Genomic DNA, 144,179 nt, shown 5'->3' with positions numbered 1-144,179 from the left:
CAACTTCTTTTAAAAAAACTTAATTCTATTAATTTCATATATATACAAAATGCATTTTTTATGGCGTGTATTCACAATACAGCAATATTTAGCAAGTAGTTATCTTTTGTATGTGTTAAATTCAGTGTGTATCTGTTCATGTTGACATGCCACTATGCCGCCATCCAATTGAATGCCTACATGCACTTGTCACAAAAAATTATGCATTCAAGCATGTTACTGAATGCATTTCTGACACTCAGTTAACTGATATATTCTTTCTGTGGTGAAGCATACCGCATTGTATACATGGTGTATGGTTGTGACACTTTGCAAGTGCCTCCACTTATTTGACTGAACCAAACATTTCTACATTGCTGTACATTCTCTGGTTCAATTAAGGTGGCAAACTTGACATCTGTTTGCTATTCCGACATTGATGCTGCAAATGTCAAATGAAATGTACCTGTGAACAGTAACACTGCTTTAAACACTAACTAAACTGATGAATGAACTGTTGGGTTTACATGTAAGTAACACCCTCCTCAGATGCTGTTTGACAACTGTGGTAAACCACATCAGTCTGTAGTGGTGGCTGCCAATCACGATAGCTCACATCAGTCTGGAATGGAGGGAGCCATTATTTTAAATTTCCTGCCAACTTTTGAATTTAAATACATGTAAAAGTAGGTCTTTGCCTAAAAATAGAATGCACCTGGAAAAAGTAGGAACAAGGTGAATAACATCTGATCCATTTGAATTTCCTGCCCATTTCACAATCTTGTGATGTCACAAGGAAATGTAAGTAATGCAGCACAAAAAAAATAGGTCATGGGCTAAAACTTGAATCGAAAACAGGTCAGAGGGTGGTGCACCAGTACCGACACATGCCTATTTCTCCTTATCGCTCCACTTGCTTTTTTTCTTGTTTCTCAAAATACTAAATAATTCTCGACTGAAAATTTGTGTGTCCCTCTAGCTCAGATCCTGGCTAAACTCTTGCCAACCTTGGTCATTTAGGGATAATGTACAATTCACAAAACTTCATACAAATGTGACATAATTTTGATATCACACACTGTACTGAAGACAAAAGGAGCTGTCTGTCGACTTTCCTGACTGCTTGGTTCACAATACACAAGGTGAACATGATGATGAAAATGATAACATTCACCTCAAGTAGAAAGAACTGAAAGTTAAGCTTTTTGTGTAATGCAGAGTACTTTAACCTTGAAGTTACATCATTTATAAATGTGTGTAGTTCTGCTTATATATGGACTGGTCTGGGAATAATGGATATTTTAATGTGTTGGCAAGAAGTAACTGAAGTTTACTGAAAAAGTTATAATAACCATTTTTCCTAATACACCTTCATCAACCCCAAAAGTGAGGTGACATACTGAGTTAAACGCAAAAAACAGCTGAATACATCTAGCACTGGACCCCCTAATGTATATATTCAACAGTGTTCATTAAGGTACCTCAACAAAATCAGTTTTTAGAAACTCTGAAAATTAGTTCCTGGAGTTAGTCTGTAATTAGAAAGCGTTGTTAGCCATTCTAGCAGATGACTTAAAGCAGCAGCTCATTTATTTGCATTAACACTCTTCTCACAACACTTCCTACAAACATGACATCATTTTGATGTCATGTGCAATATCAACGACTGCAGGAACTGCTATTGACTCTGTGACAAGGAAGAATATGAATGTTAGATTAACTTGCAGCAATTTAAGATATTCTCTTGTGTTTCTGCCTAACTATAAATTCAGAAATTGCCACATATTCAGAAATGAAGAACTAAATACTTGTGAAAACAAAGAATATGAATTTTATTGCTTGTCGTTTCAGTCGCAGCTATTTAAGCTGTCCTCTTAGGTCCCTGCCTAACCACACACTCCAAAATCGTCAAACATTCAGAAATAAACAGCAAAATATTTGTGACAAGTAAGAATAGGAATATTATTGCTCCTTGTTTCACTCCCAGCAATTTAAGCTGTCCTCTGATGTTCCTAGTTAATCATACACTCAGAAATTGCTAAATATTTATTTCATCCTTCATTCTCTAATTAGATGGAAATGTAAATAACATTGACTATTGCAGAACACACTTGTATTATTTTTGTAAGAAAGTCGCAGACTGTTTTAACAATGCTTACATGAAAAAAAATATTTACATGTAACAATATGCGAACCTACATTTTTCAACTCCAAAACCCACAACATTTTTCGTTACATTAGCACTGAACCATTTGAAATCACTATGTTGTCTTTGTTATTATAATATCTCTTGAAGGTTGATGCAGTTCATGCTTTATTAACAGACATTCATTTATAATGGTAACACGTTTGTGACTAATTTTCAGTGTTTTGTTCCATAGAAGGCTAATTCACACTGTCCATCACATCATGTCACATTCCGTCAAAACATTCTGAAATACATTTTTAAAGGTAGCATCCACACTGGCCGTCTGTCACATCACATTATGTCACCAGCCAGGTTTCTAGGAAAGAAAGTTTTGATGGCTGATGTCACCCATTCATTGTTGATCACGTGATCCCAAAGCTCATTTCCACCAGATACGCAGCCACGTGCACATCTTCATATTTAATTTCATTGTGATTTTTGTTGCTGATATAAGTTGTTTGTTGTTAGTTATTCATTATAAGTTGTTTTGTTGTTTCTTTTATTAAAAGTTATAATTTTATAATAAATTATGAAAGATTAATTGAAGCAATGAGGCAGCAGTCTGAATTGTATGACATGAGTGTACTAAATTACTTGCCCTTTACTACATGTATAATGTTTATTTTGTCCGCCCCCGGTAGCTGAGTGGTCAGCGCGACAGAATGTCAATCCTAAGGGCCTGGGTTCGATTCCTGGCTGGGTCGGAGATTTTCTCCGCTCAGGGACTGAGTGTTGTGTTGTCCTAATCATCATCATTTCATCCCCATCGGCGCGCAAGTTGCCGAAGTGGCGTCAGATCGAAAGACTTCCACCAGGCGAATGGTCTACCCAACGGGAGGCCGTAGTCACACGACATTATTATGTTTATTTTTATACATATTGGTCTCATATTTAAAATTTTACAATGAGGTGGATTGCAATATGGCTGCAACTTGAAGTGAAAATCAGATTGATTAGTAAATGGAATTTATTTGTATGTCATGTATTTGTGATGTTTCATAAAGAAATGGACTGAAACCTTCAGTTACTGCAGTCAACAATTTGCTGCTCTGAGTAAACACATATTGCTCCTAGCTACTCTGGTAATAAACGCGAATAGGAGAGAGAATATGGACATTTATTTCCTTCAGCAGAAGTGGAAGAACTACTTACTAGTCAATAACAACAGAATGATTAATTGCTAAATCACCAAATTCATAGAGCGTCTGCACCACAGCAAGGAATAAGTGCGAGGCAGTGCTCCAAGCGGCAGGTGCATAAACTCTTTGACATTCAGCTAATTGTGCATGCCGAGCATGTGATCTCACTTAGTTGCCACACCAGGTTCCCTTCCCCCCCTCCCCCTTCAAGCCACCCTCTGCAGAGAAGCAGAGCATCATTAGCATCCACCAGGCTGTGTCAGCTAGAAAATTTGAAGGAAAAGGAAAATGTACATTATGATCAGAGTGTGTTTGATGTAGTGGCTGTGTCACTGGGAGACAGGAGGTGGACGATTGTTTTTAGACAACAGTTGACACAGGTGACATGGCTGGGGAGAACTGAGTGAATCTTCTAAAACAAATGAAAGCTTTACATGGTTGATGGGAACAGTGTGCCATTTGCCAGGGATCAAAATGTCCAATATCTTGTCATGATGGGCCAAGACATGCTGGGGGTCGGTATAAGGAGACATAAGTGCTGGTCTGATGCCATCTCTATGGAGCAAGACGTGAGTGCTGTTAGACAACTGTTTGTGCACGAACGTTGGTTGTGAGCTGTGACATGATGCTACCCAGGACTGGATTTGCAAGATGTGCTCCCTCAGCTGTGCTATGAAATCTGACAAATGTGAATCGTCCCCTGTCAAGGTGCGCATATCAACAGATTCCCATGGCAGTCACAGTGTTTCGCCATATACCATTTCTGCTTGTGCCGCATCAAGATTTGGCTTATGCACTGCATTTAGGCCAAGAAGGACAAGTGGTAAGGCTGCAGTCCACTTAAAAGATCTTTACCATCGCTCCACCATACCATTGCTAGTCAGGTGCTAGCTTGTGGTAGAATGGTGGGTTGCAGCTCAAAACTTGCTGAGATGCGCGAATAGCTCCAACTCGAACTGACACCCTTGCTCGGTAGTAATGTGTAGTGGACAACCATAACATGCAACCCTTTGATACATAAATGCCGCTGCCAGTGTCTCTGTGGTGGTGTTGTCCACTGGGAATGCTACTGGCCAATGCATAAATCTGTCTATGACTGCTGGCAAACAGCGTTGCCCGTCTGACAGTGACACAGGACCCACGATGTCAGTGTTAACATGAACAAATCTCCAGCTGTCTCCGGAAAGTTCCTAATGGACACATGGATGTGGCACAAAACATTACTACATTGGCAGCCTAAGCATGCACAAGCCCATTGCCAGCAGTCCTTCTGTAGTCCAGGCCATACATAATGGGTGCTGACAAATTTAGCAGTTGCCCTGATTCCTGGGTGACAGAGGTCATGAATCCCAAGAAAAATGTGCTTGCAGAACTCTGCTGGGATGTATGAGCAAATCTTTTCAGTGGCAGTGTCACAGTATAATTGCAGGTCCGTTCCTGGCAAATGTACGAGTTTGAGTTGAAGGCCTGCCTTAATATCTTTGAGTAGGTCAAAGAGCTCCCAATCAGATCATTGCACTTTGGACAGGTGTAGAAGGTCAATAGTTCCTGTGACGGCTTCCGCCCATGACAAGCAGTCAGCTACATCATTATTTGGCCCTGAGACATGTTGGATATCTGTCAAAAATTGTGCTACAAATTCAATTTTGTTGAATTATCTCGGCAAGCACTTGTCATTGCTTTGGGGGAAGGTGTACATGAGGGGTTTATGGTCAGTATTTATTTTAAATACCCTCATTTCCAGTTGTGCACAAAAATATCCCATTGCTGTGTAAATGGCCAACAATTCTCTGTCATATGCACTCCATCATTGTTGTCCTGGCATTAGATTTTGTGTGAAAAAGGCAAGGGGTTGCCACATCATGGCTGTCTAGCTAGCATCCACTACTAGTACCATGGGTGCATCTGCTGCCGGATGAGCGAGGAGTGCAGTGTCGGCAATGCTCTTTCTGGGAGCCTCAAATTCGCCAATCATCACCAGTTTTCAATGCATGAGTGCTTTACCTTTTGGTTTTGAACCAACCAGTGCGGCTGTGAGCTTCTCCTGCAATTTGGCTGCCCGTGGCTGGTGGCAGCGGTAAAAGTTGAGCACACCAAGAAATTTTTGTAGTTGCTTTACTGTTACTGGATTAGGAATATTTAACATGGCCTGAACTTCCTCTGGTGAGGGGCATGATCCCTCCGATGAAATTTGATGGCCCAAGAAAGTTATTTCAGGTTGACGGAACACACACTAAGAAACATTCAAAATGATACCGTGTTCAGCCAGGCACTCAAAGACCTGATTGAGATGATGCTCGTGTTTCTCTGGTGTTTCCGAAAAGATGAGGGTTTCATCCAAGTACGCAAATAATTTGGTAAACCTCGTAGCACCGAGTCTGTAAATCGCTGCCACATTTGTACCACATTCCTCAGGCTGAAGGTCATAAATAAACTTTCAGATAGGCCAAAGCGTTATAATGGCTGTTTTTGGAATGTGGGTGTAAGCGTTGGCACAATAAAGAACACTGAAACTTGTTTTCCACCTAAGGTGTGGTGGTATTTTTTCAAATGCGGCACAGTGTAACAGTCAGAGATGGTCCTTGCATGTAAAGCACAGCGATGACTGCATGGTCACCGTGCACCATTTTTCTTGGGTAAATGATGCATTCCACCAGCATGGTAATAAATTCCAGTTTTCTAATGTATTTGTCTGGGGCCAGCCATCTGGGCTTACATGACACTGGGGGACCTGCCCTGGTATTGATAAATGGGCAGCATCATGGCATACTAGTTGCAGGGCCCCTGGAGGCCTTGTGAGCGACGAAAACTGGTCAAGTAGTTTGAGGTACTCTCCCTCTGCAACCTGGATAACCTCGGCATTGTAGCAAGCTGCGTAGTGCCAGAATACAGCCATAGACAGCATGGTGATGTTGTCCAGCAAGTGGGCATTGGCGACGTCCAGGAGCAGGCGATAGTGTGCTAGGAGATCCACCCAATTATCAGCTCTGCCATGTCAGTGATGACGAAATTCGTTGCTAAGCCATGTCACAACCCCAGATATAGCTCCGCAGGCTGCCAGCTTTATGTCTGGTTGGCAGAGTTTTAGCCACCAACAATCAGAAGCTTGTGGCTGGGCGACACTTATGTAGTTTGCCTCGCGGCAAAAAATTCGAGTGCACTCCTGTGTCGACCAAAAATCTGCAGCTCATATTGCGGTTGGTCATAAACAGGCAGGCAGAGGAACAGATGTGTCAACTTCTGCCTCGTGCTTAAAGTTGACATATTCACATGACAGATTACACTTATGCGCTTGGTCACTGACCTGCTGATGGTACCAGCGTATGTTAGCTGCTTGTGAGCCGTCACAGCGAGGAGTGTTGAATACAGAACAATTTCACAATTTCCATCAATATCTACCTTTAATGTGGTGCTTGGTGAAAAGTTCACTCAATTGTTTGCTTAGGGTGTCAGCTTTGTTCAACAGGCCATCATTCAGTTGCTGTTCCAGCACCACAACTTTTTTTGACAATTCGTCGCAATCAGATTTGACACCCAGTGAAGTACTGCTGCACATTTCCATCAGTTCAGGACAAGAGGTAGGTATGATGGTGGAGGACAGGAGGTAGGTATGATGGTGGAGGACAGGAGGTAGGTACGATGGTGTCCTGTATCCAGTCAGCTAGATTGGTACATCGTTCAGAGGCGTTTCAGTTTGCGATGTGATTTTGGCATTGATTTGTGCTGGCAGTCAGCTACTCCATAGCGTGCGTAGTAGTATGTCCAGGATGGTGTCACATTGACCTTGCTTTGTAGGTGGCAGAGGTATGGTGAAAGCTATTTGTCTCCTATATCCTCCTGGGTGCGCACTTGCATTCTCTCTTAGTGCACGGCGGGCATTTGATGTACGAGTTCAGCTTTAAGTTTCAGGTATGCATCTGTCTCCAGGGGTGTTGGTTATAATATCCTGTACCTCTCCTGCATACCTGTGATCAAGCTGACTAACCACTAGTACAAATTTGGTAGAATCTGTCATTATCCTGAAACACAAAACTTGCCCCCAACTGTGCAAACCAGAGTGCAGGGTTGTTCAGCCAAAACAGAGGAAGTCATACTGCCAGTTCTGAAGTAATAGGTGTGTCATTATCCATTATGTTTCTGTTATATGAGACAATATCTACTCTTGCAATCCATATACCTGGCCATAATCATATTGGGGTCACCAGTGTTGCTGACCTCGTAGTGATACAAGGCCACAGCTTATTTTGACATGCTCAGCTGGTGGATTAGGGACAGCAGTTATTGCTTTCAACAGTTTGCCGCTCTGCGTTAACGTATGTTGCTTCCAGCTAGTCTGTGTAATAAACTCGAATAGGAGAGAGAATACTGGCATTTATTTCCTTCAGCAGTAGTGGAAGAACTAGTTACTAGTCAATACCAACAAAATAATTAATGGGTAAATCACAGAATTCAGTGTGTTCACGCCACAGAAGGGAATAAGCATGAGGCAGTGCTCTAAGTGGCAGGCACATGAACTCCTTGACATTTGATGGTGATAAGCTGACCATATATGCCAAGTGCATGATCTCACCGTTGCCACAACTAAGTTACCTTTTAATTCCGTTGCAAATGTGTTTGTGTTCCCTATGCTTTTTATTCTGAATGGTAGTTTACTTTACCAGATGATCAACGTGTAAACATATACTCGCAAATGATATGCAAATGTGGCACAGAAAACTAACAGAGTGAAAATGAAGTTTTTGTTTCTAAGGCACTTAATACGCAAGTATGTAACACATTAAAACGGGAGTACGGTATAGCAGCGGAGGTGCGGATGCAGTAGTGTTGACTGCGTCTGCTTGTTCCTGTTCCTCTTCTGTAATGATTTCGCTAGGCAGTGGCCTCTCGATTAGCGACTGCACGCAGTTCTATGTTACGGTCAATCTGAGAGACATCAAAACATAGAACAAAAACATGCATCATCACTAGTTTTTGGTTAAAATATGCAATAACCATCAAAAACAAGCCAAATGTGCAAATGCACATGCAACTTGCTAATGCACATAATCTGGTCCCTATTCACCAAGTTCTACAAATCTTCCAAATTGTGATTTTGTGTGGCAAGTGACCCTGGTTTCCTGGAACTAACACGAAGATTTAGTCCATTGTCCCACATCACATTTTAAGTTTGACCAAATATGAGAGTTATTCGGAAAGTAACGAATGATCGGTCATGAAATGGAAACCACAGGGAAAATCTGAGGAAGTTTTGCAGGGTGTGTTGCGCAGTGTCTCTAGTATGCCCATCGATAGCGTTACATCGTTCTTTTTAGTTCTAAGAACACAGGGAGCACATAAAGATACCTAGAAAAATAGTGTCTCCAGCCAAGTACAAGGTCTGGGTGAGAAATTTCACCTGAAGCTATGCAGCTAACATTACATAACTGTCATGCGTTTTCTTCTTCAAGACACTTCTCAGCCGTATTCTGCAGGGGCAATGAAGATGCTCCTGCTTCGTTTTCAATTGTAAATGTTTGATTACCCACTATACAGCCTGTAATTGTCTCCCTCTGACTTTCATCTCTGTTCACATGAACCACTGGCTATGAAGACAACATTTGGACACAGACAACGAGCTGTGGGCCAGGGTAGAGAATTGACAGAAAGCACTGGTGGCTGCCTTCTATAGCTAGGGTATTGGACAGTTGGTACAACACTGCGACAAATGTCTAAGTCGGATTGGTGACTATGGAGATAAGTAGCTGGAAGTTGTAGCTAACTGTTGCAAATAAGAGAGTTTTGATTTTCACTGTGGTTTCCATTTCGTGACCTATCGTTCCTTACTTTCCGAACAGCCCTCGTAACTCAATTAATTAGCAGTTTAACTGTAGTCTTTATGCCAAGATTAACTAAACCTTTTTTTTTTTTTTTTTTTTTTTTTTTTTTTTTTTTTTTTTTTTTTTTTTTTTTGTGGTTTTAGGGCGCACAACTTCAATGGTCATTAGCGCCCTGACTACTCTAAGAATGCACCGCGAGGCACAAGTTGACCACAACAACTAAAAGGGAAAACACGATAAAAGACAGACTGACAGGCATAGGATTAAAAAACAGCATCATCAAATGTCCTTAGCGAGGTGTGTCAAATTGATAAAACGAAGAACACGAGCAGCTGCTCGTGGGTCATCCGCTAAAATGGCATCGAAAGTATTTGGCAGGTTAAGATCGAGGCGCAGTGTGTTAAGATCTGGACAGGACATTAAAATGTGTCTAACCGTCAGCAAGTGCCCACATGGGCAGAACGGCGCCGGCGCAGCCGTCAGCAGATGGCGATGGCTGAACCGGCAGTGTCCAATTCTTAACCGGGCTAAAACGACCTCCTCCCGCCGAGAAGGGCGTGAGGAGGACGTCCAAGCCACGGGAAGAGGTTTTAAGGCCCGAAGCTTGTTGTCGGTAAGTGCAGCCCAATCGGCATGCCACAGAGATAAGATGCGCCGACAAATCACCCTGCTAAAATCGGACGAAGGGACGCAACAAGAAGCTGTCCGAGGCTGGAGGACCGCAGCCTCTGCAGCTTCGTTCCCAGGGATACCGACATGGCCCGGAACCCACATAAAGCTAACTGGAGAACCGACGTCCACCAGCTGCTGAAGAGAGCGTTGGATCCGGTGTACGAAAGGGTGAACCGGGTACGGATCACTGAGGCTCTGGATGGCTCTCAGGGAATCTGAGCAGATGACATAAGCAGAATGTCGGTGGCGGCAGATGTAAAGAACAGCCTGGTAGAGGGCAAAGAGCTCAGCTGTGAAGACCGAACAATGGCCATGGAGACGGTATTTGAAACTTTGTGCCCCGACAATAAAGGAACACCCGACCCCGTCATTGGTCTTAGAGCCATCTGTATAAATGAAAGTCATGTCGATGAACTTCGAACGAAGTTCCAAAAAACGGGAGTGGTAGACCGAACCGGGGGTGACCTCTTTTGGGAGCGAGCTGAGGTCAAGGTGAACGCGGACCTGAGCCTGGAGCCAAGGTGGCGTGCGGCTCTCGCCCACTCGAAAGGTTGCAGGGAGGGAAAAAGTAAGGTGTTGAAGGAGGCGACGAAAGCGAACGCCAGGGGGTAGCAGGGCAGAGACATACAACCCGTATTGACGGTCAAGAGAGTCGTCAAAAAAGGAACGATAAGACGGATGGTCGGGCATTGACAGTAGCCGACAGGCATACCGACAAAGCAGTATATCGCGCCGGTAGGTGAGTGGCAATTCGCCAGCGTCAGCATGAAGACTCTCTACGGGACTGGTATAAAATGCTCCGATCGCAAGTCGTAAACCCCGATGTTGTATGGAGTTGAGGCGGCGTAAGATGGATGGCCGTGCAGAGGAGTATACGAAGCTCCCATAATCCAGCTTGGAGCGGACGATTGACCGATATAGACGAAGTAGGACGGTTCGATCCGCTCCCCACGACAGACCACTGAGAACACGGAGGACATTTAAAGAACGGGTACAACGGGCGGCCAAATATGACACATGTGGAGACCAGCTAAGTTTCCTGTCAAATGTAAGGCCTAAAAATTTGGTTGTCTCCACGATTGGGAGAGCAACGGGACCGAGTCTTAAGGACGGTGGGAGAAACTCTTTGTATCGCCAGAAGTTAATACAGACCGTCTTCTCGGCAGAAAAACGGAAGCCATTGGCGACACTCCAGGAGTAAAGACGGTCAAGAGAACGCTGAAGACAGCGCTCCAGGACACGTGTACATTGCGCGCTGGAATAGATGGTAAAATCGTCCACGAAAAGGGAGCCTGATACATCAGCTGGGAGGCAATCCATTATTGGATTGATCGCGATGGCGAAGAGAGCGACGCTCAAAACTGAGCCCTGTGGCACCCCATTCTCCTGGCGAAAGGTGTCGGACAGGACAGAACCCACACGTACCCTGAACTGTCGATCCATTAAAAAGGAACGAATAAAAAGAGGGAGGCGACCGCGAAGGCCCCATGTATGCATGGTGCGGAGGATGCCCGCCTTCCAACAGGTGTCGTAAGCCTTCTCCAAATCAAAGAAGACAGCCGCGGTCGGGCGCTTCCGCAAGAAGTTATTCATAATGAAGGTCGACAAGGTAACCAGATGCTCAACAGCAGAGCGGCGCCTACGAAATCCACATTGTACATTGGTAAGTAGGCGTCGAGACTCGAGCAGCCAAACCAATCGCGAGTTAACCATTCGCTCCATCACTTTACAGACACAGCTGGTAAGCGAGATAGGTCGATAACTGGAAGGCAAGTGCTTGTCCTTCCCCGGCTTAGGAATCGGGACAACAATAGACTCGCGCCAGCATGCGGGAACATGTCCCTCAATCCAGATGCGATTGTATGTACGAAGAAGAAAACCTTTACCCGCAGGAGAAAGGTTCTTCAGCATCTGAATATGAATAGAATCTGGCCCTGGAGCAGAGGACCGTGATCGGCCAAGTGCGTTTTCGAGTTCCCGCATGGTGAATGGGGCATTATAACTTTCACAATTCGAGGAGCGGAAGTTAGGTGGCCTAGCCTCCTCTGCCTGTTTGCGGGGGAGGAAGGCAGGGTGGTAATGAGCGGAGCTCGAAACCTCTGCGAAAAAGCGGCCGAAGGCATTGGAGACAGCCTCAGGGGCCACAAGGACGTCATTCGCGACCTTCAAGCCAGAAACTGGTGAGTGGACCTTAGTGCCAGATAGCCGGCGCAGGCTACCCCAGACAACAGAAGAAGGAGTAAAACTGTTGAAGGTGCTTGTGAAAGCAGCCCAGCTGGCTTTCTTGCTTTCTTTGATAATACGACGACACTGAGCACGTAATCGTTTATAATTGATACAATTCGCCACTGTAGGGTGGCGTTTAAAAGTGCGTAAAGCACGTCGACGAGCACGTAAAGTGTCTCTACATGCTGCGGTCCACCAGGGGACCGGTACGCGACGTGGAGAAGAAGGAGGGTGAGGGATGGAATATTCAGCAGCAGCGAGAATGACTTCCGTGAGGTGTGCGACCTGACGATCGCAGCTTGTAAAGGTTTGATCCTGAAAGGTCGCCCTGGAAGAGAAGAGCCCCCAGTCTGCCTTGGAGATGGTCCAATTAGAGAAGCACGGAGAGGGGGTATGCTGCAGGAGATGGATAACACACGGGAAGTGGTCGCTCGAATATGTATCAGAAAGTGCATACCACTCAAACCGGCGTGCAAGTTGGGGAGTACATATAGAGAGGTCTAAATGGGAATAGGTGTGAGATGTGTCCGAAAGAAAAGTAGGGGCGCCAGTATTGAGGCAGACAAGATCGAGCTGGTTGAAAAGGTCTGCTAACAAGGAGCCCCTCGGGCAGGATGCTGGAGAGCCCCAAACGGGATGGTGGGCATTGAAGTCTCCAGTTAACAAAAATGGTGCAGGTAGCTGAGCAATAAGTTGCATCACGTCTGCCCTGGTAACGGCAGATGACGATGCAGTGTAAACGGTACAAAAGGAAAACGTAAAAGTGGGGAGAGTAATGCGGATGGCAACTGCCTGCAGGCCGGTGTGCAACGTGATGGGATCGTAGTAAATATCATCCCGGACCAGCAACATAACCCCTCCATGAGCTGGGATACCTACCACAGGGGGTAGGTCAAAACGCACAGAGGTGTAGTGTGCCAAGGCAATTTGATCGCATGGGCGTAGCTTCGTTTCCTGGAGGGCTACGACAAGTGGACGGTGCAAGCGGAGCAGCAACTTCAAGTCCTCTCGGTTGGAGCGAATGCTGCGAATATTCCAGTGAATAAGTGCCATCGTAAGAAAAGAAAGATGAGAGAAGTGGTCACCTCGAAGGCCGCTTAGGGCCTGGCTTCGAGTGAGCACTGCCGCCGCTATCAGTAGGCGGACAGTCATCGTCCATTGGGTCTATAGGGTCATCGGCCATCTCGGGAGGATGGCCGGGAGGGGGAGCTTCCTCCGCCAGTGAACGGCCAGATGTACGGCGACCAGCGGTGCGGCCAGGCGAAACGGATGACGGCCTGGGGTGGCAGCCGCTGGGTGGCGCAAGAGAAGAAATGCGCCGTGGCGGGGAAGGAGAACTGTGCTTCCTATGCGCCTTTTTGGAAGGACGTGTAGTGGAAGTACCGGTCAAAGGCTGGGAGGTCGAGCTACGGAGGAAGTCTGCACGGGATGGTTCCTTCTTGAAGGCCCGTGCATCTGACTTCGGTGTCTTCGTCTTAGCAGAAGCTGAAGAAGGTGCTCGTGTCTGTGGGGTGATGGGAGGAAGAGGAGACGTCGACCGCGCGATCTTAGCACTGGCCGAACGGACGACCGTGGTGCTGAAGGTCAGATCGCATGTCTGGGTTGCTACCTCCCGGGTAGTCCGAGGAGAGGCGAGGACAGTACTGTATTTCCCCGCTGGGAGCAGCGTGGGCTTCCTACTAACCAATAGCTTGCGAGCAGCCGAGGTGGACACTTTCTCTTTGACCCGAATTTCCTGGATACAGCGTTCTTCCTTATAGACAGGACAGTCGCGGGAGGATGCGGCATGGTCACCCTGACAGTTCACACAACGAGGAGACGGAGGTGGACAGTCACCCTCATGGGCATCCCTGCCACAGGTGACACATTTAGCCGCATTGGAACAAGACTGTCGAGTGTGATTGAAACGCTGACACTGGTAGCAGCGCGTAGGTGTCGGGATATAGGGGCGAACAGAAATAACCTCGTAGCCCGCCTTGATGCGCGATGGCAGCTTAACACTATCGAAGGTCAAGAAAATTGTCCGGGTCGGTACAAGGTCATTGTTGACCTTTTTCATGACCCTATGGACAGCCGTCACGCCCTGCTCAGCGAGGAATGATTGAAGCTCCTCGTCAGTCAATCCGTCGAGGGAGCCAGTATAGACCACACCACGAGACGAATTCAAAGTTCGGTGGGCCTCCACCCGGACAGGGAACGTGTACAGGAGGGTGGCCCGAAGCAGTTTTTGTGCCTGAAAGGCATTCTCAGTTTCTAGTAATAAGGTGCCGTTACGCAACCTGGTACAGGATTTGACAGATCCGGCTATGGCATCTACGCCCTTCTGAATAACGAAAGGGTTGACAGAGGAAAAATCCTTTCCGTCCTCAGTTCGAGAAACTACGAGGAACTGTGGGGCAGGCGGTAGTACTTTTGTCACTGTTGGCTGGTCACGTTTCCGTTTTTGGGTCGAAGTCGAAAGAGATGGAGTAGAATCCATTGCGGAGGAATCCCCCATGATTGCCAGCGTCTCCGATGGCGCGCTCCTTCCTTGTGGGGACCCTCTCAGAGGGCACTCCCGCCTTAGGTGAATGTTTACACCTCAGGTCACACCTCCCGAGAAACAGACGGAGGGACCAATCGGCATGGTCAGAAGGTATCAGCTCAGGCAATCACCCCTCCCCGGGCCTGGCCTTTACCAGGGGGTACGCGCGTGCCTTACATGTCTACCCAGGGCGGGGACTTACGCGTTACCCCGTCACCGGCTACGCGTGCGAACGCGTGGGTCGGCCTTCAGACACGCACAGGGAGGAAGGAAGAAGAGGAAAAAGAAGAGAGGGAGAAAGAGGACAGACTGTCTCAAACGCCGAGGCGGAGACCAGAGAAAGCAAGGAGAAGAAGGCAATGAGAAAGCAAGGAGAAGGAGGCAATGAGAAGGCAAGGAGAAAAAGGCAATGAGAAGGCAAGGAGAAAAAGGCAATGAGAAGGCAAGGAGAAAAAGGCAATGAGAAGGCAAGGAGAAGTCAAGGGAAAGAGTAAGGAAGACAGTGAAGTAGAGAAGAGCAAAGAAAGGAACCAACAAAAGGAAGGAAGAAACGAGAAGTGAAAAACCAAAAAGACCACGATTATAGGTCGTGAAACCGTCCGTCTCCGGACGCAGGCGCTAACTACCCCCGTGAGGGGGATGGACTCCTTTTAGTCGCCTCTTACGACAGGCAGGAATACCTCGGGCCTATTCTTACCCCGGACCCGCAGGGGTGAACTAAACCATGAAAATGGAGAAATATTAAATAACAAAAGGCTTGAGAAATGTAAGCTCCCATATTTGCAGTTGAAATATCACCCCACAGTGTTTCTCCTGATGGAAGCTGATATGACCAATTTAAGGGGCTCCGGAAAGGCTCAAAATCATTAAAAGTTCTATTTTTACTTTTTTGCGTTTTCTGAATCTGCAGACTATTACCTTTTAATAGATATATAATTTATTCAATTCCAAAGACTACAACTATTTTTAAATTATTTTTGAAATGTGTTCTACATGAGCATGACCCACTGTGGCGCTGTTAAACTGCTGTCAAATGGTGTTATTATTAACGCCTGTGTTCATCAGGTACATTTTAGTGATGTGAGATAAAGTATGTGTTGTGGCTAACCTGTGATGGTTCAATATATATCGCTGGTGTGACTGTCAATTGTTTCATGTTTATTTACTCTGTCGTTATCTCGAAAATACTCGTAATTAATTCTGTTTCTTGAGTCTCTGTTTTGTTGAAGTATAATAATGAGTAAAAGTAAAGTTATTAGAAATCCTCTGAAGGCTTTTAAGAAAAGGAGAAATGTTGGAAAGCCAAAGGTATGTGTTATTACTGTAAACAATAAAGACGATAACCAAGTGAGTGAACCTAACCTCTCAAGTACACCTGCCCATAGCAGTCAAAGTGGGAAAGAAAATACTTCACAGAAGAAGCTTGGTTCAATGAGTGAAAACTATGAATGTTTTATGGGCAAATCGGATGTGAATGAAGTATTTGATATGTCGGTTCTCAAAGGAATTTTTTCAAACTGTGTAAGATGTATTCATTGTAGTGAAGTTGGTCTGGAACTCTCCATAATAAAGCACGAAGGACTTGCTAGTGAAATACAACTGAAATGTGATAAGTGTTCATACATGACCACCTTTTGGAACAGTGTTGCAGTAACTGCAACTGAAGAAAATGGTAGCAAAATCTACGAACACAACATTAGATTTGTTTATTCCTTGCGTTCAGTTGGTAAGGGTGCTACTGCAGATGCAATTTTCTGTGGGATCATGAATCTTCCAAATCCCCCAACCAAGTTTACGGCCTATAATAAATTAATAGGGTCTAAAGTAGAAGATGTCTGTATAGAATCTACAGAGAACGCTGTGGAAGAGGCAGTAATGGAAAATAATGGTAACAGAGATTTGACTGCAGCGTTCAATGGTACCTGGCATAAACAGGGACACACATCTCTTCATGGTGTAGTATCTGCCACCAGTATGTATACAAGGAAAGTTTTAGATGTAGCAGTAATATCAAAGTATTGTAGATGTCCACAAAAATATAAAGGTACACATGAAAATAATTGCAAAGCTAACTATAGTGGCAGTAGTGGAGGGATGGAAGTGGCTGGTGTTGCCAGTATATTCCAGCATTCTGAGGCGTGTGATAAAAGTGCGATATGTTAATTACCTTGGTGATGGTGATTCTAAAAGTTTCAAACATGTTCAAGGACTGAAGCCCTATGGTGATGATGATGATGTGCAGAAATTTGAGTGTATTGGACACGTACAGAAGCGAATGGGAACAAGACTTCGGCGACTGAAAGCTTCGTACAAAAAACAAAAACTCAGTGATGGTAAAGGGTTGGATGGGAAGGGAAGGTTAACTGACAGTGTAATTGACAAAATACAGAACTATTATGGAATGGCTATTAGGCAAAATACACAAAGTGTCGACGAAATGAAGAAGGCTGTTTGGGCTCTTTTTTTTCATACTTCTTCAACCGATGAAAATCCCCAACATAGCTTGTGTCCCAAAGAAGAAGACAGTTGGTGTAAATATAACAAAGGATTGCTAACTGGTGAAGTGTACACTCATAAGCATAGTCTGCCTCATGCAATAATGGAGGTGATAAAACCTATTTTCAGAGACTTAGCAGCACCTGAACTGTTGAAAAAGTGTATTCACGGAAAAACTCAAAACCCCAATGAAAGTGTAAATAGTGTTATGTGGTCGAGAATCCCCAAGACTGTATTTGTTGGAATAGAAACACTTCACTTTGGTGTGCATGATGCTGTTGCGACTTTCGATAATGGCAACATTGTAAGGTGCAAGGTATTTAGAAATATGGGAATGAAGATAGGTTCTAACATGGTACGAGCGATGCTTGCTTTAGACAAGGAACGCCTTCGGGCTGCAGACAGGGCTGTAAAGAGTCTAGAAATACAAGCAAGAGTAAACAGGAGGAGAAACAAGAGGAAGCTGGAGGAGTAGTCTGCAGAGGATGAAGATAATCCATCCTATGGACCTGGAATGCACTAAAAAGTTAATCCAATCTTTGTCGCTCGATTCCCAAAACTTTTATTTTCTCATACTAATTACATGTTTTCTAAGGATCTTCCCAACATATTTGTTTCAAACTTTCAGTAAATGTTACACAGTACCTTTTGCATAATTTAACACAGCCTTTTTCCAAAAAACTGTATATTTTTGAATATATAAATAAAAAATTGCAAAAAAATGTTGTGAATTTTCATTACAATTGAAAAAAATCATCTTTAATAACTGAACTAAAATTTTGTAAAATCCCTGTGTTAAGTTGTAGCCCATATTCCAATAAATAATCTGTAAAAAGTTCAACTTCCTACCTCAAATACTTTGTGAGGACAGATGTAATTTATAAGCGTTATTTTAACATTGCAAGTATAGGGCGTTCCGGAGCCCCTTAAGGAGTTGCTGCAGTTCCTGATCCTGTAGCTGGCTCTTGCCAATCTCATCATAGTCCATTATTTTTACTTCACCATGACAATATTGTCATGATGAACATTAGTCAAAAATTGTGAAATGTACTGCAGCTGTCTCGTCTGTCGAGTATATGCCTTTTCATTGCTTTTCTCAGATGCAAATGTGAGTGGTTTATGGTCTGTGTAAATTATGCAGTCTCTTCCTTCCAGTAAGGTAAATTCCCAACAATTCTCGGTCGTAAGAACTGCAAACTTTCTGCAGTAGACTCAAGCTTCTGTCAAAAAATGAAACTGGTTCCTAACTTCCCTTTTCCATTTGTTGGAGAAAGAACTAAAAGCAACATCTGAAGCATCTGTGCATAGCACCATGGGTAACTCCAGGTTAGGAAAAAATCAATAACGTAGCATTTGTAATAACATGTTTACATTTCTCGAACATTTTCTTTGCTTCCTCAGTCCACTTAATATGTCATTCCTTTAATATAGTCATCCAATACAGCCCAAGTCTGCACCGCATCTTCAGGGTAACAATGATAGTAGTTGTCAATACTAAGGAAAGTGTGGAGCTCATGGAGTTTGTCACGTAACTCATACTCCAAAGCTGCTTGCATTTTCTCAGGTACTGGGCAGGATCTCTCTGGTGTCATCTAGAACCCCAGGAATTCTATTTCATTAATCCCAATACAGATTTGGAGATGTTGATTCAAAGCCCATAATGACACAATCGTTCTAAGAATAGTTTGACGTGTGCTTGGTGTTGTTCAATCGTGTATGAGACGACTCAACTGTTGTCGAAGTAAGGAAACAAAATCCAGTCCCGACAGAACCTTAATGAATTTCTGAAATGTTGAAGGTGCATTCTGCAGGCCAAAACTCAATTTAATTCATACAATCCAAATAGTGTGATTATAGCTGTCTTGTGCTTATCTTTTCAGCAATTAGTATTTGATAATAAGCCTTAAACAGATCAGTTAAAAAAATTTTTGTTTTTGCAGAATACAGTGGAAATCTATTTGAGGTACAGGATAAGTTGGGAACTGTTCTTTCATTTAACAGTCCATGGTCTACTACATGATGAGGATGAGCCCATGCAGATTTAAATGACCATTGTACAACACGAATTTAAATTCTCGTTTTGTCACTTCCATGCACTTTGGGTGTAACTGTCTTGTTCCAGAAAACATTGGTCAACTAAAAACTGAATTATTATTTTATTTATTTATTTATTTTTTATTTATTTTAATTTTTTGTTGGTTACAAATGCACAGGTTTTGTGGGAATTGCCTTGAAGAGCAGAACTTACTAATTCAGCTGCTGGGTCACATTTTTCTGTTTGGATCAGTTACATGCAGGTGCACACCTTTCAGGTCTGCAGTGCTGTCCATAGCAAGTGGTAGTAACAGTATTTGCCTTGAGGTTGTATTTATTTCTTTCAAGACTTACTGCAGCTATTTATTTATTGGCGGTCAAAGCTCCTACAGCGAGATCTGCCCAGATAAGTTGACATTGCAGTTATTTGTTTCTATAGCCCCAAAAATCTTGTCATGTTACTCATTGTTACCAGAACATCCTGTTGGTTACAAGAATCACTTGTCGTGACTAACAATTCATTATGGGGATTCACCTCTGTTATTCTATCAGCCATTATAGTCACATTTTCATGTCCGTTCACTGACATTAAAATCTTGCTTATAGAATCTGGAAGTTTTTCTAGCCCTTGTTTCTCAAGGGCCTTTTCCAACATGTCTACACCTGCCAAGGATTGCGTAACTGGCTAGGCCTTTGTTCTATCAAATCTATTTCTGTAACTAATCTATATATAAAAACAAAGATGAGGTGACTTACCGAACAAAAGCGCTGGCAGGTCGATAGACACACAAACAAACACAAACATACACACAAAATTCAAGCTTTCGGAACAAACTGTTGCCTCATCAGGAAAGAGGGAAGGAGAGGGGAAGACGAAAGGAAGTGGGTTTTAAGGGAGAGGGTAAGGAGTCATTCCAATCCCGGGAGCGGAAAGACTTACCTTAGGGGGAAAAAAGGACAGGTATACACTCGCACACACGCACATATCCATCCACACATACAGACACAAGCAGACATATTTAAAGACAAGGCTTTGTCTTTAAATATGTCTGCTTGTGTCTGTATGTGTGGATGGATATGTGCGTGTGTGCGAGTGTATACCTGTCCTTTTTTCCCCCTAAGGTAAGTCTTTCCGCTCCCGGGATTGGAATGACTCCTTACCCTCTCCCTTAAAACCCACTTCCTTTCGTCTTCCCCTCTCCTTCCCTCTTTCCTGATGAGGCAACAGTTTGTTCCGAAAGCTTGAATTTTGTGTGTATGTTTGTGTTTGTTTGTGTGTCTATCGACCTGCCAGCACTTTTGTTCGTTAAGTCACCTCATCTTTGTTTTTATATATAATTTTTCCCACGTGGAATGTTTCCTTCCATTATATTGATATCTGTAACTAATCTGTTTTAAAAACAATATATATTCAGTATATGTTCCGTAACCAATGGATATTCATTCACCTCTGTGCCATGAATAATGCCCTAAATATTCTCGATGTATTTTGGTTCCAATTGCAACTCTAGATGGTTAAATTTGGTCTCTACTGTAACAATTTTGCTAATGCTCAACTGTGCCTCTACTTGACAGAACCAAATTCCAGGTTTTTTTTCACTCCAAAAAGGCACAATTTAGATGCTAACCTTATTTGCTTCCGATTATCTTCAGGCACGTTTCTGTTTGTCGCCACACGTTATCATGTTGGGGTCACTAATTACAGATGCTGTAGTGTGATATACAGGGTGACTGTAATTAAAGTTAAACTTTCAAATTGCTGTAGAAATAACACCACTGGTCAGAATGACGTCAAATTGCAATGGAATATTATAGGAGAAGGGGGAAAATGTATGGCAGAAGAAAAATAGTTACAAAACGTAGCAATAGATGACACTGTAAGCATCATAATTTAATAGTGGTCAACTACAAATGACAAATGAATCCTACAACAATGCCCAAGGTGTGTGTTTGACATTAATCAAACTGTACTACTCAGTGTGCATGGGTGTACAGTTGTGATCCTGTTAGTTATGTAAGCCCCTCCACCATGGCAAGGTCATAACACATCAGATGGGAAAAATCAGTTTTTAATTGCCCTGAGGCCAAAACCCGCATAAAAACCATTAATCATCAATTTTTAATTCTCCTGAGTCCAAAAACTGCATAAAAAGCATCAATCAAAATCAAATCAGATTATTAATCTCCATGTGACTGGCGCAAAACATGTTCAATATGCTGTCCACCATTTTCTGCAACAAGCTGAAATGGAGAAAGCCCATTTGGTTTGAAGTATAGCCTTCTGCAGACTGCTAATTTCACTTCTGTGTCTGTTGCAAAGCATTGACCAGCAAGGAATTTCTTTATGCAAATTTGACAATTTTCTCATGACTAGGAGAGCAACATGGGTGCAACCATTGTCACAAAGAAGTTTGACACAAAAGACACGACACAACTGTACCAAAGTTATTAACAGTGGCCCTGTGTTCAACAAAGTCCACTAGTAGCAACACACCATGCATATCTCAGAACAGTGTCACAAGTGCTCTCCTAGTGGATCTGAGGACTCAGTATGTTTCCACTCCACAGAGACCTGTTTGGTTTCAGGTGTGTACTGGTATGCCCACGACTCCCCACCAGTGAAGATTCCTTTCAGAAAGTAATGCTTTTTTGTGATACAAGCCTGTCATCATCAGCTGGCCCTTGTGGTTGTCTGTCAGGCTCTTAGGCACCCAGCAAGCAATAACTTTATGAAATTTCAACATGTCATGAACAGTACAGTTCACTGCACCATAAGAAATGTTGAACTACTGCTACAAGGTCCATAGTTGCACACACACCAGTCTTTCAAAGGAGCTGTCTCAATGGCTCTTGCATTCTGTGGGGATGTAGCTGTTACTGGCTGCCCGGAGCTTGGCAAATCAATAACATTCACGCGGCCCTCTTGAAGAATGTACACCACCTGGAGATATTGCTACAGTCCATACACTCATCCCTTTACACATCACAAATACCCTGTGAATTTCACTCTCTTTATGTCCTTTGGCCAACAAACATTGAGCTACACATTGCTACTCTTCACAAGTTGATGACAGTAACACGTGTGCCATGTTTCATAGTTCAGGCTTCTCTCACTAGAACTATACATGAAAACAAAATAACCACTGTAGGGCAAACTTCAAACTATATCATGAAATTTCAACATTCCAGCTGCAATGCTAGTTGAGAAAAAAATTTTTGTGCATTACTTTCCAATCCTCTCTTGTACGATATTTCCAGTCTCAAAAGCTTTTTCTGCATTTTATGCTACATCGCTTGTTATTAACGGCACACACATTTTTTTCCTTTCCTGTTTCCAGAATACTTTAACTGCAAGAAATGGAAGAAAACTTCATCCAGCGCAACATAGTTGAGTCAACCTCACACACATAGCACTCACATTAAGAGAAATTAAACCTATAATCTCTGTTTGTACGAAATACCTGCTGCATTAAATGTGTGGCTTTTATGTGATTCATGTATTCAACACATAAATTGCTTATAAGAGGAGCAGTAACAACTATTGCCTCTGATGTGCTAAAATGTGTTTCATTACTATCACAAATAATACTGGAAAAACAGGACAATGATCAGCAGACAGTGTTCTTCAGTTTCTGCTTATTTAGGACCAGGGAGCCAAAACACAAAAAAGCCTATAGAAAGTATTCAAACTTATGCAGTTAACATCCAGTAGTCAGACGAAAGGTATTTATTTTAACGGAACCATGTTCTACTAGTCTGGAAAAAATAAGGTTTCCTTGGATTCCCTTGTTCACGAGTATAAATGACTAGTAATAAATGAAAAGCACCAGTTTGCTTTTGTTCTACAATATTACTTTTATTGCTAACCAGTTTTTGGCTTACAAGACCATTTTCAGGTCTGAAGATGGCCTTGTAAGCCAAAAACCGGTTAGCAATAAAAGTAATATTGTAGAACAAAAGCAAACTGGTGCTTTTCATTTATTATTATAATGTTGTTCTACCAAGAACCGACGGAAAATCCTGTTAATACGATAAACGACTACATTCAAATGTTTTTAAATTTTAAGCCTGTGCATGCAAATTACTGTGACAGAGGTTTACAGTTAGACATTTAATTTTTCTTTGTTGTTAATTGTTGAATAACTAAGGTCTAAGACAAAAATAGTCTGCTTAATCCTATCTATGACTCAGCATCTCCGCTATACGGTCAGTAGCTACTTTCCTTTTCATAATTTTGTAACTGTAAATATTGTTTTACAACACTGCTGCTGAATTTCCATCATTTTCTGCAACTGTAAGTCAAAGAAAAAAATAAGATACAAATACTCTACATCTCATCCAAAATATACTTGAGCTGCTAACAGGAAGCAATAAACACAGCTACTGAAACAAACACACACGAACATCAATATATTTGCATTATTAGAATACAAAAGAAAAATACTTTGCTCACTACAAAGACTGTGACAAATTATAGGAAAATAATGTAACAATACAAATATCACAACAAAAAGTACAGCACATAACCAAACTGTAATATGAGATTATTTACAGAAGGAACAATGAGGGTAACTAATTTGTCATTTGCAAGGAACAAAAGAGTCAGTACTCTTATGGATACAATGCTCAGTAACAGAAAATTTTTCTCTTTTTTTTTTAATATGGTGCACAAGAAACATAGTAGATCTACTGCCAAACACAAGAGAATAAACAAGCATTTAAGACGAGATGTAAAACTACTAAGGCTAACAGTACTCTCTTACATCTCACTGTTTTAAGCAAATATTAATTTTGTGAATTATAAACTGCTGTGGAGCTGCATAAAATAATGTAACAAGGCACTCATAGGATTTCAGAAGATTGAATAGATGAATATCTGTAAAACAGCAACACCTATATCATTCAATGCTTATTTACATCTGACTTAACAGTTGTTTTTACAAGACTATTATACAAGTCCCCACACAACAAATTGGGACTCAACAAATAATAAAACGAGAATTCATTTTAGACACTGATAAACAGATATGCTCTGAAATAAGCATGTACATTAACATATCCTTCAAAAATGAGTTTCTATATGACGACACACTTTAAAATGGTCAATGACCACAGCAATTTGCCACTGCAAAATCTACAAATCTTTGCTCAACTGGACAGACCAGCCAAGTATCAGTCGATCAAATCCACATGAAAAGAAATTGCATGGCACACTTGTGTTTTCATCAGCCCATGCTACAGAGCATACCATCCGTCTATGTCCCTGAAAGAAAAATAATTAATTAGAGTCAGTATTTACGCTGTTTCAGGTTATATGATGATACACTCCTGGAAATTGAAATAAGAACACCGTGAATTCATTGTCCCAGGAAGGGGAAACTTTATTGACACATTCCTGGGGTCAGATACATCACATGATCACACTGACAGAACCACAGGCACATAGACACAGGCAACAGAGCATGCACAATGTCGGCACTAGTACAGTGTATATCCACCTTTCGCAGCAATGCAGGCTGCTATTCTCCCATGGAGACGATCGTAGAGATGCTGGATGTAGTCCTGTGGAACGGCTTGCCATGCCATTTCCACCTGGCGCCTCAGTTGGACCAGCGTTCGTGCTGGACGTGCAGACCGCGTGAGACGACGCTTCATCCAGTCCCAAACATGCTCAATGGGGGACAGATCCGAAGATCTTGCTGGCCAGGGTAGTTGACTTACACCTTCTAGAGCACGTTGGGTGGCACGGGATACATGCGGACGTGCATTGTCCTGTTGGAACAGCAAGTTCCCTTGCCGGTCTAGGAATGGTAGAACGATGGGTTCGATGACGGTTTGGATGTACCGTGCACTATTCAGTGTCCCCTCGACGATCACCAGTGGTGTACGGCCAGTGTAGGAGATCGCTCCCCACACCATGATGCCGGGTGTTGGCCCTGTGTGCCTCGGTCGTATGCAGTCCTGATTGTGGCGCTCACCTGCACGGCGCCAAACACGCATACGACCATCATTGGCACCAAGGCAGAAGCGACTCTCATCGCTGAAGACGACACGTCTCCATTCGTCCCTCCATTCACGCCTGTCGGGACACCACTGGAGGCGGGCTGCACGATGTTGGGGCGTGAGCGGAAGACGGCCTAACGGTGTGCGGGACCGTAGCCCAGCTTCATGGAGACGGTTGTGAATGGTCCTCGCCGATACCCCAGGAGCAACAGTGTCCCTAATTTGCTGGGAAGTGGCGGTGCGGTCCCCTACGGCACTGCGTAGGATCCTACGGTCTTGGCGTACATCCATGCGTCGCTGCGGTCCGGTCCCAGGTCGACGGGCACGTGCACCTTCCGCCGACCACTGGCGACAACATCGATGTACTGTGGAGACCTCACGCCCCACGTGTTGAGCAATTCGGCGGTACGTCCACCCGGCCTCCCGCATGCCCACTATACGCCCTCGCTCAAAGTCCGTCAACTGCACATACGGTTCACGTCCACGCTGTCGCGGCATGCTACCAGTGTTAAAGACTGCGATGGAGCTCCGTATGCCACGGCAAACTGGCTGACACTGACGGCGGCGGTGCACAAATGCTGCGCAGCTAGCGCCATTCGACGGCCAACACCGCGGTTCCTGGTGTGTCCACTGTGCCGTGCGTGTGATCATTGCTTGTACAGCCCTCTCGCAGTGTCCGGAGCAAGTATGGTGGGTCTGACACACCGGTGTCAATGTGTTCTTTTTTCCATTTCCAGGAGTGTATAACATGACATATACTAACAACGGACTCTGCTCTCTATGCTGTACACATGATTTATTTTAAAGTTCTATCAGAAGTTAGTCTAATTTACATGCAATGAGAGGTGTTTGGTTATGGTGGCCATTAACATTTAGAAGTAATGAATATATCTGCAATATCACAGAACACAGAAAAAAAATTACTGGTATAGGAAAACTACGTATAAAACTAAAAGGCAAACAAGGAGAATTCAACTATTTGTAATGAACCACATAACAAAATTCACATTACAAAATGTACAACACCCTGAGCTACATGTTGTTACAAGACTGAAAAAATTTTGCTGATTTTTTATAAGATATACTTTCATTCAAAAGTGAATAAGGATACAGGCTATAAAGCAATAACATTACCAAAAAGCCTCAGAACCTCTGAGGACAAATACCCCTACACGTCAAAAAGAACATATTAATACCATTTCCAAAGGAGATACGAGTGCTGATGTGTGAATTTTATCCCATTATCCGTTTGGTAAGTTATGCCTGCAAAACACTGACATGAATGATTTACAAATGAATCGAAAAACAGGTAGAACTGGACCTCAAGGGAATGTCTATTTGGGTTCCAGAAAAATTTGGGAAACACTAATGTCAATACTGATCCTATGATTTATCTAAGCAGACGGACTAAAGAAAGGCAGACCTACATCTATTGTATTTGTAGATCTGCAGAAAGCTCTTGAAAATGTTGAATGAAATAGATTCTCTGAGATTGTGAAGGTGGTGTGGATAAGAAACAGGGAGTAAATTTTTATGTACAACTTGTACCTGTGAAGGAAGCAAGGCAGGACTAATGTAATTTCCATAAAAACAATTTTGAAAAAATTACAGTTATTAGACGAATGATAATATTAAATCATTATTCTAATTAATGCGGGCAAATGTTAAAGGCAAAGAAAGTAAGAAAAAAATGGTAAATTAAAAGAAGCAGAAGTGTTCAGTCACCCAAAAACTTTGCTAGCTTTTGGAAGAGAGCCTATCATATCGAAAATATGATACCAACATTCCTCATGCCCATGGCGTAGTCACTACTGAACACTAGTCACGCCAAAATCCTTCCACCTCCAAACCCATTGCCTCTCTCCTTGTACACCTTACTAACTATAATAATTGCTTCTCCTTGAGAGGAAGGTATATAAACTAATCTGTGGCATAGCCATGGGCACTCACATGGAACTGTTGTTTGCCAACTTATCTGTAAGCCATCTACGGGAAACCTTCCTAGCCTCCAAAAACCTTAGCCCCTTTGCTTGGTTCAGATTCTTTGTTGATATCTTCATGACCTGGACCCAGGGCCAGGACACTTTATCCTCATTCCTCCACAAACTCAAAACCAGCCTTTCTGTCTATTTCACCTGGTCCTCCTCAACCCAACATGGCACCTTACTGGATGCTGACCTCTACTTCTCTGATGGCTCCAGCCACACCCTTGTCCATGTGTATACCACAATCTGCATTTCAACAGCTGACACCCCTTCCACACAAAAAAGAATCAGTCCCATACAGCCTGGCCATCAGCGGTTGGTGAGCCTGCAGTGACAAGAATTGTTTTGCCCAGTATGCTGAGGGTTGCTCAAAGGCCTTTGCAGGAAGACACTACACCCCAAACGTACGCACCAAACAGGTTTCCCATGTCTTATCCTGTCACTCCCTGATCCTGCCGCCCCCCCCCCCCCCCCAATCCCCAGGAATTAGTTGCAAATGAACATCCCCCTTGTCACCAAACATCATCCCAGTCTGGAGCAGCTGAACCATATCATTCACCAGAACTTTGATGAGTATTATCAAGTCTGAAAATGAGAGACATCTTAGCCAAGATCTGTATCATACTCCCAAAATTGCATTCTGTCACCCACCAAATTTAGACAACACCCTAGTCCATCTCTATGCCACTTCCACTCTCAACCCTTTATCACAGGGACCACATTATTCCTGTGGAAGACCCAGGTGCAAGACCTTCCCAATTCACCCACTCAGCACATCCTACCCCAGTCCTGCCATAGGCTTATACTATATTATCAGAAGTAGGGCCACCTGTGAAAGAAGCCATGTTTGTACCAGCTCTGCCGTAATTACTACACAGCATTTTATGTGGGCATAATCACTAACTAGCTGTGTATCAGAATATAAGGCCACTGCCAACTACATAAGAATGCATCCTATTTCCAAAAGAATCACCTCAGAACTTTCTGTGGCAAATGAGAATAAATTACTAGCTTGAGCAACAATCAACACCTCAAATCTAACAAGCTTAGTATTAAGACAGCAACAACTTCTTTCCTGCTGCAAAACCTTTTATATCTTTTGCAACGAACTCTGTAAATTAATAAGACAACTGCAATATATGAACTTTAATTTACACCCAATTTACATCTCAGTTGTGAGCAGGAATGTTTCAACTACTTGAAGCCAACAAATAAATGATTGTGTTCTGTCTCATCCTAACCAACATCAGTGCAGCCACTGTTTGAGCTAGCGAAACACCTGACCATAATTTCTAGGCCCTTTTTTGGCAAGTGGCTCCACCACATACAAAATTCAGTGCATTTTGTCCAGCAGGTTCAGGCTTCTGCTAGGCCGGGAGCAGTGGCAGTACTCTCTGGACTCATTCTCACATCAAACTCCTTCTGGTTTAATGGATGTCACTATGAATAGACCAACAGACTAGTGATGAGCTGTACTATCAGCAATGGTAGCCAGCGTGTTCTTGGAGGCATCTGATAAAGGTCGAGTCAGCAGCCCACAAAGCTTCATGTTTTCTCTGATACTTATATGACACACTCATAACCTAGCTAGGTGGGCAAGAGCATCTACAAGGCTTTCTGCAACATCTGAATTTGCTGGACCAAAACATCATATTTACAATAAAGAAAATCAGCTTCCCTTCCCAGACATTCTGGTCAAACAGAGATCACGACACACTAGGACACGATGTTTAGTGCCAGCCAAAGCGTGATTCCATCTGTCATGCCTCTTCACAAGAAGACATCCTCAGCACACTACAGGACAGGGCTCGTGAAATCATCCAACAGAGCTTTGCAGCAGAGTTGCAGCACCTACAGACAGTTTTCCAGAAGGACAGTTACATCAGATCAAGCACACCATAAAACTAAAGGGGTCAAGGTCACAACTTGCAAGGGAACCTGTTGCGAAGGCATTTATCCTGTATGTCAGAACACATATTCAAAAATTGGAAGACTACTCCATAAAGAAAGTCAAGAATGTATTTTGTCCACCACCATAAATGCACCTTGTTGGGAATGATCCAGGATTCCAAAAACCAGGAGTCTACTGCATCCCGTATCCCAGAGGGAAAATGTATAGCGGTCACACCACCTGGATGGTGCAGGAAATATGTATGGTGCAGAAATATCTGGGAGATAAGGAACAACCAACCAAGTCAGTTGTGGCAGAGCACTCTCTCTTTAAAGGACATAGCATGAAACATGATGGTCCAAATTGCTGAAACAGGACAACACATTACAGAATTGCATTTTTAAGGAACTTTTAGAGATGCACAACATGATGAGCTGATAAATAAAGACAGTGGTTTCCCAGTAAGTAAAGCTTGATACCAAGTCTCGAGAGTGCACGAAGCACAATAATGGTCTGTGGTAATATCCACTATGGTCATGCTAAATGGAGAGCTGGGGATCACACCACATAAAAGCATTTCCTTTGCACTAGTGGCCTCCAGACCCCCCCCCCTCCCCCCCAGTGGCAGCAGAGAGAAAGAAGACCCCAACTCATGTCCTGGCAACTCCCTGGTACAGCGAGCCCAAGCTCAGCAGTGGGAGGGAGGGGGTAGTTAAGGTGGCACACAGCAGAAGACTAATCAGTAATCACGACTGCCTGAAGATGGTGACAAGTCAGCTTGCCATAATATCATATCAACTGGACAATGCTGACAGGCTGAATACCCAAGAACGTTTTAAGAAAAGTCAGAAGAAAGCTTCCAAGTACAAAGTGGCTGATCTTACACTGATAAAATGAACACAAATTGAATCGGAAGTAAAGATGAAGGTGAAGAATCTTTATCTCTACCAAGTTCAAAAGTTAAAACAAAGGCTAAACATGACGTGTGCTGAGAAGGTGGTAATCACGAGGGTCGCATGACTACAACAAGCACCAAAACATATGCAAGCCTGTCCAAGTAACTATTCATCATTCGAGTTGGATTATTGTTGGGATGGCCAAACATGGGATTTGGATAGGTAATTTGAAGACAAGTGGGGCATTAGAGGAGCTATGTGATGCACAGCAATTTTATATGTCCATGGGGAAACTATGTTCACAAAGAAGGAATGATTTCCATTGGACTGTTGTTTGGTTTTGTTGATCATTAGAGTTTGTATCTTTGTGAGTAATAAGTAGGTAATGTGCAAATCTGAACAGTTATACATTGTATCTACAAAACAAAAAGAGTGGAGAACATCTTGCCAGCATGTGACATTGTTCAAGGCACATATACTGGAATGACATCTTCAAATTTCTCGCCCCATACTCCCATTCCATACAATCTCATAAGAAGTATAACCTTTAGATTTGGATTCTTTCCACCAAACCAAGGAGAATACAGATTACTCCTGTCTCAAAATCACACTAATTCAGCTTTAGTGAAAAACCACAATGTTACTGCAATTAAACAGTTTTGGTAATAAAGGTGTGCAGTACTATTTTCCTGAGCTCCAAATGTTCAAATGGTTCAAATGGCTCTGAGCACTATGGGACTTAACATCTGAGATCATCAGTCCCCTAGAACTTAGAACTACTTAAACCTAACTAACATAAGGACATCACACACATCCATGCCCAAGGCAGGATTCGAACCTGCGACCGTAGCGGTCACGCGGTTCCAGACTGAAGCACCTAGAACCACACGGCCACACCGACCGGCGGGCTCCAAATGTGAAAACTCCTCATTCATCTGCATATAACACACATGAAACTTACTGGAATGACAGGAACAACTATGCATATGTAAGAGTAGTATATTATCCTCCTAATGTTGAACACCAGGAACTTTGATAAAGGCTCATATTGAGCCAGTTTAACTTAACATGAGCATGAAATAACAACACCAACCAGAACAATAACAAAACATGGCATTATATGATTCATTGTTCATATACTGCCAAAAATTATTAGTCACAAAATAAAATATGATGAGAGGTACTGATTTCCAATTATGTGGCAAAAATAACCTCACTAAACCAATTTTTAAAAAATTAGTATTTTCAACTTCACCTTTCCTGAAATGAAATTTTGTAATGTCCATTACAGAAAAACAAGCTGCAGCTGAAAGGAAACACTGAATAACATTAACTCTGTCACCACTAATACACTTTCCTAATTGAAATATTAAACGCAATATAAAATAGGTAATTCTCATTCATCTTACCTTGTGACTCGTGCGTGGTAACCTAGCAACTCGCTGACCATTCAAGTCGAATAAACGTACTTGTCGGTTGTCATGTGGTATTGCAACAACACCTCCAGCAGATACTGCCAAACGATTTACAGCAGAATCAGCACGTACAGTTGCAAGGGGTGATCGCATATTTCTTAAGTCCCATACTTTTACACTCCTGTCATCTGAACCAGAAACAACTTTGTCCTCACGTGTAAATACTGCAGAAGTAACAGTCCTGTAGAAAAAGAAAGATCAATATTATATAATCTAGTCGTAATAATTCTACATCAACAATATTCACTCAGTTAAGGGAAGGTACTGATGAAATTTAAACCCGGTAGTAAAACAATCACAGTGTGCTGAAAATTTATCTCATACCATATCTTGGCATGCTGAATTCAGTGGGTAAACCCAATTTGGTAAACAAAATTTGTTTCATCACTTTCTTTTTTTTTCCTTTTTTGCAGATCTGCAGATTTATGTTCAAGTGAACTCAGTTGTGAACTGGAAAGCAAATATCTATTAAGGTTTCTAATCCAGGATGGATGGCGGCAGGATGTGAGGCTCTTACGTCAAGCAGGACCAACAATTGAACACTATTCAGTTACTTTAGATAACTTTAATCACACACACACACACACACACACACACACACACACACACACACACACACACACACAATATCTCTCTCTCTCTCTCTCTCTCTCTCTCTCTCTCTCTCTCTCTCTCTCTCTAGCGTTAAGGTGATAAAAAAATTGTTCAGAAAATTGGTTATACACCCTGAATTCAGCATGCAAAGATATGTTATGAAATAAATTTTCAGCCGCCTGCGATTTTTTGGTGACTAGGATGAAATTTTAACCAACTTTGATTCCATCAGGAACCATGATGCACAGCAACTGTAGACTATAAGGAAGGGGAAGCACGAAGCAGTCAGTTGCAATCCCTTTAGTTTTTATTATTATTATTATTATCATTATTAATAATAATAGGGCATTTCAATTGACTGCTGTGTGCCTCTCCTTCCTCGGGATGAAATTTTATCGATACCTCCCCTTAATCATCTGCACAACTTTTATCCAGAGAAATTGTTTCCACCGGCTTTCTCTGGTGAAACAAATCATAAATATCTGAATGTACATCATCTTTCCCTGTTATTGAGTGATGCAGAGGTATTTGTAGTCGTGGATTATATGATACTTAAGAAACACACAAAAGCTGGCGAGTTCCAAAAAGACGGATCAGCTAAATTATTTAGTTTTAATCCATACCTTTTTCTGTGTTTATAAATTAGTCGCTCAACACACCTAGTATCAATGATGTAATGTATAGAAGAGGTAGTCAAGCAATTTTGGAATGGAAGTACGTTACACAGTATAGACAAAATCAAATAATGGAAAATCCAGGATGGAATAATGACAATATCACACAAATGATAGATTGCTACTCACCATATAGTGGAAATATTCAGCCACAGACAGGCATAGCAGAAAGACTGCTACACAAGTAAGCTTTTGGCCGAAAAACCACCTCCTGATTTAGACAACACACACACACACACACACACACACACACACACACACACACACACACACACAAGACCATGGTCTCTAGCTAGCCAGACTGCAAGAAACTGCACATGATGGGAGAAGCAATCTGAGTGGTGGGGTTGAGGAGGAGGCTGGGAGGGGAGGGATAGTAGCAGTGTAGGGGTGGGGGACAGTAAAGTGCTGCTTGCGAGAACACACACACGGATGATTCGGAGAGAGGGTAGGGCGGCTAGGTGCATTTGGGAGGTTAGACATAGGGTGGGGGCAGGAGGGGGGCGAGGGGGGGGGGGCAGAAAAGGGAAAAGGAGAGAAGTAAAAAGACTGTGTGTGCGTTGGTGGAATGCGAACAGCGAAAGGGGTAGGTGTTTCATTGTCATTATACTGCATAGAGGTTTATCATGAACAAACTAATATGGCAATCAACTTTATAAGCCTAACAGCAGCAATTATAACAAAGAGTTAGTTTAATTCATTGGCAAAATCCCACTTAAATGTCCTCTTTCGTAGTAAGACATAATCAGAGGTGGAACATCAGTAGCATATGAGGATGCGCAGGAAGAAAAGCTCACACATTAGTGACCAACTAGCATGATTTGATTACACCCTGCTTGCAGCACTATTCTATAAAATGTATTAAGTACTGTGCTGTACTGTACTGTACTACCCTATTCATTAATTCCAAAGGGTCCACTTCTGCAAAGGCAGGGACTCCTTCCATCATATCATAATTATTATGTCCATTAGTCAATTTTACCTATCCCAAATATGGCAGTACTCTGAAAAATACAGAGAGGTCCAAAACAATGTAACCACTGTTTAAAAATCCATAACTGGCAAACTAATTGATGGAGTTGTCTCATTTTTGGTGAAAGTGTAGGTTAAAGTCCAACTTAAAGGTATCACTGTAGGTGTTCGAAATGGTCACCATTAACATCCACACACAAACGATGCCGCCGAACTGCAGCACGAACAACTGACTGCAACGTGTTCAGCTGGATATTTGCGCATGAATGTATGGTGGATTCTCAAAGTTCATCCAATGTGCACGATTTTTGTTGATAAACAACGTCCTTTGGTGTCCCCCACAGGTAAAAGTCCAGAGGATTTAGGTCTGCGGAACGTGGTGGATACTCCACAGCACCTCTATGGCCTATCCATCTTCCACAGGCACGGTTACCGGTGACGTGTACCTTCAGAAGCTTCAGACATCCATTTTACCTGCTATCCGAGACTTGTAATGGAGACGGAAGAGTTTACTTTAAACAACATGGTGCCCCAGCCCACTACCAAAATCGTGTTAGGGCGTATCTCAACGAAAATCTACCAGGAAGATGGACAGGCCATAGAGGTGCTGTGGAGTATCCACCACGTTCCCCAGACCTTGCTCCTCTGGACTTCGAGAATCCATCACACATTCATGAGCAAATATCCAACTGAACACGTTGCAGTCAGTAGTTCGTGCTGCAGTTCGGCGGCATCGTTTGTGTGCGGATGTTAATGGTGACCATTTCGAACACCTAAAGTGATATCTTTAAGTTGGACTTAAGCTACACTTTCACCAAAAATGAGACAACCCCGTCAAATAGTTTGCAAGTTATGGACTTTTGAACAGTGGATACATTTTTTTGGACCCCTCTGTATTACTTACTTCCTAACTATCTATTTGGGGATAAGGTCAGTCCTGGGTATTCCAGACTTTGTTGCTACAGATCCATTAATGCCTGAACTGGTTTCACTGATCATTAGTGAAGCACTACTTTTGAAGTGCTTGTTTCTGTGGCTTCCACTTTTGGTTTGCATGACTGACATGGAGGCAGAAGAAGAATGAGAAGGAGTGATTGATTGCTAAATATGAGACCACTGAGTAGCAAATGCTGTAGGGTAAGGGGGAGCCTGTTATTAGACAAAAGGCTTACAGTAAGATAAAACAAGATAAGTTCAAATAATGTTCCTTTTTTAAATTTATTGGTGGCCATATACCATAATACAACATTTGGAGCAGGTAGTTATAAGAAATAAGTAAACCCAATCATTCTTTACCAGGCAAGGCCTTTTTGGTGGCGGCATGACCTTTACTTCCTTCAATTTGGAAACAGTCTTACACAATACCAATACAGGGAACTCTAAAAACAAAACCAGAACCTTGGCACAACTTAGCCTTCTTCTTACACGCCACACATTGTCAAAAAGCAAGTCATATGTAACACCAAAGGCAATATTAAGAAGGAAGTAAAGGATGATGATAAAAAAAAATGGGGGCACAAAGTTGGGACACAGAGAAAAAGATGATGGGAAACAATGCAAAATACAGGAATTAGTACATGATTTCCAAATCAACCATAAATAGACACTGAAGGGATCAGAAACCAAGAAGATAAACCAGACAGGTTGAAACAAAAAAGTATAATAAATGTAAAAGCAGTAAACAGCTTGCTAGCAGAATCAATGCACATACTCCATAGCTTCAAGTGTGATAGTGCTCTCCTCAGAATTTTATGTAGCATAGTCTGAAGTCTTGGAAACACTGACTTCATATTTCATATAACTCATTATGACACACGAGTCCTGCTTTGCAAATAGATGTGCCATTTACGATTTCATAAAAACACTAAAATTCGTTCCACATTTAACACACTTTTCTTTAGCAAAGAACTAAAATTTTATGAAAAGTTCAAAAATATTGCATTACCTATTGAAGGTATCTGTGATGAGTACTGTCACATTCCGTGCGTGTGTGTGTGTATGTCTAAAAACAAAAGATGTGACTTACCAAACGAAAGTGCTGGCATGTTGATAGACACACAAACAAACACAAACATACACACAAAATTCAAGCTTTCGCAACCAACGGTTGCTTCATCAGGAAAGAGGGAAGGAGAGGGAAAGACAAAAGGATGTGGGTTTTAAGGGAGAGGGTAAGGAGTCATTCCAATCCCGGGAGCGGAAAGACTTACCTTAGGGGGGAAAAAAGAACAGGTATACACTCGCACGCGCACTCTCTCTCTCTCTCTCTCTCTCTCTCTCTCTCTCTCTCTCTCTCTCTCTCTCTCTCTCTCACACACACACACACACACACACACACACACACACACACACACAAGCAGACATTTGTAAAGGCAAAGAGTTTGGGCAGATACGTCAGTTGAGGCGGAAGTACAGAGGCAAAGAAGTTGTTGAATGACAGGTGAGGTATGAGCGGCGGAAACTTGAAATTAGCGGAGGTTGAGGCCTGGTGGGTAACGAGAAGAGAGGATATACTGAAGGGCAAGTTCCCATCTCCGGAGTTCGGATAGGTTGGTGTTAGTGGGAAGTATCCAGATAACCCAGACGGTGTAACACTGTGCCAAGATAAGCTGGCCGTGCACCAAGGCATGTTTAGCCACAGGGTGATCCTCATTACCAACAAACACTGTCTGCCTGTGTCCATTCATGTGAATGGACAGTTTGTTGCTGGTCATTCCCACATAGGTAGCTTCACAGTGTAGGCAGGTCAGTTGGTAAATCACGTGGGTGCTTTCACACGTGGCTCTGCCTTTGATCGTGTACACCTTCCGGGTTACAGGACTGGAGTAGGTGGTGGTGGGAGGGTGCATGGGACAGGTTTTACACCGGGGGCAGTTACAAGGGTAGGAGCCAGAGGGTAGGGAAGGTGGTTTGGGGATTTCATAGGGATGAACCAAGAGGTTACGAAGGTTAGGTGGATGGCGGAAAGACTCTCTTGGTGGAGGACGTGCGGAATATTTGTGTATACAGGGCCTCGCTGCGATGGAGCACATCCTTTCACGTCAATCACCTGCCACCCTACCTAAAACCCCTTTCCTCATTACCATAGCCAGCTTCATCCTGACTCACAACTTCTTCACTTTCGAAGGCCAGACATACCAACAATTAAAGGGAACAGCCATGGGTACCAGGATGGCCCCCTCGTACGCCAACCTATTTATGGGTCGCTTAGAGGAAGCCTTCTTGGTTACCCAGGCCTGCCAACCCCAAGGTTGGTACAGATTTATTGATGACATCTTCATGAACTGGACTCACAGTGAAGAAGAACTCCAGACTTTCCTCTCCAACCTCAACTCCTTTGGTTCCATCAGATTCACCTGGTCCTACTCCAAATCCCATGCCACTTTCCTTGATGCTGACCTCCATCTGTCCAATGGCCAGCTTCAACGACCGTCCACATCAAACCCACCAACAAGCAACAGTACCTCCATTATGACAGCTGCCACCCATTCCACATCAAATGGTCCCTTCCCTACAGCCTAAGTCTTCGTGGCAAACGAATCTGCTCCAGTCCAGAATCCCTGAACCATTACACCAACAAACTGAAAACAGCTTTCGCATCCCACAACTACCCTCCCAACCTAGTACAGAGGCAAATTACCAGAGCCACTTCCTCATCCCCTCAAACCCAGAACCTCTCACAGAAGAACCCCAAAAGTGCCCCACTTGTGACAGAATACTTTCCAGGACTGGATCAGACTCTGAATGTGGCTCTCCAGCAGGGATACGACTTCCTCAAATCCTGCCCTGAAATGTGATCCATCCTTCATGAAATCCTTCCCACTCCACCAAGAGTGTCTTTCCGCCATCCACCTAACCTTCGTAACCTCTTGGTTCATCCCTATGAAATCCCCAAACCACCTTCCCTACCCTCTGGCTCCTACCCTTGTAACTGCCCCCGGTGTAAAACCTGTCCCATGCACCCTCCCACCACCACCTACTCCAGTCCTGTAACCCGGAAGGTGTACACGATCAAAGGCAGAGCCACGTGTGAAAGCACCCACGTGATTTACCAACTGACCTGCCTACACTGTGAAGCTACCTATGTGGGAATGACCAGCAACAAACTGTCCATTCACATGAATGGACACAGGCAGACAGTGTTTGTTGGTAATGAGAATCACCCTGTGGCTAAACATGCCTTGGTGCGCAGCCAGCACATCTTGGCACAGTGTTACACCGTCCGGGTTATCTGGATACTTCCCACTAACACCAACCTGTCAGAACTCCGGAGATGGGAACTTGCCCTTCAGTATATCCTCTCTTCTCGTTACCCACCAGGCCTCAACCTCCGCTAATTTCAAGTTTCCGCCGCTCATACCTCACCTGTCATTCAACAACTTCTTTGCCTCTGTACTTCCGCCTCAACTGACATATCTGCCCAAACTCTTTGCCTTTACAAATGTCTGCTTGTGTATGTGCGGATGGATGTGTGTGTGTGTGTGTGTGTGTGTGTGTGTGTGTGTGAGAGAGAGAGAGAGAGAGAGAGAGAGAGAGAGAGAGAGAGAGAGAGAGCGCGTGCGCGCGCGAGTGTATACCTGTTCTTTTTTCCCCCCTAAGGTAAGTCTTTCCGCTCCCGGGATTGGAATGACTCTTTACCCTCTCCCTTAAAACCCACATCCTTTCGTCTTTCCCTCTCCTTCCCTCTTTCCTGATGAAGCAACCGTGGGTTGCGAAAGCTTGAATTTTGTGTGTTTGTGTGTGTGTGTGTGTGTGTGTGTGTGTGTGTTAGTGTCTCTATCAACATACCAACTCTTTCGTTTTGTAAGTTACAGAATCTTTGTACAACAACCATGAAATACGAGAGGGCGCTTATGGTAACTCTAACCTATTTTGGGCATAGGGCACAAGTCTGCAACTTCTCTTGACAACATTAGGTCCCCGGAATACCCACTTCAGATGGCATGCACTACTTGAGTATTAAGGCAGTCACAATACCAATTTCCATCATGACTTATTTGCAGACAAAGAAGAAGAATTTTACAAGTATCGCTTACTCTGTGTGTCCTTGAAAAACAGAGACTGAATGAATTGGTTCTCTGAAATCCCACAGTCGAAATGTTGTGTCCCTTGATGATGTGACAACAAGACGATTGGAGTGATGTGATGAAGTATGTGTTAACTCTTGGTCATGACCTAAAATTGAGACAAGGTTACTTAGTACATAACAAACAAAAATTGCTGTAAGCATTTAGTACATAAAGAATTCAAGCTATGCATTTACAAAATTACAAGCAACAACAACAGTGAAGATTCTTCATGAATTTTCAATGGCTGTATATTATGCCACACAAAAAATCAGTTCTACAATCACATACATTATAATAAAAAGAGACAGTTTACTCTACGCAGCAACAGTAAGAAACAAGTAGAAAATCCAAACAGAACAATCTACAAAGGACACACAAAACTGAATTTTAAAATAAAAAAATCCAAGTAAAAACTTTAAGATGTGAATGCCAGACACCATTTTAAAGAAGACAATTCTAGGCTTGGTGGTAAAAAACAGGGTCCAGAAAGCAGGATCTGAAAAACGTGGAGTATAAAAAAAAGTTAGAAATGGAAATGTCAGAAATGAGACTAAAGGTGCAGGAAGTGGTGAGGAAGTGCTAACTCTTTGAGAAGATAAAAATGATTATGAACCCATAAAATTAAATTATGTATGTAAGGGGAAATAGGAGATGTAAGAGGCAAGTGATCAGAACACAATCCCTTGAAGAAAATAGGGAATAACTGACTAAGCACAAAAGCACAGCAGTTGGAGGGATGCAGGCGAGGGGGGGGGGGGGGGGGCTGTTATTAACTAGTGAATGAAAACCAAAAGTTCTAAAGCGTTGTGTTCTCTTAGTAAATGTGAGAGAGCTGTTTCAAACATATGGAATTCTGACACACGAGAAATAATATTAATACACACAATACTACCTTTTTTGTAGCCATTCTGCACCAGGATAACACAGTTTGTTACTACAGGTTATCTGTCTATACAAATCAGCTTTCTAGTCAACATACCACGTCAGGTTTCCCTATCGTATATTCCCACACAAATACAAGTTGTGTTAAAAATATCTACCACACTCTGAAGAGCAATAAAAATGAAACAAAGAGAGACACCTTTATGTACATCAAGCAACTTACATTCTTCCACCCAATTGTCTGAGCCACATACAATTGTGTGGCACATCACAATACTGATACAAGAACATGCTTGACGCAATATATTCTTCGTCATCAATGTTCTGGTCCTATATGCCAAATCTTGCTGCTGTAAGTCACAATTGTAAATGTAAACAGACTCAACTACACAGTTATTACTCACTCTCATCTCACGACGTCCAAAGATGTAGGTATGAGCTGCCTTTTTCCTCCTCCTCTCTTTTCGACAGTAACAAAACCATCGTATGTTTTGTACTAGGTACATATATGGGTAACCAGTCAACTAAAATTCAACTGTCGAAAATAGAATAAGGAAAATGTGCAACAGTTAAAATCACAACCAGCTGTATGTATTTGGTATCATATGTTCAGAGATAGATATTTTGTCACCTATGGCAGCATCAGGTACGAAGTATGGATTAGGTGATGCCTCGAGGAGAATATCAACAGCAAGACTCCCACCCTCCCACCTCCGCCCCCTAGGTTGACCCTCTAAGCTGTCATATAAGTGTTGTCTTTAAACTCTGTAAAATCACCTGTTCATATAAAGCATAGCCCTTGGCTTATAATTTTTTCATTATCCATTAGAATCTCTGACAGGTAGTGTCCTAGGTCCATCCTGGGTGTATATAAGGACAAAATAATAATAAAAAAATCCCCCAGACTTTCCCGGATTTTTGGTTAAAAATACATTTTCCCCAAGTGAAAATGCACTACACTCTGGGTGAAAATACGAGGGCTGTTCAAAAAGTAAGGTGACTTTTCAAACTGCGCAAGGTTACATACATTCGATTATTGATTTTTTTTATGTTGGTACACATGTCCTGAAGATATGTTCGCAGTTTCAAGTGTACAGCACACTTCTTTTGTTTTTGACAGATAGAAAGGTTAGACGTGTTTTAGTGTGCTCGACGATTTTTGATTATTAAAAAAACAGAGCAAAGAATTTGCATCAAATTTTATGTGAAAAATGGAATCAAGTGCTCTAAAACACTTAAAATGTTGGAAGTGGCATATGATGAGTCTACTCTAAGTAAAAAAAATTTTTACAAGTGGTATAAGCTCTTCCAAGATGGCCGAGAAGATGCCAAAGACGAACCTTGCTCTGAATGCCCCAGCACATCAACAACAGATGATAACATCAAAGCTGTGAAGAAAATTGCTTCGGAAAATCATCGAATTACTGTAAGAGAAGTTGCTGAGGATGGTCGGCTCGTGTCATGCAATTTTTTCAGATTTTCTGGGCATGAGACACGTGTCAGCGAAGTTTGTTCCAAAACTTCTCAATTGTGATCAGAAGAACCGTCACATGAGCATTGCTCAGGAGCTCTTTAACGATGTCAGTGATAATCCTGATTTGCTCAGAAAGGTCATAAATGGTAACGAAACATGGGTTTATGGTTAAGACATCGAAACTAAAGCCTAATCGTTCCAATGGAGGCACCCCAGAGAACCAAGACCGAAAAAAACATGCCAAGTTCGATCAAATGTCATAGTTTCGCTCACAGTTTTTTTTTTCTTTTTTTCTTCAATTACCATGGTCTAGTGGATCATGAATTTTTGCCTCAAGGTCATACGGACAATAAGGAGTATTACCTTGACGTTATGCGCTGTTTGCAAGAACCAATATGTAAAAAAGTCCAGAATTGTGGAAAAACAATCCATGGCTTTTGCATAATGACAATGCACCTGCTCATTCATTGTTAATTGTGAGGGATTTTTTGGCCAAACACAACATGAAAATCATGCCTCAGCCACTATATTCACTGGATTTGGCCCACTGCGACTTTTTCCTGTTCCCAAAACTGAAGAGATCTATTAAAGGACGAATATTTTCAATGACTGAAGAAATAAAAACTGCATCAGTGGAAGTACTCAAGGCTGCACCAAAAACTGCTTATGAGAAGTGCTTCGAGGATTGGAAGAAGCGTTGGCACAAGTGTATTTGTATCTGAGGGGGATTACTTTGAAGGGAACAACATGAATATTGATGAATAAATAAATTTTTTTTCATAAAAATATAAAGTCACCTTACTTTCTGAACACACCTCATTAATTTTTTCCTGTGTACAGAGATAATGTACTTTCTCATGGAGCTGAAAAACTTATCAACCCTTTGAATGGTAAAAGTTTTATACACTGGCATAGAACTTCCTGGCACTTTAGGAAATGAAACCTAGTATAAAGCAATGCGTTTTGAAGGACCTTTGATGTGTGGCAATGTGTACATTGGATATTTTCGTATTATGAAAGTGTAAATACAAAAACCAACAAATGCAGCATGGTAGCTTCCAAAGCACTTAAATCAAGATTGCACTGCACTTTTGTCAGCCAAGCATAGCTCATGTTATGTGATCTCGTCAGCCAATGACAGCAGATATTCTGAGCATAGAACACATGATGTAGTCAACTAATAGCAAGATCACTATTAAGTAGTGTGAACACACAAACAAGAAAAGTTAATGGTTTAAATTAATACACATACAGTATAGCTACAAGAAAAGCTAAGCTTTCCATATAATATCGACCTTAAAAATGTTACTGCGTGGGCGGTCTTTTTTTTTTTCTCATTCATCTTGCATAGAAGGAAATTTACTTTGAAAGTACCACTTTTCAAACCATCATTCACAATGATTTCCTGCAACCTGCTAGAACTACAAGGCATTTGTGATTAATACACTTATGACATGAGCAAGATGAATATGTGAGCCATAGCACCTCAGACGCGAAATGCAACACTTGGAAAGTTTTCTGGGGAGCAACGGGTACTCTATAAGCTATATTAGTAGTACAACAGGACCAAACACTCGACAAAGTGACAAATCAGAAAAAGAAATGTTGGGTATTGCCTTCCTGTCATACATTCTCAGAGTGGTGGACAGAACTGACCGTATATTGTACAAACAAGCGTAAAGATATTTACAAACCAACAAAGATGATCAACATGCGGAAAAGCTGGAATGACTGGACAATCAATCAACAACAGGATCACAGAACATAAGTGACATTGCAAGTTGGGGCAGATGGACAAATCGGTCGTGGCAGAGCACGCGCTGTGAAAGACCGCCCACGCAGTAACATTTGCTGACACTGAAGTTCTCGCTGTAGAGAAGAGCTATCAGACCCATCTGTTCAGAGAAGCTATATAAATACACAAACGCAAAAATAGCTGCAACACGAAAGAAGAAAGCCTCAAGGTAAATCGATAAATAGATCCTGGGTTCCCGTGCTACAGCGAATGACCGTCGCAGGTAGCAAGAGAATTGCAATGGAAATGACCACAGAGAAGCCCTTAGACGTTGGCACTCCAGGTATATATAGTCTGCGGCTGCAAGATTGGCTCCAGTCCACCACTGGCAAAGGAGGGTGAAATTTTACAATGCCAGCCACTCGTGCTGGCGAAACGTCACATAAAAACATCAGACGAACATTGGCTGAAGAACTCCAGACAGAAGCCAACAGGCAGTTTGACAAAGAGAGAGTTGTTTTTTCATGCAGGAAGTCTCGAGTTGTTGTGTATATGGTAACAATGTAAAATCAAACAATGGAAAACCCAGGATGGAATAATGACAATATTATGAAAAGGATAGATTGGTACTCGTCATACAATGGAGACACTGAGTCGCACATAAAGCTATTTGGGTGGTGGCATAAGAAGGACGCTGGGGTGTAGAGGGGAAGGTATAGCAGGGTAGGGGTGGAGAACAGCAAAGGTCTGTTTGTGGAAGCATGAAGAGACGAGGTGGAGAGAGGGTGTAGGGCAGCTAGGTGTAGTCTGGAGGTTATACAGAGAGCAGTTGGCAGGGGGGGGGGGAGTGAGGAGTGAGGGGGGGGGGAGTGAGGAGTGGGGGGGGGGGAGTGAGGAGTGGGGGGGGGGGGAGTGAGGAGAGGGGGGGGGGGAGTGAGGAGAGGGGGGGGGGGGAGTGAGGAGTGAGGGGGGGGGGGGAGTGAGGAGTGAGGGGGGGGGGAGGGAGGAGTGAGGCCGTGGACAAGGAGAGAAGTAAAAAGACTGTGTGCACATTCGTGGAAAGAGGGCTGTGTAGTGCTGGAGTGGGAGCAGCGAAGGGGGTAGGTGGGAGTAGGTCAATGACTAACAACGGGTGACACAGGGAGGGTTAAGGGAACGTAGAATATACTGAAGGAAGTTTCCATTGGCGCAATTCAGAAAAGCTGATGTTGGTACGAAGGATCCAGATGGCACAGGCTGCGAAGCAGTCATTGAAGTTAAGCACATTGTGTTGGGCAGCATGTTCAGCAACTGGGTGGTCCAGCTGTTTATGGCCACAGTTTGTCAGTGGCCAGTCATGCGGACAGACAGCTTATTGGTTGTGATGCCCACGTAGAATGCAGCACAGTAGCTGCAGCTTAGCTTGTAGATCACCTGACTGGTTTCACCGGTAGCCCTGCCTTTGACGAGATAGGCGATGTTTGTAACTGGACTGGAGTATGTGGTGGTGGGAGGAAGATGTATGGGACAGGTCTATTACAGGGATATGAGCCGTGAGACAACAGGTTGGTAGAAGAGGTTGTGTAGGGATGGACGAGGACATTGTGTAGGTTCGGTGGGCGGCAGAATACTGTAGTGATGAGCTCTTCCTCTTGAAATATACCAAGGATCTCAATTATGCCGTCACAGACCTTAATTACTCTCCCTGCCTTGTATAGAAAAAGAGCTGAGTCTTACCTCTCAAGCCCTCCAGCCTACCCCCCCCCCCCCCCCCCCCACTTCCCAAAGTTCCAACATCCAGCAAGAGGAGAATTTCACTCGTGACTCTGTACCATCCAGGACTGGGGCAACTGAACCACAGACTGTCAGGATTTCAACTACCTCTCATCGTGTTCTGAAATGAGAAATATTCTATCCATTATCATTCCCACCCCTCCCACAATGGTACTCTGTCACCCACCGAACCTACACGATATCCTCAGCCATCCCTAGACAACCCCTTCTCCTAATCCACTGCCTCATGGTTCACGTCCCTGTAATATTGTAGTAGAGGCAAGACCTGTCCCAAACATCATCCTCCCACCACCACCACCACCACCACCACCTACTCCAGTTCAGCCACAAGCACCACCTATCCCATCAGAGGCAGGGTTACCTGTGAAACCAGTCACGTGATCTACAAGCTAAGCTGTAACCACTGTACTGCATACTGTGTCCGTCTGCACGAATGGTCACTGACAAACTGTGGCCAAGAAACAGTTGAATCACCCACTTGCTGAGCATGTTGCCCAACACAATGTTCTTCAGTTTAATGACTGCTTCACAGCCTGTGCCACATGGATCCTTCCTGCCAACACCAGCTTTTCTGAACCGCGTAGGTGGGAAGTCTCCCTGGAGTACATCATATGTCCCCTTAACCCTCGTGGCCTCAATCTTCATCAGTCACTGTCCTACTTGCCCATCTCTTTCCCTGTTCCAACTCTAAAACTACACAGCCCTCTTTCCACCAACGCACCCACAGTCTTTGTAACTCCTCTCCTTTTCCACTGCCGCCATTCCCCCCGATCTTTCCCTCCATCTAACATCCCAACTGCACCTAGCTGCCCTACCCTCTCTCCACCTTGTTCCTGCATGCTCCCGTACGTAGCACTTTACCATCCCCCACTGTAATCCTGCTATCCCTCCCCTGCCCCACCCCAGCCTCCTTACCACCACAATTCAGACTGCTTCTTCCATTATGTGCTGTTGCTCGCAGTCTGGTCTTGGCAGCCAGTGACTATGGGTGCACACGCATGCATGCGTGTATTATTACAAAGAAATCCTAGAAAATCGTACTGGTCTCCTCTTTCCTGTAACTGCATTTTGAGGAACAGTTCTGTGTAAGGATGAGCAGACCACATTCTACAAAACTGTAGGACACGTGATTTAGATACAGATTTTTGTGTTTTCTGTATAGCAGTCTGCAGTTGACATTCTGCTGTACAGAATGATATGGAACTATAATATTAACAAAGATCACATACTCATAATGCTGGTGTGAATGCATGTCTCATCATATATACTATACTATTTATTACAATTGCAAAAAGTTTGGCACTTAAAACGGATCTTTGTGGGGCTCCATTTTCCTGTATGTGTTGGTTACTGCGGGTCAAACCAGCCCTGACTCCAAGAGATAAAGATGTGAGACCACCGCATTGTATTGTGCACCTTGCAGAAATAAAAAAAAGACTGTGACCATGTGTAGTGGTACACAAAGGATTCTCAAATCACAAACTCCAATCATATGAAATGATCTGTGGTAGTTCGAGATATTCAGAATATACACTGGAATCAAGAAAGGCGATTTCTAGATTTTAAACAATAAACAAAGTTTCTAACGATTTTTCCAAATTACCTGTTAGGTTGATCAGTCTTTTAGTTATTTGTTTGTCTTGTCCTGCTTTTGGTATATATGCTGTGATACCCTCTCACTCCATCGTACGGGAAATTCTCTGTCTTGTCATGTCTTATCAAAAATTTGAAGCCCTGAGAACCGTAAGGACCTAAAGCACAGACTCACAGTTTTGAGAGAGATAGATGTTTGTGAAAATCAAATCTGTAAACAAAACACCAGTCTCATAGGTCTGAATCACTTCTTAACCATGTCTCAACATCCTGTATTTCCTGTGGAAAAATAATGTATCCACTTTATGTTATAAAATATTAATATTTCAGATTATATTTATTACTAATGTTAATCCATAAAATTTGCATATACCGGTACAGGCTAGTGACAGTAGTGTCCTTTGACAAATGTAAAAGTTTTAATTAATGGGAACTAAAATTAGAAAACACAGAACATATGATAAATGCACCGCACCCACAATTATGACCTATTTCAATACTTCGCGGTCCTCATTATCATTTTCATTAAGAACATTCTGCGACTTAAGGTTCACATAAAACTGCTGATATACCTTCAACTAAAAATTGCTACTACTATGTACATGATGTAGATACTAAAAACCCACGGTAACAATTGAGTAGTGCAGAGCAATAAATTTATGCTTTGTGTTTTGGGTCCATATGGAAATGAAGAGCCAAGAAATTGGTGACACAGCTTTTCACGAATGTCCACATGTACAGTGTGAACCTAAAGACGTAGATCAAGCTGGTTCAGCACAAGATCATCAGATGTCCGGAGCATGCATATATGCTATATCTCAATATCTATGATGGTGTGTTTTAGGCCCTTATGGTTCTCAGTACCTCATCATTTGTAGAATAGAGTTTTTACTATTTTCAACAGGATGTTGAAGTATTTGATTATGGATTTTGTCTGGCCTTGGGGACTGATCTCTGTATTGTCTTAAAACATTATTTAGTTCACAGGTTGCAAAAAGGAGCACTGTAGATTGACAGGTCCATTTACGTAAAATATATGGTATTATGCTCTGTTAAAAATCTATGGTGAGTGGATTTAGGATGGTAATTCTTGGATGCCAACATTTCTACATAATGTATTGCTGAAAGTTCAGAAATGTCAGAGGAACTGGTGTTAATTTCTCCTTCATCAATGATTCCCTTGATTAGTGTCATGGCATCAACTAATCCACCATGATTTGGACCACACTTATGGAACTGGGGAATGTGCTGTCATAAATGAAACAGATTATTCCCAACATTCATTCTTCTTTTGTTTCATGAAGTAACGTGTTTATGCCCTTGATCTTTTAAACAAAATTAAATTTCCAGTATAGGGATGTCGTCTATGTCATCACAGAACCCTTCGATATTCTCCAACTGCATCACAATCTCTTTGCACCAACATGGAGAACAACATGTTAGTACTGGCAGAAATATAACCCAGCTGCTGTGGGAAGGCGAGGGAAGAAAAATACATACCAGGTTTTGTAGATACAGGCTGTGTTGCAGAGCAGGGCACATCAGAAGTACCGCTACTACAAATCTATTTATTCCTAAATTAGATTCAGTGTACAGTGCTTTAGATTAAAAGGATTGGTAGCAAATAAAACATTGCTGGTGCTGATTTGTAGCATACTATTTGCACAATAGCTAGATGCAATATGGTGATATATCAGATGTGCAACTCAGTCATGTCAGAGAATTTGGGGAGTGTTACACTGTCACATAGTCTATAACCTCTCAAGCAGCATCAAGACAGTTATCAATACTAATATCTACATTTTACTGATGGTTCACACGAAGTGTGAAATGTCCAAATCTGATGAGAGAATACAGAGAGATTTGAGACTGAAACATAGATACTGGTACACAGTCAAGTGATCAGAAACTACACATCACTACTTTCTGGTCAATATCCTGGTGGTGAAAATTTCATCAGAACACTGCTGAATACCATTGTACGACCATGTGTCAATAGCTTCAGGATCAGAGGCAGTTTGCTGAACACCTTATAAGGATTAAAATCTGTCTCATCAATACACAAAAACTGCAAGGGGAACTTTGCTTTGAACTTCCTTTGTTACATGTTCAGCTAACAATGTTTTCCACTGATACATCTCTAAGCTTCTAGAGTTAATTCTTCTTATATTTTAACTAGAAATTTCTGAAGCAATGGTAAATTTCTTTGTGAAAACTCACTACACTTTTTTCCCCACTAGATATCACACCCAGCTCAACAAGTCTTCCCCACTGCCAAATGTGTAATTTAATAAGCAGTCAGTGTCATGTTGAACAAAAAGTCATCCTTTTTGGGGAGAATGCAGCCACATAGCTCCAGGTTGGCAAAGAATTTAAAATGTCTCTCTTCTAGGTATACATGCATCTGTCTACCCTGAGCTTAAGTCATAGTTCCTCCAGATGTGTCCCGAACCCATTCATATTCCACTGAAGTATGGAAACTATCTTAACAGTGAGGTTTCATCTGTCTTTCCTCCATGGTGGGGAGACTGCAGCCGAAAGGGGGGGGGGGGGGGGGTATGTACTTGAGGGACACACTGGTTCCCCTGCTATCCTTTCTGACATTACTTTTGACAACCACCAGTATTTCAGTGGTAGGAAGGCTTGGCTATGGTATCACTGGTGCAGGCTTGCAACTGTATTTACAAGTGTATGTTTGTGTACTCTGTTCAGCTGTCAAAGTCTGGGTGCCACCACTAGTCTTTGTACATGCCACTTCAATACTGAGGCAAGCAATTTCACAAAAGTGGACAGCTGTGTGTATTCTTTGCATCAGAATAGGAGATTCAGTTGGTGACCTTAATCACCTGTATTTTCTTCTCTTCCACGAAGGCAGGACATTCCTTGCTCCGAACCAGGTCGGCTTTGAAGCAACTGACACATGAATACCTGGTTTGTGGGCAGTGGAGCTGCACTTTCCACACACTGCCAGACCGTTACAATCCATAGTTGTGTTATGGAAGCAATGACATTTACATCGCACTGTATTATACATGGGCCTAACTAAGTCGTGGAAAGCCTGCTGTAATACACACTAGTAACTTCAGTAGACTGCATGTCAGGATAAGAGATTGACTTGTGGAGCTCATCATCAACTTTTTCATGAAATTCTGAACTTCCCATTCCTTTTCCTGCTGGCAAACAATACAATGTGATGGTGTCACGTTTTTATCTCTTAAGACTGTTTTTGAGTCAGGGCTGGTTTAACCCTTAGTAACCGATACATGCAGGAAAATGGAGACACACAAGGATCACTTTCCCATACCTGCTCAAGTTCTTTTGTATCTATTCTTGTCATGGCACACCACAATATGTTCACAACAATTTAGCCCAGTGAGCAGCTCAATGTTGATAACATATTCTCCAAATAGTTTAGCACTTAACAAATTGTTCACTTGAGTAGCCTTCAGTGTCTCAATCGATAGTAGTATATTACTGCACAGCCTCTTGATAGATTTAAGTTGCCTTTCAAGTCTCTCTAGATCTTTATGTACACAGAAAGGAGACAGTTTTACAAGGTACCTTCTACATGTTTAAGAACAAAAAAATTCATTATCTACTATATGATGTGGTCTGTTACTATTACTGCTTTCTCTCACATTCACAGACACCTTGAGTGGACTAGCCACATGAAGTCTCTTTGGAGTTAGGATGTTAATACTGCCCAATGGACCAACTGAACTGTGGAGAGTAGAGAACAGTTATTTAGGCATCATGAAAGTAACACTAGCAGCTAGGGAAGTAAACATCCACCTGGAGGGCTCAGCACACCCTGATAAGCTTATACAACTAAGGTGCGACAGGTTGCCCACAGGTTGCCCGCTAATGACTGTTCTGCCCCAAAAGCCATGCACCTCACCAGGGTACAGTGTACCTCGAGATTCAAGGTTTCTTTTTAAAAGACACTTTGGCAGTTCTGTCAAAGATACTGATTCCCTGAGACACAAAACGTTCCACCACTGTGCTGCGCAGTGGTCACTGAAGCACACCCGGAGCTTACAGTTACAGACTACTTTGGCACTCACCAGTCCGCAGCTCAAGAAACCAGAGTTCACCAAATACCTACCACACAAGCAAATGTTGAGCTCCCTGAGCTCCTCGCCATTTCGAATGACCCAGGGGGCACATTTGGCTTTATTAAAAATACCACAGTCATGGTGATCATTGCCACCACCTCTGTCCCTACCTCCCACCTCTCTCCCTCCTCAAGGCTAAAAGATGAACCTCGACGAAAGATAAGCAAGGGTAATGGAATTTAGTCAAATTAAATCAGACAGTGCTGACATCATTAGATTATGAATGGAGACACTAGAAGTAGTACATATGTTTTGCTATTTGTGCAACAGATAACTGATGATGGCTGCTGCAGAAAGGACATAATATGCAAACTGTCAGTAGCAAGGAAAGCAGTTATAAAAGACAGGATTATGACTTATTTTTTGAAGTTGTTTGTCTGGAGTGTAGTTCAAACTGAAACATGGAAGATAAGCAATTCAGACAAGAGGAGAACAGAAGCTTGCAAAATGTCGTGCTGTAGAAGAATACTGAAGATGGCTAGATCAAAAAGCTAATGTGGAAGTACTGAATCGAATTGCACAACTTGAGTAGAAGAAGGGATTGGCTGATAGGACACATCATGAAGCATCAAGACATAGTCAGTCAGATAATGGAGGGAAGTTTGGAGGGTAAGAAATTTAGAGGGAGGGTTAGGCCTGAATCCAGTGAACATGTTCAAATGAATGTAGCTTGCATTAATTTTTTGGAGATGATGAGGCTTGCACAGAATAGACTAGCACTGACAACTGCATAAACCAAGCTTCAGAATGAAGACCGCAAAAATACGTCAGTTACTCCAATGTTCATTCGTCTCAGTATTTGAGATTCGTGTCGCTGAAATCTCACCTACATTTTAAATAAATATTTGTAATTATTTATAATTAATTTTAACATTTACATGAGTACAAATGTAATAACTCTTAGTGAGTACCTCCAAGAGACTGCAACAATTCACCCGTTTCAACATCATACAAGTTGGCGGTGCGGTCCCATGAAGCAGTTATCACCTGTTCACCACCAGGTAACCAATCAGCAGCAACAACCACTCCAGCATGTCCTGTCAATTCACAAACGGGTGTACGGAGGCAAGGTGCTCCACTGCTGGTGTCTTCACAACCAAAATCATCCTTCTCACATGAGTCTGGATCTTCATCAGATGACTGACCTTTCTGTAATTGAGTTGAGGCTGTTTAATACTTGGAAAAAAAGTTGGACATTAGAACTGTTCACTGCACTACAACAAGAGGAGGATAATTTTAGAAGTATTACATTACTAACCACTGGTTGATCCCAGGTGACTGCTGCCTGCCACACATGAGCTGTACAATCTCCACTCGCTGTCAGGACAACATCTTTATTCGGATGGAAACGTATAGAGTTCACAGAACCCTGGTGACCTTGATACTGCAGCAAGCAACGACCTGTTTCCACACTCCAAATGCATGCTGTATGATCTGAAGAGGAGTTTATAACATACTCATAAACATACATCACAATGAACCAACAAATGGCATTCCATTAATTCACTAATTCTTGAGTCATGGTAACCCCCTAAAAATATTACAAAAGTCAGATTTTTTCTTTTTTTTCCATTCCTCTCAAATTAACATTAACGTAGACAAGATGATTTCAAATTACCGGTAATATTTCACATGAAAGTTCACCAGCTAACTATAAAAACAAGTTAACAAATTGATTATGAAAAGGATAGATTGCTACCATATAGAGAATACCATGCAGGCACAATGAAAAGACTACTACACATTTAGGTCCTGACAGTCTAGTCACAGCAGCCAGAGACAGTGGTTGTGTGTGAGAGCTGTGCTTGTGTGAATGTGTGTGCTTTTTTCCCCATTTTAGAAGAAGGCTTTTTGGTTGATAACTTAAATTTATAGCAGTCCTTTTGTTGAGTGAGTGTCTCCTCTACATGGTGATGAGCGATCTATCCTTTTCATAACATTATTGTTATTCCATCCTGCACTTCTCATTGTTTAAACTACCAAGTTTCGTGTCACATGAATCCACCATGATGTTCACTAGATGCTCTCTACAACGCAATGCTTTAAATTTGATAGGCTGTTATGACCTATATAGTAAAGATACTATTTATGTACTGACACAAAAGTAGCACAAGACATCACATCATCGTCTGTAGGCTGTCAAATTAGTTGCTTGAAACAATTTTCAGTAAACTGTGTTTAAAAACATTTCGCAAGACTGACTGACCATACCCCATGCAATGAATCCATAGACATACTCGGTATGTTAAAGTTGTCTCCAACTAATATTGCATGATCTGAGTATTTCCATGCTGCTAACTAAAGACATTCTCTGAATGACTATAAAACTGTCACAACAGAATCGAGTGGCCAGTAAAAACATCCAACAATTAACTTGATTTCACCATGACCTGTTATACGTGTCCAGCAACCAAATTCAGCAATTCAAACGGCCTCCCAATCAGCTGTTTTGCTGATGTAAAAGATATGTTTCCAGGTCTCTTACAACATGTATTGAGCAATGAAATTAATGCTTCAACAGTCTTGCCACCACACTCTTCAAGGTCTTGCACTTAAGTGGCATTAATTCTGTGACTGACAAAATCTGCATCCACCTAAACTTGGCAAGTCACCATATGATTCATGGCAAAGGGTACCCTGAATCACTCCTAGACATTTAATTGTTTCTTGTTCCACTCGCAACTGGAATGGTGGAAAAATAACTGTCTGTATGCTTCTGAACAAGCCCTAATTTATTTTATCTTATCTTGTCTTCACAGTCCTTACGTGATATGTACATTGGTTGCAATAGAATCATTCTGCTATCAGTTGCAAATATTGGTTCTCTAAATTCTCTCTGTGTTTCAAGAAAAGAGTGTTGTCTTCCTTCCATGGATTCACATTTTAGTTCACAAAGCATCTCCATAATATCCTGAAGTTGATCAGAACTACTGGTAACAAATCTAGCAGCATGCTTCCGAATAGCTTCAATGTCTTCCTTTAAACTGAACAGCTGGAGATCCCAAAAACTAATACAGTACTCAAGAATTATTTGCACTAGTGTTCTACACAAGGTCTCCTTTTTCTAAAATTCTCCCAATAAACTGAAATTGATCATTCGCCTTCCTTACTACCATCCTTATGTGCTCATTCCATTTCATATATGCTTAGATATTCAATCAATATGATTGTGTCAAGCAGCACACTACTAATATTGTTTTTGAATATTATGGGATTTTTTAATTTATTTATTGCATTAACTTACATTTTTCTACATTTGGAGCTAGCTGTCATCAAATTTTGTGTAAGTCATCTTGTAGTTTCAGCTCTCAGAGACTGCAGATATATGTGTGTGTGTGTGTGTGTGTGTGTGTGTGTGTGTGTGTGTGTGTGTGTGGGCGCGCGCGTGCGTGTCATGTATGTCTACTGCTGACAAAGGCCTTAACGGGCGAAAGCTATGATTGTGTGAACTTTTTATTGTGCCTATCACGGCTCAGCATCTTTGCTGTATGGTGAGTAGCAACTTTCCTTCTCTCGTGTTGTTACATTTCATCTTGTACCTTCCTACAGTCAATCAACAATGTGACCTTCCCATACATCACAGCATCACCAGCAAACAGTCACAGATTGCTGCTCAACCTGTGTGTCAGATCTTTTATGTAAACAGTCAATAATAGCGGTCCTATTACATTTTCTTGATGTCTCTGATGAACACTCGCCATACCAATACAAATAAATTAATAGCAACTGTGCTGCAGACTGTTATAATTTACACTTACTCTTACAAAATGTGATATTCCACCCCATACACAGAAAAACACACATCAAATTTAGAATTAAACTACTAAGAACGTAGACGAGATGGGTTACAGAAAGCACAATGATGAAAGGTGCTAGAAATATTTCAACTTTTTCTCCTTAACAAGGTGAAAAACACACACACACACACACACACACACACACACACACACACACACACACACACAACAATGCATAAGCGCATGGTCACGACCTCTGAGCCTGAATACAACTGAGTCTGAAGTGAGCAGCAATCTAGCTGGGATACGTAGTGGAGAAGGAGGGGGATGGATATCAGATAGCAGGGTAGGGATGAGGGAAGGTGCTAGTGCTGCCTGTGGGAACATGCAGGAATGTGCACCATCAGGAGGCTGTGCTGGGACAAGGGGTAAGAGGGGAAGGGAGGTGAAAAAGTGAGATGAGGGAGGAGGAGGAGGGAGGAGGGGGAGGAGGAGGAGGAGGAGAAGAAGAAATGTGCATTGGCTGGATAGAAGGCACTTGTAGTACTTGAGTGGGAGCAGGGGAGGGGCTGGGCAATGCAAGTCGAAAAGGTTGGTGTTGGTGGGAAGAATCCAGGTGGCACAGGCTGTGTAGCAGTCATTAAAGTGAATTGCATCATGTTGGGTGACATGTTCAGCAACTGATAGGTCTAGCTGTCTCTTTGGCCACAATTTGGTGGTGGTCATTCATGCAGACAGACAGCTTGTGTGTTGTCATTCCCATGTAGAAAACAGCACATTGGTTGGAGTTAAGTTGGTAGATCACATGGCTGCTTTCACATGTGGGCCTGCCTTTAATGGGCAGTGCCAAGACTGGAGTAAGTGGTTGTGAGAGGACATATGGAACCAGTCTTGCATCTATTCTGTTACAGAGAAATGAGCCATGAGGAAAGGAGTTGGGTGCATAAGTGAGTGAAGCAGGTACAGACAAGGATGTTGTGTAGGCGGGGGAGGGGGGGGGGGGGGGGAAAGATTACCACTGTGAGAGGGGTGTGGAGTATAGTGGGGAGGATATTTCACGTTTCAGTGCACAATGAGAGATAGTTGGAACTCTGGTGGAGAATGTGATTCAGTTGCTCCAATTCTCGATGGTACTGAGTCATAAGAGGGGTGCTCCTTTGTGGCTTTGCAGTGTGTATGTGGGGGTATGATGGTGACTATTGAGCAAGGCACAATAGATATGCTTCTCAAGATGACTAAGGGTAATTCTGATCTGTGAAGGCCTCAGTGAGACCATTGGCACATTTGGAGAGGGACTGGTCACCACTACAAATACTACAACGATGGTTATGGTTGGCTGGACTATATGAAAGTGATTTCTTGGTGTAGAAAGAGTGACAGCAGCAAAAGTGGAGGTATTGTTGGTGGGTCTGATGTGATCAGAGGTACAGATGTAGCCATCCTTGAGGTGGAGGTCAACACTGAGGAAGGTCACATGTTGGGCTTAGGAGGACCAGGTGAACTGAATGGGGAGACGATGTTTAGGTTCTGAAGAAATGTGGATAGGTTGTCCATCCCCTTCAACCAGATCATGAAGACATCATCAATGCATCAGAATCAGGTGAGGGATTTGGGATTGCAGGTGGTTGGGGAGGATTTCTCCAAATGGCCCACAAATAGGTTATTGTACAATTGTGCCATTGGGGTGCCCATGGCTGTACTGCAGATTTGTTTGTAGATGATGCCTTCAAAGGAGAAGTAATTATAGGTGAGGATACAATTGGCCATGGTGACCAGGAAGGACGTTGTATGTTTGGAGCCAGTCGGACAATAGGAAAGGTAGTATTCATTAATGGCCATGGCATAATTGTTGGGGTATCACAATAGAGGGAGGTGGCATTAACAGTGACAAGCAGGGCTCCAAGTGGTAAAGGAACATGAACTGTGGAGAGTTTGTGGAGCAAATGGTAGGTGTCTTATGTAGGAGGGTAGGTAATGTGTACTAGGCTGAAAATGTCGGCCCAGAACGGCAAAGATTCTCTCTGTGAGACAGAGTTATCAGGAATAATGTGGTATCCTGGGTAGTTGGGTTTATGAACACTAGGTAGCATGTAAAAGGTAGCTGTGCAAGCAGTGATGGGATGAGGAAACCTATTGGCTCAGGGAAGAGGTTCTAGGATGGACCTAAGGATTTGAGGAGGGACTGAAGATACTGCTGGATTTCTGGAATGCAGTCACTGTGGCAGGGCTTGTAGGACCACAATCTATGCCCCAAAAAATGAACTCAACCTTATAATCCTATCTGCCTAGAATGGCTTCACTATTGTTTTTATGGACCACAGTGATTACCTGCTGGAGGGAATATGCCAACTGTCAAGATATTTCCACCTACGAGCTCTGTCACAGTGACCCCATCCAGAAAGCCATCAAGATCCCAGTGCCACCTCAAATCATTAGGTTCATCCCAGACCCTCTCCCCTGCGACTATTTCTCTCCTCACCCCCAAACAGTCCGCACAATTTTACCTTTTACATGCTTCTAAAGCTCATAAAACCAACCACCCAACGTGGTGGGCTACTGAGCCCTCACAAAAAGAATCTCTGTCTTTGTGGACAAACTCCTTCAATTTAATAATCATTATCTACCCTTCTATATGAAAGACACCTACCATATCTTCCACCAACTCTCCGGTTCATTTCTTGTCACTTTACCACCTGATGTCCTCCCTCTACACTACCATTCCCAATGCCCATGGCCTTGCCACTATTGGACACTACCTTTCCCAACATCTGACTGACTCCAAATGAACGACTTCCTTCCTGGTCACCACAACCGACTATATCCTTACCTACAATTACGAAGGCTTGCTGAAAAGTAATGCATCCGAATTTTTAATTCTGTTCTCAATGTCAACTGAGCTATTATGTGTCAAGCATATTATTCAGTCAACTTTCCTACTTTGCTGAAGCCAGTTGCAATCCTTGCCACTAGACGGCTATGAACCGTAGCCTGTAACATGGCAGTGTTTAACATATGTTGATGCACAAGAAACAGTGTGCTTTAATCAAGTTTCTAACTGCACAATAGCTTGTCCACACTGAAGCACCCTCTCCTTCAGCATGACAATGCTAGACCACACTGTGCTGCAACATCTGCAACAATCTAACACCTTGGTTTCATCATTATTGATCATCCTCCATACAGTCCTGACACAGCCCCAGTTGATTTTCACCTGTTTCCAAAACTTAAAGAAGACTTTCAAGAAGGCTCCATCAACAAAGTCAAACATTCTACTGCGACAGTATCAACCAGCTGGTCTCACATTGGCAGAAATGTGTTCGTCACCTTGGTGACTATATTGAGAAATAAATAAAGTACATAAAGAATAAAGATGTAGAATGTTAATAAAGCTTATTTTATTTACAAAGCTTTAAAAGTTTCCACGTAAAATGCTCCGAGGCATTACTTTTCAGCACACACTCATGCTTTCCCTTCGAGGAAATCACTTACAAACAAATCTATGACACAGCTATGGGCAGCCACATGGTACTATTCTAAGTTCCTAACCTATTCATAGGCCATCTAGAGAAATCCTTCCTAACCATGTAGAATCTCAAACCTTCATCACACTCACTGCTGACATCTGTATCTGGACCAAGGAGGGAGGAGGGGGGATATCTTATCCAGATTCCTCCTGAACCTCAACATCTCCTTCCCCTTCGCAATCGGCAACAATACCTCCACTTCAACAGATGTCACTCAATCCATACTAAGAAGTCACTTCCACACAGTCTAGTAACTCGTGGCCATTGCACATCTAGTGATGAATAGTTCCTGAACAGTCCCTCTCCAGATATGAAGGGTCTCTCCGAGCCCTTTACAAACTGAAATTACCCTCTCAGCCTTGTCCAGAAACAGTTCACCTGCTCCTTGTCTAATCAGGCACCTACCATCTCCCACAAAATCCGCTTTCCGGCCACTATGGAGCACTTCTCTCGTAACTCAGTATCACCCAAGACTGGAGCAACTGAATCACAATCTCTGTCAGGGTTTTCAACTTTCTCTCATTGTGCCCTGAAATGATGAATATCCATCCCATAACCTCCCACAGCCATGGGCATAAGGTAGGAACCCTCACCAGAAATAATAACCTCAGATACAGGTATCGTACGGTAAGCCAAAATTTCTCGAGTTTCAAAGGATTCCAAACCAGCTCTCCCTGCACTGTTACATGCAACGAAAGCAACTGTTATCCATCCATTACCTAAACCTGAAGAAGTAGAACTCTTCATTAAAGAAAAATTAAACCTCGCGCCACAAAACAAAGTAGGCCCATTTATAAGAACAAATTGAGCAGTTTTACCTACTCCCCTTACTTCGTTCTTTTTCCCCTTCGCGGAAGATGTCGAAGCACCAAGAGTGCCGTCCACATTTACAAGTGTTTTGTAAACAAGCAATCGTCGGCGACGGCGATAACAACGTTTACGAACCATTGTAAGAAGCAGTGCCTCAGTGGCTATTCACTCACACAAGAGTGAATGCGCTGGCAGGACAGTGTGCTCCTTATATAGCATCAGTCCTGGCGCACGCAGCGGATGTGGACGTACGGGCGCCCATTCATAAGCGCGCCTTATCACCTGCAGTTGCGCAATCGGCAACTTGATTTTAGCCCGCCGCGAGCCTAGTAATACTAGGCAAAACGTTCGTAAACGTTGTTATCGCCGTCGCCGACGATTGCTTGTTTACAAAACACTTGTAAATGTGGACGGCACTCTTGGTGCTTCGACATCTTCCGCGAAGGGGAAAAAGAACGAAGTAAGGGGAGTAGGTAAAACTGCTCAATTTGTTCTTATAAATGGGCCTACTTTGTTTTGTGGCGCGAGGTTTAATTTTTCTTTAATGAAGAGTTCTACTTCTTCAGGTTTAGGTAATGGATGGATAACAGTTGCTTTCGTTGCATGTAACAGTGCAGGGAGAGCTGGTTTGGAATCCTTTGAAACTCGAGAAATTTTGGCTTACCGTACGATACCTGTATCTGAGGTTATTATTTCTGGTGAGGGTTCCTACCTTATGCCACATGGGAGTTTATCTCTGACTTGTCGTAGACGTGTTAAGATAAATTCTGATTGTAATATTCACTTATGGGTGAAGGCCAGTGGTTCATCCTCTTTGGAAGATTGTCGCATTGTGGGTGACTGTACTCTGTATAACCATTGAAAGCAGTCCTCAAAAAAGGCCCTTTTAAGGGCCACAATACTACACATTGATCTTGCCAAAAGCCGAGAAGCGATTCTTCTTGGTGTTGTAGCTCTCTGGGGCACCCTGGGATGCTCTCTGGGCAACTCTCTGGGTGCTCAATAGATGGCAGCACAGTAGAACGCTTGACCTTGAGCGTGCGAGAGAGAGCGCTGTGGAGTGTGTGTGAGAGAGGTGCCGCGAGCCCTGGGTTAGTTGAGCAATATGAGAACGTACATTGTCTTGCTGGAGAATCACACCTCTCCTCTGAGATCCATGATGTCTCTCTTTCATGGTTGGCTTCACCTTATTTAAAAGCAAATCTGAGTGGTATTGGCTTTTCATTGTATGCTGCTCTTCGAGATAATCACAAAACTGGACATTCAGCATCCCAAAACACCACCAACATGACTTTTCCTAATGATGCTTGGGTTTTGAATTTTTTCTTGACAAGTGAGTTGATGTGCTTACACTCTATGCTTTGTCTTTTTGATTCTGGCTCATAAAAGTGAACCCAAGTTTCATTACAAGTTAAAATTTTGTTGAGAAGGTGCTCATCATCTCTTTCATAACATTCCTTTAGCTCTGTGCACACTCTCAATCTTGTTTCCTTGTGTAGTCGCGTCAGCTCTTTGGTACCTATCTTGCACGTTTTGCGGTACCTCAGCTTGTTATGAACTGTACCAGTACTAACTTGAGCCTTATTAATTATCATTTCCATAGTCACATGTTGGTTGGCACGAATAATGTCATCAATTTGAGTTTTAAGTGAGGAAGTTGAAATTGCAACTGGTCGGCCATAATGCTGTTTGTCAGTCACTAAGTTGCGACCATTTTTGAACTGCTCTACCCACTTGTAAAAATTTGCACAATTCATACAACCTTCACCATAAACTTTAGACATCCTACAGTACATATTCACTGGTTTATCGCCTTCAACAAGTAAAAAACAAATAACAGAATGTTGTTCAACTAATGTGGACGTTTCAAGCACACTCGCCATCTTGAAATGTATTTTTGACATTATAAACAAAACAATGTTGATATATCAGGATATAAGGGCTCACCCCAGTGATGCCACCTTAAAGCCATAAGTCTCTTTAATTATTGAACAACTCTCATACATTGTCTGATCTTTGCTCAAGATCCATTTGGCTGTCTGAAGTCTATCATCCTTCCCGTTTTTTTTTTATTATTATTATTATTATTATTGTTCCAAAAACTGGTATCTTATTTACCTGTTGGTGTCTGTAGGTAGTACTATAAGACATTTCACTACAAAATGTTCTAAATTAATAGCTGCAAATAGCATCTATGATTATATATAATCAGTAGAGCACTTCAAACAGTTACTGTGTAACGCAACTGATGTTGCTCTCAGAGCATCTACTGCAATGTGGACATTTTCATGACTTATTCACAACAGCTGGTTTTGCAGGAATACAACTGTATTTTATACTGTTTGTAGAGTGGTAATGTATAAAATGTTACGAGCTTCTGCCTGATATTTCATTCTCACAATATGTACATTCGTTTTCAGTACACACACACACACACACACACACACACACACACACACACACACACACAACTTATGAAGGTATAAATGACACTAGTACATTACCTGCAGAAGCTGTGCCAATGAGCGGCTGACCAGGGCGTGCTGTTGCCACATCCCAGATGCCATCCTTATGGCCCGAGAATTCACGGACTAAGGAACAACTGACAGTTGGACCTTTGAAACTAGATACAATCTTGCTTGTCTGTGCTTTCAGTTTGTGAGCTGTTTTCAGTTTCTGTGATGAACCAGTCACCGCTGAGAACACACAAAGAACATCACAATTGACCCTTCCTGCTAGTAATAGCTAGTATAAAGTGGCAGTTGTTTTTCTGTGTTCTACTGGAAAATTACAATTATAAAAACTGCTGATGAGATTCAATTTCACCTACAAAATGACTCCAGCTTTTATTCTTGAAGCTTCTTTTAGTTGCACAGCAGTTCGTAACTATTATCTCCACTGCTGTTATTAACAGGAATTGGACAGTAATCCAACTAATATGAAATATTTGGAGGACTGCTTGTATGGTTAAATTGAACACAAGGTACAAATAATAAGATTACAGAAGCAAAAACTATAGACTGAAACAATAAAGGTTAGAAATTTCCAAAAAAAAGTAGGTAACATGGCGCGCTCTCTCTCTCTCTCTCTCTCTCTCTCTCTCTCTCTCTCTCTCTCACACACACACACACACACACACACACACACACACACACACAGTAGTTTTAGTTCTGATCACTTTCTTTCATATACTTTCTACAGAATTAAATATCACTACAGTTCCTTTGATGATCATCATTTCAAAGAAACTGCTCTTTTTTGATAACTAAACACACATTTCATAACATAAAATTTGCACTATTATTATTGCCAATTACGTTCTTTGAGATAAATGCCTCCAGGTAACACTTTTGTTCTCTTTCTCTGCTCAACTCTGCCACTGCAAATTAATTTTTGAGTTTTTAATAGTTTCCTTTCTAGTATCTCAAATCTAGAGGATTTGAAGTTAGTCAAAAAAGTTACGCCATTGTGCTATCAAGCCCAATATGGGCAGTGTCAAGTGTCCAAAGATTTGATTTGGACAAGCTGTTCTTACATTTACTGATGTAACATAGCAGCAACACTGATAATAGGTGTGGAGACTGAAATAAGCTTGAAATTCACTGAAAGCTTTTATGAGAGCATAGTTCAAGGTTGTATGTCAACATATTTTTTTCGGCTAATTTTGGCTTTGGGATTTTGATTTCATTTGGGAGGGAATGGCTCAGCCAAACACTAAAGGTTATTTCTGAAAGTCAACAGCAAATTAGCAGTTACTTATGCACTCAAATAAACCTGTAGTATAAGCTGAAACTATACTCTGCATAAACACTGATCCTCAATTTTTGCAGTCAGTTCACTAAATAGTAGTGTATTTCAAAGTAGTGTTTTATAAGATGATTCTGAATTTTGCTCGGAGTTCACTTTTAACAAATGAAACAATGTAAACTTCAGACAATGCAAAATCCAGGACTGATTAATCATAGTATTATGAGAGGGAAGAGTGCTGCTCACCATGTACTGGAGATGTTGAGTTGCAGACAGGGGTGGGGGGTGGGGGAAAGCTACTAAACATGTAAGCTTTTATCAGAACACCTTCTTAAAACACACACACACACACACACACACACACACACACACACACACACACACACACACACACACAGCTGAGGGGGGGGGGGGGGGGTGCCTATTTCAGAAGAAGGCTTACATGTTCAGCAGTCTTTTTGTTGTGCCTGCAATTCAACATCTTGGCTATATGGTGACTAGCAATCTTTCCTTTTCATAAAATGTGAACTTCAGTACTCCAGTAATATTTGCTTCACTGTAATCAAAATTACATGTGTTACAGCTCAGTGTAAGTCATAGAAGTTATATGAAACAACCATTGACAAATATTGAATGGCAGCCTTGAATTATTGTTTTTGTTGATCACATTATATTGTGAAGTATGATAAAACTGGACATCATTGCAATGCTGAATTACCATGCAACCAAACTAAACTGTACTAAGCACAAGTGGCAATATAATTTTCCTAGTTGTATAGCTCAAAGATAAGACACAAGGAAAGTGGATATGACATACATGGTTAGTATAACTAATTACTAATCCAGCAGTCCTTGGTTCAATCCTAGTTAGTGACACTGCAGTATGTGTAGATGGAAAAGTATGAATGGCGGCACAGATAACTGGGCAATTTTGTGGACATATAAGTACATCATTAACAGGTACTACAGGAAATACTTATGAGACACATACATGAAAACATTGGGAAAAGGACAAACTGATTGGTGGTGTGACATGGGTTACAGGATTTTCTTTACATATTATGACAGGGGTGTACAGATCATGAGACTTACACTGCATATAAGCAGAGGTATTTTTCTTGCAATCTCTCTGTACTCAGAGAGCAGAAAAAAGTTATACTTTATACTGTGAAAAGAAGTTCCTCAGTAAATATTTGCTACACCTGCTGTAGCATATGCTATACAAATCGTAATTAAAGAAAAATATGTGACTGAAATATAAAAAACCAGTGGAACTGCTGAGAGGAAGCATCCAGTTAATAGCTGGACACGGGTTTTCTTACATGTTCCTAGATCCCTGACAGTACGATTCCAAAATTAACTGTAGATTAAATTAAATTAAACACTGAGCTATGATATTAATTTTACATCACATTCACAAATACAGCTTCCCTTTCATGTAGACCATACTAAGCTTATTCCCCCCCTCAAAGCAGAAAGAAGTTCCATTTATCACTTCACCATTGCCCTATAACTGCAGCAGTTCTGAAAACTGTAATGTATAATCAACGAGAAACAACATAATTAATTTAATACCAATTTTTCTTTTGTGCAGATCAGTGATTTGATCAGCTACGTATGGACAGTGAAACCTCGATGCAGTATATCCAATCCAAGCATTTTCCCATGGAGACTTGAGAGCTTCATCAAGTTTCACGTAACACATTTTTACCTCATTTTATCTTCTCCTCTTCTGCCATGCTGATTGTTAGAAAAACTTCTTCCAGCTATTACTCTCAGCATTCGTTCTCAAATTACATGACCCCTGGCAAAGTATGCAAGCATGGTTGTTGCTTTCTTAACAAAGGCAACATGGCATGAGTTATTGCTAGTGTGTGTCCTATCCACAAGTTACAAGCAGAAGTTAAGTTTTTATACTGTAACTTCAGTTTTGTAAATGAATGCATCTGTAGTCCTCATGCTTACAAGTTTTTATTCTTCACTAGTCTTTGAAATTGTAGATCGAGGTTTCACTACTCACACAAGACCAGGAAAAATATTTTAAAAAAATACAAAGTATTTTTAAAAGGGATTAAAAATCGAAAAAACATCTTACATTTCTGTTTCGAAAGACTTTTTGAATATGCATTGTCAAAATCAGGAAAATCACAGCTCTGCTTGTCACCAATACAGGATTCCCTCTCTAGTCGTTCATTTAGGCTGTCAATCTTTTCTTGCACTGCAAAAAATAGTGTAAATTCAGTTAATGTACAGAAATTATTTATTGAACAAGGAAGATTCCTTATCTGATGACTTCTACTCTCACATCCCACTATCTATGTAGAATGATTTAACACAGGACCATTATCATAGTAAACATGGTGCTGTCAGAGAAATACATTTTTGTCAAAAAAACAAACATGATTCAGGAATTTTTTTCAGTGTGACTGGAAAACAGAAGGAAACCATTACAATAAGAACACACTTTTCTGATTAAATATATTTTCTATCAGACAGTCCAAGGAGAAGCCATATCTGCGTCACTGCTAATTTCTAGTCATGCAAGAGTTAATTTAATATATGGGCAGTTAGTTTGTTAGTTACATGTTTCACACACCTTAACTGAGACCTCTCATTACGATATGGAATGTTTAGCTTTTACACATTTAGAAATTCTTCAATGTAACAGAAGGAGTTGTCAAGCAGATACGATATTAGTTTTTGTTTCAAGTTAGTTATAGAATGAGTTAAATTCTTAACATCACTGGATAAGTGGTAACAGATTTTTATGGCTGAATACTGCACCCCTTTCTATGCCATACTACGAGTTATGGATATTGTAAATAATTCCTGGTTCTATTGTTATATTAATGAATGTTACTGATGTTTTCAAAATGTGATTGATTGTTGAGAACTTTGTAACTGCATAATTCTGCACAACCAATATCTTTTTCATCAATTGTGAGTTACCCTGTGAAGCCATGAATGAAAATAGGAGAAGTAAGCTAACTTTTTGACATTTCGCAGCTCCAAAATTTGATATTATTGATAAAGCAGAAGTTGCAGAGCTTAGGAGTTTAAGAAGATCTGTAACATGTAACTTCCAGTTTCAGTTATTATCCATAAAAGCACTTCACAATTTTCAAAATTTTTGTTTCATTTCAAGGTTTATCATCGAGCATTATTTCTAATGATGTCTTCATCAGGCCTTGAGCAGTACTGACTTGAATGTGTTGCCTTTTATCTAAGTTCAGTGATTATTTGCAGAGCACCAGTTATTATTTTTCAAGAAAATATTTTTTATATTTTCAAGTATCATGGTTTCTTCAATATCCTTCATTATAACACTTGCACTACCAGCAAAGAGAACTAGTCGTGCTTCTTGGATTTAACACAAAAGCTCATTCACACATAACATAAAAAGAGCACACCAAATATTATTTCCTGTGGTATCTACAAAGATTTCTCCCCATTCTGTACACTGCCCTCGAGTCATATCTCTGATACCATAATACTGGCACTCCTCTAGGAGAATACTGTGACTTGTACAATCAAAGGCTATCGACAAGTAAAAAAAAAAAAAAAAAAAAAAAAAAAAAAAAAAAAAAAAAAAAAAAAAAAAAAAAAAAAAAAAAAGGAGTTGGCAACAATATGTCTTTAAATTTTGTGTAATATGAGTCACAAAATGAAAACAACATGTTCTTGACAGAGGCTGCTTTGAAATCCAAATTGAGACTGACTAAATACGTAATTTTGGGAGAGGTACGTTAAATACATAATCTTTTCCAGTACTTCAAGTAGGAGGTAAGTAGGGTGACAGTTTAGAAATGACAACCATATATTACGGATTATAATATGCATTTCTTTTCTTTGAAAAATTGCCACTAAATTGTGGTGAGCCTTATATTCAAAATAAATATAAAAATGTCCAGTGTTTGATTTAAAATTCCCCCCAATCTTAAAAATGGCCATATATTCAATGCTCCAGGAAACCACTTATCTGGCAACATTGGATCCAACTGGCAGCAGCAGTGCACAAACACGATGAACATGAGTTGTGAGGATTCACTAGCGTGCTAACATTGTCTCCCTTCCGCCCCGCCAACACAAACCCAGAACAGTGTCTACCCTATGATGTGTCACTGCAGTCTGTGGTGCCAGTGAATTGAAAGTGGTTCATGTTATCGGTAACAGTACAATATTTTTGTTAGTAGCTGACTAAATGTGCAAATACAGGATTGAATGCAAAATGGCCAAAACCAGAAGACGACGTAATGAAATGGAGTCAAGGACACCATCAAAATGGCATTGGAATTAATACAAAAATGATTCAAATACATACTCATAAGCTATCTCTACAGTGGAACTGAAGAGACTTTAAGGGTAGAGTTTGTTGGTGCTACAGTTTTATGAAGTATCACAGACTTAGAAAGCAAACCAAAACCAAAATATCTCAGAAAATACCACAAGAGTACGAATAGAAAATGTTATCTTTCCATCGCTTTATTATTCAACATCGAAAGAAGGCTGGTGTAGAACTAAGCCAAATAGCAAATAGGGACGAAACTCCTCCGACATCTTATGTGCCAAGTAACAATACTATTGCCATGAAATGTGCTGAAACTGCAACTATAACAAGTGGAAATGAAAAAAAGGCACTACACTGTTGTCCTTTCATGTTGTGCTGATGGAACTTAATCCAATGATCATTTCCAAGCACAAAACAATGCCAAAACCTTATGCAGTACTGGCAGGTGGTGGTGGTGGTGGTGGTGTTCACACACTGATATGAAATTATGGATTAACAGGGTGTGGGAGAGAAGTACAGGTGCATTATTGAAGACGAGTTCTCTTCTTGTGCTAGATCAGTTTAGCAGTCTGCCTGAAAAATTCTGTGGAAGATAAATTGAGACAGGGAAAAACAGAGCATGCTGTTATTACGGGAGGACTTACTTCACAATTGCAACCTCTTTATGTCTTGATAAATAAATCATTAAAAGTGTATACGAGAGAGGAATGGAACAAATGGATGATGCATGAAACACAACATGAATTCACACAGAAGGAAGCCTTAAAACGACCTACAATCACACCAGTGTGTCAGTGGATAAAACATTAGTCATGGCGTAGAGCAAGAGAAGACATTATTGTTAAACCTTTCAAGAAGTGCGGCATAAGTAACGCTCTTGACAGCAGAGAAGACCGTCGTATATATGAAGAGAGCAACGATGACGACGATAATGAAGAAGAAGAAGAAGAAGAAGAAGAAGAAGAAGAAAGTTCAGGTGACAATTTTCAGGTATTTTACAGGTCAGTTCGGTTTTATAAACTAAGAACTTTTTTTTTTAATTTGACTTTGTTGTCTAATAATCAAAATGCTAAAAATGTGATTTTTAAAAAAACTGCTTTAAAATTAAAGTGTGTTTTATAGTCCATAGCATCCTACAGATTGTAAAATACAGAAATATCTGTCATGTTAGCTTTACTATAATATTTCAATTTGTATGGAAATAACCCCTGTGAAAGGGATGCATTTTATATGAAAATGAATATACTGCAGACATGTCAAGAATAGGATTTAGTCTTTTAATTGAGATGTTATCAACTCAGAGAAATTTTGGCTTCAATGAAGTAATTGTGAATATTTCGTCCATAAGGAACAGCATTGTGTGTGCCGCGACTGTTGATCAATGCAAATAAAACAGTCTCTATGCCAGTCATTTGTTACGATGGAACACACCATCATCTTTAGATGTAGAATTGTTTATTTACATGGCTAGTGTAGGTGAAGAGTACAGACTTCTTTCCACAGTCACAGACCAAGGGCAGTGTAGGTTATTGGGCTCCTCTTGAATGCTGATATGTGCACACTTCAATTAGTACATTAATTTCTCATATATAAAAAAATTACAACAGATCATACGTATGTAGTGTAGGCTGAACTTATTGAGGGATGAATGGGAGTGATTACATTAATTGCTGTGCATTGACATTCTAAATTATGAGAATGTCAATACTTTTGAAAAAGTTCATTGAGCCTGTTTCACAATTGTCACTGAGTAGGTGTTCCCAAAGTGGGTTTTTTTCCCCCCCTCTCTCTATGTACATAGATTTCTAGTTCTTCATATACAGACATTCTGTGTCCTTTCAGTGTATGTAGTATTTCAAGGTTGCTTTCCACATAGTCAAATGGATGTCCTGTACCTTTTATGAGGGAGGCTATTGCAGATGTGTGTGGTGTACTGCATCAGATTGTGTTTATATGTTCTTTGAGTCTTGTGTGGAAGTTACGGCCTGTTTGACATATGTACTGAGCCGGGTATTTATTATGTCCCAGAGGATCAAAATTTATTTTGCATGGTTTTTAAGTTATGAGGAAGTCTTTGGCATATCTTATTGTTAGTTTGGAATGCAATTCTTATTTTGTGTCGCTTGACGATATTGGAGATTTTGAGAGATGGTACTGAGGAAGGGGATGTACGTTGTTAGTGTACTTTCTTGGTTCTTGATGGTTATTTTGTTCATTTTATTTTTTTAACTAAACTGTCTATTAGTGTTGGTTTATACCTGTTAGCTATAGCTACTTGTTTGCTGATTTTTATTTCATTCTGGAGGCTGTGATCACTCAGTGGGATTTTTAGAGCGCTATGGATCACTGGGCGATAAGCTGCTAGTTTGAGTTCATTGGGGTGGCAGGAAGAAGCATGTATATTTATGTCTGTGGTGGTTGGTTTTATGTAAATTTGGAAGACATATGTGTTATTGTGTTTGCAGACAGTTAAATCAGTGTGTTCATTGTGCCCTTTATTTCCAGTTAGCGTGCGACTGTAACATTCTTGTGCAATTTCTTGAATGTTTGGAGGATGCCTTGGACATTATCTTCATTTTCCCCATCAATGATCAGAAATGTATCGTCTACATACCTTCTGTAGAACTGAACTTTTTGAATGCATGTTGGCTTTTTTTTGTGAAAAGTTTGTGCTCTAGGTGGTTGAGGAATATTTCATCTGGCACCCACAGCTAGCCCATTTGTTTGTTTGCAGATTTTTCCACTGAAAGAGAAGTAATTATATTTCAATACCCATTCCCAAAGATTGATGAATTCTGAGATTTCTGCTGGGGAAAGCTGCTTCTATTTTATTAGGTTTTGTTTAGTAACAGCTAAAGCACCGTGAATGCGGATGTTAGTATACACATTTGCAAAAACTGCTGAATCTCCTTTGTCTGCCTTTGTGACAATTGCTTGATGGTTTTTCAGTTAAGTATTTAATGACTGGAGTGCTCTATTTTCTTTAATCGTGGTAGCATTTCTAACAGTTTCTCTTGTGGTTTCTTTCTCGAGCAGGTTTTTAACTTTTTCTGCTACACCAGTTTTAGTGTTGCTATCTAATTTCGTGGCATCTGTCGCATCCTTAGTAATTACTATTAACTCTGATATATCTAACTTAAAGTGATTGTTCTACGTTGTATTTCAGACCATCGTCAAATAGGTCAAGTTCTTTTAACACTGAATTCGATATCGGTGGTGTTTGAACTTTGCTGTGGAATTTATGTTGCTTTCCTGAATCTTGAATCAACTGCATATTTTTGAGTTTGGATAACTTTCTGTTGCTTCTGTTTATGGTAGTGACCCTCTTGTTAACACTGACACTGATTTTGTGCCACACACAGTTTGAGGTAAAATCTTTTGTCTTATTTGTCAGTACTAGATATTGTGTAGTTGTCTATTTAGTAAGTCTTTCTTTCCCTGGAGTACTCCAATTTCGGTATCTAGCCATATTTTCTCGAACATCTTTCGAACTATGTTACCAGATCATGAATTCTTTGGGCTTTTCACTTTGATGTACTTTGAGATGATTTCATGTCTACTGCATTCCTAGTTAAAATCAATACTAGCAATGGTTTTCATAATTTTGACCTTTTATAATTCCTAACCTTTCATTGCCTCACTTGGCACACAAATGAATATTTCGTCCATAAGGGACAGCATTATGAGGGCTGCAAATGTTGATCAATACAAATAAAACACTTTCTGCATCAGCCACTTGTTTATTTTGCCACTAAGCATTTCGATTAAGAAAATAAAAACAAAAATGAACAAAATAACCACCAAGAACCAAGAAATTACACTAACAACATACATCCCCTTACTCAGTAAAACCTCCCAAAAAATTGCCAATATCTTCAAATGACACAAAATGAGAATTGCATTCCAAACAAACATACCAAAGACTTGCTCACAACTTAAAAACAGGAAAGATAAATTTTCAGCCTCTTGTATAAATAAAATCATAAGTAGTAAATGCCCAGCTCAGTGCATACAACAAACAGGCCGTGACTTCCACATCAGATTCAAAAAACACATCAATGCCTTCTGATAAAACCCACCACACAAATCTGCAATATCCTCCAATATAAAAGATACAGGACATACATTTGACAATGTAGAAGGCAACCTTGAAATACTACATACACTGAACGAAGGATACACAATATCTCTATACAAAGAACTAGAAATCTAAACTAGAAATCTATATACACAGAAAAAAAAACCCTGGGAAACACCTACTCAATGATAGTAGTGAAGAGGCTCCTAATTTTTTTCGAAAGCTTTGACAAAGTACTTCAAGCATTCGGGGGATTTCGAATGCACAAACCATTAGCAGAATATTTCAAATGTTACGGGAGACATGTTCTCTATCTAGCGTTCATAACCAGAACGAGCACTCCATACGTGAAAACGAATATGACAAAGCAAGCTGGGATATTTTTAATACCCTCTCTTGTTTTGCCATCTGCCTATTTAAATTCGTTTTTTCCTTTTTGAACTAATTACTACCACCATACGTGAGTATAATCTGTATTTTCATAATAGAGGAAAAGGTTGGCCCTCAGTTTTAAAGAATATAACACGAGATCTAATTTTGTGCTTAGTTTTATGTATTTAACTGATTTTCTAATTTATTTTTACATTCCTAGTTAGTATCTTTCACTATAGTGTGAAATAGGTGATTGTTTCGTAACCTAAATTCTACTGCTGACGTATAGACAAATATAAATTCTGTACCAATTATGAACATTTGGAGGAACAACTAATAGCAATCTTTAAGTATTTATTTGGCTCCATTCCAAAAACATGTTAGGAAAGCCAGCCCTTAATTCCAAAGTAATTGACAGTTTTGACAAAAGTATTGTTTGCATAACGATATTTGTTAATTTCATGATTTAAGCAAATAATTTGGCCTAACTGTTGTAGTAGAAGAAACTCTTAAAAAGAATTTTTCGATGTATGCTGTTAATTTAATAATTTAAGTGTCAATTGTTATTTCTGTAAATTAAACATCGAACAATGTGAAGTTTCAGTACCTATTATTGTGATGATATATAAGGGTCTGATTTTTGGTCATGAGACAGTCAGTCCACCGCCGAGTTTCACACAAGGAACCTATACTGGTTGGAACTATGAAAATGCATCAAATTAACAGTGTAATAAGTGTTACACAATTAGGCCATGTGTAACTGTGGCAGTGTCTGCACCATACATACCTTTCTCTTCTTCAAGAACTGTGAACTTTGTGGTTATGGTTTTACTGCTCATTGATGTTCAACAGGAAACTATTGTAGCAGTATGCGGATGTTCGCCTGCTAATTATTAATGAGGCTTATCGAAAGGTGAACAATAGAGCACTGGCCATATAACTGTAATAATGGGGTGTTGTGAACAGTGAAATTAAAGTACAGTGAAATGCAGCTGTGCATCCATCAGCTATATTATTTAAAGTAGTCTGTTGTACTTCCACAACCCATTTTTCAGTCGGTGTGGCAACGCAGTACGTCGACACAGAGGGCAGCAAACGAAGAAGCTACATGTGGTGCCCCAGGTGAGGAGTAATGTATTTGGGCACAATACAGTAGAACTCATGAAATTAGACAGTGAAGTGTGAACTTTAGTGGTTTACAGTACAGTTTCAAATGAAAGGAGTGATACAGCCAATCAGCACTGGGGTTTCATAACGAAGAAGGTGCAGCAGCCAATCAGCAAGCAGGTTATATGGAAGCAGCCAGTGCGTACAGGAGCAGCCAATCAGAACGCAGGTGGACACAGCTGACCGGAGGTAAACAAGACTTCTTGCCAAGAGAATTACAACTTGCGCGGACGATGGAACAAGATGACAACCACAACAGCAGCAGCAGCTGCTGAGGAGTGATTAAAAAAACAAGGTAATTCATTGCAAAAGCTGTTTTGTATTAAGTGATACATAATGAGTGGCCTTAATGAACAAGAAAGTGTGACTGAGGACAATGCTGTAGAGGTTAAGTTGGTAAATGAACAGATGGACGTGTGTCTGGTGATGTAGACAATGACAATTATAAATCAAACATGAATGTAACTTTGAATGATGGGGACAAAAGTCCTATTGTAGATGAAATGATAAAAGTACCATCTACAGTGAATGGTGAGGTGAGCGGAATGGATGAAAACAGTACTGAAGTACAAGAGATCGTTAAGGTTACAGAGGAGGAACCTAGTAATGAAAGTCAGCAAGGGCAAAAGTTTATGGCAGACGAAAATTTGGGAGCAATGTTAAGACAAATTACGAGTTGTTTGAGTAGTACGAGTACGAAAGACGACATGACTAGGACGGAAAGTAGTATGAAAGAAGACATTAGTAGCATGAAAAAATACATTAGTAGGGTGGAACAAAACTGATGGTATTAGAACTGACATGGTTAGCTTAAATGATGAACTGAAAAAAGAAATTAAAAAGGAGATTAAGGTAGTTAGCACTAATCTTTCAGAAATAGTGATAATACTAATGAGAAATTAACATTGAGTAATAAATGTGTAGAAGAAAGAGAGAAACTTTGTGATGACAATAATAGGAAGGTGGAGGTTTTCAAGAAACAATGTGCTGAAAATAGAGTTAAACTTCAGAACCAAATCGATCACATTAGAAATGATTTAGAAACAGAGGTAGAAACCAAGTCTGTGATAGTTGTGGAAGAAAAACTGGAAAAATTAAATGGAAATGTGTATTCAAAATTGACAAACTGAGATAAACATGGAAGAGCCACAAAATCTAAAGCATAGAGAAAGTGACAGTCGGTCTGATAAACATAATGATAAGCAGGATAATAGTTTTTCCAAGGAAAGGGATAAGGAGGATTTGTTGTATGAAGATCACATGGTAAGGAAGTGTGTCAACCAGTAATAACAGTAAGTGTACAGGGTAGACACGTAAAGTGCTTTGAATGACATTTCACACACATTTTTTGAATCTATTCAGAACACAGAGGGTATAGTGGTGATGTATGCGTCTGGAACAAAAATTAGTGGTGCTACTGGTAAGCTGTCAAAGTGTGAAAAAAGAGATACTATTAAATGTAGAATTGGCACGACAGCTCAAGAAATACAGTTTTTTGGTGATTCAAAATCTCAGCATTGATGTAATATTTGGGACTAATTCCTTGTGCAATTAGCAAGTACGGTGTTCAACATTCTGTGTTGGATTCATTATGTAATGCTTACACCAGCTGTCTGTCTCATTTTCCATGTTTCTTGAGGCAGTCAAACTCTTCTCCTATCCTATATGTAGATCATAAGTAAATCAAAGCTATTCTATCTTCGACTTTCATGTAATTTTGCGCAGTAGGATACTTAATTATAGAAATACTGTAGAAAAAGTTTCTCCAGTTTATCTGTGTATATATTATATTATGTTGTATATCTAAAAACAAAGATGATGTAACTTACCAAACGAAAGCGTTGGTATGTTGATAGACACACAAACAAACACAAACACACACACAAAATTCAAGCTTTCACAACCCACGGTTGCTTCATCAGAAAAGAGGGAAGGAGAGGGAAAGACGAAAGGATGTGGGTTTTAAGGGTGAGTGTAAGGAGTCATTCCAATCCCAGGAGCGGAAAGACTTACCTTAGGGGGGGAAAAGGACAGGTATACACTCGCACACACACACGCACACACACACACACACACACACACACACACACACACACACACACATATATATATACAGACACAAGCAGACATATGTAAAGGCAAATAGTTTGGGCATCCGCATGAATGGACACAGGCAGACAGTGTTTGTTGGTAATGAGGATCACCCTGTGGCTAAACATGCCTTGGTGCATGGCCAGCACATCTTGGCACAGTGTTACATCGCCCGGGTTATCTGGATACTTCCCACTAACACCAACCTATCAGAACTCCGGAGATGGGAACGTGCCCTTCAATATATCCTCTCTTCCTGTTACGCACCAGGCCTCAACCTCCACTAATTTCAAGTTGCCACCGCTCATACCTCACTTGTCATTCAACAACTTGTTTGCCTCTGTACTTCCGCCTCGACTGACATCTCTGCCCAAACTCTTTGCCTTTACAAATGTCTGTGTCTGCAGGTGCACAGTTAAATAATTTGTCAAACAAAAAGGTAAGTTAAACAGAAAATGAAAGGTGTCAACATATGTGAAGGATAATTAACATCTAAAGTAATCAGCTCATGTGTGAAGTTAGTATAGTTTAGTGCAGCAGCAGGGCAATATGCAGTAAAAATCATCTTAAATATGAGATCTTAATATGAATTGCGGTATAATAGAAGTCTGTGTGTTCAATGCAATCAGTATATGAGATAACTATCTATCTATCTATGTCATGGTACAGCCTTTTCTAACATTAAGGATTTACAAATTTTAAATATAGTTGCCTGGAGTAATGTGTGTGGAATATATTAGCAATACTTGTATGTATACCGCCCTTCAGGCTAGAGTACAGTGAAATAATAATTTTTCTGAGTGATAATTTTGTCTGATCAGTAATGAGAGTTAAGTTTGCTTAGCATAAGGATCTGTTACTGTGGAGTGTTTTACAGCAGAGTCAGTTTTGCATTACATAAGCAGGGTGGGTGTTTATTGGATAATGAAACAATAATGAAATAAGAAAATAATGAATAATGTTAGGGTCTTAATGGTTATGGAGCCTGTCTCTGCAGTAGGAATATTTCTTGAGAGTGCACTCCACTGGTTAACAAGGTAAGAAACGTAAGTGAAATAATGGAGCTGACAGACATGATTAATGCAAAAGATAACTGTACACACACAAATGTGGTCTAACTGTATTGATGATCTAATAGTGAACTAGGCAACATTGGGTATTGTTTATATCGTGTAATTCGTGACACTGCAGCTGGAGTGAGAGACTAACAGAAAGAGCAATATTTACAAGTCATATAATGCTGCATCATTGGATCTGTATGTTATCTGAAAACTTCTATTTGTGTTCTGAGGAATTATGAGCTTAAAGTGGTACTACTGGAATGGAGAAAAGTAATTTTGCTGATTAACTGATAACTGTGGTGTCCTGATGAGAATATTTCTGACAGGTCAACTATTTGGTAACATTTTGTGAGGATGTAGTTTTCTGGTTGAATTGGAGTGGTGCTCAGAGCTGAGTAGAGAAATACAGCTATGATTTGGTACATCTTCCATCTCCTTAATTTTGATTTGAATAGTAATTAAGTTATGTAATGGTGACTATTCTTTTTTTCATAATGTAATGATTAGTAAATCTATGCTACTGCACATCTTGAGTTTTTGATATTTTGCACGTGGGAAAGAAACAAAAGTCTTTCAAAGGTTAACCAGTTTCAGACAGTTATGACTTACAGTAATGTTTTCTACTGTAATGTGTACTTGATTTTAAAAATTTTTGTAGTCACCACCTTTCATACTATAGTCAATTTTAGCACTGATTATTGTAATGTTATGAGAACTATGTACATATTTATTCATGATGTAATGACTATCATTTGCCATTAGTGTTAAACATATTTTTTAGACTTAAATTAGAAGTAAAAGTAAGTGTACTAAAGTAGGGCATTTTGTCTCATTTTTTCATGTACTGTGATGGAGGAGAACCACCTCCAAGGAAACTGATAGCAGTGTATTTCCTTACTAACTGCCACTTGGACCTGTTGAAGGTATGGACATCTTGGTTGGAAAATGTGTAAAAGCTCATTGAAAAAGTGAAAGTGTTTGTGAAAAATTAATAAACATTGAGCAAGTGAAATTTTTTGTCTAAACATAAACTGCAATGCACAGTGTAATTTAACTTCTTTGCTACCCATGAGGATTAATTTTTTGTTGTGCAAGACAGGACTTTTATGAAAAGATATATATCTTTAAATGTAATCTTCTCTTACCCAGAAAGGACATCACTTACGATGAAGATGTCTAAATTTTTGTTAAAAGTATAACTTGTGGATATTTTGTATAATTTTGCAATATACTGTATTTAAATATTTTGTATGGGGATTTTCATAGGTCCAGTTAGTATTAAGTATAAATTTGAAAAACTATATGTCCTGTAGTTTTTGATAGGATTTCTTATGTAATTTTTTTGTGTATATTTTAAACCCAATTTCTGGCGTCACTTTTGGTCATTGAATCGCCCCGTTAGCTATTTGCAATATCTATCTGGTCAATCCAATGAGGGGGTGATGTGATGAAGTTTGGATATTTTTATTTATAATTTGCCATCTGCCTACTTAAATTAGTATTTCCTTTTTGAACTAATTACTATTAACATAAGTGAGTATAATCTGTATTTTCATACTAGAGAAAGGTTGGCACTCAGTTTTAAAGAATATAACACCAGATCTAATTTTGTGCTTAGTTTTATGTATGCACTTGATTTTCTAATTTATTTCGACTATTCCTAGCTAGTATCTTTCATTATAGGGTGAAATCGGTGACTGTTTCTTAACTTAAATTCTACTGCTGATGCATAAATATAAAGTCTGTACTAATTATGAACATTTGGAGGAACAACTAATAGCAATCTTTAAGTATTTATTTGGCTCCATTCAAAAACGTGTTAGGAAAGCCAGCCCTTAATTAAATCCTAAGTAATTAACAGTTTTATCAAAAGTATTGTTTGTGTAATCATATTTGTTAATATCATGATTTAAACAAATAATCAGGCCTAAATCTTGTAGTAGGAGAAACTGTTAAAAAGACAGAATTTTTTAATGTATGCAGTTAATTTAATGAGTTACACTTTAATTGTTATTTCAGTAAATTAAACATCAAACAATGGGAAGTTTCAGTACCTATTATTGTGATGATATATAAGGGCCTGATTTTTGGTCACGAGACAGTCAGTCCACGGTCGAGTTTCAGATGAGGAACCTGTGTTGGTTGGAACTACAACAATGCATCAAATTAACAGTGTAATACGTGTTACACAATTAGGCCGTGTGTTAAAAGAGTGACAATGTCTGCACCATATATACCTTTCTCTTCTTCAAGAACTGAACTTTGTGGTTATGTTTTTACTGCTCGTTGACGTTCAACAGAAAACTATTGTAGCAGTATGTGGATGCTCACCTAACTATTAATGAGGCTTATCGAAAGTTTAAAAATAGTGCACTGGCCATATAACTGTGCAATATTGGGGGATTGTGAACAGTGAAATTAAATTATGGTGAAACGCAACTGTGCACCAGTCGGCTAAATTATTTAAAGTAGTCTGTGTTGTACTTCCAGAACCCATTTTTCAGCCAGTGTAGCAATGCAGTAAGTCGACACCAAGGACAACAAACGAAGAAATTAAAAGTAGGCGAACCACTACACGATGATGAGGATGTTATGGGTGCTGTTCAACACAGCCCGGGTACCAGTAAATGACGTATCTCTCAACAATTAGGCATTTCCCAATCTAAGGTATGGTGTACACTGAAGTACAATAATCTGCATCCTTACTATAAACAAAAAGTGCATCATTTACATCTGTGAGAACCTGTCCTTCACTTGGAGTTGTGCAACTGGTTAAATACTAGTCAGTGGTTACACAAATATATTTTATTTACTGATGAGGCACAGTTTACTTGAGACGGTATAAACAATATAAATAACAATCACATATGGTCTGAAGTGAACTCACATGCAATAGTGCAAGGCAATTTCCAGTGGCGATTTAGCATAAACTGGTAGTGTGGTATAATCAAGACCCACTTTACTGAACCATTCATTTTCCCAGAATGTCTAAGTAGTGAGACGTACTTACAATTCCTTCAAGAAGAAATGCCCCGCTTGATTGAAGATGTTCCACATGCTACGCGATTACAAATGTATTTTCAACATGACGGTGTGCCTCAACACTTCACCAACACCGTTACTGCACATTTAAATGAACATTTTCCCCAGAAATGGATTGGTCGTGGTGCTACAGGTCTGTAGCCACCCAGATCAACCAATTTAACACCAATGGATTTTTGAGTATAATTTATGAGGACAAAGTCAATACATGTGAGGCATTACTTGCCTTCATTATGAATGCGCTAGACAAAATTAAGAACAACCCTGTGAAACTGAAACAAGCAACAGAATCTGTTAATACATGTTCAGCTAAATGCACTGTACTCGGTGGAGACGTTCTTGAACATTTATTATGAATGTATTGTGAAACTGTATGTACACTGTACAACTCCCTTAACACTGAGCTTTCTTTTTTCCAGTTTAACTTGTACTATGGTATTAATAAAAGCAGATTATCTGACATTCATTCATGCAGTTTCCGTTAACGTTATAACCATGTTTTTTCCAAAATTAAATTCTCTACAACTTCTGTTGAAAACTTTGTGCAATTGTCTCGAATTTAAAAAACAAATCTGGGCCAAGTAGTTAATAAATTAAAAATTTTATGAAATTACGTCTTTGCTTCTCTGGATGTTCTGGAAAACTACTGCAGATACACATAAGGGAAATGTTTTATTGGTTTCACCACCAGATCAACAACAACAAAATAATTGGAAATCGTGCTTTACTTTAGCCTCGTACAGTTTTGCAATGGCTTCACGATAACGAAGTTGCTAAATTCCGGGCAAAACCTTTTATTAGCCGTATCTCCGTAACTAAACATTTGGGACCTATGTTTATATAATCTTTTCTCTTTAGTTTAACTTGTAGAATAACATATTAAAATATTTGCATATCTTCGTGGATCATCCTGTATACAGAACCTAATATACTAGCAGATTTTTTCTGCATGTCAGTATTCTGGTGCAGCCATTCATATACTTAAAAAAAGGAAACCATATTTCTGTAGAAACCATTTAATCTTTTAACTATATCTAATGTACAGAAACATACGAGGGCAGTTCAATAAATAATGCAACACATTTTTTTTCTCGGCCAATTTTGGTTGATAAAACCGGAAATTTCTTGTGGAATATTTTCAAACATTCCCGCTTCGTCTCGTATAGTTTCATTGACTTCCGACATTTGGCACCGCTGTACGGAACTGTTAAAATGGCGTCTGTAACGGATGTGCGTTGCAAACAACGGGCAGTGATCGAGTTTCTTTTGGCGGAAAACCAGGGCATCTCAGATATTCATAGGCGCTTGCAGAATGTCTACGGTGATCTGGCAGTGGACAAAAGCACGGTGAGTCGTTGGGCAAAGCGTGTGTCATCATCGCCGCAAGGTCAAGCAAGACTGTCTGATCTCCCGCGTGCGGGCCGGCCATGCACAGCTGTGACTCCTGCAATGGCGTAGCGTGCGAACACACTCGTTCGAGATGATCAATGGATCACCATCAAACAACTCCGTGCTCAACTTGACATCTCTGTTGGTAGTGCTGTCACAATTGTTCACCAGTTGAGATATTCAAAGGTTTGTTCCCGCTGGGTCCCTCGTTGTCTAACCGAACACCATAAAGAGCAAAGGAGAACCACCTGTGCGGAATTGCTTGCTCGTCATGTGGCTGAGGGTGGCAATTTCTTGTCAAAGATTGTTACAGGCGATGAAACATGGGTTCATCACTTCGAACCTGAAACAAAACGGCAATCAATGGAGTGGAGCCACACACACTCCCCTACCAAGAAAAAGTTTAAAGCCATACCCTCAGCCGGTAAAGTCATGGTTACAGTCTTCTGGGACGCTGAAGGGGTTATTCTGTTCGATATCCTTCCCCATGGTCAAACGATCAACTCTGAAGTGTATTGTGCTACTCTTCAGAAATTGAAGAAACGACTTCAGCGTGTTCGTAGGCACAAAAATCTGAACGAACTTCTCCTTCTTCATGACAACGCAAGACCTCGCACAAGTCTTCGCACCCGAGAGGAACTCACAAAACTTCAGTGGACTGCTCTTTCTCATGCACCCTACAGCCCCGATCTCGCACCGTCGGATTTCCATATGTTTGACCCAATGAAGGACGCAATCCGTGGGAGGCACTACGCGGATGATGAAGAAGTTATTGATGCAGTACGACGTTGGCTCCGACATCGACCAGTGGAATGGTACCGTGCAGGCATACAGGCCCTCATTTCAAGGTGGCGTAAGGCCGTAGCATTGAATGGAGATTACGTTGAAAAATAGTGTTGTGTAGCTAAAAGATTGGGGAATAACCTGGTGTATTTCAATGCTGAATAAAACAACCCCTGTTTCAGAAAAAAAATGTGTTGCATTACTTATTAAACTGCCCTCGTACCTATAACAAGTATAACTTCTTTCAAATGACAGTGAAAATTCAGGGTGTTTGAAAAAGAACTCCCTAGTTTTAAGTATAAATTTAATTGCGAAATCAATGAAAAATTACATCAATGAATACATATCATGAAAGAGAGTTCATTCAAGTTTTGTTTAATGTTAGTAGACTTCAACGTGGGATCCATCTGTTGCCCTGCACATGTCGTGACTATATTCCACTTCTCGCCTCATATTCAAACATTTCAGGTGTAACTGTCCCGACTGCCGCGACGATTCTTTTGCGTAAATGATTGATGTGGCTGGTCTTTTCACTGTACACACAATTTTTTATGCGCCCATAAAAGGAAAAGTCCAGTGGCGTTATGTCTGGGCTTTGTGGTGGGCAAGGCAGTGGGCCAGCCCCGCCTATTCACCTTTAGAAGAAGTTTTGCTGTAGATGTTTCACCACCACACTGACATTTAAAATTGTGGTGCACTGTTATAACTGACTCAGTTTTCACAAGCCAAATAACACACTCTGCTTTCTGTTGGGGAGTACACATTGTTGCCGAGTTGCTCTGCACTGCAGGCATGCTTGGACTTTGAGGGAACAGAGGAAAAAACAGCACTGGTGCCATCTCAAGATCAAGCAACGTGACAACTGCAGGGGAGCCAAACTTTGAGAGTTGATGAATCAAACACCACAAACTATAATAGTGTGAGTCACTTTGAAAAGATTCCAGGACACATTAAAACTAGGGAGTTCTTTTTCAAACACCCTGTATAATGCGCAGTGGAGAGGATGTACATCAGGCAACAGTATGCAGACATTTTACAACTTTACTGTCCCTGTGAGTATATTTCACTGTCAGAAATTCATGTTTTTTAACCTCTAAAGTGCCTTTTGTAAATCAACAATTTTTATCATCGGCAAAATATGCACAATAACTTACACTGGCCTCGGTCTGTGACTGAAAAGATGTCTGTACTCTTCACCAACACCAGCCATGTAAATAAACAAATCTCCACCTGGAGATAATGGTGCGAATCATCGAAATGCATAGTGGCAAAATAAAAAAGTGAAACTTCCTGGTAGATTAAAACTGTGTGCTGGACCGAGACTCGAACTCGGGACCTTTGCCATTCACGGGCAAGCGCTCTACCATCTGAGCTACCCAAGCACGACTCACGCCCCGTCCTCACAGCTTTACTTCTGCTAGTACCTCGTCTCCTACCTTCCAAACTTTACAGAAGCTCTCCTGTGAACCTTGCAGAACTAGCACTCCTGAAAGAAAGGATACTGCAGAGACATGTGTTAGCCACAGCCTAGGGGATGTTTCCAGAATGAGATTTTCACTCTGCAGCAGAGTGTACACTGATATGAAACTTCCTGGCAGATTAAAACTGTGTGCCGGACCGAGACTCGAACTCGGGACCTTTGCCTTTCGCAGGCAAGTCCTCTACCATCTGAGCTGTGAGGACGGGGCGTGAGTCGTGCTTGGGTAGCTCAGATGGTAGAGGACTTGCTGCGAAAGGCAAAGGTCCCGAGTTCGAGTCTCGGTCCGGCACACAGTTTTAATCTGCCAGGAAGTTTCATATCAGTGTACACTCCGCTGCAGAGTGAAAATCTCATTCTGAAAATAAAAAAGTGACCGACGAACAAACTGTTTTATTTGTATTGAAGTAATTGTGAATTTTCTGTATATACTTTGTGTTACATTTTGTATGTATTCTATTATTTTATCCCACAATATCAATGCCAACCATCTGAGCTATTTCAAGGACACAATTATTACATACATTGGCTACCTGCCAGGTAACATTTATTGAATTGACTGTTTTCTTCTATAAAAAAGCCCTCTCATTTCTCAACTATTACCCATTTGTCCTTCAATTATTGCCCACAGATTTCATTTTACTATCTTAATGATTAATTTCAGGCATTATATTCAGGTTGAGTTTCTTAATCACTCTCCTTAGGACAGCCCCTTATTTTTTGCAGCACGTAACCAGTTCTAGGTTTTTGTAAGTTTTTGGTGTGCGTGGGGATGGTGGGAGGAGAAAATGTTGAAGACTGAAAGAAGCTCATCTATAAACACATTTAATTTGGAACTGCCATCCTTCCTTTTAGCTACCTGTATGATTGACATCAAACTTTCTGTTGTTTAGTGATTAATTAGTCAAATTTCTTTCCACACACCCATTTCTTTGCAATCTGCTAGGTTATTTAATGTGAGTAGTTGTGCACTATGATCAGAAAGGTCATTCACTGTTACATAAACATTTGTATCAATAATTAAGTGTTCACCTACAAAGATGTTGTCTATACATGTACCACTTTCCTATGTAATACTGCTGGGAGAATTAACAACACAAGTGTGAAGTAATGTTTCTAAATTGTATCTTTTACTGAATATTTCTAACAAACTGAACGTTGCTGCACTGCTGCTGCCAGTTGACTCCAATGTTGCCAGATAGATATAGATTTCCCACAATACCGAATATATGCCCATATTTAAGACTGGTGGGAACTTTAAATCAAACACTGGATGTTTTTATATTAATTTCGAGTATTAGATGCACCTGAATTTTAGAAGCAATTTTTTGAAAAATAAAGTGAGTCTTACAATTCGTAAAATACGGTATGTTTTCCTGTTACATCTTATAGCCCAAATAATGCAGTTTTGTTACTCTCTTCTTGGCACTTAATGGGCCTTTCCATATTCCCACAATTAAAATAATGATAATTATGTCACATGTGTTCCAAATAGCAGTTGTAACAAAATTATTTCCTACTCAAAGTAGTGTTGTTTATATTGTTTTGAGAATTGTCTACAACCCCTACGTTAACGCAGGATATTCCAGGAGGATCGGCAGTAATTTCAGATCTGGTACCATGGAAACTGAAGTAAAAAATGGTATCGGCATGTGGTTTATACCTAACAGCTGATGTTTTTTGTTAAATTTTAAGGATACAAGAGCAGACGACAGTTACAGCCTAATGGCAGGATATTAGTGTCTGTTCTTTTTAATACACATAGTTCAGACTTGAAATGTAGTGCTATAGAAGAATGCTGAAGATGAAATGTGTAGATATCAGGTAACTAATAAGGAGGTACTGAAATCAATTGAGGAGAGAAGAAATGCATGGGACAACTTGACCAAACAAAGCTAACAGGTCACATCTTGAGATCGTGGAATCATCAACTTGGTACTGGAGAACAACATAGGAGGTACAGATTGTAGAAAGAGACAAAAGCTTGACTACAATAACCAGGTTCAAATTAATGTAGGTTGCAGTAGTTATGCAGAGATGAAAAGGCTTATACAGGATAAACTTCCATGGAGAGCTGCATATCATTTTTGAAATAAAGATAACAACAACAAGAACACACTGACAGCAGCCCAATTGGATTCAGAAATGGCTGTAATAGCTTTTGTTGGTAACAGAAAATAATGTATATTGACATGAAGATGGCTCTCGCCCCAACGAGATAATTTCTGTGAAGAACATAGCATCTTATTGATAATTTTTAAAATGTATCAAGCCCAACGGTCTTCCCTCCTGCAAATGCCTAGTTTCTCCATAGGCATCCAAACTCATTAATTACCTGCTGGAATATGGTAATCACTTTACAAGTAAGGCAGCTTGGGGGGACAGGGGGGGTTGTGGGGGAAGGGGGAATTTGGGAAGGGGCAGGGTGGGTGACGATTTGGTTGGCAGACTATAAGTTTTGTCAGGCAGATGCCAACCTTGATATTTTCTATGGTCAGGTCCACTTCCATCTCATCAGATAATACCAACGGCATGTGCTCTAATGGATATGTTGCCTTTCTTTTGGTTGTTTTCTTCCTCCTCTTTTTTAACATATTAACGAGGAAAGATCAGAAAGTACCGCACAATGATTTTATTACCAAAACGTTTAATATGTACAAAACAAAAAAATAAATAAATAAAAATCACAAATTAACTTACATCTATTACCTACTTTCCTACTTAGTCACTGAAGCTCTCAACACATTTCTCCCATTGTGGTACCAGTTTCAATGAGCCTGTTTGTTGAAGTCCATTTCCTTGGAGTATAGCAATCCGCAGACTGCTGATTTCACTTCTGCATCTATCACAAAGAGTTGGCCAGGCAGCAATTTCTTCATGGGACCAAACAGCTGCCCCAATGGCTCCGACATTCTGCATGGTTGCAGCTGTTACCGGCCACCCAGAGCGTGGTGAATCACTAATGTTCACACTACCCTCTTGGAAGAATGTGCACACCACCTGGAGACATTACTATGGTCCATAAGGTCGCCCCATACACGCCCCAGTGAATTTCACTCAGTTTACATTCGGCTGACAGATATCAAACTACACTTTGGTGCTCTTCACAAGTTGACAACATAACATGTGTGCCATGCTTGTTTCACAGTTCACGCTTCTCTCTCTAGAGCTGCAGATGACAACAAAATATACTCTGTAGCACAAACTTCAAACTATATCATTGTGAAATTTCAACATTCAAGCTGCAATACCAGAGGAGAAAAAAATTATCGTGCGTTACATTCCGATCTCCATCTGTCCGTGTGTGTGTGTGTGTGTGTGTGTGTGTGTGTGTGTGTGTGTGTGTGTGTGTGTAGAGCTACCTTTTTCAAGTGCCGTAAAAGAAGTTAGTGCTGATTTAAGTTGAGCTTTTCCACCCAGTGCAACACATTAAATTATATACTACAGTTATTTCTGAGCCCGATAGCTTTCTCTGTTTTGGGATTGTGACAGTCACTTGAATGATTTTTATTTTTCAGGATTTTTTCTCCTCAGAAAATAATAGCCTGTCTTCGCTCCAAGCAGCACATTTGTGTTACCAAGATGTCACTGCTGTTTCATGTGGGGTCTTTGGCACCAAAGTTAAATGGTCTTTGGATATATGGTAACACATCCACATCATTGATATTGAAGCCATTTCATTAACTGGAGAGTAAAAGATAAGCTGATGGGAAATTCTAGTAATACTGGGGAACCAAATGTAAGTGTAAAAGTAACCAATTTTTCTAGTTCATCATTGTTACATCAACACAAATCTTCTTCCACCCACTGTTCTTTAAGCTTATGCAGGTTTACTCTCTAATCTCCAAAGCAGAAAATTTTGTTACTGAAATTAAACGTCACTTCACTCATTCCAGCATTCCTCTACCACAGAGTAAACTTTTCTGAATATAAAATAGTATAATTGCTTAGCTTCAGAAACACACTGACACACATCCTGTTACAGTTATTACTCTTTGTCCATGATAATTTGACAATTTTACTAGTGATGCCAGAAGTATCACTGTGCACATCGTTAACAGTAATGGTGCCAGGATTGTGGCAAGCAGTCTTCACTGCCTTCCTGTAACCAGTCCTCTCTCCTTTGAAGTTAATTGGGAGGGAGGGGGGAGGGGGTGTAAGGCACACCACCTGCCACTCCTGTGTGTGGGAGGGGAGGGGGGGAGTGTAAGGCACACCACCTGCCACTCCTGAGACAATCACCACATGAATATTCAACTTATCATGGACAAACAGTAGTTCTTCAAAGAGCTTTTGCTCTAGGAAGTCTATCTAGTATCTTCTTAGTAAAGAGGGTGGAACTGTACACTGATTGGAGTATTTTAAGAAGAAGAAATATAAACCATTTTGTAAACAACAGCTAAAAACCATTTTGTGCCAAATCAGCTATTTGTGCCAAATCAGCTACAAAATTAAAAGTCAACTTGGGCTCAATATGATCCAGGTATGACATGTTCACCACACATTGCACACTATAAACAGGTTTTCATCAAATGTCACTTATACAATTAGAGTACAACAAATCTTGAGGTTTAATCGAAGATCCCAATTCCTTGTAATATACAATATTCCACTCTTGTGCCAAATAATGGGTGCTGATATGCACACAGAGCTTATGGTTGTATACGATTGGCAGCTAGCTTACTGAACATTACAAATACAGCAAAAATCACCCCCTTCCTCTTATACTGCATCAATACACTTTTTCAGATGGGTTGTACACTCACCATGTAAACTCAGTTGTTGGAGAGATGTGGGGCCTCTTGTCCTCAAAACAATTAAACATATGTAGTCCAGAAATTTACACTATTTTTCTTGCCGGCATCCGTAGCAGTAAGTGACCAATGGTATCAGTCTTCTGAATTTTGCTCATTCACGTCTATACACGCTGTATGCAAATCCATACACTGGTGAGCCAAAACATTATGACCACCTACTTGAAAGTGTGCTGGTCCACTTCTAGAACACAATTCAAGAGAGATTCTGCATGCCATATATTTGACAAGTACTTGATAAGTTTCCAGAGGTTTGTGGCACCAGATGTCTAAGCATAGGTCACACATTTCCGTAATTTATGGTTGGTTGGTTTATGGGCACAAAGCTGGCACCCGATAGCATCCCACTTGGGTTTCACTGGATTCAAATAAGTTGAATTTGATGGCCAAGACATCAGCTTGAGTTCACTATCATGCTCCTCAAACCATTGCAGCACGATTCTCGCCTTGGGGGGGCAGTTACCCTCCTGGAAGATGCCATCACTGTTGAGGAAGACGTCAAACATAATGGGGTTACAGGTAGTCGCTAATAATGTTCACATAGTACACAGCTGTCATGGTGTCTTCAATTACAACCACAGGTTTCATGGAAGCCCTGGTGAATGTCTCCCACCAACGTGCTGAATGTTTCGAGCAGCTGTTTGCCTACATGAAGCATATTTAGACACGACCATCAACCTTGTTTAACAATAAATGAGAACTGTCTGACTAGGCAACATGACTTCACTGATCCGCAGTCCAATCCCAATGATACTGCGCCCACTGTAATCATAATTGACATATATTGTAGAGTCAATACGGAAATACGTAGGGATCCTCTGAGCCAAAATACCAAGTTCAATACTGTTCGCTGAACGGCGTGTTCCAAAATACTTGTGCCTGTGCCGGTACTGTACTCTCATCAGATCTGCAACAGATTGCTGCCTATCCTGCTTTAGATCATGGGCAAGCTTCCGATCCCTATGTTCTGTGATGAAGTATGGATAACCAACTTCTTGTCGCCTACTCGTGTGGTTTCAGCATTCTCCCACGACTTTCTGTACATCCTAACAGCAGTAGCACGGAAACAGCCAATCAGCTTGCTGTTTCCAAGTTGCTCACTCCCAGGCACAGGGATACAACAATCTGGCTTTTGTCAAAGTCATTTCAAATCGGCGGATTTCCACCATTTACAACACTTATCATTGCTAGAATGATTCCTCATTTGTCTCCGTTCTATTCATATACTTCTGTTAACATATCACATGCCCTCAGCGCCACCAGGCAGCCTATAACCTTGTGGTGGGCAGTGGTCATAATATTTGGCTCATCAGTTTACAGTATTCATGAGGAGTTACACATTTTATTCTAAACTACAGTTCAATTCTTTTATCTTGGCGGCTCACGCATGCCCGCCCAGACGCTGGAGATTGCTGCGTTGCCAGTTGCACACGACGCACGCGCCAATAGAAGCAGTGCCATAGTGTAGCATAGTTCGCAAGCTTACGTGTAGGGGGGAGCGCGCAGTTCATGAAGTAAAGCCACCACGGCCGCATTAACCCTTTCGCTGCTACAAAGACATGCTCCCTGCATTCCGCGCTGTGGGCGATTTTGTCACTACACTGCTCGCCTGTGCAGACACATTGTGTTCCGACTGCTTTGACACTCTTTATCATTCGATTACACAAAAACTATTTGGCTCAAAAATTAGATTTTTACCTATCTTCTTGACTGATACCTTCCCCCCATAAATGACTTAATTTTGTTTCGATGTTCAACGCAGTTATTATGCAGCATTAAATATAGTAAACCTTTGCACGAAATTTTGAAGAGTTTGCAGAGGTAAAAGTCCATAGCGTATACTTTCCGTATGGTCGATTTTAGTTGCCACAATGTTGAGAATGAAATGTGGACAAGATACCTATATATTTCATTTAATTTAAGTACCACATAAGTGTCATATGTAATATTTAGAAATATTCCACCCTTCGCAACTGTAACAAAAGTTTTACTTACACTGGGCACGTTTGGCTTTATTTTAAAGCACTTCAATCAATCAAAAGGAAGTAGACAAAATACATTAAACAAAACTGTGCACTTACAAAAACATTAGGACTTGAATATACCGTCTGTCAGTGAAGTGCTCAGAGCTATGTCAAATATAATTTTGTGTGTGGCACACATAAACAGCATTTATTTGCTAAAACACTGATGAGCCAACACAAACGTTGAATATTGTGCTACCGCAGCACAAAACTACGAAAGGTGACTTGGCAATGGAGGACACAAAATACAGTCCTCTTATGATGCTTCAAAAAAGAGAAACGCGTCTGGTCTAAATAAGTCGCTTATTACAGTTGCAGAAGAGGGATATATTTCAATACCATTGGTAAAACTGCGACTGTGGAACAAAAACAAGAAATAGAACATGAATACCATTGTGTATGTGCCATACCTTTCACCGATGGAAGTGCTTTAAAATAAAGCCAAACGCGCCATGTGTATATAAAACTTTTATTACAGTCGCGAAAGACTGAATATTTCTCAATATTACATACGACACCTATGTGGAACTTAAATTAAATGAGATATTGTTATACAGCAAATATTATATGAAATTTAGGTATCTTGTCCACATTTCATTCTCAACATTGTGGCAACTAAAATCGACCATACGGAAAGTATACGCTATGGACTTTTACCTCTGCAAACTCTTCAAAATTTCGTGCAATGTTTTACTACATTTAATGCTGCACATCAAAACAAAATTAAGTCATTTATGGTGGGAAGGTATCAGGCAAGAAGACGTGTAAAAATCAAATTTTTTTGGCCAAATAGTTTTTGTGAAATCGAATGATAAATGTGTCAAAGCAGTGGGAACACCATGTGTCTGCACAGGCGAGAAGTGCAGTGATGACAAAATCGCGCACAGCGCGGAATGCGGGGAGCACGTGTCTGCAGCAGCGAAAAAGTTAGTGAAGAGGCAAAGCACTAGAAATTTCATTCAAACGAATAACATTCGTGAAGTAATGCACTCCAATATTGTTTTTAAATAAAGAAAATATTAAGCACCGCACAACGTTTGAACTCATAACCTTTCACTTGGCAGCCCAACACCTTAACCGTTCCGCTACCTCAGCTCATCGAACAGTGTAGCTCCATAAGGACTCTACTGTTGGTATGACTATGAATTGCTCACACTTTGTCGAAGTACAATACGAAATAAACAATTACCGCTGTTCTTTATTGCGAAAAAGCAGTTTGTGAGATTGAAACAAACACCTTTCCTTGCTATCGCCTGAATTAGGAGTCTTATTGCTTGTTTGGTTTAATTAATTAATAGAATATGAAGCAATTGGTATAAAGAATGCTTTTTCCAAACTTTCTGTAAAAGAAAGTCTGCTATCAAGACATTGCTTTTGTTCTATTACTTTATTTATGACAATGTTTCTAAAACTGAAGACACTCGTCCGTGCTCTGCACTGATGTCGAGATCTGGCAACGTCGTTCTCTGTTCATTGGCTGACTGTTTTGTGACGTCAGATGCGCAGAACGAACCTAAACTCGGCCACCAAGATATATGACGCGTACTTTAGTTGCCAGTGACTGCAAAGTTTATCTTACACTTTTAAATGTATTATACCAATGTGACATTCATTTTTTCCAATTTTTCCATTCTCAGTACACAATTCATAATATTATTGTATCTGCAGTCACATAACTTCTGTTTTTTTCATAGCTGATTTTCCAGTCAGAGACTGCAATTAATTTTATCTGGTCAATAAAATAAACATTTTCTGTCTTTATCTGTACTAATGCAAACAAGCTAAAATATGATTTGCATGATATTTGGGTGGTAGTCAATAACATTGTTACAGGCAACACATATATTAAATAGTAATATGATATGAGAACAATGTGAAAAAGTGTATACTCACAATTTAAATTCTCTGTGTAAAGTGCTTCAAATTCTTTCTCTATCTGGTTGAACAGATCATGCAGTCTTGATCTGTAAAAGTGAAAAAATGCTATGGAGATATGCATTTAGACAACAGAGTAATAGTAAGACAACAGAGTAATAGTATGACAAAAAAAACCAGCGAACTACAAGAGAAAGTACTGACGGGGCTGTAGGAAAAGCAACAATAGTATGGGTACCAGTAAGAAGACACCATTTACTGGCATTAAATAGTGACAAAAGTTGAATTCTAAAGAGCAGTTTTATAGGTAAGGGTGCTCCATACGCTGGTAAGAGATACAAATATCCAAATTTCCTAAATGGTAAACAAGTTACCATTACCATTCTGCAGAGGCTATTCAGCAAACAAAATACTGTGTCCCCCTCTGCTGTGAAATTATTTCTGGTAATGAAGGAAATTAAGAGTACAGTAAGAGGGATTCCAACCAAATTAAACACAATGGACAAAGTGTACGTAAGGAACTTTTAGTACAGGGAGCAGACGTGATTCAGTTACGGTACAATGATGACATTCAGAAAATATGAACTTTTAAATTCAGTGCAATAATTCTTTGTATAGCCTCCATGGCAAATTGCTCGCATTCATTTATTACCCGGACCAGAATAACAAACTGATTGAGAGCAAAACATAGCTGAGAATGGAAGGGGGCTTTGTTGCCAATTGGCCAATATACACTCCTGGAAATTGAAATAAGAACACCGTGAATTCATTGTCCCAGGAAGGGGAAACTTTATTGACACATTCCTGGGGTCAGATACATCACATGATCACACTGACAGAACCACAGGCACATAGACACAGGCAACAGAGCATGCACAATGTCGGCACTAGTACAGTGTATATCCACCTTTCGCAGCAATGCAGGCTGCTATTCTCCCATGGAGACGATCGTAGAGATGCTGAATGTAGTCCTGTGGAACGGCTTGGCATGCCATTTCCACCTGGCGCCTCAGTTGGACCAGCGTTCGTGCTGGACGTGCAGACCGCGTGAGACGACGCTTCATCCAGTCCCAAACATGCTCAATGGGGGACAGATCCGGAGATCTTGCTGGCCAGGGTAGTTGACTTACACTTTCTAGAGCACGTTGGGTGGCACGGGATACATGCGGACGTGCATTGTCCTGTTGGAACAGCAAGTTCCCTTGCCTGTCTAGGAATGGTAGAACGATGGGTTCGATGACGGTTTGGATGTACCGTGCAATATTCAGTGTCCCCTCGACGATCACCAGTGGTGTACGGCCAGTGTAGGAGATCGGAGATCGCTCCCCACACCATGATGCCGGGTGTTGGCCCTGTGTGCCTCGGTCGTATGCAGTCCTGATTGTGGCGCTCACCTGCACGGCGCCAAACACGCATACGACCATCATTGGCACCAAGGCAGAAGCGACTCTCATCGCTGAAGACGACACGTCTCCATTCGTCCCTCCATACACGCCTGTCGCGACACCACTGGAGGCGGGCTGCACGATGTTGGGGCGTGAGCGGAAGACGGCCTAACGGTGTGCGGGACCGTAGCCCAGCCTCATGGAGACGGTTGCGAATGGTCCTCGCCGATACCCCAGGAGCAACAGTGTCCCTCATTTGCTGGGAAGTGGCGGTGCGGTCCCCTACGGCACTGCGTAGGATCCTACGGTCTTGGCGTGCATCCGTGCGTCGCTGCGGTCCGGTCCCAGGTCGACGGGCACGTGCACCTTCCGCCGACCACTGGCGACAACATCGATGTACTGTGGAGACCTCACGCCCCACGTGTTGAGCAATTCGGCGGTACGTCCACCCGGCCTCCCGCATCCCCACTATACGCCCTCGCTCAAAGTCCGTCAACTGCACATACGGTTCACGTCCACGCTGTCGCGGCATGCTACCAGTCTTAAAGACTGCGACGGAGCTCCGTATGCCACGGCAAACTGGCTGACACTGACGGCGGCGGTGCACAAATGCTGCGCAGCTAGCGCCATTCGACGGCCAACACCGCGGTTCCTGGTGTGTCCGCTGTGCCGTGCGTGTGATCATTGCTTGTACAGCCCTCTCGCAGTGTCCGGAGCAAGTATGGTGGGTCTGACACACCGGTGTCAATGTGTTCTTTTTTCCATTTCCAGAAGTGTATATGCATGAAGTATGGCTGCTCAAGAAACAACTGTTTGGCTCTACAATGATTACCTTCACACACACCCTGTTAATGTGAAATACCGAGTTCACTCTTCATGGTCATAAGTTTATCACTTAAGAAACACACTATTATTTGCAAGTCTTAATAAATGTTAACAGTATGATTCACAATTAAGTGGCATCACTGATACAAAAGGGGTGCTCAAATTGATGTAAATCCTTTACGTGACTATGACAATAAATGTGTTACATTAACAATAAGTGTTTAAGTACTTACAAATCACTGTAGTGTGCATTTAGTATCTTGTGCTTATGCAGGAGGGCATTTCTCAGTAGTGAGATTAGAATTGTTTTGGAAGGGCAACAGAAGTCAGTCACTCAAAATATGATAACAATTTATGGCAAAGGGTGAATGCCACTCTGTTGGGTGTCACTTATTTCCCCGACCATGTAATTAACCGTTCTATGGATGAGTTATTGTAATTATCTGTAAACATAATTATAACTTTGCTATAATTTCATTTCAGCATTTCAGACTTCTTTAAGACCCTTTTCCATATTATGTACAAAATTATTCCAGTTCTCTGTGCCAAGTTTCCTCTAACAATTTTTGAATATCTGCCACAGTGAAGCTTTGGTTGGTTTGTTGGTTTAAAAGCGGGGGAAGGGATCAAACTGCTAGGTCATTGGTCCCTTGTTCCGAATAAAACAATGCCACAAGGGTGAGGATAAAACTAGTGTGACTGACAACACAAAACGGAGGGAAAGGAAAAACCACAAGAACAATGGAAGGGCAACTAACACTTAAATGGACAAAAGGGGACAAGAAAACCACAGAAATGCAAGAAACAGGTAGAAGAGATTAAAACGACAAAACAGACTACCACGGCTGGCTGACGACGAGAATAAAAAGGAGAAGCCAGCCACTCTGCAACACATTAAAACCTCCACCCTAAAAGCACTAGGATGTAGGACACAGAGGGACAAAGGACATGCGCTACTACTTAGATCAAATGATAAAACCCACCCTCACGAATAAAACGTGAATCTAAATCAGCCAATGAGGTGTCAGATAAAATTAGCAGCAACAAGTTGAGTAACCGAAGATTTTGTCGTAGGGCAGTCAAAGTGGGACAGTGCACCAGAATATGGGCCACCATCAACTGGACGCTGCACCGACACTAGGGCGGGTCTTCACAGTGCAGGAGGTAGGCGTGGCTCGCCCAAGCGTGGCCAATGTGGAGCCAGCAGAGAACCAGAGAGTCCCTGCGAGAGGCCCACAAGGAGGTGTGGCACACATTCATAGTCTCCTTAATGGCACGGACTTTGTTGTGCATACTGAGACTATCCCATCCTGTCTAACAAAGCAAAAAAACCTGGTGGAGTAAAAACGAACATAGGTCAGTTATTGGAATGCCAAACGCCATATGCAGTTAACGTGTAGCCTGTTTGGCCAGCCTGTCAGCAAGTTCGTTGCCTGGGATTCCGATGTGTCCTGGAGTCCACACAAACACCACTGAATGACTGGACCATTCCAGGGCATAGATCGACTCCTGGACGGTCACTACCAAAGGATGACGAGGGTAGCACTGGTCAATGGCTTGTAGGCTGCTCAAAGAGTCAGCACACAGAAGAAATGACTCCCCAGGGCACGAACAGATGTGCTCAAGAGCACGAGATATAGCCAGCAGCACTGCAGTGAAAACACTGCAGCCATCTGGCAATGAACGCTGTTCAATAAGTCCTCCATGGAAATACGTGAAGCTGACGTGACCATCAGCCTTCGAGCCATCAGTGTAAACCACTTCATGGCCTCGGTACATGTCAAGAATCGAGAGGAAGTGACAGCGGAGAGCCGTAGTGTGAACTGAGTCCTTTGGACCATGTGAAAGGTCTATGCGAAGCCGCGGCCTACGTGTAGACCATGGAGGCATATGCGAATGGCCCTTGAGTATAGGTGGTAAAGGCAAGGACTCCAGTTCAGATAGAAGAGATTGGATACGAACTGCAATTGCAAGCTCTGAGCTGGGCCACCGATGCGGAAGATGAACCGCCGTGGGTGGGAAAAGGAGAAAAGGAGATGGTAATTTGGATGTGCAGGAGAACTACAAACGTGTGCAATGTAACTGGCGAGCAGTTGGGCACGCCTGACCTCAACGGAGGGACTCCAGCCTCCACCAGGATGCTGGACACCGGACTCTTCCTACAATCTCCCGTCGCTAGTCGAATGCCACAGTGATACAGTGGGTCAAGTAAACGCAACACTGAGGGCACCTGTAGTCAATGCGGGATTGAACAAGGGCACTGTAGAGCTGCAGCAGCATAGAGCGATCTGCACCCCATTCACACCAACAGAAGTGCATAACAAATGACTTTGTGGCTGAAAACTGGAAGCTGTGGGCTAGAGCAAATGACTGCACCTTTTAGATGGCTCCCTGTAGGGGCCGCTCAGCAACGCCAGTACTGGTGGAGCAGTCAAAAATTTAGAAGTCTTTTGCATACAGAAAGGATGAGACGGATGGCCCTACAGCTGCTAGACCATTAATGGCCACTAAAAATAGAGATACACTCAATACAAAGCCCTACGGAACCCCATTCTCCTGGATATGGGGAGAACTAAGGGAGGCACCAACTTGGACATGGAAAGTACGAAGTGACACGAAATTCTAGATAAAATTCGGGAGTGGGCCTCAGAGACACCACTCATATAATGTGGCAAGGGTACGATGTCGCCAGGTGGTGTCTTACGCTTTTCGTAAATAAAAAAAGACAGCAACAAGGTGTTGGCGTCTGGAAAAGGCTGTTCAGATGGCAGACTCACGGGACACAAGATTATCAGTAGTAGAGCGACCCAGGTGGAAACCACCCTGGCACGGAGCCAGTAGGCCACGTGACTTCAGGACCCAACCAAGTGCTGACACACCATACATTCCAGCAGCTTACAAAGAACATTGGTCGCATCGCACCAGATCCGGTTGAAGATGACGAGGTGGTGTCGCTTTTAGTCAAATGAGAGATGTTTAATCATCTGACTGTGGATCCGATCTGGCCCAGGAGCTGTGTCGGGGCAATGTGCAGGGGCACTGAGGAGCTTCCACTCTCTAAATGGAGTGTTATAGGATTCACTGTGGCATATAGTGAACAAGAGGACTTTCCCTTCCATCCACCATTTGACAGTGCGAAAGGCTGGAGGGTAATTCTCCAATGCAGAGGCGCAAGCATAGTGTTCAGAAAAATGCTCGGCAATCACATTTGCGTCAGTAAATAACTTGCCATTTATGTTAACACCAGGAACACCTGTTGGGGTCTGATACCCAAAACCTCGTTTGATCTTTGCCCAGACTTTGGAAGACTACGTATGGCATGCAACGGTTGAGACGTATCTCTCAACACTCCTGTTTCTGTCTTCTGATAAGCTGGCGAACGCAGGCACGGAACCGTTTAAAGGCTATCATGTGCTCCAGGGAAGGGTGTCGTTTATGCCGCAGTAGAGCTTGCCGACGCTCCTTAATTGCCTCAGCGACTTCCGGTGACCACCAAGGGACTGTCTTTCACCCAGGACACCCTAAAGAACAAGGGATCACGTTTTCCGCCACAGAAACGATCATTGTAGTTACCTGCTTAACCACCACATCGATGTTAACATGTGGGGGAAATGCAATGGTGACAGGAGAGGTGAAAGCATCCCAGTCTGCCTAGTTAAAAGCCCATCTGGGCAGGCGTCCATGGGCCTGATGCTGGGGCAGTGACAGGTAGACGGGGAAGTGGTCACTGCCACACAGGTCTTCATGTGCTCTCCAGTGGATAGACGGGAGAAGGCCAGGACTGCAAACCGAGACATCAATGGCCGAATGTGTGCCATGTGCCACACTGAAATGTGTGGGAGCACCTGTATTTAAGAGGCGGAGTTCACGTTGTCACAGTATATTTTCGACATCTCTGCCTCGGCCAGTAAGCATGATGCCACCCCACATGGGGTTATGAGCATTAAAATCTCCCAAGAGCAGGAAAGGTTTAGGGAGTTGATCAATCAGTGCAACCAATGGTTCAGGGGTACTGCAGGGGTACTGCAACATCTGGAGGAAGATATACACTGCACACAGTTATTTCCTGTGTCGTCCTTATCCTGACAGCCACTTCAAGAGGGGTTTGAAGGGGGTTCACTGCATACTGTTCAGGACATAGACACAAACTCCACTTGACACACTATAATATAGTCACTATGGTTCTTGTAATATCCCCTAAGCCGCAAAAGGCAGGGGTCTGCATTGCCGGGAACAAGGTTTCCTGGAGGGCAATGCAGAAAGCAGGTATAAAGCTTAATAGTTGCCGTAGCTCAGCCAGGTGGTGGAAAAAATTGCAAAATTCCACTGAAGGATGACGTTATCATGAGGCTGGGAAGGCATGAAGTGTGCAACGAGGCAGGTTATGCCTCAGGGTCACCTGCTGCCACCAATTTAGTATTTGTAGCCATTTCTACACTAGATGAGGCATCAGCGAGTTCCAGGCTCACAGGGGAAGCTAAGATCTCCACTGCATCCTCAAATGCAGAACTGGTAGGGAGTGGTGGTGTTGGGGCCACCGGAGGGTCCTTTTTCTTAGCAGACTTCTTTGTTTGCTTGCCCTCTCACTTCTCTTTAGGGGCTTGATGGAGGACTTCTCTGGAGTAGCTTCAGGTCCGGAAGAAGACCATGAAGCTCTTTGTCCAGCAGCTTTTGGCTCCTTGAGCCACTGACGAGAGTCCGCTGTGGCATTAATGGAGACCTAGGGAGAGGGGGCCTCAAGGGACCACTTCCTCACGAGAGGAGCTGGAGGAGGCTGTTGCTTCTCCAGCAGGGGGGGAGGGGGTGGGGAAGGAGACCGACATCCCCTGCATTTGTTGGGGGGGGGGGGGGGGGGGGCAGGTGGTTGCTCCGGAAGTAGGTGCTTTGGGAGCAACGGAGGGAGATTAGTCCCCTACCACCAAGGGGGCGGATGTATTCTGGTGGCCCGTGGGGCCCACTATTCGTGGCACAGAGTGAGGAATCACTGGCACTTGGGAAGATGATGGCGACGTAGCTGCAGCATATGTCGACATCAACCGAATGGGGGTGTAATCTTTCAGATTTACGCTTAGCCTCTGTGTAAGTCAACCAGTCCAGGGTTTCGTACTCCATGGAGTACTGGGCAGTCCGGCTAGCAGGGGGAGTGGTGCTCTCCACATCTGATGCAAGTAGGAGGAGGTGCACATGGATTATCTGGGTGCAGTCGACGTTCGCAGTCTCGACACGCAACACTGGAAGTGCAGCGGGGAGAAATGTGCCCGAACTTCCAGCACTTAAAGCACCGCATAGGGGGAGGGACATATGGTTTAACGACACAGCGGTAAACCATCTCCTTGACCTTTTCAGGCAATGAATCACCCCTCAAAGGCCAAAATAAAGGCATCTGTAGCAACCCTGTTGTCTTTGGGTCAACTGTAAATGCACTGGATGAAATTAACACCCCGCCGTTCTAAATTGGCGCAGAGCTCGTCGTCAGACTGCTAGAGGGGATCACAATGGAAAATAATGCACTGGACATGTTGAGGCTTTTATGGGGAGTGACTGAAACAAGAACATCACCCAGCTTCTCACAGACGAGTAATATTCGGGATTGGGCTGGGGATGCCGTCTGAATCAAGACTGCACCGTTTTGCATCTTTGACAATGCTGTCACTTCTCCAAACTTATCCTCAAGGTGTTCAACGAAAAACTGAGACTTCAAAGGTAGAAAGGAGTCCCCACCAGTTCTGCTGCAGACTAAAAAGTGAGGCGAATATGGCTCTCTCTCCGTTCTGTAGCCCTACATTCCTCCCATGTTGTAACAAAGGAGGGAAACGATTTAGGGTCATGCCTGTCGGCATTGTATTCGATCTTGCCCTTCTTAGAGAGTGCTGGTGCCGTACGGTCACCAGCAAGAGAAGACTTAGTCCGCTTCATTGTGGGTCATCCGCCCTGATGCCACCCACTCCAATCAAGACCTCTTCCCACAAGTGCCACCCAGTCACAGCAAAGGCCAACTGGCATAATTTCTGTTGCCAGGAGTCCTGATGCCCCAGGAAGACAGGCTTCTACTCCTTGGCATACGTGGGGATTTTACAGCTCAAGCATCAGCAGTGCAATCCCTGTGTTGTCAGGAGGCTACCACCCAATGGGTACATGACGACCCCACCACAACGGACTGGCTACCGTGCTGGATATTGGGTGCAGAGAAATCCAATATTGTCATGGGGGCGAAAGACGACAGGAGACAACGGAAGAAGATGACATACACCAGAAAGTGTCCTCGCCCAAATAGTTCAATTGCAGGTGGAGATTCAAAGCCATGACATGAGATTGAAGAGATCAAATCTAAGGGCACTATGGATAGCTCGTGCACCATGTAAGGCATCCTTCCCCATATGGCCCGCACTTCTGTAAAATTTTGAAAGTGGCACGCCAAACCATAGATTGGGACCTGAACTCATAGGGCTCACTTTTCAGTGAGAGGCTCCTGTTAGTCACCTCTTACGACAGGCAGGAATACCTCGGGCCTATTCTAACCCCCGGACCTGCAGAGGGACGCTGTCCTGTAATGCTTCATCTGCAACCAAAACATTTAAATAGTTCTGAAGTGGCAGTGGTGGGAGTCAAACACCTCTATGGCCATTTTCTCTAGCCAGCTCATCAATGACATACTGCTGAAATCGGCTTGCCCCACCGCCACTTTCTTTTTTTCAAGCATACAATGGGGTCATGTTTTTTCTTCGCCATCAAAGCTTTATCTTTGACAAACGAATGGTATGGGGCATCATCCACAATGATGACAGATGACCTATTTCTATTTTCCAATAATTTCTCCAATGAACCTCTTAATAAAACTCTCACAATTCATCTCCTTGTAGTAGTCACGTATTCTCTAAGCCAGGAGACACTTCAATATGAAACCAGAGGAAGGCAATAATTCTTGTGCCCTTTCCAATGGGAACTGCAGTACTTTCATGAATACTCTTGGAATGAAAGAAGACTGAGTTTAACATCCCGTCGACATTGATGTCATTAGAGATGGAGCACAAGCTGTGTGTCAAGGATGAGGAAGGAAAATGGCCATGCCCTTTTAAAGGGAACCATCCAGGCTTTTACCTGGAGCAATTTAGGTAAATCATGGAAAACCTGTATCTGAATGGCCGGACATGGGTTTGAGACACTGTCCTTCCAAATGTGAATATATACTCATCTGTCCACTCTTTTCTGACAATTACTGGATTATCCCAGTCACATTCTGCCACATACCGCCTTCAAATTGTGCCTAACAATGCCATGCAGCAGTAACACTTCCTTTCATTAATTTTTGATACCTGAACCCTAGGGCACACACAAATGTTAACAAAAGTTTTTTATTGTTAGATTTCTTTTCTCTCATAATAACCATATATATGTTGATAAACAGCGCCTCACTGAATTGTGTCCAAGTTCATTACTCACTGCTTTGTTTTCCTCTTTACCAGAGACCATAGCTTGGACGAATCTTGTTCTGTACAGTGGTTCCCCTCCATGAACTATGGACCTTGCCGTTGGTGGGGAGGCTTGCGTGCCTCAACGACACAGATAGCCGTACCGTAGGTGCAACGACAACGGAGGGGTATCTGTTGAGAGGCCAGACAAACGTGTGGTTCCTGAAGAGGGGCAGCAGCCTTTTCAGTAGTTGCAGGGGCAACAGTCTGGATGATTAACTGATCTGGTCCTGTAACACTAACCAAAACGGCCTTGCTGTTGTGGTACTGCAAACAGCTGAAAGCAAGGGAAAACTACAGCCGTAATTTTTCCCGAGGGCATGCAGCTTCACTGTATGATTAAATGATGATGGCGTCCTCTTGGGTAAAATATTCTGGAGTTAAAATAGCCCCCATTCGGATCTCCAGGTGGAGACTACTCAAGAGGACGTCGTTATCAGAAGAAAGAAAACTGGCGTTCTGCGGATCAGAGATTGGAATGTCAGATCCCATAATCGGGCAGGTAGGTTAGAAAATTTAGAAAGGGAAATGGATAAGTTAAAGTTAGATATGGTGGGAATTAGTGAAGTTCGGTGGCAGGAGGAACAAGACTTTTGGTCTGGTGAATACAGAGTTATAAATACAAAATCAAATAGAGGTAATGCAGGAGTAGGTTTAATAACGGATTAAAAAATAGGAGTGCGGGTAAGCTACTACAAACAGCATAGTGCATGCATTATTGTGGCCAAGAGAGACATGAAGCCCATGCCTACTACAGTAGTACAAGTTTATATGCCAACTAGCTCTGCAGGTGATGAAGAAATTGATGAAATGTATGATGAGATAAAAGAAATTATTCAGGTAGTGAAGGGAGACGAAAATTTAATAGTCATGGGTGACTGGAATTCGAGAATAGGGTAAGGGAGAGAAGAAAACAGTAGGTGAATATGAATTGGGGCTAAGAAATGAAAGAGGAAGCCGCCTGGTAGAATTTTGCACAGAGCATAACTTAATCATAGCTAACACTTGGCTCAAGAATCATGAAGGAAGGTTGTACACATGGAAGAACCCTGGAGATACTAGAAGGATTCAGATAGATTATATAATGGTAAGACTTAGATTTAGGAACCAGGTTTTAAATTATAAGACATTTCCAGGGGCAGATGTGGACTCTGACCACAATCTATTGGTTATGAACTGCAGATTGAAACTGAAGAAACTGCAAAAAGGTGGGAATCTAAGGAGATGGGACCTGGATAAACTGAAAGAACCAGAGGTTGTACAGAGTTTCAGGGAGAGCATAAGGGAACAATTGACAGGAATGGGGGAAAGAAATACAGTAGAAGAAGAATGGGTAGCTCTGAAGGATGAAGTAGTGAAGGCAGCAGAAGATCAAGTAGGTAAAAAGACGAGGGCTAGTAGAAATTCTGGGGTAACAGAAGAGATACTGAATTTAATTGATGAAAGGATAAAATACGAAAATTCAGTAAGTGAAGCAGGCAAAAAGGAATACAAACGTCTCAAAAATGAGATCAACAGGGAGTGCAAAATGGCTAAGCAGGGATGGCTAGATGACAAATGTAAGGATGTAGAGGCTTATCTCACGAGGGGTAAGGTAGATACTGCTTACAGGAAAATTAAAGAGACCTTTGGAGAAAACAGAACCACTTGCATGAATATCAAGAGCTCAGATGGAAACCCAGTTCTAAGCAAAAAAGAGAAAGCAGAAAGGTGGAAGGAGTATATAGAGGGTCTATACAAGGGCGATGTTCTTGAGGACAATATTATGGAAATTGAAGAGGATGTAGATGAAGACGAAATGGGAGGTATGATACTGCATGAAGAGTTTGACAGAGCACTGAAAGACCTAAGTCAAATCAAGGCCCTGGGAGTAGTCAACATTTCATTAGAACTACTGACAGCCTTGGGAGAGCCAGTCCTGACAAAACTCTACGATCTGGTGAGCAAGATGTATGAGACAGGCGAAATACTCTCAGACTTCTAGAAGAATATAATAATTCCAATCCCAAAGAAAGCAGGTGTTGACAGATGTGAAAATTACCGAACTATCAGTTTAATAAGCCACGGCTGCAAAATACTAACACGAATTATTTACAGATGAATGGAAAAACTCGTAGAAGCCGACCTTGGTGAAGATCAGTTTCGATTCCGTAGAAATGTTGGAACACGTGAGGCAATACTGACCTTACGACTTATCTTAGAAGAAAGATAAAGGAAAGGCAAACCTACATTTCTTGCATTTGTAGACTTAGAGAAAGCTTTTGACAATGTTGAGTGGAATACTCTCTTTCAAATTCTGAAGGTGGCAGGGGTAAAATACAGGGAGCGAAAAGCTATTTACAATTTGTACAGAAACCAGATGGCAGTTATAAGAGTCGAGGGACATGAAAGGGAAGCAGTGATTGGGAAGGGAGTGAGACAGGGTTGTAGCCTCTCCCCAATGCTATTCAATCTGTATATTAAGCAAGCAGTAAAGGAAACAAAAGAAAAGTTCGGAGTAGGTATTAAACTCCATGGAGAAGAAATAAAAACTTTCAGGTTCGCCGATGACATTGTAATTCTGTCAGAGACAGCAAAGGACTTAGAAGAGCAGTTGAATGGAATGGATAGTGTCTTGAAAGGAGGGTGTAAGATGAACATCAACAAAAGCAAAACAAGGATAATGGAATGTAGTCGAATTAAGTCGGGTGATGCTGAGGGAATTAGATTAGGAAATGAAACACTTAAAGTAGTAAAGGGATTTTGCTATTTAGGGAAAAAAATAACTGATGATGGTCAAAGTAGAGAGGATATAAGCCGGCCAGAGTGGCCGTGCGGTTCTAGGCGCTACAGCCTGGAACAGAGCGACCGCTACGGTTGCAGGTTAGAATCCTGCCTCGGGCATGGATGTGTGTGATGTCCTTAGGTTAGTTAGGTTTAATTGGTTCTAAGTTCTAGGTGACTAATTACCTCGGCAGTTGAGTCGCATAGTGCTCAGAGCCATTTGAACCAGAGAGGATATAAAATGTAGGCTGGCAATGACAAGGAAAGCGTTTCTGAAGAGGAGAAATTTGTTATTGATTTAAGCGTCAGGAAGTCGTTTCTGAAAGTATTTGTATGGAGAGTCGCAATGTATGGAAGTGAAACATGGACAATAAACTGTTTAGACAAGAAGAGAATAGAAGCTTTCGAAATGTGGTGCTACAGAAGAATACTGAAGATTAGATGGGTAGATCACGTAACTAATGAGGAAGTATTGAATAGAATTAGGGAGATGGTGGTGGTTAGTGTTTAACGTCCCGTCGACAATGAGGTCATTAGAGACGGAGCGCAAGCTCGGGTTAGGGAAGGATTGGGAAGGAAATCGGCCGTGCCCTTTCAAAGGAACCATCCCGGCATTTGCCTGAAACGATTTAGGGAAATCACGGAAAACCTAAATCAGGATGGCTGGAGACGGGGTTGAACTGTCGTCCTCCCGAATGCAATTGGGGAGAAGAGGAGTTTGTGGCACAACTTGACTAGAAGAAGGGATCCGTTGGTAGGACATGTTCCGAGGCATCAAGGGATCACCAATTTAGTACTGGAGGGCAGCGTGGAGGGTAAAAATCGTAGAGGGAGACCAAGAGATAAATACACTAAACAGATTCAGAAGGATGTAGGCTGCAGTAGGTACTGGGAGATGAAGAAGCTTGCACAGGATAGAGTAGCATGGAGAGCTGCATCAAACCAGTCTCAGGACTGAAGACCACAACAACAACAACAACAACAACAACAACAACAACAACAACAGTTTTCTGCGTAAATTTTCACAAGTACTTTGGCAAATCAAGAAAACATATGCAATTCTCTGAAATGCCCTTGTTGAAGGGCACCATTGTCTCCCTTCTCCTCGAAATTTTCTCATGCCAAGCACACACACTCCTGTGTCTGAACTTGCAAAACACGAGAATTTAACTAAACATTCTGTTCAGCAACCACAATTTTCAGTGTGCTTCAGATATCCTGTTGCATAAAATACACATACTGGAAAGAGAAACAAACCACACAATAAAAAACAGATCACAAAAGTTATGTTACTAGCCACAAATGTCGTCTGCAAGTGAGTAGCCCAACTACCCAGTGTAGCAGAGTGATCTGATAATCATGAGCTAAATAGATCAAGCGCATTCTCCAACTGGTTATTGCTATGGTAGCAGCCCTGCAAACAGTCAGATGTTAATCACTGTTATTCTGACCCAAGAATAGATATCAATTTCCATTTCACTAAACGTTATTTGATCTTCTGTGCAAATAAAACTAACCAACACCACATAAAAACTTTAAGGATTTTTTACTGCTGCAACTTGGTAGACTACTATTATGGAGTTCAAACCATCTCTCTCTCTCTCTCTCTCTCTCTCTCTCTCTCTCTCTCTCTCTCTCTCTATCTATCTATCTATCAATCACAACTGCTTACAGTCCACGTTGTAAAAAAAACACCTTCACTCTCTTTTGCAAAGAAACATTGGAGAAAACAGTGGAGAGAACTTAAGAACTGATGTGATTTATTCTTGATTAGTATTACAATGTTTGAGATCCTCAATTTAGCCTGAGGTTGAAGGAATCCAGAAAAATGAAGCTAGTGCTGTAATCAAAACAGTGTCATCTGGTTTTATGCAACTAACTTTAACTATAATCTGTGCTAACACGTGTGAATCCAACAGCTTATTATATCACTACATCAAGATTTTTTTATTTGCGAAGAAAGAATATTCTGCTCATATTATTTAACATTACAAACCATTACGTAACTTTTTTAAATTTTATTTCACATTGAAAACTGGCTGAATTTAGCTTCGTTCTGTAGAGTAATGGCACACAACATGAGTCAGAAAAGCATCAACAGTCATTATCAGACAATCCTAATTCCTAAAGATTCCACAAGGCAGCAATTTACACTGCAAATGGAAGCTAAATTTTACAATAACTTTCACTGGTATATGCTACTGCTAAAGGAACTAGTTATTGAAAATTTTAAGGGTTGAAAAATAGCTCATTTTCATAGCATAAAATTAAGCCTTCAAAAATTAAATTCGTTGTATCACTTTTCAACAAAGATAATAGGGGACAATGCTAAAAATCATCAAAGAATATGAGTGAGTATACTGATGTGTGGCAAGGCATGCACATAGAAAACAAAAACATAAATTATAAATATATGCCAGGATGGAAATGACATACCTAAATGTGGGTGGTACAGGCACTTCAGAGTCAAGATCTGAGCGCCAGCTAGGAAAAAGAGCTGGGTGGTTTTCATTATCTGTGTTGCTCTGGACCCGTGGAATTGTTATTCTCTTGCTTTTAGGGGGTTTACCCATTTGGCTTTGCGCAGCATCCTGTGGCATGTTCCCTCTTCGTTGTGATTCCAATCAATTTTTATTTCACTGGAATGAAAAATATATTCTCTGGTTATTGGTATCGTAAATTAAGTACTGGGCATATTACAAATATGTAGTCCAATGATATTATTTTTGAGCATCCACAAATAAATTATAAAGAGACAAAAAGCAAAATTAACACTTTTAACTTGTATTCTGCAATTGTTACCTATATTTCTCTCACTATTATCATTTTCAGTCCAGAAAAGTTTCTGATATTTACAAAAGAAACTATAAGAATTGCACTAAGATAAACACACACAATCACTACTTGTACAAGAATGGAAAAAAATAGTTATTTAAACATAAGATCACCACACAGAACATGTTAAACAAATGATAAGCAGTTTATAAGTAAAACATTAAATCCATTATAATCAGACAGTCTGAAGTACTTCAATTATCTTCACTCTTATTACAAATCTGCAATCAGCTGATGCTTCAGTTTTTTTTTTTACAAAATTCATCATTTTCTAAGTCTTTATTTAATACTTTCCAGCAAGAGTTAAGAACTCCAGTATTACATATTTAGGTCATTAATCTCCATTTGTAGGATGTCATTTTTTTTAATTTGATATCCAAGTAGAATCTACTTTTGGAAATTTTTCATATAACAGAAACCAAAATTGGACTTCCCAAACCCAATTTATGAATCATTCACTACAGAGGACACTGTGGTTTAAAGGTCTAACTCTTCTGCTTTCAGAATGTGTTCCTAAACTTATTGTGAGATCTGTTTTTAAAGAAATTGAACATTTAAATGATACTCTTGTAGAAACAGTTACGAAAACGTATCAGGAAAAGCTTTATGAAGATGAAAAAATTCTGGAAACACTGTTTTTTCACGTAAAACTTACTTTTGTATGAAACTGTAGAAAGCAGTTGTAACTGTTGCTATACAAAGAGGGAGCTCACATTTTGCACACTGCATGTGCGTTTTAGCTTTACACTCATGAGTTTTGCTATTATATGCCAACTTCTGCTGATCCAAGCATGGAACGTGGTTCACAAAACCATACCTGATACTCTCTATTGGTGCAGTTAGTTTTTACACTTTGCAGGCACATATACCAGGGTAGCTTCATTTGAAAGTCTGCCTCTCTTATTTGCAGTCCATTTCCATACCATAAACCACGATTCTATAAAATATTGATGACAATTGTTTAGATCCAAAGTTTGCTTTTCAGGAAGCCCAAGATGTTTTGCCTCATGCACATACTCCAGCCATAAATTGGTTACAGCCATATCAGCGGCCTGAGTAAACATGTGCTGTGTCCACTTTCATGCTCAAATAAATGTTCTGTAAATTGAAATCAAAAACCATACCTGTCAATACCACTCACGGCAATTTTATAGTTTCAATAACAGCAGGTCTCGAAACATCAATGTACGTTTATTATTCTTTTCCAAACCTCTACAGGTATCCTTGGTTCCAAATGCCTTGTAAGTTTCAACTCACCACTGATCTGTTGTCAAAGCACTTCGAGCATTGCAGCACTGCCATTGCTGATAACTGCCTGCATAAATTCTTGTGGTTCATTTTCCTTTGTGACTGCATTAGTATAGCAAAATCAAGCTTTTATTTACACATCAAGTTCCTTATGACCAAATTGAGGAGCAAATTTCCAAGGTCATAGAACATGTTAGTACATGGAAGTACAACATAAAAGTAATAACAGATAAAAATAAATGTTCATGAACCCGAGAAAAGTCAGTCCATGAGGTTAAGTAAATGCAATCAACAAAACAATAAGAATCAGCTTAATTTTTGAAGGAACTCCTCGACAGAATAGGAGTGACCCATGAGGAAACTCTTCAGTTTCGATTTGAAAGTGCGTGGATTACTGCTAAGATTTTTGAATTCAAGTGGTAGCTTACTGAAAATGGATGCAGCAGTATACTGCACACCTTTTTGCACAAGAGTTAAGGAAGTCCGATCCAAATGCAGGTTTGATTTCTGCCGAGTATTAACTGAGTGAAAGCTGCTTATTCTTGGGAATAAGCTAATATTGTTAACAAGAAATGACAGTAAGGAATATACAGGGTGGTCCAAAAGTCCGGAAACACCCTCATAAAATTCAAATGGAGTAGCAAACGAGGAAACAGAGTCCCTACACACAAGGAACGGGAAAACCTTATAGGTTATGCCACCAACATGGAAGCCATTTTGAAAGCCGCCATCTTGGATTCAACTCCAAAATTTCAAATGGGAATGTGGTCATGTGACATATCAAATAGGTAGAGAATTTCACCAGAAAAACAATGCCATTGTTATTTTAAACATAGCTTTATTCATTCTCGGGTTATAGCCAATTACTTACGGCAGCAGCGGGACGCTCGGCAGCGTGAGTATTACGTACTGAGAAGTCATAAAATGGAGCCTGAAATGGTGCAAAGTGACTATTCCATGCCTGATATGTTACATGTGTTTAACTGTTAGGTATCGTTTACTCATGCTAACGTTTTAATCATTGTTTCCTTATTTACAGGTTACAAAATGTCCTTAACACATGAAGAACGCATTGAAATCAACTTCATGTCAGGAGAAAGAAGCACACGGGTGATTGCTGAGGATTTCAACAGTTGTCACCCAACCAGACAGCCCATCACTCTCAGCGCAGTTGCCAAGCTTTTGGCCAAATTGTGAGCAACAGATTCTGTCGGAGGTAAACCTAAGGCTGGAAGACAAAAATCCGCCATCGATGAAGCAACAACAGAGAGCGTGTTGGCATCGTTTAGCAAGAGTCCGCAACGGAATACTCGTCGCCTGTCACAAGAATGTGGGGTTAGCTGTGCCTCCATACTGCGAATTTTATCGCAGCACAAATGGCACCCGTACAAAATTCAGCTGCTCCAACAACTGAACGAGGAAGACGCAGACTGTCGGGTAAAGTTCGCAGAAACGGTGACACAGCAGCTGCAAATAAACCCACGTTTCCCCTATCAGGTGCAGTTCAGTGATGAAGCCAATTTCTTTATCAATGGTGAAGTGAACAAGCAGAATCACAGATACTGGTCCGACACTAATCCGCACTGGATTGATGCTTCCAAAACGGTCGACTCACAAAAAGTGATGGTCTGGTGTGGTGTGTGGGGTACGAAAGTCGTTGGACCGTTTTTTTATTGATGGTACGTTAACAGCCAAGAGTTATCTGAGGTTATTGGATGAAGAAGAGTTTCCCTCGTTGTTAACGGAGGAGGGGTCATTTCTGGAATTCTTCCAGCATGATAGAGCCCCACCACATTATGGACACAATGTGCGAGCATACCTGGATGTGCAGTTCCCTCAAAAGTGGATTGGTCGTAGGGGTGCCGTGGAGTGGCCACCACGTTCATCAGATTTGACTCCTTTGGATTTTTATCTTTGGGGTCATCTCAAAGCACTGGTTTATTCTGTGAAAATATGGGATTTGCATCATCTAAAGCAGCGCATTGTTGATGCGTGTGGTCAAATTCAGACAGATGTGTTGGTCAAAGTTCATCAGGACTGGGTTCAGAGGATAGCATTAACAATCCAACTCAATGAACAACATACCGAGCCATTCCTATGACTTGGTGGTCTCTTGGGACTGTGTAACATTGACGTAATGTCTCTTTGGCCACAACACACATGCTGCTGAGCATCCCAACACTGCCACATGTAACTGGGTATAGCCCAAGAATGAATAAAGCTATGTTTAAAATAACAACGGCATTGTTTTTCTGGTGAAATTCTCTATCTGTCTGATATGTCACATGACCACATCCCCATTTGAAATTTTGGAGTTGAATCCAAGATGGTAGCTTTCAAAATGGCCGCCACGTTGGTGGCATAGCCTATAAAGTTTCCCCCTTCCCGTTCCTCGTGCATAGGGACTCTGTTTCCTTGTTTGCTACTCCATTTGGATACAATCACTCACTTCCGATACCGTTCAAATAGTAAAAATGGCAGTATTAAGCCTTTGAACAAGATCCTGAATGTCAGCTTTCCATGACAGCTTACTATCTATCTGACCACCTAGAAATTTGAACTATTCAGTTTCACTAATCATATGCCCGGAAATTAAAACATCAGGTTTTGTTGAATTGTGTGTTATAAACAGTAAAAACTGAATCTTACTGTGATTTAACATTAGTTTATTTTCTACAAGCCATGAACATGGTCATGTACTGCACTATTTGAAACCAAGCCATTGTTGCACACAACATCCTTTACTACCAAGCTACAGTCATCAGCAAAAAGAAATATTTTAGAGTTACCCGTAATACTGGGGGGCATATATCATTTACATAAATAAGGAACAGAAGTGGCCCCAACACTGATCCCTGGGGCACTCCCCACTTGACAGGACCCCACTCAGACCCCACATCACAGCAGTTAACACTGAATAATGACCTTTTGCCAACTGTTGCTGAAGTAAGAGGTGAACCAATTCTGAGCTACTCCCCATATTCTGTAATGGTCCAACTTCTGGAGAAATATTTTGTGATCAACACAATCAAATGCCTTAGTTAAATCAAAAAATATGACAAGCATTCGAAATCTTTTGTTTAGCCCATCCAGTACCTCACAGAAAAAAGAGAATATAGCATTTTCAGTTGTTAAATGACTTCTAAAGCCAAACTGTACATTTGATAGCAAATTGTGTGATATAAAATGATCAATTATCCTCACATACATGGCGTTTTCAATAACTTTTGCAAACACTAATGGCATAGAAATAGGTCTAATATTATCTACATTATCCCTTCCTCCCTTTTTATAAAGTGGCTTTACTACTGAGTACTTTAATTTGCTCAGGGAACTGACCATTCCTAAAGGAAAAATTACAAATATGGCTAAATACAGGGCTAACATGTGCAGCACAGTACTTTAATATTCTGACAGTCATCATCATCATCATCCCCATCATCATCATCATCATCATCATCATCTAAATCTTCCTCCTTGAGATAATCCATTGTTTGGTAAAGTTCATAATTTCTGTCAGCCACTGAAGAAAAATTATACTCAAGTTTTTCAATATCGATATAACACTATTTTCCGCAATTTCTAAAATCTCTTCCACAATGTGTTTTTCTTTACAATGCCTGATCACTGTTGAAATAATTCCAAGTAGCTACTAACAACAAACAATTGTAAAAATGAGAGCAAACATTTAGAAGTAGCACATAAGCAAAACCAAAGACACTTTATCCATCATCACTGACAATTTTTTGAAACTTTGCCATGGCAACTGTAATTCTGCTAACTTATGATTGTAGCTGGAAACCTGTTTCAACAGGGGAAAAAAAAATCACAACTTTGCTGAACATTTACAAAAAGCGTATACAATTATAAAAACTAAGTAATCACACTCAGCTACAATCTTTGCACAGCCAAGATTCTGAGCATGCCATGGAAGCTCAAACATCAATCAATAGATGGCACACAGAGAATGTCCACTACAAAGAATCCTATGCTTAGTGTCTTACACAGTTTTTAGACGGCATATCTAGACTGAAAATACAATCCTCCCCTACAGTGGACAAATACACTGAAAGGTTTAAGAACAAAAATTTTTGCATGATATATTACGCCCAATTAATTTTGCTCCTCAAATATTTTCACAATAAAACTGAACTCTCTGTCTACCGGAACACAATCTCTATGAAACAGAAGAGCCAGCCACAACTTATTTCAAGAAAAATGTCAATACCACCAATAGACATGTGAAAAAACATACTCCTGTATCCTGCCTTATGAAACTAATAGTTCCTTCCTCAGGGAGAAAGAAAGTATAGGCAAATGATGAAGGCAGAACATAATATCTCAGTATTATCTTATATACAGGGAGACAATTATTGAACTATATGAAATTCACATTTCGCGATCAAGAAGTCTCTTCACCCTCAACGGGTGACTGTGTGGAGTGCAATGTCCAGTCACAGGACAATCGGTGTGATATTTCTTGATGGCACAGTGACTACTCAATGATATGTCTGTTTTGGAAGATCATTTCATCACCATTATCCAAAGTGACCCCGATTTCCACAAAATGTGGTCCATGCAACACAGAGATTGACCCCTTAGAAGCAGGAGAGTTATGTCCTGGAGAAGCACTTTGGGGACCGCATTCTGGCTCTGGGGTAACCAGAGGCTGCTGGCATGGGCCTCGATTGGCCACCATATCCTCCAGATCTGAACACATGCAACTCATTTTTATAGGGTTATATTAAATACAAGGTGTACAGCAATAACCCCAAAACCTTTGCTTAGCTGAAAACAGCCATTCAGGGGGCCATCGACATCACTGATGTTCCAACACTTCAGCGAGTCATGCAGAATTTTGCTATTCATCTGCACCACATCATTGCCAATAATGGCAGGCATATCGAACATGTCATAACCTAAATCCGAATATCTGTAGTGACGTTTACATGTTGACTGAAGTGTGTGCACACCATAGTTTGTAAATAATTTACTTTTCCTTAAATATAGTTCAATAATTGTCACCCCGCATCTCACTATTAACTATCTTGCTACAGGTATGTGTTTCTTACTGAAGTGCTGCGTATATTTTAAATATTGATAATGTACCTCCAGTTTCTAATACCCATCAAATAAATGTAATTCACTGAAGTGTCTGATACTGCTTTGTCAACTCTCATCAGAACTGTCACCTGATACTGCTTTGTCAACTCACATCAGAACTGTCACCTAACAATCCAAACCAGACCTTGGGCCATCACAGATCAGTGTGTCACCGCATCTGCGGTCTTATAATCAGATTTGTTGTCTTCCCTACCTAACACCTGAACTGTAACATCTTAACCTAAATTACGCCTCAGACTACACTACCGATCAGTGTGCACCATAACCTACATTCCAAATACTTTTAACACCATCTGTTGTGAGCCTTCCCAAGACTGTCATGTGCCGTGAAACACAAATGGCAATGGTGTGACACCTAAAACAAAGAAGGGATTGACTAAATTTAATATGTAGATATGCAATAAATCAGATTACAAATTCCGGACCCTCTGACAATGAATGACACCCTCCCCCCATTACATTCACATATTTACGTATCAGTTTTATATCAAGATACTTAAAAAAAATATCAGCCACAAATTAACCCTTTATAGAAATTTCAGTGAGAATAGGAGCTTTATGATGACAATTCCAGAAATATTGAGGAACCGAAATCTGGAAATGGATTTTGGCTGCCATCATTCTGAGAGTAGGCCTGCTGTTCCAACGGTTGAGACTGCAAGAGTTTGGAACCCTTGGAGCAAAATGGAAGTTTCTATGCCCCAGCAGGCAAGTTCCAGCTGTTCACCCTAGCACAGTTGGTAACAATGCCATTTGTTGAAAGTGGAGGCTTACCTGAGTGTGGCCTAGTCAGACCGGAAAGGGTCCATTCTGTGTGAGGTCCATGACCAACTGGCACTGCAGCCTTGTCACTGTCCACGACTGCATCTTGCTATGCACATTGAATGCCACAGATTAGTAATAGTCACTGTTTATTACTTTGAACAGAACATACCAATGCAGTTCCATTTCATTTCACTCATAATTTCATTCACTTAGTTATAGTGAATATACAACTGCAGGCCAATGGCACCAGCCGTGCAGTAAGATTCATCGAAGTCCTCCCTTTTGCCATCTAGATCTGCTTCTTTTCACTAAACGTGACCAGGGTTTACGAGGGCTGTGCCAGACAGCTAGTACTTGGGGGTACACACTAATCCAGATGCAAAATAAATACTGTCAGTGTTCTGTCTTTTTCTGTTTGTGCATGTATGACTTCAGTCACACACAACATTGTTGTTATGTAACACGACAAAGTCAACAACCAGTATCGGTAACTTCAGCTGACTTAACAAGTGGAAATCTAAAATACCTTAGATATGGAGCAAATATAGTTGTGACATTTTGTAAAACTGATGTTAGTACACTGACCATACCAGATTTCATTATATATAAACCATCCACTTTTACGCAATGCTTATTCCTATGTACGAAGTTTTAATTTGCAATTTCATTCATTATAAATGAAGATTCTCTTTCATCTCTGTTGATATACAAATTTATTTATTTCATTTAATGTAATGTTAACAAACCACACACCCTTCCATGCACCTCAATTACGCAGCTAACTGAACAGTAGTGGCAAGTACATCAGAGGGATATCTGGAGAGGCCAGACTAATGTGTTTCCTGAAAATAGGTGTCAATATTTACAGTAGTTCCAGGGGCAACAAGATATATGATTAATCTGGCCTTTGAAGATTAGTCATCATGGCCTTGCTGTGTTGATACTGCAGCACAACTGAAACCAAGGGAGAGAAACGGACATTATTTTCCCTTCGGACATGCAGCTCTATAGTATGCAAAGCTGCATGAAAACAGTCTTTTGCTTGAAGACAGCAGAAGCAGCAGCAGCAACAACAACAAAATTTGTGTAGAGTTGAAACCTGTCAAGCACTAGATAATGCTAAATGCCAGTGTGTTGAGTGAACTAAACTGAAAACTTACCAGGGAGAGGAATTTTAAGGTTTGGGGGTTCTGGCTACAGTGAGCTCATTAGTGAAAGAGCACAAGTTCGTTATGTGGGTTGGGTTCTCTGCTGAAGATGGGGAATGTCAACAGCAGCAGAGGCAGATCTGTGTGAGCATACAACACTTCTCTATTGCTTCTTTACTATTTTATACAGCTTGGATTCCACCATGAAACTGGTCAGAAGTGGATGTGGACAGGCACAAGAATGAACACAAAAAGTCTTATTATTCCATCCTGCTAGTACAATCAGTCAAGCATCAGTGGGTGGTGTTGGCCAGCATAGCAGGAGGTCACGGTGATGCCCGGAAATTGACTCTGAACTGCTGATTGGACTCATGATGATGATGATGATGATGATGATGATGATGACGATGACGATGATGATGATGATGATAAATCCTACAGAGGTGATGGCTGAAGCAGTTTTAGCTCCCTTGGCTACGCACAGGACAGGTCCCTCTTTCACAGTCCAATGGTGGCAAAGTTACGATAATGGCGGAGCAAACACTGACTGCACGTTGCTTACTGTCCAGCCAGCAGAACACACTGACAAGCTGGTATGGCCACGATTAAATACAACTCCCCAGCACAGACAGTTGCGGAAGATGCGACATTTTGGGGCCTTCGGAAATATCAAGAAAAGGGCAAAGGCTGGGGTGTGGCATAATCAGCACAGCACATCGATGATGCATAAGTCAGTCAAGACGGAGTGGCTCCTCGAAGACTGGTCCCAGGGCACTGACACCTGGAATGCTTTCACAGAAACTTGGCTGCCACTGAGGGGTGTTGATCAAGCATGGGCGATAGCCACCTATGGCCAATGTATGTGACTTGTGGCCTCATTACAGCACTCGTGGTCTGATAACATAGGTGCTGATCACACAGATCAATGACCAGCATCTGCTGACTGGTTGTGCCCTCTTTGCAGTCCTGGGTTACGACTTCTGCTCCAAGTTCTCGTATTGTTTTACCCATTACAGTGGGGAATTGGAGGGGTAGCAAATAAGTCATCCCTGTATTGGCTTAAGTCAATTACAGAAAACCACAGAAAATCTAAATCTGGAAGGCCAAACAAGAACTTGGTCACAACTTGTCACAAATATCAGTGCTTTAGCCATCAAATATACCTAATACTATCTCCACAGACACTGCTTGCTCATCAGAGGAAATTATTCAGCCTATCACTTGTTTACTTTATTACGAGTGTGATGTAAATTGCAATTCTACATACTCTGTACAGGCGAGTCAGTGACAAGAGAGCCCAAGGTATTACATCAACCTTCACCCTCACCAAAAAGTCAAATATGCCACTGAAACTAATAAATCACAAGACATAATTGCAGTGCATTACTTACCTTCAGGAGGCAAAATGTGTAGTACTGCTGATGCACATATAAAAACAGAAGTGATATCACAGTCATAGCTTTTGGAACTATTAGTTCCTTCCTTGGGAAGGCTAACGTCCTCAATACAGACAGAGATTCTGATGAGTAGGAAAGACAATCCTCAAATGAGTAGGTAAAACAATCCTATGATCTTCAAGTACAATATTAATGGTATGCTGCTCAACACAGTCATGTTGATTATATACCTGTGCAGAACATTGTCGAGCAATATGAAATGGAGAAAGCACGGAGCACGGGAGGATGATACTAGGGGAAACAATGATTGACTTTGATTTATTAGGAGTGTTGTAGGAAAGTGTAGCTCATCTACAAAGAAGACCACCTATAGAACATTTGTGTGACCCATTCTTGAGCATTGTTTGAGTGAATGGCGGCCCCATCACATGGGATTAAAGGAAGACATTGATACCAAAACACTGCGTTGCTAGATTTGTTAACATTGCGTTTCATCGACAAGAAAGTGTTATGGAGATGCTTTGTGTGCTGAAATGGGACTCCTTGGGGGGGAAAATTATGCTCTTTTTGAAAAAACACCATTGAGAAGATTTGGAGAACAGGCATTTGTCACTGACTGCAGAACAGCTGACTGCCGCTAATATATATTTCATGTAAAGACCATGAAGACAAGGTAAGACAAATTAGGGCTCATACACATACATATAGACAGTTGTGTTTCCCTCACTGCATTTGTGAGTGGAAAAGGAAAGGAAATGACCAGTAGTGGAACGTGGCACCATCCACAATACACCATAACATAGCTTGCGGAGTACATATGCAGATGTAGATATGTTTGGGTAGGTATCTGAATGAGCTGCCCTTCCTTTTTAACCTTCCCCATCCCATCACTCTCTTCTCAAGCAAAGTACTAAAGTACTGATACAAGGGTCATTCAATAATTAGAGAGACAAATTGTCTGAGGAAAAAACTGTTGGTAGGGCAAGTTTAGTACTTTTATGACAAAGTTGACATCTCTCGAATGAGCCCTGATCAACTGATGTATCAACATTGTTTTGTTTATAACTTCAAAAATACATTTCAAGATGGCAAGCCATTGAAACATCTACATTAGTAGAACAATATTCTGTTATTCGTTTTTTTACTTACTGAAGGTGAGAAACCAGTGAATATATACTATAGAATTTCTAAAGTTTATGGTGAAGGTTGTATGGATCATGCAAATTTTTCCAATTGCGTAGAGCATTTCAAAAATGGTCACAACTCCTCAGTGACTGGCGAACACCGTTCTGGCTGACCAGTTGCAGTTTCAACTCCCTCACTTGAAAGTCGAATTGATGACATTATTCGTGCCGACTGCTGTGTGACTGAGGAAATGATAGTTGATAAGGTTCAAGTTAGTACTGGTATAATTTACAACATTATCTGTAACAAGCTGAAGTACCGCAAAATATATGCAAGATGGGTAACAAAGGAGTTGACATGACTACACAAGGAAACAAGATTGAGAGTGAGCACAGAGCTAAAGGAATGTTATAAAAGAGAAGGTGAGCACTTTCTCAACAAAATTTTAACTTGTAATGAAACTTAGGTTCGCTATTATGAGCCAGAACCAAAAACACAAAGCATAGAGTGGAAGCACACCAGATCACCTGTCAAGAAAAAATTCAAAATCCTAGCATCAGCAGGAAAAGCCATGTTGACAGTGTTTTTGGATGCTGAAGGTCCAGTTTTAGTGCACAATGAACAGCCAATGCTACTCAGATTTGCTTTTAAACATGGTGAAGCCAACCATGAGACACACACAGACAGAGAGAGAGAGAGAGAGAGAGAGAGAGAGAGACGTGGATCTCTGAGGAGAGGTGGGATCCTTCAGCAAGACAATGCACGTCCTCACATTGCTCAACTAACCTGTGAAACCATCAACAAAATGGGCTGGGAAGCACTGCCTCATCCTCCTTACAGTCCTCATTTAGAACCTAGTGATTTCTATTTGTTTGGTGCACTGAAGGAGGCAATATGTGGGAAGAGGTTCCAGGAAAACAAGGATGTGAAAATGTTTATGAGAAATTGGTTCAAACATAAAGATAAAGAGTTCTTTGCAGCAAGAATAAAAAACTTGTAGCCTGTTGGAACAAGTGCATAAATGTTCAAGGGGATTATGTTGAAAAGAGAAAAAGTATTGTTTTGTAAAAATAAATGTCTTTTTCTCCAGACCAATTTGTCTCTTTAATTATTGTATGACTCTTAGTTTAGGAAGCTTTGCTATGCACTACTTATGTGCTTGTCTACTGGATATACCGAACATTTTGGCTCCTCTCCAGCAAATCTGTCTCAAAATTTATTAGTTTTCCTGATTTAGTTGTACTTTAAAAGAATCACATGCCATTAAAAGCGACATTTAAATGTTGACCAGATCACCCAAGCAGCAGTTAAGAGCATGGGGTTCAGTTACCTGCAGACTGTTACCCATCTGTTGCGTACAGCCAGGGCTTAATGTTATATTTTGCTCCTCTTAGTAGCTGGGAGAGGTGGTCTTGTTCATGAAGTTCAAAAGTGACTCAGAATAAGTGGAAAAATTGAACCACAGGTTTCAGCAACTTAATGCTATCTTACATCAGTAGTTCCAAATCCTCCCGAGACCACCCCATCCCAACCTCTTCTCAAAGTTAAGCATCTGACAAACAGTTCAGTTTAATAGAGTTAATATTATGGTTTTTCAACCAACTGTATTCTATACAGTAAACATTCAAAGGAATAAGTGCACTTATTTCCTATTAAATAAAAACATAGTAAGTCAGTGATACAGCTATTACTGCTTACTTATAACAATCTAGTACAGGGTTTTGAATGCTTTTACATTTGTAACCAAGTTGTCATTTTCTATTTCACTACATTTTGACACTTTTTCTAACTGTCTTTTGGAACACATCGAGCAAATGCTATCTGTGCTAGACTGCTGAAGATGACAGACAAGGAATTTGTTGAAATTCAGTTCAAGAATTTCTGAAGGATGAGATCTAGTTAATATTCAGTTTGCTGTTGAATAATAAACATTGTAAGTCATGCAATAGTTTCATCCAGTTCCTCACTTTCTTATTGCTACCCAATTCTCAACTTTTCTTAACAGTTACATGTTATGGTGAGCAAAACTGGTATTTTTTATGCTTTTTCATTGTAAAATGGATGCACACCATAAACCTTACATCAAATGTTGCCAGTTTTGCTTAATCACAATCAATTTTCACTACGTTGTCTTTGAAGAATCCCTGAATATTGTTTTACGAACCCAGCATCTAATTGTTGATTTTCCAAAGAAGGGAAACAGCTACTAATAGATTATTATTAACGATAACACGTGCTGAATACTACGACTGAATGAATAGCAAATGAAATTAACAGAAAAATAAGTACCAAATGCTTTGGGTAAACTAATAGAATTTACAAAATATAGCTTCCGATTGGTTTGAAACTGAAAGTTAACAACCAGTGTGTATTACCAGTTCCGATTTACAACAATAATACATGAACTTTACACCAAGAAGCTGTGCAAAAATTTCGAAATCTGTGGGTTTCTTAGTGAGTAATAGAAGATCAATAAATGGTCTGTAGTAGAAGAAATTACAACTATAATGAAAATTAAGTGGAGATAAACAGGAAAGTTAGTCATCAAAATGGATAGTATAGGGATCAAGGAAGTTCTTTGGGCGATTTCAAGAGATAGGGAAAGCCAAGACAAAGGCATGATGGAAGGCAAGTGAATGACATTAGAAAATCAGCACGAGTCGCATGATGCGTACAACTAAAAACTGCAAGTTTTTGAAAAGTCTAGATGATTTCATAAATCTTAGATTCTAATGAAATAATGCCCCAAGAACCATGGGCATTTCTGATGTAAGGTGGCTTGCGTGCCTTGATGATATAGAAAGCTGTACCGCAGACAAAATCACAACAGATAGGTCTCTATAGGTATCTGAAGAGGTCAGACAAACATTCACTGCCTGAACAGGGGCTGTAGCTTTATCGGAGTTACAGGAGTGACAATTTGGATGTCTGATCTGACCTTGTAACAATACTGCCTTATTGCACTGGTATTGCAAAAGCCTGATATCAAGAGGAAACTACAGCTCTACTGTATGGTTAAATGATGATAGTGTCCTCTTGGGTAAAATATTCCTGATATAAAATAGTCTTCCATTAGAAACTTTCGGCAGTGACTATTCAGAAGGTAAGAATATAAGAAAGTGAGTATCCTACTACTAACAATATAATGAACACATCATCATACCTGAGATAAACATGAAGCCAACACCCACCACAGTCTAGAAGTTTACATGCCAACTAGCTCTCCAGATGGAGAGACTGAAACAAAGAACAATGAGATAAAGAACATTATTTGGACAGTTGAAGAAGACAAAGTTTAATTGTTGTGGGTTGCTGCAATTCAATAGTTGGAAAAGCAAGAGAGACACTGAAGAGCCAAAGAAAGTGGTACACTAATATCATGTAGGGTCCCTGTAAGCACACAGAAGTGCTGCAATACGACACTGCGTGGACTTGACTAATGTCCGAAGTAGTGCTGGAGGAAATTGACACCATGAATCCTGCAAGGCTGTCCATAAATCTGTACAAGGACGAAGGGGCAGGGATCTCTTCTGAACAGCATGCTGCAAGGCATCCCAGATACACTCAATAATGTTCAAGTCTGGGGAGTTTGGTGGCCAGCAAAAGTGTTTAACTTGGAAGACTGTTCTGGATCCACTCTGTAGCAATTCTGGACTGTGGGCCGTCGCATTGTCCTGCTGGAATTGACGAAGTCCTGGAATGCACAATGAACATGAATGGATGCAGGGGATCAGACAGGATGCTTATGTACATATGTGTCATATCTAGACATATCAAGGGTCCCATATCACTGCAACTGCACACGCCCCACACCATTACAGAGCCCAAACCAGCTTGAATGGTCCCCTGCTGACATGCAGGGTACATGAGGTTGTCTCCATACCCGTACACATCCATCCGCTCAATACAATTTGAAATCAGACTCAACCGACCAGGCAACATGTTTCCAGTCATCAACAGTCCAATGTTGGTGTTGATGGGCCCAGGCCAGGTGTAAAGCTTTGTGTCATGCAGTCATCAAAGGTACTTGAGAGGGGCTTCGGCTCCAAAAGCATATATCAATGATTATTCGTCGAATAGGTTGCACGCTGAGACTTGTTGATGGGCCAGCATTGAAATACACAGCAATATGCAGATGGGTTGCACTTCTGTCACATTGAATGATTCTCTTCAGTTGTCATTGGTCCCGTTCTTGCACGATCTTTTTTCAACAGATGTTTTACCGGATTTCTGATATTCACATCACACTCATGAAATGGTCATATGGGAAAAGCCCCACTTCATCGCTACCTCGGAGAAGCTGTGTCCCATCGCTCATGCGTTTATTATAACACCACATTCAAACTCACTCACACCATAATCTGCCATTGTAGCAGCAGCAATCGATCTAACTGTGCCAGACAATATCTTACACAGGCAATACAGACCACAATGCCATTTTCTGCCTGTCTACATATATCTGTATTTGAATACGGAAGTCTATACCGGTGTCTTTGGCGCTTCGGTGTATTTTGCAAACAGCGTAATTTAATCACTGCTATTTCTAGGGACAGATTCGGACTAAGGCCATAATTTATTGGTTATGAACTGCAGATTAAAACTGGAGGGATGAAACAAAAGTAGGAACTCAAGGAAATTGGACCCAAATAAACTGAAAGAACCAGACATTGTTGAGAGTTTCAGCAGGAGCATCAGACAATGTTGGACTGAAGTAGGGAAAAGGAACAAAAGAGGAGACGAATGGGTAGCATTGTTAAGGACTACACTCCAGTAACGTTAGAGGTGCCACGGTTCTTGCTTGGTTTCCAGAATGGAACTAATATTGCCTCCTTCCAAGTCGTGGACTACTGTCAAACAAACCAGATCTGATGAAACAAGAGGGGAGCTGTCCTTTCACTTCAGGGCACAAATGACGAAGCATGGTATAATGGACCTCATCAAGGCTGGGAGCAGTGTCTCTGGCTGCAGACAGATTATTCCAGTTCCCACATGGAGAACGGAATGTTGTAGACTTCCTCATTATGCGAGAAGAAATTGAGCTTTCTCATCTCCGCAGTCCCATGGAACACATGAAAAGCAGGAGCTTGTCTAGATGGCATACTGACAGTACAAAGGTGTTCAGCTAAAACCTGAGCCACATCTTGTGGCGTGTCCACCAAGACCCCATTACCTGACAAGGCCATAAGGGGATTTGTACTGCCCTTGCCGGAAATTTGTCTTATTGAGTCCCGAACTTGTACAGTAGAAGTGGACCGATTAATGGAAGTTGTGAATTCCCTCCCAGAAGCCCTCTTCCATTCTTTTAACACTTGCCACACATGTGCTCTTGCAGATCGGAAGGCATGAAGATTTTCTATAGTTGGACAATGTTTGAAGTTCTGCAGAGCTGTTCATCTGGCTCTGATTGCCGATCGACAGTCATCATTCCACCAAGGTACAGGCTGTCATCTGACATGGTTATTACTAGACCGGGGGATGGACTCTGCGGCACCCAATTGATCTCACAAGTGATATGGGCCTCCATCTCCTATGCATTATCCTTTTGTTCAAAAATAGCTTGTCGACTGTATTGCAACCAATTTGCCCATCGTATCATCAATCTGTATTATCTCCCATCAGCCGCAGTCCTACTCGGCAAACTGTTCCACACTGGGAAGTGGTCAGCAGAATTTAAATCTGTAGCCACTTCCCACCGAACTGAGTCTGCAATAGCTGGTGAACAAAAACAAAGGTCAATGGCTGAAAAAGACCCTGTAGCTGTGAAAAAGCATGTCATCTGACCCGCATTCAGAAGGCAGATATTCTCAGAATGGACGAGTTGCTTGATCATCCGACCTCTGGAGCAAGCAGTAGCCAAGCACCACAGTACACTGCGTGCATTGAAGTCTCCCACAAGGAGGCATGCTTGATCATCCGACCTCTGGAGCAAGCAGTAGCCAAGCACCACAGTACACTGTGTGCATTGAAGTCTCCCACAAGGAGGCATGTGCATGGGAGTACCCGGAAGGATTCTGGCAGTGTCTGCATCCAAAGCACCATTAGGTGGAAAGTACAACAATCACACTGTGATATTAAAGGGTTTGAGAACTTTCACGGCAAATGAGTGCATGGTCATGGTAAGAGGGACAGGAGAGGAGTGGCGTCTGTCTTCAATAAAAACAGCCACTCCACTTTCAGCCCTGCATCCAGTAGTAGTGTCCTTCCTGTATGGGTGGCAACCCTGTAATGCAGGTGTGTTGGTGACTTTAAGATGTGTTTCTTGTAAGCAGATGCAGAACGGTTTCTCCTGGACCAGGAGCTGTAATTCTTCCAAATATGAGCGATATCCTTTAAATTCCGCTGCAGAATATAAGTCCTTGTGCAACCCATTGTTTAGCAACAGCTGTTCTTTTCTTTCTCCCTCATAGAGATGGTTATTTTTCTGAGAGGTCAGGAGGAACATTAGCCGGTTGCCGGTTCTCTGGTTCCTCCAATTGGAAGTCCATATCCTCTAAAGCATAGTATCTATCAGAGAGGGAGAGAGCTTGCCGACCCAAAGATTTAACTACCACTTTCTTCGACTTGCAACTATTTTTCGAAGTATGTTTTTCTTTACTGACGGGAGGAGTGGCTGCTTGGGTTGCAAAGACAGCTTAGTTGGCTTCTGATCATGAATAGTGGTATGTGGCTTAGGTGGTAAGCCCATTGCTGATGGCTTCCGAAGGACTTCAGTTTCATGTGGAGCATTTCCCCCCACAGATACACCAACAAGTGCATGTGCTCGTATTGGAATCTGTGGTCTGAGTGTGTGTGGAGGCATCACACTTGGCGACTGGCACCTTAAGGGTGATGCAAAAAAACGTAGCAAAAACTGGAGGTTGCATAGCTTTGGAAGCTTTTTTAGCTTCACCATAGGGTATGCACCTCTTGACTTTCAACTCCTGAATTTTCCTTTCCTTGTCATAAACCTCACACATTCTGCTCCACACTGGGTGATCCCAGAAGCAGTTCACACATTTCGGAGGAAGTGTACAAGAATCACCTAATTCACGAGCTGAGCCTCCACAATCGCCACATGTAGCCCTCCCATTACATCCCATATGGTATGGCCAAATCTGTGACATTTGTAGCATCGCATGGGGTTAGGAACAAACAGGCGAACCTTCAGATGGATATAGCCTGCAAGGATATGTTCAGGTAATTTCGAGTATTAAATGTTGGAATAAACGTTGCCGATTTTTCCGATTTACCATTGACTCTCCTCATATAGTTCTGCTCTTCCGCGCCCTCCATATTTTTCCATTCTTCACGTAACCCCGCAGGGTCCACCTCCACTATATCCAAGCAGGTGACCACACCCTTACTAAAGTTAAGGTTATTATGCAACTCAGCCTCAACTGGGTATTCACCTAAGGCCTTACATCCCAGAAGCTTAGATATTTAGTTTGAATTAGCAGTTTCAACTAGAAGTGTTCCATTAAGAAGTTGTTTGACTCTTTTTAGAGACCCAGCAATACCTTCTAATGCTTTGTGAATATAGAAAGGGAAGACCTTCTCAAAGGTTCCCCCTGTTCCCTTGATTACAATGAAAGTGTTATAGCACACTAAAGTCCTGTTACTATGATTCTGAGACTCTTTTTAGGGAGCACAGACCAACCAAGCTCTCTTTGTTGAGTGAGTATAGGTACTACCTGATGGTACACCCATCCCGTCACGAGTAATAGTCTGACGAGATTGTTCCATAGAGATCACATGAGATGTGAGAGAAACAACCGTCGACCTAGGCAGAGCCCTCCATGTCCGAGCAAGCCTTATACAACTGGGGGGGCGGCAGGTGCCCAGAGGTTACCTGCTACAGACTGTTTTACGTCAACAGCCATTCACAGCACTTAGCACACCTTGAGGTTTTTTTTTTTTTTTTTTTTTGAGGTGTGTACCTTCCTCACAGTCCAAGCTGTGAAGTCAAGACCCCCATTCTCCACAACGCACAACACTCTACCACTGCACTGCACAGTGGTCACTGAAGCATGCCCAGAGCTTACAGTGACAGAGGGTTGGCAGCACTGACCAGTCCCCAGCTCAGAAACACCGGGGTCGGCAAGCTCGTTCTCAGCAAATGAATGCTGAGCCTGAGGGGAGCACAATGGCGAGGCTAATCAATCTGTAGCTGCTGTTCAAAGATGCATTTCTGTCTGGCTTAAGAACTGGGACAATGACATTGTTTCACCATTGTGATGACCAGACATCATCGAGCCAAACAGGTCTGAAGATCAGGATTAAACATAGCCTTCAAGTAATAATCAGATGTTGGATCATCTGATTATGAACTGAATCAGGACCTGAGGCCATATTGTGAGAAGACATAAAAGTCAGTAAAAGGTGCATTATAGAATTTGACTTGGCAGGGGGTGAAAAGTAGAAAGATGTACTCAGCTTGTCATTTCTGAGTTAGATAAGTAGATGGGTAAGAAGATGATGCTAACATGCTGTTGCAAAATGAGCTGCAAGGTGTTCAATGACAGCCTGAAGGATGAGACCAGGTACAGATGTTGATCTTTGGCACCCCAAAAGACTACAGAGCTTGGCTCACACTTGGGAGGAAGACGCATACATCCCTACAGAGGAAATGTTAGTGGTCCCAGCATTCCTTCTTACTGTGTTTAAGGAGGTACTCAGCCTTAGAGCAGAGTCACTTAGAAGTGAGAAAGGTGGCCTGAGAAGCATGCAGAATGCTACAACCACCCTGATTAGCTGTTTAACTGTCTTCGGTCCACCGTGCAACTGGACAGCTGCAGAGTGTGCCTGTAGAAACACAAAAAGGTGTTACAGTGGCACAGGTGATTGTGTTGAGGTTGTGTCTGACAACCTCATCGATCGAGTCTGCTGGAGAGAGGGGTGAAGATGTAAGGAGTGGCACATTATTGCCAGATGCCTCTTCAAGAATCCATAATGGTAACTGGTCTGTCAGGCAGTGACAAGGAAGTAACAGGATCATCGGAAAGTGGTCACTGTCACAAAGATTATCATGGCGAGATCAATGTAGTGACACTACAAGATTTAGGGAAGAGACCTTCAGGTCAATAGCTGAAAAGGTGCCATAAGCAGCACTAAAGTAGGTAGGAGTACTTTCACCGAGGAGGCACAAATCAAGATCGAAAAGAAGCTGGTGAATTGTGTGCTTCTAAATCTCTCCAAATAGCAGAAAAGGAGGGGAGAACTGTTCAATTGCAGCAGTCTTCTCAAGGAAAATAAGTTCCCTGCCTGTAGATAAATAAATGTTACACATGGTGATCACTGGGGTTGTCCATACTCACACCACTGCTGCTTCCAACGTGGCACGAAGGTAATCCTTTCGCTGATGACATCTGTGAAAACCAAAATAGACATCCCTCTGGTCACCCCGCTGAGGCCACAATAATGCACGGTAACCATGAATCATTAGGGAATGGTCATCAGTAAAGTGAGTTTCTTGGAGGAGGGCACAAATTGTAGAATAAGAAGAAATTAGTAGTAGTTCTTCCAGCAGGTGGCAGTATTTTCCATTACAGTTCCATTGGATCATCACGTTGATGGAGTCGTGGTTAGACACGAAGGAGCCATGAGGATCTTTCACTTCCTAGAACCACTGAATGACACATGCAGACAGGAAAACATCAGTAAACATTTGCTCACAATCCGATGGCATGGGAAGTGTCTGGCATCTTCAAGGTCACATGATTAACTTTCTCCCATCATCCTCCTTTTTGTCTTTCACAACTTTTAGTGGCCGAGAGTCTTTTGAAGACTTATATGCTGTAGGCATGGGGATGGGTCAACACACAAACATGGTTATTTGCAAGGACAAAATTCATGGATAGATCACCCCGAGTTTCCGTATCTTTGGTCTGCCATGCAACAATCACCTCATGGACACCTTCACATCACACATGTACACCATAACTTTAATATTTTCTGGGAGGACATTCCATTCAAAGACTAAGACCAAAGCATCTGTCTCCATTCAGTTTCTTCTTGGGACTTTTTTTGTAGGCTTCAGGCAAAATGACACCTCATCATTCAAGATTAGCTTGTAGCTCCTTGTCTGTCTGCAGCCTAAAGTCTGTGAAAGGTAGCTCCTTGAACTATATTCCAAGTTTTATGTGGGACAATAGTCACTGGCCTATAACCCAGCCATCCACATGCATGAAGAGTTTGAGACTGTGCAGCATAGGAGACCTTAATCAATAATGACCAATTGAGCATTTTTCCCAATGCTTGTTCAAATTTGTCTTCAGTGTGTTCCACAAAAAAGCTCTGTCATTGTAGAAGTAGTGCACAACAAGTATCGAATAAATTGCTTCACTCGCAACTGTCTGGCCTGTCCCTCTTCCCATGAAGTAGCCAGGATAGGAAAAATGGTAGGATTATAATTATCTAGAACCACCTGTTGAAATCGACAAATCTAAACAGCACTTTGTGTTGGTTGAATTTCATACATTTCACACGTGAAATGTCTGCTGATGCCATCTACTCCGATCAAGGGGTCATCCCACAGGTGCCGCCTAGCCGCAGCAAAGGTCGTTTAACACGACCGTCATTGCCGGGAGTCCTGATGCCCCAGGAAGATCGTCATAGGTGGAGAGCTAGCAGATCAGGATTGTCTACTGTGTTGGCTTTGGAGTGTAGATATGAGTTTGCACAGTTATTGCACACAGAGGGTCATCAACACTGTATGCAGTAGCTGCTATGCTGCCTAGACCATCCACACTACAGAAAAAAATTTTGAAAATGGAGGTCACAAACGGAAGGGGATCAAAATTACTTCAGCCGAAAAGTGATATACAGGAAATGAATGTAAATGTCAACAAAAGAAATCAGAACCTCGGTAAGTAGTCAGTTCAATATCATTGGGTTCCTCTATGAGAAAGAAAGAGAAGTAACAGATGGGAGATTGGAGTATAAGATAGGAAATAGCCACAATAGTTTGGTTACCTATATTCCACACGCACAACTTCATAAAAGAATGTTTGGCCCCGTGGAGGATCCAGAAACATGGCATGTTGGGCTGAAAAGACCAGGTGAAACAGATTGATAGATGAGAAAGTATTTGAGAGTGTGGAGGAGTAAATTTCAAGTGACTTGCCTCTGGGTCAAGATCATGAATATCACAAATGCACCTGAACCAAACAATGGGTTTAAGGATCATGGGGAGGGGGGGGGGGGGGGGCGACAGGAAGGTTTCTTCTAGAAAGCCCATGAGAGGTTAGAATATGAGGGTCCTATATGGGTACCTATGCCACAGATTAGTCTGTATATCTTTCCCTCAAAAGAGGAATTGTTGTGAGTAAGAATTTTGCGAGATGTTTCAGAAATAAATTGGTTTCAAGTCAAAAAGAAGATTGGGAGATGCAATACCATGGGCAAGGGGGATGTCGGAGTACAGGGAGATGGCATCAAAAGAATTTGAGAGAGATTTTATGACTGGCCCTGTGATTTGAGTAGAGACTGTACATTATGATGGACTCTTGGGGCAGGATCACTACAGCAGAGCTTCTTTAATCGTTGTGATTCATTGAGACATTATGGAGAGTGCAGACAACCAGTTTCAACACAGACCATAATCCGCTCTTGCTTTCTACATGTCCTCAGTGGATACATTGACAACACTGTTCTGGATTCTGTGGGGTGTTGGGGGTTTGGGTGCTGTGGCAAATGGAACATCTGAACATGACGTGGTCTCAATGCTGTAAGGGATTGATGGGAGAACGCACTGAAGGCAGAAGAGGTCTTCATAACCAGTGCTTCTCCAAAAGGAAAGGAGGATTAGGTAACTTTTGGAAGTGGTATTTGGAGTGCTCTACCAGTTGTTCAACAGCACGGGCCTCAATTTTGGAGATGAGATGGATCTAAGGGTATTCATCAAAGGAATCTTAACAGGGAGAAAAGGAATTAAAGGATGCCTGTGCTGTGGAAAATTGTTTTTCTGGCACTAGATAATTTGTGAAGGTAAGGAATTTTATGATTACTATATTGTTAAGGAGAGGGGATTAATGCATTGCGTAGCATTTCAGGAATAGGAAATAGGACTGGGTTGTAAATATGGATAATAATGCTTTTCTGAATTGCTGTAAATAGGTGGAGGAGTGATAAATGGCATGTAGCTCTAAGGAGAGAAAAAGGGAAAGAAAATTACGTTTGGGATGGGTAATTAAGGGTAAACAATATAGGAAAACTTCGATATAAATTTCTCCGCGATAACCATCGACAAAGTAGTAGAGATGCCAGCAGAATTTAAGCAATGAGGACAGGCTGTGAGTAGAGCATGGGTAGCTCAGTCAGTAAGAGCATTGCTTAAAAAAGCATAGGGTCTGGGTCCCAGCCCTGAACACTTCTCAAAAGTTCATGTCAAGCTTACACCACACACACATTGTCACTTTACAGCAACAAATATTTTAGCATAGGAAGTTTCTTCCCACAATGGGGATATCATAACATTAAAGGTCTATCTTATTGTGGTCACTCTGACTGTATGGTTATTAGGCGTACCTACGAATTACAAGTCATATATACACTGAGGAGAATAAAACAGAATTGCACACAGCCTTTTGGCGGCAATTGTTGGCATGCCATCCTAGGTAGAACTTAACCATCTTCACGACTATCAGTTTTGTCTCTACCAATCAACTACATACAGGAAAACCTCACAAAAAAACTTTCTTCCTAATGTACAACCTTACAGCAAACATCTTTCAGATGGCAACACAAGAGCTTACGGACAGCAATGTGCCAAGGAGGATCCAAGCATTTTACTATGCACGGGATGGAACAATAGATACAGAATCTTATCCAGTGGTGTATTTTGATTTGTAATATGTGCACTTTCGAACATACTGCCTTTAATTTCAAAGTAAAGTTACTTATTTAATTTTTTCGACGCTTATTCTTCCATGCCACATGTTCCTTGAATATAAGATCACACACAGTTGCTCATATGCCAGAGGTTAAAATTACTTTTGGTTTATGGCATGATTTCAAAATAAAATCGCTCGTCTCCTCTAAGCCAAACGTAACATGCATCGCGAAATTATGTTTCCCTCCATTTGACACCAAAGGAGCAAAAGTTCATTTAAAACCACAAATATGTTTGCTTGTGGTGTTGCAATGTCATGTATCGCGTATTCCATGTATACCTTCAAATTAAATCTTATTTAACTATAAGCTGGCAAATCCCAAATGAGCAGTTTGATGAGGACGCCTGGCGTACGCACATAATTATTAATGTAAACAATGCATTTTGATATGGTTGTCGAGCTACATTTTCGAACATAAATTGAATTATCCGAATACTCGATATTAGTTATACTACATTTGTTTCCGAATTGTGTCGCATGTTGAAAAGACATTTCACGGAAAACTGAAAAAAATCTTAACGTCTCCACGTTTCAATGAAGAAGCCCAACACATCCTCCGACTGACAATAGTCCTCTTGAGAATTATGGAACAAAGTAGAGTGAAACAACACTACAAATTCGTACAGCAATATACGCGAACCTGAGTCGTACAGTTTAGAAGTTTTGTACGACATGAAAATATAACGTAACAAGCGTTTGGTAAACACAAGAAAAATACAAATTAAACTGTAAAATTAACATAACAGAGTACCGGCAGTCATACATACCGATTACCCACACAGTTATTCAGTATTACACATACCACACACGCAACACTACGCTGTCAACCATCACGCACAATCAATGACGAATGACGATTCATCTGCTACACAACACAAGATATCCGAATGTCAAAAGATGAGAGAGAGAAACCACATAAATTCTGGAAAGAGAAAGGTAAGATTAGTATCGATACCCTGAAAAATATCGAAAAAGTCGCTCAAAAATTGGGCTTTGTTTATGGTAACTGGTTAGGATATTTTTCAAATCGAGTGACTGGTTTTAAGCACAGCGTTGTTCCTCAAACCCGAGTTACTATGGGACGTGTAAAAACGTATGAAGCCACATAAATAATTCGACTTCGGAACATCTTGCTGAAAGGGATCAAGATCGATTACCAATGGACGTCAGCAGTACGTCACGAAAGCACGGGTCTTTATTTGTATATACGTCATAAGAGATACTGTTAAGGAGGTAAAAAAAGACATGGCACAAAAGATTTACGCTATACATTGTTTTGAAACCAGACTGGGCGGGACCTGCCGCTACCTTTCGTGTCCATTACGTCTGTCGCGTGCACTCAACAACTGTTTTAAATATTAAAAATTACTCTGCTTACATGGATAACATAGTGTTAGGAAGGCGATTAAGAACTTTTGTTTACTTGAATGCGTATTTGCTCTAATAATATGACACTTTTGGCTTCGTCAATGTAACTTATTTGTTGTTGATCTGTTTCGAATAACCATATAGAGAAGTATTTGATGTGAAAATCAATTATGCATTACAGTAATAGATATTCGTCTGCGGAACATGAGGTGTTTTCAAAGAGAAATGTTTTCATTTCAGTTTCAAAATTTACTTTTCTGCCTGTCAGGCATGCTGTATCGCTGAGTAAGTGATCAAAACTTTTGGTAGCAGCATTGTAAGCCCCTATTTGTGCTACAGACAACCTTACTGTGGCGTGAAGAACGTCATTTTTTCTTCTGTTACTGTAATTATGTAGATCATTGTTCATATTGAAATGCAGTGCCTTATTTAAAACAATCTTCATTAGGAAATAACTATACTATGAAGCGGATGAATTGCACTACTCATATGCCGAGCAGCAGCAGGCAGGCCTGACGAGAGAAGTGTTCACATACGTTTTCGGACAAAGACGTCTTTGGAAAGGAAGCATACACACATTCATAATGTCATACACACAAAACTCATGTGCTTGTGACCACTGTCTCGGCTGTTTTATTAGCAAGAATCTATTTTAAAGAGGGAGGAAATGCGAACAATGAATAATTATAGGCGAGATTACTTTAGGGCATGAGATGCTGTATCAGCAATCACCCCGGGCACGTTGCCATGTGTTGTGTGGAGTAGAGACCATTGATACAGTGTAGCTCGGATGTTGGGGCGTTTGCTGTTTGGTAGGCAATGAGAAACACAAGAAATAATAAAACTAGACAGCGCAGCCATAATTCAAGCATACGAAAGAAAATATTGCTTGAACGGCTCCATTTACTAATGATATGTGATTCCTTTAAATTTCCGTAGTCACACGGTATGTGCCTTTATTCGAATATATTTCACGAGAAGTACTGTGGCTGCACTCTTTTCAAATATATCTTAGGCTTCCTCGGAGGCATCGATAGATTACGAGCGGGTCAGTCAGAACACCTGTAAACGACGCAAGCTAGTGTTCAGGGCTGTACGACAATGTAATAAACCGGGATTTATCAGTGTAATTAAGTAGATAACGTTAACAATATTGGAAAAGTAGAAGAAGTTAGTCAAAAGCCTTAACGTGTCATCCTAAATTTACAATCAGATGTTTCGGACATGGACGCGTATAGTAGATGGTATTAAGATGTAGACTCTGAAACAAAGAAATAATCTTTCTTGGTTTTAAAGACTCACGGTTTAAAAACGTTTTTGTCGACATATCAATTGCAATCACTGTATGTGAGAACTGCCTAGCTTTTATTGCTTAGCAATATGTAGCCTGCAAAGTATTCAGACTGAAATATTCAACTCATTGCCCAAAGAGAAGTTAAGCTTTTCCCAGCCCGTTGTATTACTTGCGAGAATGTGGCTGGGTAAATTCGCCAACAACTCCAGTATTTCGACATGTAAATCCCTATCATTTTCATGGCACAAACTGGACAATCACTTAAAATGAAAAGGTCAGAGATATCGGTGGTTTTCGACGTTATCGGTCAACATTCCGTTCGATTATTCACAGAAGACGGTTAATTGTTAGCTTGTTCAATGGATCATAAATGTGTTGTTCACTCTAATGTCGAACGAGTTAGTTTAAACTAGTAATGCCTGTTGAGACCGAAAAATATGATAACATACTGAGAGTTTTTACTATGGTATTTGCACTGGTGTTTGCTAGCAGTAATTCTTTTTTATGCTTGGTTGTTTACACTGAACACCACTGAAACATACCTGCATATGCCCATTATGCACATTTAAAAAATTATATGGAATAGAAGCAGATGTCAAACAAATATAATGATTTCGGTTTGAGTTCGAAGTTTATTTTGTTATGTATTACATTTTTAATTATAATACTGTCCAAATCGCAATCAATGGCAATTATTGCAAATATTTTCCATGATCTTGTCATTATACAATCGTTGCTTTTGACATCTTCACAAAGTTGTACCAGCTGTTCTCTCCCGCCAACGTAACACAGACAATTGCTATGGAGCAGTGGGCACAATCTCATGACCCAAAAGTAAGATTTCTCTCATGTAGGCGAATGACCAAAATTGGATTTAAAATGCAATATTCCGTCATAGATTTTAAGGTATAATACGATATACCGAAGGCAAATGAGCATGATTGTTGTCCACAGCAACACAGTTTTGCAACACAGACTTCTGTTTTCACGCTCTCTGCCACCACGCATAAGCAAACCTAATCCTCTTCACACCTCCCTATCAATCCAGCCCTATGCGCAGAAGTGCCGTCTTACTTGAAGCAGGTTATGGTAAGATACACTCCGCAATGATCAGTTTATCTTTGTGAAACATCCGTCAGTTGCTTCTTCTGTCATAGTGAGGTTGAGAGAGTGGATGGACTATGCTCACTTTTCAGTTTGAAGACGTATGAAGGAGACTAGTTAACGAGGTTTATTGGACCAATCGATAACACATAGCTCAATTAGGGCATGGGTTAATCGCTCGGATTCCAACTACAAGAATCACCATAAAAAATCTAAGTTTGCACAGTATTCCCCATCTTGTGAATGATACGAAGTGTGTATCATCTTGAAACAGCAATGCATCAAACCTATAGAAATCAGCTGATAGATAGGAATATTGACATATTCTGTACTAAATACGGAATAATGAAATTTTATAATACAGTGTTATTTAATTTTTGTCCATTGGTCTAAATACCTGATATAATATATGATTTGCTACAGTCCGTGTGTAAAACTAATGTACATAATGTAAGTTTTTAACTCTCAATATAATTAAACTTGTTAAAAAATAATACAGCCTGAAAGACATAAACTAATTGATAAATGGAACCTCTGTGTAAAAGAACAGAACTACTGCACATACTAATAAAAGTGTCTTATCATATCTAAGAAAAAACACGTCAGGAACATTGCATAGACATTCGTCTTTATGCAGTTAAGAAACCTAGGAAACTGAACGTAAATCAGTGTAATAACATTTCAATGAGGCAAAATTATATATCATAAAACAGAAAAGAGGACCGGAATATGGAATAATAATGTTCATGAGTCATTTCATTTGTATGTAAATATTTTTATTCTAATACCGAAAATCCTTTTTAGCAATAATGAAAGCACTGTTTGGAATGACATATAAAAGCTCGCTGGTAGGCACAGTTGGCTGCAGATCTTGTTATACACTGCCCATACCAGTGAGTGCGATAAGTCTGCAATGGGAAGTATAAAGTCATATTTGTCTCTGAGATTTCGTTTATCTACATATAGGAACCAAATTTTCATTTATTAAAAAATTAAAATCTAACAAATTTAAATTTTTTAAAACAAGCTCTGTCAAATCTTATCTATCTATATCACCAATTTAAATTTAAATCAAAAAAGTCAAAGACACATTTCAATCACATGGGTTTCAATTTTTTTTAAATTAAAATTTTCTACATAAATGAAAACAAACCAAAATGTGTTCCAAAGCAGAACTATTTCAATACTTAGAATATTATTGTAAAGAAAAACATGATGTAAATTATAATAATATAGAAAAATATTGTAAAGAAAATTATTATTCAAACATAAATGGACAAGATCTGTTGAAAGTGATTATTTCAATAAGAAACAAACGAAGATGAGAGAATTAACATATTACCATATAAAACTATGATCAATTTCAAAATGAAAAAGTTTAAAGAATTATTAAACTTAATAAAGAAGAATCAACTAACATTCTTCTAAATCCTATCGACCGTATAAGAACAACGATACGGATAATGAACTGAATAAAAGATCTTTAAAATATCTTCATAAAATCTCTAAAGTAAAAAATTTAAAAAATTCTAAACTTTATAAAAGATAATTAATCGCACTTATCAAAAGATCTGAAGATAAAATCAACAATAACAAGTAAAAAATTAATAAGCAAAAAGAGCTAAAAATCTTTAAATAATAGTCATAAAAACTGTAAACTAGAATATTTAATAATTTATTCTAACCTTAATAAACAACAATCAATCCATCTTGTGATTGGATCTGTGAACAAAATTAACAATAATGATAATGAAAATTATTTTCAAAAGCTTATAGTAGATAAATATCAAAGAATAAAAAAAATTAGAAAAATTTACCACGTTTCAGTTATCTAGATGATGAGTTATTTAAATTTATAGAAAAGCTTCTGCTTTTAAGTCAAGATAACAACTTATGAATCAATGATAATAATATTGTTGTGAAACACAAGCATTTCCTAAACAAATTAAAGAAGAAATAATCACCAAATTAAAGAACATTTTAATACAAAGGAGAGTGATTAAAGTTATCATGAAATTTCATTGCAATTTTAAAAGATAAGATTAAACACAATATTTGAATTTTAAAGCAACTAATCAAGGTTTACTAACAAAAATTGATTTAGAAGCTTATTATCAAAAATCAAGGAATAAACTATTAATTGAAATGGAAGACATGCAAAGGAAAAATTCTGGTTGGTCTTTATTTTATGCAATGATCTAAAATAGTTTCTTTATTCAATAAAATCAGATTTATGTTCAGCAAATGATCATGTAAAAAGAGATAATAATGATGAAAATATTGGAAAAGTATTAGATGTAATTTTCGAAACAGAGAAAATTAAAATTTACATTCAATTAGCAGATATTTCAAAATTTGAAAAGAAATCAAATATTAACGCTTGCATTAACGTTTATGCATACGAAAACAACTATGAAGAAGAAAGATTCATTGTATATCCTCTTTATGATACAAAAACAAGAAATATGTTAATATTCTTTTAATTAAAGTTCAAAATTATCACATTATTGTTGGATAAATTTATCTAGATTAATTAGTTCACAATCAATCAAAAATAGTCATCAGATTTATACTTGTCATCGCTGTTTAAGATATTTTTATTCATAAGAAAAATTAGACAATCATGAGAACGATTGAAAAGTATGTCGATATGCAGCAGGATTTTGAAACATATACTGTGTTTGAAAATTATGAATTACCTCGAAGGAAATGATCTACTGGGACACAGTCAAAGACACAATCCGAGCAGCCATCTTATGTTGTTTGCAGATGACGCTGTCAAGATCAAAACAAATTCCAAAACCATTTAGAAAAATTATCTGTATTGTGCGAAAATTGGCAATTGACCCTAAACAACGAAAAGTGTGAGGTCATCCACGTCAGTGCTGAAAGGAATCCGTTAAACTTCGATTACATGATAAATCATTCAGATCTAAAGACCATAAATTTAACTAAATAGATAGGAATTACAATTACGAACAACTTAAACTGGAAGGAACACACAGAAAAATGTCGTGGGGAAGCCTAACCAAAGATTGTGTTTCACTGGCAGGACACTTAGAAAATGTAACAAATCTACTAAGAAGATTGCCCACAATGTTTTTGTTCATCCACTTTCAGAATACTGCTACATGGTGTGGAATCTTTGTCAGATGGGATTGATGGAGTACATCAAAAAAGTTTAAAGAAGGTCAGCATGTCTTGTACTACCGTGAAATAGGGAAAGAGAGTCACTGAAATGATACAGGATTTAGGGTGAACATCATTAAAACAAAGGCTTTTTCGTTGCAGAGGAACATTGTCACAAAAATCCAATCACCAACTTATTCCTCCAAATGTGAAAATATTTTGTTGACACCGACCTACATAGAAAGAAGCGATCACCATGATAAATAAGCAAAATCAGAGCTTGCCTGGAAATATATAGATGTTCGTTTATTCCGTGTATTATACGAGATTGGAATAATAGAGAATTCTGAAGGTGTTTCGATGAACCCTTTTCCAGACACTTAAATGTGATTTGCAGAGTATCCATATAATTGTAGAAAGAAGTAAAAATAGATATGCACTTTAAATGTGAAGAAATTGAATTTGAAAATTATAATAATTTATTAAGGGTACCTTTTGTAATTTATGTCGATTTTGAATGTCTTTTCAAAGATGTTAACTCTTGTCAACCAAATTCTGAAAAAACGTATATTAATAAATATCAAAAATATTTATCGATTTCATTCAGTAACTATGTTAAGTACTCTAATGGTAATTATAAATAACTTGTTATGTTTACTGGCAAAGATTCAGCAAAAAAGTAGTTCAAATGTAGAAACAAGAATCTAGAGAAATTACTAAAATATATGAACGAAATGTTCCAGTGATAAAGTCTAAAGAAGATAAATTGAATTTTAAAAGTGCAAAAACTTCTTCTATGTGTGGAAAAAATTTAATAATGGAAGATATAAAGTAAGAGATAATTATCATTTAACAGAAAATATCGAGGAGCTGCTGATGAAGATTGTAAACTTAATTATCAAAATTCTTCATTTATTCCAGTTAAGATTCATAATTTAACAAACTACAATGTTCATTTGTTTATCAAAGAACTAGCAATAGATAATAAAGACTTTGATGCTATTCCAAATAATGAACAAAAATATATTGAAGGTGGATTAACATAAAATTTTTAGATATGTTTAGATTTATGGCTTCAGGTGCTGACAAATTATCTTGTAATTTTAAGAAAGAACAATTTAGAGAAATACCGAAATATTTTAAAGGTGAGCAGCTTGATTTAATAGTTATAACACGAGTTTGTCCTTACTAATATATGGATTCTAAAGAAAAATTACAAGAATCAAAATTACATAAAAAAAGAATGTTTTTATTGGAGACTTAATACAGAAAATATTTTATATCAATATTATAGTTGCGCAAAAACAGTTTGCAAAAAAATTTAGTATAATAATTTAGATGAATATACAAGATTATATAATATATCTTACTTTTTAATATTAGCAGATATTTTGGATAATTTTAGAAATGCATGTATTAACTCGATCCATTGTGGGAATTTACACCAAACATTAGTTTCAATATATTTTTATGCAGTCAGATGTACAGCTGTTTATATAATGTAATCTGATTTACAACTGAAGTGGATTGTAAATTTCTGCAACACCCAGACAACACTGGAATTATTAAATACTGTGAGCAAGTGTCATCTGGAGAGTTCTCTAGCATCACTACCGTTTGGGATAGGAAAAGTCAGTTTTGGTGCAATATTTTGGAGCACGCAAGTAACAGGCAGGGGCACGCCTATTGACAGTAAGTTACGCTACCAGCAGTTGTGAAGTAGAATAGAGGCCACATGGCCATAGACCCGCCGAAAAGAGTAAACGCAGCGGTTTGCGTGGCACAAGTTACAGGCAGAAGGGGCCCACTGGCCTACCTACGTATGTGACTCGGTGGGCTGCTTTAGCAAAACAGAGACACACAGCCACCTATAAATAGGTGCCGTTTTCTAACAAGGCATTCAAGTGTGGCAGCTCTCCTGGACGGCAGGGTGTGTCACACCACCAGATACACACAGCAGCAGATGGGGTGCCAGCATTCCAGTCCCCGGCGGGAGTCTGTTTCAACCTTCTGAGGCCGACGAGGGGTCTGTAGCCAGCCAGTGATTGGTCACTCCACGCCTCACTACCACGGGCAGTCGTCTTGGCTCCCAACACTCGCTGGAGTCATCCAGGGCGAGGGCTGCTGATTCAGACGCCGGATCGCGGGCGCTCGTTGTCACTACATTCTTTGCCACGCCAGTGAGGGAGAGTGCCACGGGTCGTCTTGCATCGGGAGGCGCTGAGGTGGCAGAGGTGGGGCCGCTGAGTCGGCTGCCAGCGTATCCTGGTGACACCACAACTCTGCTGCCGTACAAGGCCAACACACAGCAGTGCATGCACAGGTCGCTTAGGCAGCCATTCCATGCCTAGCTATTTTGCAGACAGCAAAGTGGTGTACTCAGCATTGCAGGACCCGGTGATGCAGACCGACAGGATGGGGGCACTGTAGTTGGAAACAATAAGTAACTTGGAAAACTTGAACGAGTCTTAATACAGTGCCTTCTACCTCTTCCCACTACTATTCTATTGCCACTCTTATACAGAAAATACACTGTGACGGGCTCCATTGAGCCTTTCTTTATGTAAATTTGCCTTCAAAGGATTTGTTTGAAATAAGAAAGATCTATAATCACTTATTTTTCATTATCACTTATATTTCACTCTGGTTGTGTTCTCAAAATATTATTAGACACTGTTACCTTAGTGCATCATCTCTGTACAATATGCGTCACTCTTTCAAAATAAAATTGTTCATGTACTTTTGTAATCACTTGTGAATTCTCATTTACACTCTCCTGATCCTGTCCTTCCACTGACAATTAATGTACTTGTTCAAAAATCTTATCACTCCTTACAACCGCTCCAATATCCTGCACTCTCGATATTCATCTCCAGTTTTCGATCCGCCTCTGTCTATCCCTGGCTGCCTTTCACTACCTGTCTTCCTCTGTTGCGACGTCCTCATGGATGTGTATCTTTCGGCTTGCACTACTCAGGTAGCGTCCCGACGTCATCTCTTATGTTTCTGACTTGTGGCAACATATCTGTCCATATAATCTAACGATGTATTCATTATTCTTTGCACAGAATTGTTTTTCCTGTGCGGTTCTTTCTTCTAATAAATGTTAGGGGTTTGAGTTCACGTTTACCTCAAGTCATAGCTTCCGTGCATAGTTCGATTGTTCTTCAATGAATTCAATGCAATGTTACATTTTGTAGTAGATTCAAAATATGTCTTTAAGTGTAAAGTTATTATACACACATTAAAAATTTTTGCATCACCTAGGTTATGAGAGTTCCAGTACCTGTACAAAAATTTGAATAGAGATTAACATCATTTCTGCCCTTTTTATTGGTCATGAAAACCACACATTGCATGCTATATCACCATACAGCGATACCTTCAGAGATGGTGGTCCAGATTCCTGTACACACAAGTACCTCTAATACCCAGTAGCACGTCCTCGTGCATTGATGCATACCTTTATTCGTCATGACATACTATCCAGAAGTTCATCAAGGTACTGTTGGTCCAGATTGTCCCACTCTTCAACGGCGATTCAGCGTAGATCCGTCAGAGTGGTTGGTGGGTCTCGCCATGCATAAACACCCCTATTCAATGTATCCCAGACATGCTCGGAGAACATGCTGGTCACTCTAGTCGAGAGATGTCGTTATCCTGAAGGAAGTCATTCACAAGATATGCACGATGGGGTTGCGAATTGTCTTTCATAAAGACGAATGTCTCGAAAATATGCTGCCGATATGGTTGCACTATCAATCGGAGGATGGCATTCACGCATCGTACACTCATTACGGTGCCTTCCATGACCATCTGTTGTGTACGTCGGTCCCACATAATGCCACCCCAAAACAGCAGAGAGCCTCCACCTTTCTGCACTCGCTGGACATTGTGTCTAATTCGTTCAGCTTGACCGGGTTGCCTCCAGGCACGTCTCCGACGATTGTCTGGTTGAAGACATGTGCGACACTCATCAGTGAAGAGAACATGATGCCAATCCTGAGCGGTCCATTCGGCATGTTGTTGGGCCCATCTGTACCACGCTGCATGTTGTTGTGGTTGCAAATATGGACCTCGCGGTCGACGTCGGGAGTGAAGTAGCGCATGATGCAGCCTATTGTGCACCATTTGATTCGTAACACGATGTCCTGTGGCTGAAAGAAAAGCATTATTCAACATAGTGGCGTTGCTGTCAGGGTTCCTCCGAGTCATAATCCGTAGGTGGCGGTCATCCACTGCAGTAGCAGCCTTTGGGCGGCCTGAGCGAGGCATGTCATCTTCAGTTCCTGTCCCTCTATATCTCCTCCATGTCCGAATAACATCTCTTTGGTTCATTCAGAGATGCCTGGACACTTTCCTTCTTGAGAGCCTTTCTGGCACAAAGTAACATTGCAGACGCGATCGAATCGCGGTATTGGTTGAACTACAGACAACACAAGCCGTGTATGTCTTTCCTGGTGAAATGACTGGAACTAGTCTGCTGTCAGACCCTTCTGTCTAATAGACACTGCTCATGAATGGTTGTTTACATCTTTGGGTGGGTTTAGTGACATCTCTGAACAGTCAAAGGGACTTTGTCTGTGATACAATATCCACAGTCAACGTCTATCTTCAGGAGTTCTGGGAACTGGGGTAATGCAAAACTTTTTTTGATGTGTGTAGTAAAAAACGACAAGCCTAAGGGGGTTTAATTCTGCATATTAATGTGAATTTTTAAAAACTTACAATGCAGATGTATACATAGTTGGATCTGATCAGTCTTGGTGTGCCCTAAATTACAAAAAATAAAAATATATCATCAGTGGTCACAATTCTGGTCATTAGGCCTTCTCCTTCTGCATTTTAACGAAAAAAAAATTCCTGAGATATTATCATTTATTGAGTTTCAGCATTCAGAAAGAAGTTATGAAACTCAACAAAAGCATAGCTTACTGTAGTACACTTATTGTTCAATTCCTACCTCAAGCAAAACAGTCCAGCAAAATTGGTATATCGCCCCGCACTGGTTGTCACAAATTTCCCTGTAAATCGTCACTACTAGTTCGCAGCTGCCTACAGATGAATGGCTACTTCCATCACCACAATGAACATTCGTCCTTCCTCTTTCAGACAACCGCTAATCATGGTGCACATATTCACTGATAGCATACGTCTATATACAGCACAATCTCCACCATGAATGTCTACAGGTTTGACATTTTTCGCTGTAAACACGTTATTACAAAACGAATTAAACAGATTTTACTTTTGGGACGATTTTCGATTCGCGTGCTCATTTAGCATGGCTGGTATAGGTGAACAGGAAGGGGACTATCGTTATGTTCAGCGTCGTTGCCACCATTTATGATAAATGGGTTCATGTCGTCAGCAGAGGCATCTTCTTCTTGCATTGGAGGGGGTGCAGGGTGCCAATCCATAGCGCCCATATAGAACCAACAGCCTGTGCAATCCTTGCTGCTCCTGCTGAAGAGGAGGCAGTGGTCGAGATTGACCCACTGAAGGCCAGGGTCGCAAGTGGTATGATGTAAAAGATACTGACAGAAGTGGCCTAGCTGCAGCTGATTCCGATGGCGTCGCAACTTGTGGCCATCTGCCTCCATGTCGTAAAGGTACCATACCTGAGTGTTGATGGTAGAGGTGGACGCCTGGCTGCTTGCAAAACGTTTGCACCCACACTGTGTTTGCTGTGTAAAGCTCCTGGTGAGCTGTCATTCACTAATGCTGTGGGAATGGAGGAGTTGGAGGAGGGCCTAAGGTCGCCTGCCATGCAGAGCTCATCTCAGCAACTGTTGTAGCCCTGTAAATACTCAAGAAAACTGTTAATTCATATTCTGTTTGTGTTGCCTGAACTGCTGCCTTTAATTTTTCTTTAAAGATGTGAACCATCCATTCTGCCTCCCCATTGGATGGAGAGTAAAAACGAACTGTACAGAGCAATGTTATTCAGTTTTAGTCACAAAAATTCGTAAAGGCAGATGAAGTAAATTTGGAGCCATTGTCTTTTACTACTGTCAGTTGAAGACCCTCAACGACGAAAATATATTAACCCCTTGATTGTGGTTTCTGCCTTTTTTGTACACATTCGCCTTCTACAGGGGAACTTAACAAAAGTGTCTACGACTGTGAGCCAGATAGTGTTCAAACAAGGTCCTGATCTGATAAGTCATTGTGTACCTGGTTCTGAGGGCTGGATGGCTGAGGCCACAGGGAAAAACCCTAAGAGGAGTAGCCTGGTGCCAAGCACATTTTGAATATGTGTGGGCCAAGTGCTCTATTTTCTTAGCTACTGCTGGCCAACAGACATGATTGCAGGCCATTGTCTTTATAGAGGTGATACCCAAAGTGCACAGAGCACAACCTATTCATAGCTAACACTTGGTTCAAGAATCATAAAAGAAGATTGTATACATGGAAGAACCCTGGAGATACTGACAGGTTTCAGATAGATTATATAATGGTAAGACAGAGATTTAGGAACCAGATTTTAAATTGTAAGACATTTCCAGGGGCAGATGTGGACTCTGACAACAATCTGTTGGTTATGACCTGTAGATTAAAACTGAAGAAACTGCAAAAAGGCGGGAATTTAAGGAGATGGGACCTGGATAAACTGACTAAACCAGAGGTTGTACAGAGTTTCAGGGAGAGCATAAGGGAACTATTGAAAAGAATGGGGGAAAGAAATACAGTAGAAGAAGAATGGGTAGCTTTGAGGGATGAAGTGGTGAAGGCAGCAGAGGATCAAGTAGGTAAAAAGACAAGGGCTAGTAGAAATCCTTGGGTAACAGAAGAAATATTGAATTTAATTGATGAAAGGAGAAAATATAAATATGCAGTAAATGAAGCAGGCAAAAAGGAATACAAACGTCTCAAAAATGATATCGGCAGCAAGTGCAAAATGGCTAAGCAGGGATGGCTAGAGGACAAATACAAGGATGTAGAGGCTTATCTCACTAGGAGTAAGATAGATACTGCCTACAGGAAAATTGAAGAGACCTTTGGAGAAAAGAGAGCCAATTGTATGAATATCAAGAGCTCAGATGGAAACCCAGTTCTAAGCAAAGAAGGGAAAGCAGAAAGGTGGAAGGAGTATATAGAGGGTCTATACAAGGGCGATGTCCTTGACGACAATATTATGGAAATGGAAGAGGATGTAGATGAAGATTAAATGTGAGATATGATACTGCGTGAAGAGTATGACAGAGCACTGAAAGACCTGAGTCACAACAAAGCTCTGGGAGTAGACAACATTCCATTAGAACTACTGACAGCCTTGGGAGAGCCAGTCCTGACAAAACTCTACCATCTGGTGAGCAAGATGTATGAGACAGGCGAAATACATTCAGACTTCAAGAAGAATATAATAGTTGCAATACCAAAGAAAGCAGGTGTTGACAGATGTGAAAATTACCGAACTATCAGCTTAATAAGTCACGGCTGCAAAATACTAACACGAATTCTTTACAGACGAATGGAAAAACTAGTAGAAGCCGACCTCGGGGAAGATCAGTTTGGATTCCGTAGAAATATTGGAACACGTGAGTCAATACTGACCCTACGACTTATCTTAGAAGCTAGATTAAGGAAAGGCAAACCTACGTTTCTAGCATTTGTAGACTTAGATAAAGCTTTTGACAATGTTGAGTGGAATACGCTCTTTCAAATTTTGAAGGTGGCAGGGGTAAAATACAGGGAGCGAAAAGCTATTTACAATGTGAACAGAAACCAGATGGCAGTTATAAGAGTCGAGGGACATGAAAGGGAAGCAGTTGTTGGGAAGGGAGTGAGACAGGGTTGTAGCCTCTCCCTGATGTTGTTCAATCTGTATATTGAACAAGCAGTAA

At 41.0% G+C, this 144,179-nt stretch overlaps 1 protein-coding gene across 6 annotated transcripts; it reads right to left on the bottom strand.

The window, feature by feature from the left end:
• Positions 1 to 24,160: 24,160 nt before the first annotated feature.
• LOC124612599 (WD repeat-containing protein 37) lies at positions 24,161 to 130,287 on the bottom strand. 6 transcript variants are annotated; one of them, XM_047140885.1, is made up of 11 exons: positions 130,205 to 130,270; positions 113,652 to 113,852; positions 105,363 to 105,565; positions 90,503 to 90,573; positions 64,119 to 64,241; positions 60,781 to 60,972; positions 51,464 to 51,639; positions 51,117 to 51,354; positions 38,601 to 38,739; positions 31,259 to 31,505; positions 24,161 to 24,337 (listed from the first exon to the last, which is right to left on the bottom strand). In XM_047140885.1, exons 3-11 carry the CDS (start codon positions 105,524 to 105,526, stop codon positions 24,209 to 24,211), a joined length of 1,479 nt encoding a protein of 492 aa, XP_046996841.1. In that variant the 5' UTR covers positions 105,527 to 105,565; positions 113,652 to 113,852; positions 130,205 to 130,270; the 3' UTR covers positions 24,161 to 24,208. The 6 variants fall into 6 exon arrangements, with proteins under 6 accessions (XP_046996841.1, XP_046996838.1, XP_046996843.1 ...); XM_047140882.1 differs by lacking the exon at positions 113,652 to 113,852 and having other exon boundaries at positions 130,205 to 130,287; XM_047140887.1 differs by lacking the exon at positions 113,652 to 113,852 and having other exon boundaries at positions 130,240 to 130,259.
• Between the last annotated feature and the right edge of the window lie 13,892 nt (positions 130,288 to 144,179).

This window comes from Schistocerca americana, chromosome 4 (genome assembly GCF_021461395.2).
Source record: "Schistocerca americana isolate TAMUIC-IGC-003095 chromosome 4, iqSchAmer2.1, whole genome shotgun sequence".
NCBI lineage: Eukaryota > Metazoa > Arthropoda > Insecta > Orthoptera > Acrididae > Schistocerca > Schistocerca americana.
The sequence above is the reverse complement of the archived record's forward strand: the minus strand, read 5'-3'. Positions and strand labels throughout refer to the sequence as shown.

What these genes read in the sequence shown, in the direction of transcription:
- LOC124612599 (XM_047140882.1), bottom strand. Translation starts at nt 105,526, where the DNA reads ATGCCACAGGATGCTGCGCAAAGCCAAATGGGTAAACCCCCTAAAAGC. An exon ending in GTTTTTCAAGGACACACAGA is followed by an intron (nt 31,506 to 38,600) that starts GTAAGCGATACT and finishes CTTTTTCTACAG; the next exon opens with GACTGTTACTTCTGCAGTAT. An exon ending in TACCACGCACGAGTCACAAG is followed by an intron (nt 24,338 to 31,258) that starts GTAAGATGAATG and finishes TTTTTCTTTCAG; the next exon opens with GGACATAGACGGATGGTATG.